Raw genomic sequence first — 126828 nt, 5'->3', positions numbered from 1 at the left:
GCAAGAGCAAGTTAAAGGAAGGCGGGGGAAGTGCAGCGGCCATCGTGTCAGCGGCTATTATCTGAGTGGACAGAGTCAGAGTGGTGATCTTGAGGCTTCTGCAAAGGGAAGCTTCGGTCAGAGGAAGCAAAAGAAAAGTAGACCTCGAAGTTAAGTTTTTATTTTCTTTCCTATCTTTATATCTGCTCAGCTAGGACAGTTGAGATGCTAGACAGGACAGTTCAATGCTCCTCTCGGGGGATGTGGGAAGGCAGGGAGACCCCTAGCGTCCCTCACGACTACAACTGTGAGAAGTGCATCCAGCTTCAGCATCTGCACTACGGAGTTGGAGCTGGAACTGGATGAACTCTGATTATTTGGCAGGCTGAAGGGGTGATAGATCCGACAGAGAGGTAGTTACATCCAAGATAAAGGACACAGAAAACTGGGTGTCAGTCAGGAAGTGGAAAGAGGTTAAGGAGCCAGTGCAGGGTACCACTGTGGCCATTCCCCCTCAACAATACTGTCGGTGGGTGGGGGTGTGAAATGGCCTAACAGAGCAAAGTCACAGTGTTGGGGTCTCTGGCACTGAGCCTGCCCCTGTGACTCAGAAAGGAGGGGTGGCTGTGGGGGAGAGTAGACACACTGTGATGAAAGGGGATTTGTTAGCTAGGGGAACTGACAGAAGGTTCTATGGGGGAGAACTAGATTCCCAGACAGCATGTTGCCTCCTGAGTGCCTGGGCCTATGATGTCTCGCATTGAGTCCTCAGCATTCTTAAGTGGGAGGCCGAACAGCCAGAACTTGTGGGCCATGTAGGTACCAGTGAAACGGGTAGGATGAGGGACAAGGTTCTAACACACAAACACAGAAAAACCTACAGCACAATACAGGCCCTTCGGCCCACAAAGCTGTGCCGAATATGTGCTTACCTTAGAAATTACCAAGGGTTACCCATAGCCCTCTATTTACCTATCCATGTACCTATCCAAAAGTCTCTTAAAAGACCCTATCGTATCCGCCTCCACTACCGTCACCGGCAGCCCATTCCACGCACTCACCGCTCTGTGTGTAAAAAAAACTTACCCCTGACATCTCCTCTGTACCTACTTCCAAGCACCTTAAAACTGTGCTCTCTCGTGCTAGCCATTTCAGCCCTGGGGAAAAAGCCTCTGACTATCCACACGATCAATGCCTCTCATGATCTTATATACTTGTATCAGGTCACCTCTCATCCTCCGCCGTTCCAAGGAGAAAAGGCCGAGTTCACTCAAACTATTCTCAGAAGGTATGCTCCCCAATCCAGGCAACATCCTTGTAAATCTCCTCTGCACCCTTTCTACGGTTTCCACATCCTTCCTGTAGTGAGGCAAACAGAACTGAGCACAATACTCCAAGTGGGGTCTGACTAGGGTCCTATGTAGCTGCAACATTACCTCTCGGCTCCTAAACTCAATTCCATGATTGATGAAGGCCAATGCACCGTATGCTTTCTTAACCACAGAGTCAACCTGTGCAGTAGCTTTGAGTGTCCTATGGACTCAGACCCCAAGATCCCTCTGATCCTCTACACTGCCAAGAGTCTTACCATTAATACTATATTTTGCCATCATATTTGACCTACCAAAATGAACCATTTCACACTTATCTGGGTTGAACTCCATCTCCCACTTCTCAGCCCAGTTTTGCATCCTATCAATGTCCCGTTGAAACCTCTGACAGCCCTCCACACTATCCACAACACCCCCAACCTTTGTGTCATCAGCAAATTTACTAACCCATCCCTCCACTTCTTCATCCAGGTCATTTATAAAAATCACGAAGAGAAGGGGTCCCAGAACAGATCCCTGAGGCACAGCACTGGTCACTGACCTCCATGCAGGATATGAGCCGTCTACAACCATTCTTTGCCTTCTGTGGGCAAGCCAGTTCTGGATCCACAAAGCAATGTCCCCTTGGATCCCATGCCTCCTTACTTTCTCAATAAGTCTTGCATGGGGTACCTTATCAAATGCCTTGCTGAAATCCATATACACTACATCTACTATACCTTCATCAATGCGTTTAGTCACATCCTCAAAAAATTCAATCAGGTTCGTAAGGCATGACCTGACCTTGACAAAGCCATGCTGACTACTCCTAGTCATATTATACCTCTCCAAATGTTCATAAATCCTGCCTCTCAGGATCTTTTCTGTCAACTTAACAACCACTGAAGTAAGATTTGCTGGTCTATAATTTCCTGGGCTATGTCTACTCCCTCTCTTGAATAAGGGAACAACATCCATGACCCTCCAACCCGCTGGAAACTCTCCCGTCCTCATTGATGATGCAAAGATCATTGCCAGAGGCTCAGCAATCTCCTTCCTCGCTTCCCACAGACGCCTCGGGTACATCCCGTCAGGTCCCGGTGACTTATCCAACTTGATGCTATCCAAAAGCTCCAGCACATCCTCCTTCTTAATATCTACATGTTCAAGGCTTTCAGTCTGCTGTAAGTCATCACTACAATCACCAAGATCCTTTTCCATAGTGAATACTGAAGCAAAGTATTCATTGTTCCTCCCAAGATCCTTTCCCGTAGTGAATACTGAACCAAAGTATTCATTAAGTACCTCATAGGTGTTCTACATAGGGAGTTCAGAGAGTTAGGTAATCCAGTCGCTAACAAGAGAAAATCTGCAGATGCTGGAAATCCGAGCAACACACACAAAATGTTGGAGGAACTCAGCAGGCCAGGCAGCGTCTATGGAAATAAGTACAGTCGACCTAAATGTATTACAGTGGAGTAAAGAGAATTACAGAGGCACGAGAGAGAAGCTGAACAGAATTGATTGGAAAGGAACACTGGCAGGGATGATGACATAGTAGCAATGGCTGGAATTTGTGGAAGCAATTCAGAAGGCACAGGATATATACATCCTAAAGAGGAAGAAGTATTCAAAAGGAAAGATGACACAACTGTGGCTAACAAGAAAAGTCAAAGCCATCATAAAAACCAAAGAGAGGGCACATAATAGAGGAAAAATTAATGGGAAGATAGAGGAGTGGGAAAATTCTAAAAACCAACAGAAGGCAATTAAAATAGCCACTGAGAAGGTAAAGATGGATCACGAAAGTCAGTTAGCCAATAATATTATAGAAGACACCAAAAGTTTCTTCAGATGTACAAAGTGTAAAAGGGAGGCAAGAGTGCATATCAGACCACTGGAAAATGATGCTGGAGAAATAGTGATGGGGCACAAAGAAATAAGGGACAAACTGAATAAGTATTTTACATCATTCTTCACCGTGGAAGATACCAGCGGTCTGGTGGAAGTTCCAGGAGTCAGGTGTCATGAAGTGTCTGAAGTTACCATAACTAGAGAGAAGGTTCTTGGGAAACTGAAAGGTCTGAAGCTTTAATAAGTCACCTGCACCAGATGGTATTCATCTCAAGGTTCTGAAAGAAATGGCTGAAGAAATCACGAAGGCATTAATAATGATTTTTCAGGAATCACTAGATTCTGGAATGGTTTTGGACGAGTGGAAAATAGCAAATGTCACTCCACTCTTCAAGAAGAGAGAGAAACAGATTATCAAGGTTGAGGTCTCGGGGTACTTGTAGACACATGATAAAATATACCGTAGTCAACATAGATTCCTCAAGGGAAAATTTTGCCTGACAAATCTGTTGGAGATCTTTGAAGAAATAATAGCAGAATAGAAAAAGGAGCATCAGTTGATGTTGTGTACTTGGATTTTCAGAAGGGCTTTGACAAGGTACCACACATGAGGCCACTTAACAAACAATGATTTCATGGTATTACAGGAAAAATTCTAGCATGGATAAAGCACTGGCTGATTGGCAAGAAGCAAAGTATGGGAATAAAAGGAGCCTTTTCTGGCTGGCTGCCAGTGACTAGTGGTGTTCCACAGGAGTCTGTTTTGGGACCAATATTTTCAGACTGTATGTCAACAATTTGGATGATGGAAATGATGGCTTTGTTGCAAAGTTTGCAGACGATATGAAGATAGGTGGAGGGGCAGGTAGTTTTGAGGAAGTAGATTGACTTAGATGGATTAGGATAATGGGAAAAGAAATGGCAGATGGAGTACAGTGTCAGGAAGTGTATGATCAAGCACTTTGGTAGAAGATTTGAAAGGGCTGACTATCTTCTAAGTGGAGAGAAAATACCAAAAAAAAAATTGATCTTTGTGCAGGATTCCCTGAAGGTTAATTTACAGATTGAGTCTATAGTGAGGAAGGCAAATGAAATGTTAGCATTCATTTCAAGAGAGTGAGAATATAAAAGCAAGGATGTAATGTTGGGACTTCATAAAGCACTGTTGAGGCCTCATGGAGTATTGTGGGTAGTTTTGGGCCCCATATCTTAGAAAGGATATGCTGAAACTGCAGAGGTTCAAACGAGGTTCATGAAAATGATTCCAGGATTGAATGGCTTGTCATATGACCTCTTTGAGAGGTCATCGAATGATGAAAGGCCTTCATAGAGAGTGGATGTGGAGAGAACGTTTCCTACGGTGGGAGAGTCTAAGGCCATAGGATGCAGCCTCAGAATAGAGGGGCGTCGTTTTAGAATGGAAATGAAGAGGAATTTCTTTAGCCAGAGAGCGGTGAATCTGCGGATTTCTTTGCTACCAGCAGCTGTGGAGGCCAAGTCTTTATTAATATTTAAGGCAGAGGTTGATAGAGCTTTGATTGGTTAGGGCATGAAGAGATACAGGGAGAAGGCAGGAGTTTTGGGCTGAGGAAAATTGGATCAGCCATGATGAAATGATGGGGAGGCTAGATGGGCCAAATGGCCTAATTCTGCTCCTATATCTTATGGTTTTATTATCAAATTACATCTGACTTACAAACACCTCTATGCGGGGTTTCCTTTATATTTAAATTGATAACAATCCCAACTCCCAGTTTTTACTTATGGTTAATCTGAGGTGATTGATATGATTCTACATTATTTTTAATGTTAATGAATGAAACTATAAACTAGACAGAATTGGTATAAATCAGAATTCTCAAAATATTACTTCCCCCTCAAAGTTGCTAATAATATTATGAACAGATTAATATCACAACTAATTGTTTTACTGTAATGGGGGTTGGGGATTAGTATATTCGTAGATGGAGACAAGTTCTGATAAAGGCCTTGTACCAAAATGTCGACTCCTCTCTATATAGGTGCCTGACCTGCTGAATTCCTCCGGCATTTAACTGTAATGGCTAAGCAGACTGGATGGGCCGAGTGGCTTCTTTTTTTTCTGTTTCTATGACGCAACCCAAGTATGCCCGCCCATGCTACTCACTCTCAATCTGATTGGTGGTTGTCACCCGGAGTGACAACCAAGATGTAGTTCCCGCCCCATTTGCATCCTGGCCTCTGATTGGAAGAAAGAGCGACGTCCCTCATGAACGACGTGCGGCGGTAAGCGTTGTACTGTACTCCTTGGGCCGCTCGCTTGAAACTACTGTTCGTCTGGATTCGGAGTTGGAGAATCAGATGGAGAAGGTGTTCTGCAGGGAACACGGTATGTTCAAATACGGGTACTTGCTATTGAAAGTATGGGAGGGATAGGTAATCGGCTCAGTGACATTGGCCTAAGTTTTTAAACCCATTTCAGGCAGTGATGTACTTTAACTGGCATGTGGCCTGGCCAATGAAAAGCTGCTCCGAGTTCAGCTCCAGTCACTGTCCGGGTGGCGGGGTCTTCCCACCTGCGGTTCCCAGCGCAGCAACGGTGATGTGTGTCATCTTTCAGTTCTTCTTTTCTTCGTCGTTGCTCAGACCCAAACCCTCCAATTCCTAGCACAAGCACCTTTTCATTTTTAAAATGTTGTTGGATGTGCAGGAGCTAGTTGGCGTTTGGTCCGCCGTTCAGTATCTAATAATGCATCAATGACTCAGCTCAGCTCTGCTGCATTATAGAGAATAAAATCCTAAAGAAATACCTCTATAAATCCAAAGGACTTTTTTTTAGAGACGGTAACCCATTCTCTGTGTCTCCTCAGTGAGCTTCTAAATGTTTTCTCTATTTAAAAATAAAAATCACCACTTATTCTTCTGAAAATAGAGTCCCCTAACTTGATGTCACCCTGCATAATAAATCCGTCCCAGTTTGATGAATCTTTGCTGTGCAGTTGACTTGGCGTTCTGGACGTTGCAGCTGCTGTCAGTAAGAGTTACAGGCGGTTTGCAACACCTGTATGTAATGAGACTGGTGGGAAATTCAGATGGGGAGTTAAGTGACAGTGTGGAATAGATTTCGGCAAGAAATAAAAAGGAAAATGAGTCGGGGGGGGGGGTGCGGGTTCAGACGAGGAAGGTCGTTTTCAAAATATTGATTACTTTCATATCTAATTGTCACAAAAATCTTCACCTGGTTAATTGACAAAGGCTGTTCAGAAGGATATCAGTCTTAGCAAAGGCAGAGTGTTGATTACATGAGCTGATTTAAAACAACTAGAGATATGCTGAAAATGAAGACTCTGGATGGAAGTAAAATTGTTAGTATATTAAACACACACAAAATGCTAGAGGTAATCAGCCAGCCAGGCAGCGCCTATTGAAAGCAGTCAACAGTTGACGTTTCGGGCGAGACCCTTCAGCAGGACCAGAAAATACAGAGGAGGAGATTTAAAATGTGGGGGGAGGGGAGGAAGAAACACAAAGTGAAAGGTGAAACTGGGAGGGCTGAAGTGAAGAGCTGGGAAGTTGATTGGTGGAAGAGATACAGGGCTGGAGAAGATGGAATCTAATAGGACAGAAGAGCATGGGAGAAAGAAAGAGGGGGCACCAGAGGGAGGTGTTACGGACCCCGTAACTAGGTGTCTTTCCAGCAAAGATAGGAGTAGCCGTTGAAGTCTGATGATACTATTTTTAACAGTATTTATTAGTAAAAATACACAAAAATAATATCAATGCAAATATACAGATAATATACGTCATCAATACTAAACCTAAAAGTGCAGGTATAATAATCATCAATAAGAAATAAGTTCTATCATTGTCTAGGGGATAATGTATTGTCTGATGGAAATACAAAGTTCAGTTCAGTTCATACAGGCTGCAGTCGTTGCTGATCACCGTGTGGCAATTGTTGGAGAGAGAGAGAGAAAAACTTGCCGACTTTCCTTGTACGATCTTGATCCGTATCCGTCCTTTAGCTAGACCGTTCCGTGGAGGGCTCGCCACCCAGGCAAGGATGGACACACACACACAAGCCCCCCACCGGTCTCGTAGTGTTTTCTCCTGGTGTGTCTGAGGGGTGTTCCCCAGACCCTACTTTTATCCTCACTCACGGGGTCTCAGATGTCAATCAGGTTGGGATGATGCAATCCCTCAACCAGACCACTCTGGCTGCCCCCTGAGGGGTTTCAATGAATAGTACAGTACTCTATACACAATTCCTTCTCCAAGAGACAATAGCAGTAATCAGTGGTTCTGTTCCGCTTTTGTTAGGAGACATTCCACTTTTTGTGTATTCCTGCGTTGTCAATAACAACGGCCTTTTCTGTTATCCTGCAACTCTCTCTCATTACTGACATGATGTGTATCTCTCTCATTTCCTGGGTATCAGACCCGAAATAATAGTGATCTTGTGATTCTCAAAAAGGAGGGGGCGACTTTGCACCCTTCGGCCCATCAGAGTTGCTCCACATTCGTAACAGAGGCAATAGGCAGGCAAGGAGATGAGGTGAGAGAGGAAAAGGGAATGGTGAAGGAGAAGGGCAGTGGCATTACCAGAATTTCGAGAAAATCGATGTTCATGCCATCTGGTCAGAGGCTACCCATACAAAATATAAGGTGTTGTTCCTCCAACCTGAGTGTGGCCTCATCACAACAGTAGAGAAGTCCATGGATTGCTATATTGGAATAGGAAGTGGAATTAAAATGGGTGGACATATTGGAGCAACACACACAAAATGCTGGTGGAACGCAGCAGGCCAGGCAGCATCTATAGGAAGAAGTACAGTCAACGTTCCGGGCCGAGACCCTTCGTCAGGACTGATCTATGTATCAATGGAGGACATATTAGACCCTTTTCTTTCTTCCATGGCCTGCTGTCTTCTCGTATTAGATTCCCTATTCTCCAGCCCTGTATCTCATTCACTAATCAACTTCCCAGCTCTTTACTTCATCCCTCCCCCTCCTGGTTTCACTTTGTGTTTCTCTCTCCCCTCCCCCCACCTTTTAAATCTACTCCTCTTTTTTCTCCAGTCCTGCTGAAGGGACTCAGCCAAAATGCCGGCTGGTTATTCTTTTCCATAGATGCTGCCTCGCCTGCTGAGTTCCTCCAGCATTTTGTGTGTGTTGCCTGGATTTCCAGCACCTGCAGATTTTCTCTTACTTGTTCGTACACTAGTGGTGGGAAATGAAGGTTCAGGGTGTTAATTTCAGGTGTACCTTTGTGTGTATCTGTGGAGGATATTAGGGACAAGCCGAGAGGGGCAAAGTTGTTTGAGCTAAGAGATTATGGAGCTGGAGAGAAGGGAAAAAATGAGATAGTTCTGTGGAGTTACTCTGCCGTCAAAAGCCTGTTTAGTCTTTGTTAGTTATGTAGTCAGAATGTATGACTCACCATTGTGGTGTTTTAAATGCCAACGATTGGAATATAAGACCATAAGACTTAGGAGCAGAATTAGGCCATTCAGTCCACCAAGTCCTCTCTGCCATTTCATCATGGCTGATCCCAGATCCTATTCAACCCCATACACCTGGCCTCTCACTATATCCCTTGATGCCGCAACTTCTCAGGAATCTATCAACTTCCCACGGACTTGGCCTCCGCCGCAGTCTGTGGCTGAGCATTCCACATATGTATTTACCACTCTCTGGCTGGAAAAAAAAAATCCTCCTTACTTCTGTTTTGAAAGGTTGCCCCTCAATTTTGAGGCGATGCCCTATAATTCTGGATACCCCCACTGGAGGAAGCATCTTCTCCACATCCACCTTATCTAGTCCTTTCAACAATCGGTTGGTTTCAGTGATTTCCCCACGCATTCTTCTCAATTCCAGTTAGTACAGGCCCAAAGTTGCCAAATGCTCCTGATATGTTAACCCCTTAATTCCTGGTATCATCCTTGTGAACCTCTTCTGGACTCCCTCCAATGACAATATATCCTTTCTGAGATAAAGGGCCCAAGACATGTTGCTGCTGCTTGCAGGGGGAAGTTGCGATGTGGAGGTGAGCATAAATTTGGGATTTGTGAAGTTGGTGCTGAGGCAAGAGGCTGCAACTGTGAGGGTGCTCTGCTGCTTATTTACAATGCCTTCTTTTATGAAAGACTCGGGAAATTCAGAAGGTGAAGTTAGCGCATAATATTTCTTGCGCTAAAACTGCGAGAAGATTTGATTCCTCCGTTGAGTGTTGGGTTGAAACAGACTCAGGGATTCGGATAGAGGAAGATCATGGAGTGAGGTTGTACAGGTGGGGAGTGGGGGAAATAAGTTGGTCGGAGCATAAATCAGGAAATAGTTGGGGCTTGTAATAAGGGAACAGCTATAATTATGGGGGATTTTAACTTTCATATTGACTGGACTAATCAAGTCGGACACGGCAGCCTTGAAGAAGAGTTTATTGAGTGTATTCGGGATGGGTTCCTTGAACAATACGTTACTGAGCCAACAAGGGGGCAAGCAGTCTTAGATCTGGTTCTGTGTAATGAGACAGGACTAATAAAAAATGTCCTAGTAAAGGATCCCCTTGGAATGAGTGACCATAACATGGTCGAATTCCATATTCAATTAGAGGATGAGAGGGTTGGATCTCAAACAAGCGTACTGAGCTTAAATAAAGGAGACTATGATGGTATGAGAGCGGAATTGCTTAAGATGGATTGGGAAAATAGATTAAAGGGTAGATCGGTACTTGATCAGTGGTGTATATTTAAGGAGTTAGTTTACAACTATCAAGAAAAATATATTCCACTGAAGAAAAAAGGGTGTAAAAGAAAAAATAGTTATCCATGGCTAAGTAAAGAAATAAAGCAAAGTATATGACTAAAAAGAAAGTTAAATAAGGTAGCTAAATCTAGTGGGAAGATTGAAGATCGAGAAGCTTTTAAAGATCAGCAGCAAATAACAAAAAGATTGATTAAGAAGGGGAAGATAGATTATGAAAGTAAATTGGCGAAAAACATAAAAGCAGATAGTAAGAGTTTTTATAGTTACATAAAAAGAAAAAGGGTGGCTGAAGTAAATGTTGGTCCCCTAGAAGATGAGACCGGGAAATTAATGGTAGGGGACATGGAGATGGCAGAAACGCTGAACAAATATTTTGTATCAGTTTTTACAGTAGAGGACACTCAAAATATCCCAACACTGGATAAACAGGGGGCTCTAGGGGGAGAGAAGCTAACTACGATTCAAATTACCAAGGAAATGGTACTTGATAAATTAATGGGACTGAAGGTGGATAAATCCCCTGGACCGGATGGCTTGCATCCTAGGGTCTTAAGGGAAGTGGCGGTCGGGATTGTGGATGCATTAGTGATAATTTTTCAAAACTCGCTGGACTCGGCAATGGTCCCGGCAGATCGGAAAAATGCTAATGTAACTCCTTTATTTAAAAAGGGCAATAGACAGAAGGCTGGGAATTATAGGCCAGTTAGCCTAACATCTGTGGTTGGCAAAATGTTGGAATCGATAATTAAGGAAACAGTAACAGGGCATTTGGATAAACATAGCTTAATAGGACAAAGTCAGCATGGCTTTACAAAAGGGAAGTCATGTTTGACAAATTTGTTGGAGTTCTTTGAGGACATAACATATAGGGTAGATAAAGGGGAACCAGTGGATGTGGTGTATTTGGACTTCCAAAAGGCATTTGACAAGGTGCCACACCAAAGATTATTACTTAAAGTAAAAAATCATGGGATTGGGGATAATATTCTGGCATGGGTGGAGGATTGGCTTTCTAACAGAAAACAGAGAGTTGGGATAAATGGTTTATTCTCAGACTGGCAGTTGGTGACTAGTGGTGTTCCGCAGGGGTTGGTGTTGGGACCCCAACTCTTTACAATCTATATTAATGATTTGGAGAAAGGGACTAAGTGCAACGTATCAAAGTTTGCTGATGACACAAAGATGGGAGGGAGTGTAATGAGTGCGGAGGACATTGAAACCCTGCAGGGGGACATAGATAGGCTGAGTGATTGGGCAGACATTTGGCAGATGAAATATAATACTGACAAGTGTGAGGTCTTGCACTTTGGCAGGAAAAATAATAGAGCAAGTTATTTTCTAAATGGAGAGAAACTGGAAAGTGCTTCTGTGCAAAGGGATCTGGGGGTCCTGGTGCAGGAAACACAAAAAGTTAGTATGCAAGTGCAGCAGGTGGTCAAGAAGGCCAATGGAAAGCTGGCTTTTATTGCTAGGGGGATGGAGTATAAGAACAGGGAGGTATTACTGCAGTTGTACCGGGTATTGGTGAGACCACACCTGGAGTACTGCGTGCAGTTCTGGTGTCCATATTTAAGAAAGGACATACTGGCTCTCGAGGCAGTGCAGAGAAGGTTCACTAGGTTAATTCCAGGGATGGGTGGGTTGATGTATGATGAGAGGTTGAGTAGATTGGGACTCTACTCATTGGAGTTCCGAAGAATGAGAGGCGATCTTATTGAAACATATAAGATTGTGAAGGGGCTTGATCGGGTGGATGTGGGGAGAATGTTCCCAATGATGGGTGAAACTAGGACTAGGGGGCATAATCTTAAAATAAGGGGATGCCGTTCCAGGACTGAGATGCGGAGAAATTTCTTCACTCAGAGGGTAGTGGGGCTGTGGAATTTACTGCCCCAGAGAGCTGTGGAAGCTACTACACTCAATAAATTCAAAACGGAGATAGACATTTTCCTGGATAAAAATCAGGTAAGCGAGCAGGTAAGTGGACATGAGGCTAGGTTTAGATCAGCCATGTGATCTCCTGGACCAGTTTTCGATAGCTTGGATGGGTCGGTGAGGAATTTTCCAGATTTTTTCTCCTCAATTGTCAACTCGGTTTTTTTTCCCCGGGTGATCACATGGGTTTGGGCGGGATGAATAATAAAATAAAATGGGTGGCATGGTGCCCTGTTGGTTGGCACTGTTGCCTTGTGGGATTCGGTGAAAACTAGAGTTAAGATTGGATCAGCCATGATCTTGTTGAATGGCGGAGCAGGCTTGAGGGGCCGATTGGCCTACTCCTGCTCCTATCTCTTATGTTCTTATGTAAATGAAGCATCTAGTGAGGTATTGATTCTTAAAAAAAAATAAATTATCTTGCTTTTGTATGTACTGTGGTCAATGGACCAGCACAGGTTGGAAAGCAATCTGTGGTTGTACACAGGGTGCTACACACTGATTTTCTCCAATCAACTTACAGTTCTTTTTTGGAATGCGGGAAGTCTGTTTGCCAACGGACAGCAATTAAAGCACATGTTTCAGGTTTTGGTGACCCCTCGAGTGTTATTTGTGTACAAGAAACTTGGTTGTGATCACATTTATCGTTAAGGGGGTATGAGGTTGTGAGATATAATAGATGTACAGCTGTGGGAGGGAGGTTGTACCACCTTGGTGAAGGAGAGTTTATTGTATGTAATTTTGCCTTCTCCAGAGAATGCCAAATGTGTAATTATTGAAGTATTATTTCTGTAGGGTGGGATCAAAATTGTGAACTTTTGTAATCTAGGTCTGGAACTGCCTATGGAAGGGTTGGGGAGAATGTTGGGAGAATATTCTAGTATAATTATTTTTTGTGGTGACTTTAATGCATTTAGTGGTTTGTGAGACAAAGACTACAGATGCTAATGGGGCAGTAGTAGAGGAGTTTCTGAAAGAATGACTTAATCTGTTTAAATAATGGAAAAAAGACAATAGTGTCTATTGCAAAAGGTGGGGACTCTTGTCTGGACTTGACTCATATCTCTGCTCCACTTGATCAACTCAGTAGTTTGGCTACAGTGACTGATTGTGTGGGGAGTGATCATTTCCCAGTTCTGTGTATTGTAGGGATCAAAGTTCACTGTCAGAGTTTGTGTTCTGGGTCTAAATGGTGTTTTAAGAGGGAAACCTGGGGAAAATGTTCCATTGAGTGTGAGATATCATTTGTCTCAAGGTGATCCCATAGAAGAAAACTGAGAGAGTATAATTTCTAGTTTGTGTGGGGTAGTTCATCAAGCCATTCCTTTGGTGTATGGGAGAGCTGGTATGAATGTGTTCCTTGGTGGACACAGGAATGTACAGAGACCAGGGATGGGCTTTTCATGTTTTGAAAAGTAGATTAATGAAAGAAGCTTTGCTGAACTTTCAGAAGAAAAGAGCAATAGCAAGGAGCATTACTAGGAATGCTAAAAGGGTGGCGGGGGAGTATTTTGCTCCTCAAATGGGAGGGAAACTGGCATGACAGTGGTGTGGAGAATACGAAAGAAGATGAATGGCGTTTGAGGTTATATCTAGATTCCAGTGTTAGTGGAGAATGGAAGGTGACAACAAACAAAGAAAAGGCTGAATGACTGGGAAACACATTTGCAAAGATACATAGACTAGACAATTTAGGGGATGAGTATCTTCATGCACTTTGATGGGGAATGGGAAGATTTGTGAGAAATGAGATGTTTGAGAGTGCCATGGATCATGATTTTATGTTGGCTGAATTGAAATTTGCTGTCAACAGTGCAAGTTCTACAGCCCCTGGACAGGATATGGTTAGCTATTATATGATCCAGCATCTGTCTGGGACAGTCCTAAAGAAGATGCTTGAGTTTTATAATAAGGTCTGGAAGCAAGGAATGCTCCCAGGAGGCTGGAAAGGGACTGTGGTGTTGCCTGATGTTAAATTTGGGAAGGATCCCATGCTACTAAGTAGCTACAGTCCTATTGCTTTCACTTCTTCACTGTGTAAGCTGATGGAGAAAATGATATTAATTAAGCTGATGTTTCTTTTGGAGAAGAGAGAATTACTTGGTCACTACCAATGTGTGTTTTGTAAAGGGAAATCTACGTATGATGCCTTTGTATTACTGGGAAAAGAATTTTACTGTACAGTAAAAGAATCAGTAGTTGCAGTGTTTCTGGACTTAGGAAAAAGCTTATGATATGCTATGGAGGAAGGGGCTTTTGATTAAACTAAGTATTCCTGGTATTGGTGGGAGGCCTTACAACTGGGTTTTGGATTTGGATTTTTTGTTTGGCCATTTGTTTAGAGTGAGTGTGGGTGAAGGAGTGTCATCAGAGTTTTTGGCGGATAATGGGACACCCCCGCCCCGGGCTGTGTCATTAGCCCAATGTTATTTAATCTGATGATTAATGATATTTTTAATGGTGTTGGGCCAGGGTTTGGGTGGAGCTCGTGGGAAAAGGATCCATAATACTTCCTGTGTGGTACAATATGTGTAATCACTGTTTTCAGCAATGATCTTTGAACTGGCAGTTTAAATTTTCAGTTTCTAAGTCAAGATATATTGTTTTTTCTTGGAAGTATGGGTTGGATAATATTCACCTTACTCTGTATCGGTGCTGTGTAGGGTTCCCATATCTAAATACTTGGGGTTATGGAGAACACATACAAAGTTTTTGGAGGATAAATACAAGCAGGTTATTAACTTTTTATGCTGTGTGGCTAGTTCTGACGGGGAAGCTTCCAGGGCTGTGCTTTTGACAATTTATTGTGCTTTAATGCACTCTTGTCTGGACTGTGGTAGCTTGATCTATGGGGAAGCAGCTCATTCAGTTTTAGCAATACACACAAAATGCTAGTGGAATGCAGCAGGCCAGGCAGCATCTATAGCATATATGTCTATGGCGTATGATATGGCTAATGCTGAGTTTATTCAGGTACCAGGTTTTCAGGGTTTTTAGTGTTTATTCGGCAGTCTTGCTCGGCAGTCTTCTTCATAAGAAACGGAATTTGTAAAGTGAAACACTTTGTAGTTATAGCAGAGACTGAGACACATGAGAGCAGGCTGAAAAAACGGAGGCAACGAAAGCTGCGTTCGCAAGCGTCCGACTGATCCGGCCCGCATGAAGCTGCATTTTGCTCAATCCGGCCCGTGACCTAAAATGAGTTTGACACCCCTGATCTATAGGAAGAAGCACTGTCGACAATTTGGGCTGAGACCCTTTGTCAGGACTAACTGAAAAGGAAGATAGTAAGATATTTAAAAGTAGGAGGGGGAGGGGGAAATGCGAAATGATAGGGGAAGACTGGAGGGGGTGGAAAGGTGATTGGCAAAAGGGATACAGAGCTGGAGAAGGGAAAGCATCATGGGATGGGAGGCATAGGGAGAAAGAAAGGGGGAGGGGAGCACCAGAGGGAGATGGAGAATGGGCAGAGTGATGGGCAGAGAGAGAGAAAAAAAAGAGGAGGGGGAAAAATAAACTAAATATATCAGGGATGGGGTAAGAAGGGGAGGAGGGGCATTAATAGAAGTTAGAGAAGTCAATGTTCATGCTATCAGGTTCGAGGCTACCCAGCCAGTATATAAGGTGTTGTTCCTCCAACCTGAGTGTGGCTTCATCTTGACAGTAGAGAAGGCCATGGATAGACATATCAGAATGGGAATGGGACGTGGAATTAAAATGTGTGGCCAATGCGAGATCCTGCTTTCTCTGGCAGACAGAGCTTAGGTGTTCAGCGAAACGGTCTCCCAGACTGTGTCAGGTCTCACCAATATATAAAAGGCCACACCGGGAGCGCCGGACGCAGTATACCACACCAGCCGACTCACAGGTGAAGTGTCGCCTCACCTGGAAGGACTGTCTGGGGCCCTGAATGGTGGTGAGAGAGGAAGTGTAAGGGCAGGTGTAGCAGAACACCTGCTACAGAAGCAGAACAAGTGCTACCTTGAAATGGTCAAAATGTTAAAATTAGTTTTTTAAAGTCAGTCTCAATGTAATTTGCAGAGTCGATTAAACCAGCTTTTAAGTACAGGTGACCCCTGCATTAGGTGGGGGTGAGGGGAAAGTGTGTGGGAGGGTTGGTTAAAGTGCTTACATATGCTGAGCTCACCAGTAAATTATTGTGAGATTTTGTTTGAACTCATCACCTTTACTCCTTCATTATACTATCCCATGTTTCTTGCAGGATCCCTGTGTTTGCTGAAGACTGGAGTGAAAGATGGAGCTGCTAAGGGAAAGAGTTTCTACCTTTGTTCAAATCAACGGAATTCCCCTTGTTCCTTTGTACAGCCTGCTGAGTATGTATTGTTTGGGGTTGTAATGTAGAAGAACAAACAGTATTTAGTTGAGAAATTTTGGCATCAGTAATGCACCTTACTAAGAAGCGAGCTTAGATTATATTTAGAAATGTTTAAAGCTAGGGGGGTTTTGCATTAGCTGGAAGTTCATGAGCTGCTGTTGTTAGTTATCTAGCTTGAAGCTAGACAATTTAACAATTTGAATTTAAACAACATATGATATTTGAACCAAAGTGTTTGCTTCCATGGACTGAAATGGGTAATTATTTCATGGGGCTGGTGGATTTGGGAATAGTTTCCATAATATCCTGACCAATATAGCCTTTGCCCAGTTTATTGAACATGAAATGCTAATCACTAATCTCACTAATATTTATGACACCTTGCTGCAAGCACATTGCCCACAGTGCATCACTGACTTCACACCATGGCGGATTGTCTGTTATTTTAAAGTTGCAGGGTCCAAATTTCAAGTGTCTTCGATTCAACACCACTAGTTGTTTCTAAAAGCATTTTGTGCAAACATATCTATGTGGTACAATATCAGATTATATGAATAACTGAATGCAGGAATGCAACAGCAAGGACCTTGTGCCGTGATACAGGCAGAATTTTTGTTGACTTCTTTATCCAGCCTTTTGATTGATTTTCTGAGAGTAGCATTATGATTGAATGAACTTTAAATAACAACTTGTGTTTTTTAAAAAAAGAACACTAATGAATATAAAGATTATGGCTGTGGCAACCATAATCTGGTACAGCTAGCCTATTACTATCAGAAATAACTTACAAAGCAGAATGCAAAACAACTTGAAATTTGCACTATGCATCTTTCATATAAATAAAATGTTTCTACAATCTGTTTATCCTTAGCTCAGTAAATATAACCCTTTTAACAGAAAGGGAGAAGGGTATAGCAGTAATTCAGATATTCCAAATGTTGTCTATCCTTCCCAGTATTCCTGTATCTCACTGCCTGGTGCATGAAGACTCAATTGTGGAACTTCAGGCGATTCACAAGAAATCAGACACTCAGTCATATCGGTAAGATTTTATTATCACTGCTGTGTCAACAGCATTAATTTATATTTCACTAAATGAGCAGTGAAATTAATATGTTGATTATAATACTATATAATTTTGGGCATGAAGGGAAATGGGAGAATGCAGGAGATTGGGGCTGAGAGGGAAAATAGATCAGCCGTGATGAAATGTTGGTGTAGACCCAATGATCCAAATTGCCTAATTCTGCTCCTAAATCTTATGGTCCTAATAGGAATACCTGCATGTATCTTTTTCATAGGTTCAGAGTTCTAGGTTGTATATCTTATAGTTTTATGCCTCATGTAGTCACCGAGTGCATTTAACCAAATTGTTGGTTTCTTTTCCTTAAACCAGAGCTTGGAGGGCTTATTGGATCACTTCATCAAAATGTGAAAGTTGCAGTTACTGGAAATCTGACATAAAAGCAGAAAGTAGCAGAGAGTGTGTAGCAGAGCAGGCAAATGGAGATTAGAAAATGTTTTGGATTGATTACCTTTTGCTAAAATTGAAAAAAACTGTTAGAATGTGGTTTGAATGGAGCAAAAGGAGGAAAGGCTCCCGAGAATAAAGGAAACACCAGTGACAGGGTGAAACCAAGAGAGACTGTGTGACTTAAGTGTTGATTTTGTCAGCTGAGAGAGAGCCAGTCTGCCTCAAGGAGATAATAGTAAAATAAATGAAAATATAGGAGCAAATTAGAAAAACTAAATGCTGGAACTGTGAGGTGCTGCACATGCTACAGATCTGAAATGAAAACTATGTCGTAAATATTCAGCATTTCAGGCAGCATCTGTAGGGAGATAAGAATGGCTAATGTATTAGGTTTGTACTGCTTGCCAGCTCTGAAGCAGATTGGAAAGGCTGTTTATCTGAAATTGAGTTCCTTTTTCTAGCTTTGAGAAATGTAATGTGCAAGTTTGAGGTTGAGATGCTCTTTCTTGTGTTTGCGTTGGGCTTTGTTGTAATAATGGGGAAGTCATCTGGTACTAGGCTGGGGAATTAAAGTACTAAGTTCTAGTTGCCTGTCGTTTTAATTGTCTCCCATTCACACCCACATTTGGCTTCTTAGGGTTTCACTGAAGCCAAAGGTAAGTTCAGGAAACAGAATCTTACCTTTTAACTTTGTACATTACAATCCATAGGACCTAATACTAATTTCAACATTTTCGGATAGCTAGCATTTGTAGTTTGTATCAAAGCTGGCCAGATCGTAAAAGCATCTTATCTGTATCGTTAGCTAATTATTCTCCATCATGAATTGCTGAACTGTCTCAGCATTCTGCTTTTATCATTTGTCTGTAGTATCATCTCTTTTCTAGCATTTCTTCTTTCTCTTGCAAGGTATATCAGAATTGTTTAGCAAATACTCATCAGTCTCCCTATCTCAACCGAAAGCATTCAATCTTTCTTGGTCTCCACCCTTTCATAGGCAACCTGTTTGTTCTACGTGCTCCTCCCCAGTCTCTGCAACTTAAAATGCGACTTCTAATTGTCTCAATGGCCAAGCGTCTGAAACATTAGCTGTTTCCCTTTACACAGATGCTCGCTGATTCTTCTAATTCTGGCCTTTGCACACTTTTATGATGTAATCTCTCCTCAGTGGAACAAGCTGGAATTGGTGCATAGCTTTTTCTCATTGAACAGTGGGCCCTGCAGGACCACTAATCATGGACTTCAGGTCAGAATAATTCCCATTGACCATTATCCTTCTATTGGCACGCCAATTCTGAATCTAATTTGTCAGGTCACTGTAGATCCAATGCATGATAATATTGTGGATGGGCTTACCATGACACCAAAATATGTTTTGTCCTTCACCATCATGAAATAAAAAAGATTTTATTTCAGTATTTTTGTTACTAGCAATCAGAATAATTTTCCTTCGAGTATAAAAATGGAAGTTTGAGGTCTAAGCATTTGGTATTATTTCTGATATTTTCAATATTTTCAATAATTGTTCTGTGCTATTCCTGCAGATTATACTATCGCTGTGTTAAAGGGAAGGCAGATAACTTGAAATGGTGTGGAAATGTGCCTTGGCAGGTATGGATGTTCAGCATCTGCATGATTATGCTGTATTTCTTAAGTTTGGGTTTGTTTGGAGTGTTTTTAAAAATTGTCATCTGCATTTCACATCTGCACCCCTGTCCTGAGAGCATTTAATGCCTGTATAAGATGAGGGAGTGGAAGGTGTTATTCCAGCATTGAAGCTTTGATAGTCCTCACTTTATTTAAGAATGGATGCAAAAATTGTATTTTGTAGTTGGTTTTCAATTAACATATAATATTAAAAACATGTATATTCATGCAGCAGAAACATTAAACGTTAACACTTGTTTTTCAGGAGCCAAATCCAAATATTTCATCAACTAACAAAGATGGGAATCTCTGTGCACGACAGCACCTCCTCTCTGTGAATCAAGAGCGAAATCCTTTTAAAATTCCTGCCAAGAATCAGAAGCCATCTTCTTCATTTGTTCCTACGGGTGGTAGTAGTAAACAAGGTGTAGAGTCTGAATCAGACAGGGAGCACAATGAAGATGTGAGTGAGTCGTTTGGTTTGGGTGGCTCATCACTAATGTGCAATGAGAAAGCAACAAAGAAGCGTCATGATGGGTTGAATGTCATTGACAAGTTAACCAATGAGACTGAAAAGCTTCACATTAAGGACTTTGCGAAGACTCGGAAGGAAGCAAGCCGTCACCTTAAGAGTGATGTTGAAACAAGTAGCATTGACTCTACTAAGAATCATTGTTCATCATGTGATCCCTTGCCAACTGACAGAGGAAGGTTTTCAAAGCCATCACAGGGAGCAGAGAGAGATGAGGTAACACTAGAATCTGGGAAGCGCATCCAGAAAGAATTATCTAATCACTTGTCTCATCATGAACACACTGTAGATTTGCAAAGAGAATCAGCAAAAGAAAGACAAGCATCAAGCAGTAAAGGTGAAAGTGAAAAATCACTTGGCACTCAGCAGTGCAACATAAAGAAAATATCCCAAAAGACTAAATTAATAGATACTCAGGAAAACCATTTACAGTGGAAGCAAACAACTAAAGCTGAACATGATGCCAATTCAGTTCTTACTACAAGAAAGCCAGCAAAGGAGGAAAGTGACTCATGTGAAACTAATTCTGAAGCTCCGGCGAGCATTGGGTCAGGAAATATCCATGCCACTTTAAAGCAAAGTATACCCAGCAGTCAGTCAGTGGATGCTAAGCAAAGCATAAGCACAAAGAATTCAAATACAAGTAATAAACAGAGACCACTCACAGCCTTTCCTGGATTTGAATATGCATCGGCAAACAAGGATGCCAAGAATATGACAGCACTGCACAGCCAGCTGGCTATTCAGCTTAAACAGAAAAAGGTAATCGTTATGAGCAAACGTAACATAAAAAGACAGTGATAATTTTTTATTTATTACCAACACTGGTTGCTTTGAGAGTGCAGTAGTTGTCTTTTTCTACTGCTGCTGTCCCAAGTAATAAATATACACAACCAGATTGCCATTAAGTCACAGTGTTCCCCAGTTTCAACAGGCTGATTAAACCGGGGTGTACCAGCTTTAAGCAGCCTGTTGATGCACCAGCTGCACTTGTCTTACAGAGCAGAGGTGGCAGGTTTGAGAGGTGCTGCTGAAGCTATGGTGACTTCCTGCAGAGAATTCTGTAAATAGTACTCAATAAGTTATGTGAGAGTAAAATAATTGTATTTTAATTTTATCTGCAATGGTGAAATTAACATGCAATACAATACATAATTCTCTGAATGCTGTTCTTGCAAACAAGGGGAAGGTTGTACACGAATATAGAAATTTAATTAATCTGGATCAGAGCCCTTAATACCCCTTCAATCCACGTACCTATACAAATGTTTCTTAAATGTTGAAATCGAACACACGTAAACCACTTCTGCTGGCAGCTTGTTCTACACTGTGAGTGAAGAAGTCATGTTCTCCTTAACCATTTCACCTTTCATCCTTAGCCTATGATCTCCAGTTCCAGTTTCAACCAATCTGGAAAAAGCCTGCTTACATTTACACTACCTATACCCCCCCATACTTTTGTATACCCCTATCAAATTTCCTCTCAATCTTCACTCTAGGGAATAAAGTTGTAACCTTTTCAACCTTTCCCAATCTCTCAGGACCTCAAATCCTGGCAACACCTTGTAACTTTTCTCTGTATTCTTTCAATCTTTTTGCCATGTTTCTTATTGGTAGATAACCAAAACTGCACATGATATTCCAAATTAGGCTTTACCAATGTCTTGTACAACTTCAGTGTAACATCCCAACTACTGTAGTCAATACTTTAATTTATGAGGGCCAATGTGGCAATTTTTTTATGACCCTACCTACCTATGACGGCACTTTCAACAAATTATGGATCTGTATTCCCAGATCGTCTGTTCTGCTGCATTCCTCAGTGTCCTACTGCTCATCTGTAAGACCTACCAAAGTTGGTCCTCCCAACGTGCAGCACCTCACATTTGTCTGCATTGAATTCCATCTGCTGTTTTCAGCCCAATTTCCCCAGCTGATTCAGATCCCACTGCAAGCTTTGATGGTCTTCCTTGCTGCCCACTACATCCCCAGCCTTTTAGTCATCCACAAATTTGCTGATCCAGTTGACCAATTATCCAGATCATTGATATAGATGACAAACAACAATGACCCCGCACCAGTCCCTGCACAGTCACAGACCTCCAGTCAAAGAGACAACCACCTACTACCACTCGCTGGTTTCTCTCACAAAGCCAGTGTCGCATCCAATTTGTTACCTCATCTTGAATGTCATGTGATTGAACCTTTGTTACCAGCCTCCCACGCAGGACCTTGTCAAATGCCTCACTGAAGCCCATGTAGACAACATCTACTGCCTTGCCTTCATTATCTTTCCTAGAAACCTCCTTAAAAAAACTATTAAGGTTGGTTTGACACAATCTACCATACACAGCCATGTTGACTATCCCTAATTGGTCCCTGTTCATCCAAATACATTATACAGTGTAACTGGTTCCTTAGAATACTTGCCAATAATTTTCCCATTTCTGATGTCAGGCTCACCAACCTATAATTTCTTGGCTGCTTTGTAGAGCCTTTCTTAAACAATGGAACAACATATTCTGTGCTCCAATCCTCCGGCATATCACCCATGGCTAAGGAAGTTTAAATATCTCTGCTAGCATGACTGCAATTTCTGCACTAGCCTCCTGCAGGGTCCAAGGGAGCACCTTATTGGACCCAAGGGATTTATTCTCCCTGATTTGTCTCAAAACAGCAAATACCTCCTCTAAAATCTGTATATGGTCTAAGACCTCACTGCTGCTTTGGCTCACTTCTGTAGACTCTTTCTGTCTCCCAAGTAAATACAGTTGCAAAAAATCGACTGAAGAGCTCTCACTTCTTGTTTAGTTCCATGTAATGACTACCAATCTACCAACCAGAGGACCAATATTGTTTCTTGCTATGCTTTTGCTCTTAATATATCTGTAGAAGCCCTTAGGATTCTCCTTCATCTTGTCTGCTAGAGCAATCTAGAGTCTTCTTTTAGCTCTGCTGATTTCCTTAAGTGTTCTCTTGTATTTCTTGTACTCAGCTACTTCATTTCCTCCTTCCTGTCCATACCTACTATGCACCTCCTTTTTCTTAACCAGGGTCTGTATATCACTCAAAACCAAAGTTCCCTAAACCTGTTATCCTTGCCTTTTATTCTGACAGGAACATGCAAACTGTGTACGAAAGCCTCCCACTTACCAAGTACACCTTTGCCAATAAACAACTTGTCCCAATCCACACTTGCTGGATCCTTTTTGATACCATCAAAATTGGCCTTTCTCCAATTTAGAATCTCAACCTGAGGACCAGACCCATTCTTTTCCATAATTACCTGGAAACTAATGGCATTATGATCACTCAGTACAAAGTGTTCCCCTACACAAACTTTTGTCACCTGCCCTGTCTCATTCCTTAATTGGAGATCTAGCATCACACTCTCTCCAGTTGGGAGTTCCTGTGTGCTGATTTCCGGAACACATTTGACACACTGCATTCTATCTAGCCCTTTATGCCCTATTTAGCCCTATCTAGCCAGTCAATATGCAGAAAGTTTAAATCACCTATTATCCCAACCTTGTGTTTCTTGCAGTAGTCTACGATATCTCCACAGATTTGCTTTTCTAAGTCCCACGGACTGCTGAGTGGTCTATAATATAATGCCGTTAACGTGGTCATCCCTTTCTTATTCCTCTATCACATCTAAAGCAATGGAACTCTGGAACATTGAGCTGCCAGTCCTGCTCCTCCTGCAACCAAGTCTTACTAATGGCTACACTGTCATAATTCCACCTACTGATTCATGCCCTAAGCCCATCTGCCTTTCCCACAGTAGTCCTTGCATTGAAATATACACTCAGAACATTAGTCCTACCATGTTCAAGCTTTGGATTTCTGACTCTGTATGTAGGTTTAACAACTACTTACCCCAAAACCACTTTATGATCTTCTCTTGTGTGCTGGTTCCCTTCCCCTACCCCATGCAGCACTAGCACAGTATCCACTAAGATATTAGTTCCCCTCCCATTCAGTTGCAAACCATCCTTTCTGTACAGGTCCCACCTTCCCTGGAATAGAGCCCAATGATCCAGAAATCTGAAGCACTCCCTCCTGCTCCATTTCCTTATTTATGTGTTAAACTGTATGATCTTATTTCCTGCCTCACTAATATGTGGCATGGGTAGCAATTCTGAGATCACAACCCTGGAGGTCCTGTCCTTTAACTTAGTACCTAACTCCCTGTACTCACTTTGCAGGATCTCGTCACACATTGTTTTCAATGTGGACTACAACGTCCGGCTGCTGACCCTCTCACTTAAGATTGTTCAAGTTCAAGTTTAATTATCATTCAACCATATACATGAATACAGTCAGAAAGAAACATTGTTCCTCTGGAGCCACGGTGCAGAACACAGTCCCAACAGTCACACACAGCACAGGGCACATGTTGCACATTTAATTATGATAGCAGAAAAAAAAAGTCACAAAAAATCTGGTGCCCAGATGCAACATACCATCTGAGAATCTCATTCTCATCCACAGAACCTCCTATCTGTTCCCCTAACTAATGAATCCCCTATCATTACAGCTCCCTCCCTCCCCTTCCCTTCTGAACCACAGAGCCAGACTTGGTGCCAGAGACCTCACCTAGCTTTTGCTGCTAGGTCGACCGCCCATCAGCATCCAAAGTGGTATACCTGTTGTTGAGAATGGCCACAGGAGTATTCTGCACTGGCTGCCTATCCCCTCTCCCTCTCCTGACTGTCATCCAGTTACCTGTGTGTTTCCTGAACTTTGGGTGTACCAACATCTCTTCATTGCCTGACAATCAAACCCTCAGGCTCCCGAAGATCTGGAGTTCATCCAGTTCCAGCTCCAACTTCTTACACAGTCTGTTAGAAGCTGCAGCTGGACGCACTTCTTGCAAGTGTAATCATCAGGGACAATCCCTGCCTAGCATCCCCACTGGTCTAACTGCAATAAGAAATAAAGAAAAAAAAATTAAATGGGGAAAAAAAAATCTACCTACACCTTCACATCAATGAACCAAGCTTGAACTCCTCACTCTAACACTGGCCCACACACACAATGGCCGCACAGCTTAAACCAAACTACTTTTTGTTGGCCCTTGCCTAATTATGTCTCCTCTGGAACTGTGGCGCGCAGAATGACCCAAATGCCCCTGCTCACTTTTTAAAAAAATCTCTCCTGCTATACAATCCAATGTATTCTCAGGTGCAGAGTTTGTGGTGGTAAAATCTGTCAAGCAGATTCCTGCATTCTGTCTTGTGAGGTGGACATGGTATCAATTCCAATCTGAATTTCAAAAAGGGCACATTTATCTTTTCTCAATTCCTTTATCCCTTGAAATACTTGTGTCAGTTTTATTAATCAATTAATGATATTTGCTTCATGTATAATTGACGAACAAGAAAAAAAACCTCTTGTTCCTACATTTTTCCCCCAGATTGTAACAATGTATTTGGTAACATTACCATTTTCATGTTTAAATTTCTTACTTTTTAGAATACTCTGCGAACAGTGAATGTTGCTGCCCTCCCTGATAAAGGTCAAAGGTTAATAAATCAAGTCAAAGATCTGGAGGATGCTCTAAGTGCACTTTGTCTATCTGCTGCAGATGAACAGGAGAAAGGTATTGTATTTAGTTTACTAGGATTACTGACTGGGTATTCTTGTAACAATACTGATGACTTCCAGTTACATTCTAAGGGACTACATAGGCTAGAAAGAAAAAAAATGTCAAATCATGTCAGAAGACATGGATGGAGATTACCTTGTCCCTAATGATAAGTACAATGAGCAACGACCTTGGGGACAGAACTCGAGAGCTTAAGAGCTCAGTAGCAGAAAGCAAGGCCACCAATGGTGGAGTTTTAGGTACATTTGCTACTGTATTTTTGAATAATTCCTTGCTGAGCTTTCTGAAAACTTCTGGATTAATTATACCAGAAAAATAAATTTATATCTATTTTTGCTTTTAAAATTATGAACTTTTAAATCCACACAAATGAACTGGTTTTTTTTTGCCAAGAGAAGGTACTAAAAGTTGAAGAAACACTTTGCTTCATTTGGAATTTTTAGCTGATCCAGCTTTCACGTTCCACTTCTTCAGTAGTTTCAGAATTTAAGCAGCTTTTAACACAGTGGGAATTTGTATGCATCCCATTGGCAATTTTCCAACCAGTCTGGATTTGCATTGCTTGTGTGAATTTGGAAATTTGCTCTGAGTGTGCACGAACTCTGGTTGATACATACAGTGTAAAATTGTACACAATCTCACCCAGCAATTGCAGACCATGGTAATTTGTCAATGCAGATGAACATAAGAAATAATAGCAAGTATAGGCCATTTTCCCCTTCATCCTGCTCTGCCATTCACGCAGATCTGCTAGACTGATCTGTTACCTTGGCACCATTCTCTTGCTCTATTTTCACTTCTCTTGAGTGGATCCAGAAATTGGCAAAAACTTACTTGCCTGTAAACTAAAATGTATTTGCACGTGGTAAAAATATAATCAACATTTTAACAGCATCTCGACAATTTCTTTCTCTATAGGAGAAGAAATGAGGTATAGACAGAACAATCCTTTCGATAAAAGTGATACCACCTTAAGTAAACCAGTGCTCCAGGAGGATCCAAGAGGATCGAGAACAGCACCACGTTTCAATGAAGCTTCCTCCCTGGGGTCAAGTCAATTTTCTAACCAGGTGAATGGAGGTAAGATGTCACAATGAACATTGCTTTGAGAAAAAATAATGGACTGCTATAGGCGGCTCAGTCTATCAAGTCAACCTATTGGTTGTTTCTGTTTCCCTTTAAATAGCTTTATTTCATGCAAGCATCTAATTCCTTTAAGAGCATTAAAAGTATTAGCATCAATTTGAATATAGATTTTACTTATTCCTTCAATAATCCTGATTTTTCTCCTGTATACTCTTCATTCCTCAGCAGCTGGTTATTTGTTCCTTGAGTTTCTGGTAGTCATGTCTTTTGGATATAACTCCCATAATTCTTAACTCTGGCTATAAGAAGACCAAACCCTTTCGCTAGATTTTTGGTCATATAAAGCATTCTTAATTTAACTGCAAGCGAACTCTACTTGTAGAGGGTGAATTTCAACTATGTTTCAAATTGTTCATCACATTAAATGAGATGTAGTTTTACTTAAAAGCAAACTTCTACTGTCTGCCCTTCAGCAATATTGCTCTGGGTATTGTCATTGCTATCTTAAAGTATTGCCGTTTTTCAACTTAAGTATCCTTTTTCTGTGCCATGAGATTCTTTCAGTGCTGTACTGCAAGTCTGTTCAACTCCTTATCCTGAATTATATTTCCTGATTTGTGATCAATACTGGTAAATGATATGGATGAATACTCCTTAGACACTGTTAGAAATGCATTAGGCAAGTCCACACAACCATTACCAGAAATGCAATTTGTGTTGAGCAATATTAGAGTCTTAGAGCACTATAGCACAGAAACTAATTTCACCAGAACGTTTGCACACAATGCTGAGGTATTGTGAAATGCTTTGCAGAAGACACAAGGATATTTATTTAATAACGACTGCTATTCAGGGATGAATTCTGCAGTTTTATCTTTATTTAACCAGAGTTTTAAATTCTTATATAAATTTCAAATTTCCGACCAACAATTTCAAAATTCACTGCAGTGTTTTGCTTTTGAAAGTCAGATGCTGGTGGTCTGCCAGAAAGGAAAGAATGTTGGACAAATTTGGTAGGTTAGGTGGCATCTGTGAAAAGTGAAACAGTTGACATTTTCTGGTACATTACTTTTTTCTGACTCCATAAGTGTTGACTGAGGCGCTGAGTTTTTCAAGCATTGCTTTTATTACCTCGTAGTGCAATTGGTTTGACTGTTGAATTATACAACAGGTTAGCAATGATGCCCATTCTTAATTCAGTTGATCTTCCTCTGCTATGTGTCCTGTTTGAGCTGCTCATTGTTTGGGATTCCTTTTTATTGCTGTCCTACAGATTTGAAATTTTTAAGCTTTTCATGGTAATAGTGATGCCAAAATCTAGTGCTTTTAGCCATTTTGTCAGTTTAACAAGCAGTCATTATGTAGTGCTGATCGCTGATCGAAGCACAACTGTGTAAGTGTGTGGACATCAGCAAGTTAGACTAACAGGAAGAGTTTAAAAGGAGACAGGCTTTATAGAGCGGGTGTTAGAGTAGAAGGAGTTAGAGTAGGAGGGCTTTGGCTCAACGTGGCTCCGGCAATAACGGGTTGAGGCGAGGTAAGTTACTTGTGAAAGATAGGAACAGGAAGTATGTCTGTGAGGCCAGTGTTCTGTACTGGGTGTCAGATGTGGGATGTCTGGGAGACTCCCACCCTCCCAGACGGCCACATCTGTGCCAGGTGCATTGAGCTGCAGCTGCTTAGGGACCAGGTTAGGAAATTGGAGATGCAGCTTGATGACCGTCATCTGGTCAGGGAGAGTGAGGAGCTGATAGAGAGAAGCTATAGGCAAGTAGTCTCACCAGGGCTTTGGGAAACAAATAAGTGGGTAACAGTCAGGAGAGGGAAGGGCAAGAGTCAGATACTAGAGAGTACCCCTGTGCCTGTCCCCCTTAACAATAACTACTCCTGTTTGAGTACTTTTGGGGGGGGGGACCTACCTGGGGGAAGCAACAGTGGCTGCACCTCTGGCTCGGAAGGGTAGGGAAAGGAAGAGGATGGCAGCAGTAATAGGGGGCTCTATAGTTAGGGGGTCAGACCAGCGATTCTGTGGACGCAGGAAAGAAACACCGATGGTAGTTTGCCTCCCAGGTAAACTACCAGGTACCAGGGTCCGGGATGTTTCTGATCGTGTCTACGATATCCTGAAGTGCGAAGGTGAACAGCCAGAGGTCGTAGTACATATTGGTACCAATAACATAGATAGGAAAAGGAAGGAGGTCCTGAAAGACTACAGGGAGTTAGGAAAGAAGCTGAGAAGCAGGACCTTAAAGGTAGCAATCTCAGGATTACTGTCTGTGCCACGCAACAGAGAGTGTAGGAATAGAGTGAGGTGGAAAGTAAATGAGTGACTGCGGGATTGGAGAAGCAGGCAGGGATTCAGATTTCTGAATCATTGGGACCTCTTTTGGAACAGGCGTGACCTGTAAAAAAAAAAGGACGGGTTGCACTTGAATGCAAGAGAGACCAATATCCTGGCAGGAGGTTTGCTAAGGCTGTTGGGGAGAGTTCAAACTAGAATTGCTGGGGGGTGGGAATCTAGAACAAGGGGTTTAGATCGGGTGGAGTTTATTAGGTGTGTTCAGGAAGGTTTCCTGACACAATATGTAGATAAGCCTTCAAGACAATCGGCTGCACTTGATATAGTATTGGGAAATGAACCTAGTCAGGTGTCAGGTCTCTCAGTGGGAGAGCATTCTGGAGATAGTGATCACAATTCTATCTCCTTTACCATAGCATTAGAGAGGGATAGGAACAGACAAGTTAGGAAAGTATTTAATTGGAGTAAGGGGAAATATGAAGCTATCAGGCAGGAACTTGGAAGCATAAATTTGGATCAGATGTTCTCAGGGAAATGTACGGCAGATATGTGGCAAATGTTCACAGGATTTTTGCATGGCGTTCTGCATAGGTACGTTCCAATGAGACAGGGAAAGGATGGTAGGGTACAGGAACCGTGGTGTACAAAGGCTGTAGAAAATCTAGTCAAGAAGAAAAGAAAAGCTTATGAAAGGTTCAAAAAACTAGGTAATGATAGAGATCTAGAAGATTAAAAAGCTAGTAGGAAGGAGCTTAAGAATGAAATTAGGAGAACCAGAGGGGCCATGAGAAGACCTTGGCAGGCAGGATTAAGGGAAACCCCAAGGCATTCTACAAGTATGTGAAGAGCAAGAGGATAAGACATGAGAGAATAGGACCAAATCAAATGTGACAGTGGAAAAGTGTGTATGGAACTGGAGGAGATAGTAGAGGTACTTAATGAATACCTCACTTCAGTATTCACTGTGGAAAAGGATCTTGGCGATTGTAGGAATGACTTACAGCGGATTGAAATGCTTGAGCATATAGACATTAAGAGGATGTGTGAGAGCTTTCAGAAAGCATCAAGTTGGATAAGTCTCCGGGACCAGATGAGATGTACCCCAGGCTACTGTGGGTGGTAAGGGAGGAGATTGCTGAGCCTCTGGCAATGATATTTGCATCATAAATGGGGACAGGAGAGATTCTGGAGGATTGGAGGGTTGCAGATGTTGTTCCATTAATCATGAGAAAGGGAGTAGAGATAGCCCAGGAAATTATAGACCAGTGAGTCTAACTTTGGTAGTTGGTAAGTTGATGGAGAAGATCCTGAGAGATAGCATTTATGAACATCTGGAGAGGCATAACATGATTAGGAATAGTCAGCATGGCTTTGTCAAAGGCAGGTTGTGCCTTATGAGCCTAATTGAATTTTTTGAGGATGTGACTAAACACATTGATGAAGGAAGAGCAGTAGATGTAGTGTATATGGATTTCAGCAAGGCATTTAATAAGGTACCCCATACAAGGCTTATTGAGAAAGTAAGAAGGCATGGGATCCAAGGGGACCTTGCTTTGTGGTTGTAGAGGGGTCATATTCTGCATGATGTGAATGAAGAAGTGGAGGGATGGGTTAAACATAGAACATAGAATAGTACAGCACATTACAGGCCCTTTGGCCCACAATGTTGTGCCGACCCTCAAACCCTGCCTCCCATATAACCCGCCACCTTAAATTCCTCCATATACCTGTCTAGTAGTCTCTTAAATTTCACTAGTGTATCTGCCTCCACCACTGACTCAGGCAGTGCATTCCACGCACCAACCACTCTCTGAGTGAAAAACCTTCCTCTAATATCCCCCTTGATCTTCCCTCCCCTTACCTTAAAGCCATGTCCTCTTGAGCAGTGGTGCCCTGGGGAAGAGGCGCTGGCTGTCCACTCTATCTATTCCTCTTAATATCTTGTATACCTGTATCATGTCTCCGCTCACCCTCCTTCTCTCCAGAGAGTAAAGATCTAGCTCCCTTAATCTCTGATCATAATCCATACTCTCTAAACCAGGCAGCATCCTGGTAAATCTCCTCTGTACCCTTTCCAATGCTTCCACATCCTTCCTATAGTGAGGCGACCAGAACTGGACACAGTACTCCAAGTGTGGCCTAACTAGAGTTTTATAGAGCTGCATCATTACATCGCATCTCTTAAACTCTATCCCTCGACTTATGAAAGCTAACACCCCATAAGCTTTCTTAACTATCCTATCTACCTGTGAGGCAACTTTCAGGGATCTGTGGACATGTACCCCCAGATCCCTCTGCTCCTCCACTCTCCAAAGTATCCTGCCATTTACTTTGTACTCTGCCTTGGAGTTTGTCCTTCCAAAGTGTACCACTTCACACTTCTCTGGGTTGAACTCCATCTACCACTTCTCAGCCCACTTCTGCATCCTATCAATGTCTCTCTGCAATCTTCAACAATCCTCTACACCATCTACAACACCACCAACGTCTGTGTCATCTGCAAACTTGCCAACCCACCCTTCTACCCCCACATCCAGGTCGTTAATAAAAATCACGAAAGGTAGAGGTCCCAGAAGAGATCCTTGTGGGACACCACTAGTCACAACCCTCCAATCTGAATGTACTCCCTCCACCATGACCCTCTGCCTTCTGCAGGCAAGCCGATTCTGAATCCACCTGGCCAAACATCCCTGTATCCCATGCCTTCTGACTTTCTGAATAAGCCTACCATCTGGAACCTTGTCAAATGCCTTACTAAAATCCATGTAGATCACATCCACTGCACTACCCTCATCTATATGCCTGGTCACCTCCTCAAAGAACTCTATCAGGCTTGTTAGACACGATCTGCCCTTCACAAAGCCATGCTGACTGTCCCTGATCAGACCATGATTCTCTAAATGCCCATGGATCCTATTTCTAAGAATCTTTTCGAACAGCTTTCCCACCACAGACGTAAGGCTCACTGGTCTATAATTACCCAGACTATCCCTACTACCTTTTTTGAACAAGGGGACAACGTTCGCCTCCCTTCAATCCTCCAGTACCATTCCTGTGGACAACGAGGACATAAAGATCCTAGCCAGAGGCTCAGCAATCTCTTCCCTCGCCTCGTGGAGCAGCCTGGGGAATATTCCTTCAGGCCCCGGGGACTTATCCGTCCTAATATATTTTAACAACTCCAACACCTCCTCTTCCTTAATATCAACATGCTCCAGAACATCAACCTCACTCATATTGTCCTCACCATCATCAAGTTCCCTCTCATTGATGAATACCAGAGAAGTATTCATTGAGGACCTCGCTCACTTCCACAGCCTCCAGGCACATCTTCCCACTTTTATCTCTAATCGGTCCTACCTTCACTCCTGTCATTCTTTTGTTCTTCACATAATTGAAGAATGCCTTGGGGTTTTCCTTTACCCTACTTGCCAAGGCCTTCTCATGCCCCCTTCTTGCTCTTCTCAGCCCCTTCTTAAGCTCCTTTCTTGCTACCCTATATTCCTTAATAGACCCATCTGATCCTTGCTTCCTAAACCTCATGTATGCTGCCTTCATCTACCTGACTAGATTTTCCACCTCACTTGTCACCCATGGTTCACCCTACCATTCTTTATCTTCCTCACCGGGACAAATTTATCCCTAATATCCTGCAAGAGGTCCTTAAACTTCGACCACATGTTCATAGTACATTTCCCTGCAAAAACATCATCTCAATTCACACCCGCAAGTTCTAGCCTTGTAGCCTCATAATTTGCCCTTCCCCAATTAAAAATTTTCCTGTCCGCTCTGATTCTATCCTTTTCCATGATAATGTTAAAGGCCTGGGAGTGGTGATCACTGTCCCCCAGATGCTTACCCACTGACAGACCTGTGACCTGACCCGGTTCGTTACTTAATACTAGATCTAGTATGGCATTCCCCCTAGTTGGCCTGTCAACATACTGTGACAGGAATCTATCCTGGACACACTTAACAAACTCTGCTCCATCTAAACCCTTGGAACTAATCAAGTGCCAATCAATATTAGGGAAGTTAAAGTCACCCATGATAACAACCCTGTTATTTTTGCACCTTTCCAAAATCTGCCTCCCAATCTGCTCCTCAGTATCTCTGCTGCTACCAGGGGGCCTATAGAATACTCCCAATAGAGTAACTACTCCCTTCCTGTTCCTGACTTCCACCCATACTGACTCAAAAGAGGATCCTGCTACATTATCCACCCTTTCTGTAGCTGTAATAGTGTCCCTGACCATTAATGCCACCCCTCCTCCCCTTACCCCCCTCTCTATCCCTTTTAAAGCACTGAAATCCAGGAATATTGAGAATCCATTCCTGCCCTGGTACCAGCCAAGTCTCCGTAATGGCCACTACATCATAATTCCATGTATGTATCCAAGCTCTCAGTTCATCACCTTTGTTCCTGATGCTTCTTGCATTGAAGTACACACACTTTAGCCCGTCTACCTTACTACCTTTACATCCTTTATTCTGCTTCTCTTTCCTCAAAGCCTTTCTATATGTTAGATCTGGCTTTACTCCATGCAATTCTTTCACTGCTCTATCGCTCCGGGTCCCATCCCCCTTGCAAATTAGTTTAAACCCTCCCGAACCATGCTAGCAAACCTACCAGCAAGGATATTGCTCCCCTTTGAGTTTAGGTGCAACCCATCCAATCTGTACAGGTCCCACCTTCCCCAGAAGAGATCCCAATGGTCCAAAAATCTAAAACCCTGCCCCTTGCACCAACTCCTCAGCCATGCATTCAACTGCCATCTCCTCCAATTCTTACCATCACTATCACGTAGCACTGGCAGCAATCCTAAGAACACCACCTTTGAGGTCCTGTTCTTCAGCCTTCTGCCTAGTTCCCAAAACTCACACTCATCCCTCATCCCTTTTCCTGCCTATGTCGTCGGTACCAACATGTATCACGACTTCCCTCTCGTACCAATACGTCATGCACCCAGTCGGAGACAGGCGGAGGATGAGAGGTGACCTAAGATGATGAGAGGCATTTGACCCATCAAGTCTGCTCCACTATTTCATCATGGCTGATCCATTTTTCCTAACCTGCCAAAATCTTCTGCCTTCTCCCCACATCCCTTTATGCCCTGACTAATCAGGAATCCATCATCCTGTGCATTAGATGTACATGATCGTGTGGATAGTCAAAGGCTTTTTCTCAGGGCTGAAATGGCTAACTCGAGAGAGCAGAGTTTTAATGTGTTTGGAAGTATGTACAGAGAAGATGTCAGGGGTAAGTTTTTTTACGCAGAGTTGTGAGTGCATGGAATGGGCTGCCGGCAACGGTGGAGGAGGCTGATACAATAGGGTCTTTTAAGAGACTCTTGGATAGGTACATGGAGCTTAGAAAAATAGAGGGCTATGTGTAACCCTAGATAATTTTTAAAGTAATGTTTGGCACAGCATTGTGGCCTGAAGCGCCTCTATTGTGCTGTAGGTTGTCTATGTTTCTGTGTAGCTAACAGGAAAGAAAAGATGCCCTTTCAAAAATGCAACTAAATGCATGTGACCAGTGACTGTGCAGTGCCAGTGTTCAAATGGCATGAATTCTATTAATGTTATTTTGTACCTTACACAAAATCAAAATTTTATTAGTGATAACAGATAAAAATTAAAGATCTTAAACAGTTCCACTTGTGGTAAAGTAATAGAGATACAGTAATATTGATTAGCTATCTAGTCAAATGCAGAATTACCATTTAATGTATTTCCTAAAGGGTACATTAATCTGATGATGCAGGGTAGTGAATTTCAAAATTAATTCTGCATTCACTTTATTCAGCTGTACTCGTGGATCATTAAATCCATCCATTAAAGTGTCCTAGGTTTTCATGCCACATTTTTCCACGTGCAGTAGAATATCTATTATCCAGACCGCAGTTGTCTGCTTTTCCAGTTACTTGCAAGGATTATTGCTAATCACTATCTAGTGCGAGACATCAGTTTATCACAAAGCTGATTTTTACATCAAATTGTTTCAGATGAACCAAACATTTCAGTTTAAAATTGTAGTGCACCATCTTACTATTGAGCCATGTATTAAATTTTTGTAGCTTCATCGTGCCAGATAATAGTTCTATTGTAATAAAAACAAAATTCCAGAAATACTCAGGGAAAGGAGCATCTGTGGAAAGAAAAGAATTAAAATTTCTGTATCTACTTTAGGTGCCTAAGGAAATGTGTTTACATAGACAACTAGTTATGAGAAGTATTTTGTGCTCCTGATTTTGGACTTGTTTATGCTAATATTGTGCTACTCTTTGCAAGATTTCTCTGCAACCCCTAGTGTACTCACTGTGTTGTTTGTATAAAAGTATCCTTTTAGACCATAAGAAGGAGCACAGTTAGGCCATTTGACCCATCAAGTCTGCTCCACTATTTCATCATGGCTGATCCATTTTTCCTAACTTGCCAAAATCTTCTGCCTTCTCCCCACATCCCTTTATGCCCTGACTAATCAGGAATCCATCATCCTGTGCATTAGATGTACAAAGAAGAATTGGCCTCAAGGGACATGGTGAGAGGACAGTTTTATGGGGTTGAGTGGGATCCAGGATCAGCCATGATGAAATGCTGGAGTGGACTCAATGGGCTGAATGGCCTAATTCTGCTCCTATGTTTTATGGTCTTATGGACTTCTGGCTGTTCACCCTCCTACTTAAGAATGCTGAGACTCGATCCGAAATATGCCGGGCTCTGGCACGCAGGAGGACATATACCATCTGGGAATCTCCTTCTCGTCCACAGATCTCGTCCCTTTCCATAACTAACAAATCCCTATTACCACAGCGTGCCTCTTCTCCCCTTTTACTTCTGAGTCACAGAGGCAGACGGTGCCAGAGACTCGCCCACTGTGACTTACCTCTGTTAGGTCATTCCCTTCGACAATATCCAAAGTGTTATACCTGACGTTGAAGGGGATAGCCACAGGGGTACCCTGTACTGGCTCCTTAACCCCTTTCCCTTTCCTGACTGTCACCCAATTTCCTGTGTCCTTTACCTTGGATGTAACTACCTCTCTGTTTGTCCTATCTAACACCCCTTCAGCCTCCCGGATGATCTGGAGTTCATTCAGTTCCAGTTCCAGTTCCAGCTCCAAATCCTTAATGTGGTTTGTTGGAAGCTGCAGCTGGATGCACTTCTTGCAGCTGTAGTCGTCAAGGACACTGGAGGTCTCGCTGCCTTCCCGCAGCCTGCAAGAGGAGCATTCCACTATCCCTGCCTCTCATCCCTACTGTTCCAGCTGCACAGATATAAAACAGAGAACTAAAAAACTTGAGCTTTTCTTTCCTTTCTGAAGCTTCAAGGTCACCATTCTGAATATGTTTGCTGTAGTGACCTGCTGCAGCCTTTTCTTCTCAGGCAGTGGACCTGATTGAAGTCCTCTCCTCTCAAAACTTCCAGTATCTGGATTGCCTGCTGGTCAAAGCTCTTTTTCGCTGTACTGACCTGCTGCTGCATTTTATCCTCAGGCAGTGGACCTGACTGAAGTCCCTTCTTCTCAAACTTCCGATATATGGATTGGCTGCTGGTCAAAGCTCGTTTTGTGCAACATTCCAATAGACGATACTTGAAGCCTCTCCCTTCAGCTTTATCAGCTATTGCGTTGCTTGTAAAAAGTTCTTTAAAAAATATTAATAATTTCTTAATCATTATTCCCTGAATATTTTTACTGCTTAACTGCTTAACTCTTTAACTATTCCCAAAACATGCCATAAATATATAAACCTGCCTCCTCACATTACTGAACCACAGTATCTCAATGTGGTTTCAAAATTTGTTTCCAAGTATAGAAGCTAAAGTGTTTTGAAGTTGTCCACTCTTGATTCTTCTAACCCCAACAAGACCAGATGGTTTTTAGACATTGTGGAATCCCTTCATTTCAGCAGATTCACAGCAACAGAGTGCACACGGTGGACAGAAAAGTCAAGATCGACTCTTCACCATTGGAAAAATGACCAGTGATGCCATTGAGCAACTCCACAAATCATTGGAGACTTGCCCAGATGTGTCTGATGAGGCTGAAGATCCACAGTATCTCAAGGTAAATTATTTGGAATTGGTTAATTATTGTCACATGTACCGGATACTGTGAAAAGCTTTGTTTTGTATATTGTCCAAGTCGTTGCACAGTTCATTGAAGTTAAACAAGGTAAAACTAATAACAGTGCAAAAAACAGCTATGGAGAAAATGCAGTACAAGTAAAGAATAAGGTGCAAGGTCATGAGTTAAACTATGAGATCAAGCGTCATAAGCGTCATTTATGATGAAGTCAAGAGTCATCTTATACTTAGGAGCTATTTAATGGTTTTATAACAGCAGAAGATATTCCAAGAGTGGTGTAATATGTTTTAAACTTTTTAAATCTACATCCTGAGAAGAGAGAATGTCTGTGGTATGTGAGGTCTTAGAAAGTGCTAGCTGCTTTCCTGAGGCAGCAAGACGTATAGACAGATTCCATGTTGGGGAGGCTAGGTTCCATGATGTGCTGAGCTATGTCCTCAACTCTCTTAAATAAATATTTAGTTTGATGGACCGTTTTTATTTGGAAATGACAAAAGCAATGTGCAGACACCATGAATAAGTATTTCTTAACATGTATGTTGCTTTAAGGCTACTACTTAGAATTAGCATGAGTTTGGTTTGCTTTTGGGAAGGAACAAATGCTGTGGTTATGTCTTCTGCTTGATAAACATACACTTTTTGTAACAGTTGTAGAATTAGCTGGATAGATGCATGCTACAGCTAAAAAGTTCTACGGAAATGAACAAAAATGCTTATTGAATTGACTTTATTTCTTGCATCCTTCACATAGATGAGGAGTAAAAATCTTTATGTTACGTCTCCGTCTAAATGTACAATCATAGTAATTTATAATAAATAGAACAGTCAATGTAACGTAGAAATACACTCAGATCAGTGTGAGTTAATCACTCTGATGGCCTGGTAGAAGAAGCTGTCATGGAATATGCTATGTATCATTTCCTGGATGTAGCAGCTGGAATAGATTGTGGTTCGAGTGACTCAAGTCCCTAATGATCCTTTGGGCCCTTTTTTCTCACCAGTCTTTGTAAATGTCCTGAATCATGGGAAGTTCACAACTGCAGATGTGCTGGGCTGTCTGCACCACTCTCTGCATAGTCCTACGATTATGGGAGGTACAGTTCCCATACCAGGCAATGATGCAGCCAGTCAGGATGGTCTCAATTGTGCCCCTTTAGAAAGTTCTTAGGATTTGGGAGCTGATGCCAAACTTCCTCAACCGTTTGAGATGAAAGAGGCACTGTTGTGCCTTTTTCACCACACAGCCAGTGTGTACAGACCACGTGAGGTCCTCGATGATGCGGATGCCAAGAAACCTAAAGCTGTTTACCCTCTCAACCCCAGATTCATTAATGTCAATAGGGGTTAGCCCGTCTCCATTCCTCCTGTAATCCTTTGTTTTTGCGACATTGAGGGAGAGGTTGTTTTCTTGACACCACTGCATCAGAGAGATGACTTCTTCCTGTAGGCCACCTCATTATTGTTTGAGTTTAGACCAATCAATGTAGTATCATTGGCAAATTTAACTGCCAGGTTTGAGCTGTGGATGGTGACACAGTCATGGGTATACAGGGAGTAAAGGAGGCAACTTAGTACAGAGCCCTGAGGGGTTTCTGTGTTGAGAGCCAGAGGGGTGGAAGGGTGGTTAACACATCAAGCAATTTGTATTACCTGACCTTATTTCTGTATTGTTTGTATGCATTATTAGTAAAAGCAATGGATTCTTTGCATTCTAATAATGTGGGGTAACTTCCACAAAATCTACATTCTTTCATAGGATCAAATGTTAAATACTGTGGATCAGCGCTCCAAAACATTTCCACAAGTTTTGAGAAGGCTTGTTGCACATGAGTCTTCAAAAGATGGAAATTGAAAAATTCCGTTATTTCCTATCAAAAGTTCCACTGTGTTTTATTTAAATTGCTGTCGCTCATGTCACCCAAACCATGACTTGTTTTGTATACTAGGGAAATTAGTTTTGTATTTAACACAGAAATAAATTAAAATTGGCTACATTTGGAAATGAGAATAAGCTGGAAATCTAGGAACACTAAAAATGCTTCAATAAACTTCCAGGCCTCAGTGCTAAACCATAGTAACTTTGCATTGCCAACTTCATTGTGACATTCATTTCAATGGAAGTCTTTCCCTTTCATCCTCCTTCCCACAACCCTGCTGCACTCCTGCAAGAACCTCTTTATCCAAAAATTTAAATAACTCATCAGTCAGGGAGCCATTTAGTATGGAAAAATCCTACAAAATCCTACCTTGGCCGAACAGTGACACTGGCCGAACATCAGCGAAGTAAGGCGGAGATTTGTTCTCTGGCAGGTCTAACCTAGCCGTGAAGGTGATGTTCCATCAGTATACTACTAGACTGGATCTAGTAGTAGGATTGTGGCTAGCTAAGTCAAGGAGGTAAACATGCCTTTGCTACTTTGTAGGTTATGCCTCTTTAGGCAAAGGCTGCACCCAACGAGGACGTCTTGATGGTGTCTGTGGCAGATGAATCCAAAAGGGTCAATGGTTCAGCCACCTTGGTGGCATGCGGAGGAACCAGAGTGCTGGTCAACGGATGGCATCACTAGTCTAGGTAGTTGTCACTGCAGGGCAGCTTCCTTATCCACTAAGTCTGTTACACTCCTGTGTACCACTTAGCATCAGACTTGGAAGCCCACTGTATGGTGGGGGCATGACACCGTCTGTCTTATTACTGTGCAAGTTGTGTTGGGAGTAGAGTTTCTGGATGGTGTGTGCTGATCTTGTGGCCCATAAACGTGCCTGCAGAGTCTAAACTCTCAGCACAGTCAACATTGAAATCGATGGACAGCGGAAGAGAGAAAGAGTTTGGAATTTGAGAAGTCCTGGTGTAGTCGTACAAGGTGTTGGTAAGCCCACACTTAAGAGTATTGTGTTCAGTTTTGGTCAGCCAGCTAGCTATAAAATGGTAATATTACATTAGAAAGAATGCAGAAAAGATTAAAAAGAATGCTGCCAGGACTTGAGGGACCGAGTAAAGGGAAGAGGCTGGACAGGCTAGGACTTTTCCCTTGGTGTATAGCAGATTGAGAGGTGTATAAAATTATTAGGGGCACAGATAAGGATGAATACACTCAGTCATTCTCCCAGTATTGAGGAATCAACAACTAGAAATATAGGTTTAAGACGAAAGGGAAAAGATTTAAGAACTTCAGAAGCAACTTTTTTTTACACAGTAGATGATGTGTTGGTGGAATGAGCTGCCAGAGAAAGTACTTAAGGCAGATACAGTAATAACTTCTAAAAGATAGTTGGATGGGTACATGGATATCAAAAGTTTAGAACGAAGTTAAATCCTGGTAAATAGGACTAGTTTGGATAGCCATCTTGGTCAGCATGGGCCAGTTGGGCTGAAGGGCCTGTTTCTATGCTATGTGACTCTGAACTGCTACATATTTCTAAGGGTAACCATATAATGGCTGAAATGAATTTTCTACATTTTTTAACAAGCAATGACACTGCACTGCTAATTCAAACTTAAAACTGACCTTAGGACATAGTGCAGGATTTGCTCAGTGTATTTGCAGCACAGCCTTTCTGGCCACCCAGCAATCCCCCGATTTAATCACACCCGAATACAATGGTTAATTAACCAAATAATCGGTACATATTTGGACTGTTGGACGAAACAGTTTGCTGGGGAGAATGTGCAGATGGTGTAGGGAATTGAACCCAGGTTGCCTGCACTGTAAAGCATTGTGCTAACCACTATGCTACTGTGCCACCCTGCACATTTCCAGATGGTATTTGGGTACCCTTTTTTTGAAATAATGTTTTGTAATATTTGGAGTGAAAGGAAGAAAAGTGAAGATTTTTCTACAAAAGCCTGCTCTATATGTCAAGCAACTGGGCTTGCTGTGTTGTCTAGAAGATGTTTTGCTACTCATCCGAGAGGTTTCTTCAGTTCTGATCCATGGTGGGTAGTTTTCCGGCTTTTAAATTCTGTGAGTTGTTTAAAGGTATAGCAATCACATGAGGGCCGTTAAGAGTTGTAGAGATAATAAGAGGGTCATTACTGTTTGCATGAATGGAGGTGTAAGCTGTTGTGGTGACTGCATTGTAAGCAGCTGTTAGGTGGTGTCATACCCCACCCCCTCTGTTCAGGGATGCGTTTTCCAGTTTGACAAGGATGGCTTCTTTAATCACTCTTTCAAACCACCTGTCCTCTCTGTCCAAAAAAGACAGAGATAAAGAGCAAAGCAGATAGAAATACATAGTCATCCCATATGTAGCTGGAGTTTCCAAGAAACTCAGAAGGATTTTCACCAAACACCAAGTCCCTGTATTTTTCAAACCGGTAAACACACTCAGACAGAAACTTGTCCACCCCAAGGATCCTTTCCCAACCAGAAACAGAGCAATATTGTATATGCTAACTAATGCAGTGAGAACTGCACAGATATGTATATCGCGGGGACAAAGTAACTACACAAATAGATTGCCCAACATAGGAGGGCTAACACCTCAGGTCAAGACTCAGCTGTATATCTATGTCTAAAGGAAAATGGACACCCCTTTGATGATAACAGTGTGCACATTTTGAACAGGGAGGATAGGCGGTTTGAAAGAGGGGTTAAAGAAACCATCGTTGTCAAACTGAAAACCATCCCTGAACAGAGCAGGTGGGGTACAACACCTTCAGCTACCTACAATGCAGTCCTAACATCTCTACTCTGGTGTCTCCACAACAGTTCACACTTATATTCATGCAAAGATAAGAGTAATGACCCTCGTTACCTCTTTGACTCTTAATGACCCTCATGCGATTGTTACACCTTTAAACGTTCATAGAGTTCAAAACCTGGAAAATTATCCACCCCCCCCCCATGGATCAGAACTGAAGAAGCCTCTCGGATGAGTAGCAAGACATCTTCCAGACAACACAGCAAATCCGGTTGCCTTGATTTACTTTTGCTTGATAACTTGGATGACCGAGAACCTTCAGACAGACAGACATACTTTATTGATCCGGAGGGAAACTGGGTTTCGTTACAGTCGCACCAACCAAGAATAGTGTAGAAATATAGCAATATAAAACCATAAATAATTAAATAATAATAAGTAAATTATGCCAAGTGGAAATTAGTCCAGGACCAGCCTATTGGCTCAGGGTGTCTGACACTCCGAGGGAGGAGTTGGAAAGTTTGATGGCAACAAGCAGGAATGGCTTCCCATGACGCTCAGTGTTGCATCTTGATGGAATGAGTCTCTGGCTGAATGTACTCCTGTGCCTAACCAGTACATTATGGAGTGGATGGGAGACATTGTCCAAGATGGCATGCAACTTGGACAGCATCCGCTTTTCAGACACCATCGTCAGAGAGTCCAGTTCCACCCCCACAACATCACTGGCCTTACGAATGAGTTTGTTGATTCTGTTGGTGTCTGCTACCCTCAGCCTGCTGCCCCAGCACACAACAGCAAACATGATAGCACTGGCGACCACAGCCTCGTAGAACACCCTCAGCATCGTCCGGCAGATGTTAAAGGACCTCAGTCTCCTCAGGAAATAGAGACGGCTCTGACCCTTCTTGTAGACAGCCTCAGTGTTCTTTGACCAGTCCAGTTTATTGTCAATTCGTATTCCCAGGTATTTGTAATCCTCCACCATGTCCACACTGACCCCTTGGATGGAAACAGGGGTCACTGGTGCCTTAGCCCTCCTCAGGTCCACCACCAGCTCCTTAGTCTTTTTCACATTAAGCTGCAGATGATTCTGCTCACACCATGTGACAAAGTTTCCCACCGTAGCCCTGTACTCAGCCTCATTTCCCTTGCTGATGCATCCAACTATGGCAGAGTCATCAGAGAATTTCTGAAGATGGCAAGACTCTGTGCAGTAGTTGAAGTCCGAGGTGTAGATGGTGAAGAGAAAGGGAGACAGGAGTGTTGCAAGCACACGTACTGTGGTCTGCCAGTCAGGTAATCAATAATCCATGACACCAGGGAAGCATCCACCTGCATCACTGTCAGCTTCTCACCCAGCAGAGCAGGGCGGATGGTGTTGTACGCATTGGAGAAGTCAAAAAACATGACCCTCACAGTACTCGCCAGAGACATATTCTCTATTTATGGTTTTGGTTCAAGGTGCAACTTCTTTAATAGAAGTACTAGATAACATCAACAGTATTCCAAATTGAAACAGATTTGTGCAGATTATATGCTGTAGATTTTCTCAGGTTGTAGCATTATTAGTTATAAACCTAATCAGACTTTGTGTGTTTTTACTACAGATCTGCTTAATTAGCACACTTACTTAAAATAAAATCAAAATGCTGGAAATATTCACTTGGGCATGTAACCTTCACAGAGAGAGAATGTCTCAAGTTGAATTCTTCATCAGAACATGGAAAAGCTAGACTGATTTTTTAAGATGCAGAGAACTGGGGAATGAGAGGAGTAAAGAGAAGTCTCTGATAATGTTGAGGGTAGGAGAGATTAAATGACAAAAGGAGAGGATGACTCAAAGAGAAAGAGGGTAGTAGGACTATTTAAGAAACAAAAGATCATAGCTGTGTATCAAAGAAGATTCACTTGAAATTACCAAAGGCTATGCTAGGAATACGGAATATCTAAGAATTTAAAATTTGACATTCAACTACGAAGGGTATAATATGCCAAAACAGCTGATGTGTTAATCCTTGACCTTGCTTTAGACCACAAGACATAGGAGCAGAATTGGGCCATTTGGCCCATCGAGTCTGCTCCACTATTTCATCATTGTCGGTTTATTGTCCCTCACGATCCTGTTCTCTTGCCTTCTTCCCATAAACTTTGACCCCCTTACTAATCAAGAACTTGTCAACCTCCACTTTAAATATAGCCAATGACATAGGACAGGGACATGTAGGCACAGGGCAGAACATTTGATAAAAGAGACTACCACCTTTAATCTATTTTAACCTTCAGCAAAAAACTGTCACCACAGTTAAGTAGAGTTGTTGGTTTATTCCCTTCCCACATACAGGTACTACTTCCCCATCACTGTGACCTTCACTGTCAGTATCAGTAGATCAGTAAAAAAGGGTTAAAGGAAACGCTTTGATTATAACTAATCTATCAGCAGCTGTCTTCTGTAGCATCTATATCCAAATTTTACAATGACAAGTCTCATACAAGAAATCACATTACATTATATCTAAACCTAATTCTTGTGTTGTAGGTATTACACAAGTCTAATGTACAATGTAACTGCTGTACATTATCCTACATTGGTTCTATGAAGTGCAATTATCAGAGATAATTATCAGAGACGCCTACCAAAAGTCAAATACAAGTTAAAGATTTCCTCAGTCTGTTGGCCAAACAGTTGTTCTCTGAAGCAGGCTATTACAATATTATCCTATTGCTGAATCATCCTAGTGAGAATCCCATAATCATTTGGAAACGAACACAAATTGACAATTTCACGTAAATACTCCATTATGTGTAAGTTCAGTGGGAAAGTACCGGTAATTTCAAGCAATTCAAAGCTACATGTGCTGATCATGCTTGGTTTGACCACAACTGTCAGGCTAACTAGGTAGAAACATAACTTTCTTATGTGCTCCCTTATTTGGGAAAAGAATAACAAAAAGTGAAGTAGATGAACATCCAGCAGATTTCTCAATCACAGATCTATATCACATCATTGTAAAATGCCAAGATTGCTTTACATTTCCTTCCATTTTAAAAACTCCAAAAAGATGACCTATCTTCAAACTTTCAATTATCCAGTCTAACACGTGGAATCACATAACATCATATATAAATCTAATTACTGTGTTCTACGTATTACACAGGACTAAAACAAAGCCACAGTGAACGGTGAGACATTTAATTGCATTATCATAAAATTTTAAAAGGAACTCAGTTTACTTGTCATGTGGAGCTGAATCTCTTTCTCTTAGAATCATTCATTTGATTTGGGAAGATAATCCCAAATCCAGGCACAGCTGCCTGTGGGCCACCAAATCAGGCAGATAAATTTGCATCGTTTTAAATTTAGTACACTAGTTAATTGCAATGAATTGTTCTATAGTCCACAAAATAATAACAATTAAAATAATCTGCCTCTTAGAAATGTAATAATAGCAGATGCATCAGATAATCGACTTCCTTCATTATCATCTAATTTGCTTACACCCGCCTACAGTATTTTGAAAACCAGCAGACAGCTGTAACTGGCAGATCATAAGTAACAAATTTCCCAAATTTCCTCCTTACGTCCCCAACTCTATTCTTTACAAAGAGGAAGACTATACAAGCTGTAGGCTTGGTTACTGTGCAAAAGAAGATAGTCATTTACAATATTACAGAGCTCAAATCATGAGGTGGATTGAACCGCTACAGTTTGAAACAAAGGCTCTGTGCCAGTGTCACATAAGCAAGGGTCTCACTATTTATCCAACTTCAACCAACTAACAATTTGAAATATGTATTTGAAATGCAGAGCATTAAGTATTATTTGAAACCGATATATCTTCACAGGTCCCACTGCTAGTTCATCAGAAACAAGCACTGGCTTGGTTACTCTGGCGGGAGAAGCAAAAACCATCTGGTGGTATACTGGGTAAGAATGCCTCCCTGAAAAGTTTTAAAATGTGACCCACTTTTGAAGAGTATTCAGGAGGATATAATTTGTATCAAAGCCAAAATAAAATACTCAGTAGAAGATGTGGCACTCTTGTGACATTGCTTATCTCAGCTTAAATAATGTATTGTTTCGTAATAACAAGTGTTAGGTGGCATAATCTTCTTGTCATTTACTGCCAGGATATTTAAACTAATATCTTGAAGTAATTGAATCTATATGTTCAAAATAACTGTAGGTGAAAACTTCTGTTTGATGGTCTGTTTAAGAACTTTTACAAAATGTGCTTATCTGGTGTTTAAAGTTATTTAGCTTTTGAGGGGAAGTGAGATGTATCCACACATGTACTGTCTTAAAATTATGCATAGAACAAAGATATATGTAAAGAACTTGCCTTATTCAAACATTAGTTCAGCCAAGTTTGGACTTCTTTCAATCCAATAGCATTCTTAAGAATTGAAGTTGCTCTCATTGGAAGTAATTAAGTTTTTAACCCAATAATTGCTTTTGGAGTTGGAGATTGTTTTGTAAACAATCCTTAGCAACTATTTATTATATAAGTATTAAATCTTTATAGGTTTAGTGGTTAATGCTGCAAATTAAATATGTAGATAAATTAATTTTGGCAGAATTACAAACAATTTGTATTGGGTCCTCCAAATCCTGCAATCACTTGCTATTTCCCCATTCATAAGGGAAAGGTATTGTTTTGCTATTTGCTGGCATATAAAGCTAAAAATGAGAACTCAAGAAAATAGGAACAGGAGTAGGTCCTCAGACCTGCCCCACTATTCAATATGATCATGGCTGATCTATGCTTGCCTCAACTCCTCTCCTGTGCCAGGTCCCATAACATTGTTTCCTCAATCTTTTATCCATCTCTGCCTTGTATATCTAATGACCTGGCTTCTACTACCCAAGGGGACAGAGAATTGAGGAGATTTGCTATCATTTGAGAGAAAACAAATCCTATGCACATCAGTTTTAAATGACCAGCCCCTTATTTTGTTGCAGTTAACCCTCCTTCATTACTCTCTCCACAGTGAAAACAGATTCCTTTGGTGCTATATTTAATGTATTCCAGTAGAAAAAAGAATGATACACAGATTAGTTGCTTGCACCAAAATTTCCCCTGCCTGCACTGGAGTAGGATCTTTGTCCCTTTTTAGTAGATTTTGTCAAGTTTATATTTGCTTTCTTATTCTTACAGCAGATGACATGGGATTAGGGAAGACTCTAACAATGATTGCACTCATCTTAGCACAATGTTATAAGGAGAAAAAGAAGAAAGAGAAACAACCAGAGGAGTGGCTCTCTAAAACAGGTAAGTTGCAGAGGAAAATCGATGATTTAAAAACAAGCCTAAAAGAACACTTACTGTAGGTTACCAAATGTCATGTTAATTTTCAAAGAAAATGCCATTATACCTTCCTTAATCGACTACCATGGTGGAGCTTCTTACTTAGGAAGGTGATATTTGGTTTAGTGATGGCATCATTGTATTTGATTTAGAGGCTTATGGATTCATGCATTACACCAGAATCTGATCACCATAGACTGACACACTTCAATGTCTTAATTGATGTTTGAAGTCCTGCCTTCCCAGTGAAATGTTAAACTGACAGCTTCTGCGCAAAATATCCTGTGATGGTATTAAACTATAAGCTTGAAGTTCTTTAGGTATCCTGGTCAAAATGCTGTACTATGCAAACATGCAAATAAGCTGATACAGAGAGAGATTACTGTACATCAGAAGAAAAATATTCACTGTGTCATCTTGGCATTGTACTAACTGAATGCACGTACTTTGTGCACATGCACTTAAGTTGTTTCAGTAGATGTTTTGTCTCAGTTAAGAATGCTCACAGGTAAGCATTAAGTAAGAACTTTTGATGGTGAGCACAGAGGCATTCTATGAATCCAAACTGATATTTTAATGAAGAGAGGGGAAGCGATAAAAAGCAATTTAAACTTAACAAAAAAGAACCAACATGATAAATGTGTCTTTTTATGTCGATCTGGAGGTCATTTAAAAACCGGAATCAGCATTACTGACCATCTTTAACCAGATTAGTGGATGTAGTTTCTTTAAAAAATGTATAATTTGTTCTTTTCTATTTCGTGTGTAATAATGACAAAATAAGCAAATACTAGTGGATGGCTCATAATTTGATTTCAACTATAACTTAAATGATTTTTATTTAGGAAGGTAAGTAAAAAAATTTTTGATTTGATCATTAGATCATGGGACTATCTTTAGTTAATAATTCTGAGTTAAATTTGTCCAATTAAACATTTCCATTACCTTGGCTGTACCATAAAAGGTTGCATTAATGACTTCATTTCTTTCCATATATATTTGCTGTTGTACTTGAACAACAATACATCTGTAGCACTGAAATTGATGTTGTAAACCACTAACCAAAATATGTTTTTATTGTAGAAAGAATATACCCTGTATGTTTTTGTTGTCTGTTATTGTAGAAAATTTAGTTGTTTTTTTTGTCTTTGTTATTGACTCACAAAGCTGGTGCTATTGGAGACCAATGTACTCTCAGAGATTTATTTCACCTATATGGCAATTTAGAAATAGTCTGCTTAAACTGTTTTGTTTATAAGTTTGTCTCCATTTTACTTTACAACTTGTTTAGTAAAAATTCAAACATTTAAGTCAGATATTGTTTAAAGTTTGAACAACGCACACAAAGTACTAGAGGAACTTAGCATGTCAGACAGCATCTATGAAGGGGAAGAAACAGTCATCATTTTAGGCTGATCCCCCTTCATCAGGGTTGGAAAGGAAGGGGGCAGAAGCCAGAGTAAGAAGTAGTACAAGCAGGCAGGTAGTAGGTGAAATCAGGTGATGGAGAAGGTAGGTGGGTGGGCAGAGAGGATGAAGTAAGAAGCTGGTTGCTGGAAGGGATAAAGAGCTGTAGAAGAAGCGAGAATTTAATAGGAGAGGACAGTGATCTATGGAAAAAAGGGAAGGAAGACCAGAACCAGAGGAAGATGATGGGCAGGTGAGAATAGAAGGGGAGAGAGAGAGAGGATAACCAGAATAGGAAATGGAGAAAGAGAACAGGGAGGTGATAATCAGATTTACCGGTGGACAGAGTGAAGGTGCTTAGAGTGAAGTGGTCCACCAAAATGTGAGTTTGTTAGGATTATCTATTGTATCTGGTGCTCCCAGAGAAGTTGCCTCGACGTGAGTGAGACCCGACGCAGATTAGGCAACTGTTTCAATGAGCACCTTTGCTCTCTCTGCCACAAAAGGTTAAGATCTTCCGCTGGCTACCCTTTTCAATTCTCATTCTGACGTGTCCACGGCCACCTCTACTGACACGATGAAGCCAAATTCAGCTGGAGGAACAACACCTCATATTCTATATGATGAAAGGTGTCGGTCCTAAATGTTACTCTCTTCCCCTCCACAGATGCTGCCTGACCTACATTTTGAATCTCTTGTTTGTTACTGCTTATAGTTTGTAATGGTTTGTATTTTATTTAAACTGTAAAATATAAACAATTCTATATTCACTATTTATTTCTAGAAATGCTGAGTTTTCTTGTTTGTGTACTATTTACCCATAAAGATTCCATAATTAATTGTAGAGTGAAGTTTTCCCCCATTGCAACGTGGCATTAATATGATTTCTTGCAAATCCAAGAATTTTCAATTTCTTTTGTCATGTTGCAATTACGTTTCGCATTTCATTTAAATATCTGTTTTCCGACAGAAAATCCTCTTGCTGTCTCTAATGGAACACTCGTTATTTGTCCGGCATCTCTAATCCACCATTGGAAAATGGAAATTGAGCGGCATGTCTGTAAGAATAAACTAAGTATATACATGTACCATGGCTCAAACAGAGAGAAATCAGCAAAGGTGTGAGTACCTGTGGCATTCTTCTCCCTATTCTTAAATGCTGCATTTACTGTTGTAAAAATACTTCAGACAGCATTGTACGTTCAACTCTGTTTTTAGTGTAACACTTAGTCAACGTTTCTGAATATATTTGTTCATGATCATTATGAATTCCCTGGGTAATGAATTGATCTGAATGAATAATATGCAATTCAAGCTTTTCACTGTTATCTCAATAAATGTGGCAGTAATAAACCAATTACAATTAATTGTGTTAAGTACAATTACAGATCAGTCTGTGTTAGTATAGTAAATTAACTAAATAATTGGTAAACTGATTCTAAATGATTTTATTAACATTAGTGTAAAATTAGATTTGTTTAGTTGAAGATGCACAGTTGTGTTGATCTGTGCATATAAATTAGGCCACACAGTAGTATAATGTAGGTAATACCCCAAAAATCTATAAATACTCTTTGAGGAAAGCACTAGGCAAGGCTACTTGCCGCTTTCTCATTCCCAACTTCTGGGAATGAATAATAACACCAAGACATTTGTTTGCTCCATCAATTGAACAATAAAGCCAGTAGAAAGAAATAGCAATCTAGAAGGAATGTCTCACTTGGCTCAGGAAAGTAGACATTAAGGGACATATGGAAAGTAGAAACGAAACAAATGCTGTGACATTATTTTATTAATCATAATCCAAGCTATTGAAATTTTTCTTTAGGCTTTCAGAATTTGATGTTGTTATAACGACATATAGTCTTGTTGCAAAGGAGATCCCGGTGAAGAATGAAAAAGGAAAATGCACAGCCAAAGATGAAGAGGCGAATGTAAGTTAAACGTTATGGTTCATGATGCCATGGGTAACTTTGAAGAGAACCATCTTCTTGATGGATAACTAATTTTATGTGCACTCTTATTGCTTCTTACTAAGTCACATACTAACAGACAAAGCCTAAAAAAGTATTCACCCCTCTCCCTCGGAAGTTTTCATTTTTTTGCTGTTTTACAACATTGCTTGGATTTTATTCTTGACACTGCGAAAGTGAAAAATGATCTCTACAAAGTGATCCAAATTAATTACAAATACAAAACACAAAATAACTGATTGCATTAAGTATTCACCCCCCCCCCCTTTAATATGATACACCAAATCATCACTGGTGCAGCTGATTAGTTTTAGAAGTCACATAATTAGTTAAATAGAGATCTGTTTTTGAAGACCTGTGTGCAGTCAAGGTGTTTCATTTGATTGTAGTAAAAATACGCCTGTATCTGGAAGGTCCAACTGTTGGTGAGTCAGTACCCTGGCAAAAACTACACATGAAGGCAAAAGAACACTCCAAGCAACTCCGCAAAAATGTTATTGAAAAGCACAAGTCAGGAGATGGGTACAAGAATATTTCCAAATCACTGAATATCCTTTGGAGTACTGTTAAGTCAATCATCAAGAAATGGAAAGAATATGGCACAGCTGTAAATCTGCCTTGAGCAGGTAGTCCTCAAAAGCTGAGTGACTGTGCAAGAAGGGGACTAGTGATGGAGGCCACCAAGAGACCTATGACAACTCTGGAGGAGTTACAAGCTTCAGTGGGTGAGCTGGAAGAGACTGCACTTACAAAACTGTTGCTTGGGTGCTTCACCAGTCACAGCTTTTTGGGGAAGTGGCAAAGAGAAAGCCACTGTTGGGAAAAAAAAACTCACATGAAATCTCAGCTAGGGTTTGCCAGAAGGCATGTGGGAGACTCTGAATTCAGCTGGAAGAAGGTTCTATGGTCTGATGAAATCAAAACTGAGCTTTTTGGCCATCAGACTAAACGCTAAGTTTGGTGTAAGCCAAACACTGCACATCATCAAAAACATGTCATCCCTACCATGAAGCATGGTGGTGGCTGCATCATGCTGTGAGGATGCTTCACTGCAGCAGGCCCTGGAAGGCTTGTGAAGGTAGAAGGTAAAATGAATGCAGCAAAATACAGGGAAATCCTGGAAGAAAACCTGATGCAGTCTACAAGAGAACAGGGACTTGGGAGAAGTTTTGTTTTGCAACAAGACAGTGACCCCAAGCATAAAGACAAAGCTGCACAGGAATGGCTTAAAAATAACAATGTTAATGTCTGGAGTGGCCAAGTCAGAGCCTAGACCTCAATCCAATTGAGAATTTGTGGCTGGACTTGAAAATAGCTGTTTACTCACAATCCCCATGCAACCTGACAGATCTTGAGCAGTTCTATACAAAAGAATGGGGAAAAATTGGTGTCCAGATGTGCAAAGCTAGTAGAGACCTATCCACACAGACTCAAGGCTGTAATTGCTGCCAAAGGTGCATCTACTAAATACTGACTTGAAGGGGGTGAATACCTATGCAGTCAATAATTTTGTGTTTTATATTTGCAGTTAATTTAGATCACTTTGTACAGATCTGTTTTCACTTTGGCATGAAAAAGACTTTTTCTGTCGATCAGTGTCAAAAAAAGCCAAATTAGATCTACTGTGATTGAATGTTATAAAACAATAAAATATGAAAACTTCTGAGGGGTGATGAATACCCTTTATAGGCATCAGAAATTTTTTAAAAATTTAAACATCTGTAGAATTTTTAGTGAGATAACACTTTAAGCAACTTTAAGGAAGGGTGGATTGACTGTATTATAACTATGTTAGTAAAGGAGATAACTAAAATTTGCTTCCATATCCTAAACTCTTTTAGGATAATTCAATGAAAGTAAGTAATTTGTTGATCCTCTATATGTAACTGCGTTCCACTGAAAAATCATTTCTGCTGATATGCTGTTTTCAGTCTTCAGTTAAACCAAAATCCTCACATTCACCTCTACTGAAGATAGCTTGGTCTCGGATCATCCTGGATGAAGCTCACAACATTAAAAACCCCCAAGTTCAAACATCAATGGCAGCATGTAAACTCAAAGCTGGAAGTCGCTGGGCAATCACAGGAACACCAATACAAAACAACCTCCTGGATATGTACTCCTTGCTCAAGTAAGATGACAAGCCAGAGCAACATTCACGCTTTGTTTTTGAATTTGTTTCAAACTTTATTTGTATTATCTGCATTAGTAACTAGATTATTTCAAGTTTATCCTGGCGAATTCTCAATATGTTCTCTTCCTTTAAGCATTTTTTAAAAATATGACCCCCAAGTTATGCATTTTTGCCTTGTTAATTGAAGCTAACTATGCAGTTGAAGAAGAAGAATTGTTCATCTTTCTAAACTTTCCCTCTTTTTTCAGATTCCTTCACTGCTCCCCATTTGATGATTTTAAGCTTTGGAAGAATCAAGTCGATAATGGGACTAGGAAGGGTGGTGAACGCCTCAACATCATCACCAAAAGCCTTCTATTGCGAAGAAATAAGGACCAGCTTGACTCCAGTGGCAAGCCTCTGGTATATTGGCTGCTCAGACTTGCCAGTTTTGGAACATAGAACACTATAGCACAGTTTAGGCCCTTTGCCCACGATGTTGTGCTGATCTTTTAACCAACTCTAAAAGCCCCACCAATGTTGGGAGAGAGAGGATAAAAAGAGCAGATTTGAGCAAGGCCAGTCTTTTTCAGCTGCGCAGGCCCAGAAAGTGCCGGCACCAGAGGCCTAAACTCAGCTGGAAATAAGAAGAGGGTAGGCTTAAGCAGAGCAGCTGTTGTCAGAGTGTGCCAGTGATAGAATATGAAGGCTTTAAGAAGAGGTAAGCCTGTTCCTTTTTTAGTATAGAGTAGTTAGGATGAAACGCTCCTCCTGTCAGATGTGGGAGTTCTGGATACCTGGCGGTTTTCCTGATGACATCAACTTCAGCACCTGATTGATCGGGTCAAGGGGCTGGAGCTGGAGTTGGATGAACTCAGAATCATTTGGGTGGCTGAAGATGTTATGGACGAGACTTTTGAAGAGGTGGTCACACCCAGAGTACAGGTTTTGGACAGAAGGTGGGTGATGACCAGGAGGGGTAGGGAGATTAACAAGTTAGTCCAGGGATCTCCTGTGGCCATTCCCCTCAGCAACAAGTCCACCTCTTTGGATTCTGTGGGTGGGGATGATTCATTAGATCATGGCAGCAGCAGCCAGGTTGCTGGCACTGTGGCCAGCCCAGAGGCTTGACAGGAAAGGGTAAAGTCAGGCAGGGCAGTAGTTATAGGGGACTCGATAGGTAGGGGAACAGAAAGGAGATTCTGTGGCCACAGAATGAACACCAGGATGTTGTGTTGCCTCTCGGGTGCTAGGTCCATGATTGGAGCAGCTGCAGACTATTCTTAAGGGGGAGGGGAAACAGCCAGAAGTCATTGTGCATATTGACACCAATGACATAGGCAAAAATGGGGAAGAGGCCCTAGACAGTGAGTGTATAGAGTTAGGAAAGAGGCTACAGAGAAAGACCTCCAAGGGGTTGTAATCTCCAGATTACTCCCATTGCCACAGCTCATGTAGGTAGGACAGATGAATGAGTGGCTGAGGAGACGGTGAAGGGACAAGGTTTCAAGCTCTTTGATCATTGGAATCTTTTCTGGGGAAGGGGTGACCCATACAAGAGGGACTGGTTGTACTCGAATTGGAACAGAACCAATATCCGTGCGGAAGAAAGGCCTGGCAATCTACTTCTGTATCATACCACGAAAACCCTATGGACAATACACTATCCATAGGTTCGCCATGAGTTGACTCGATGGAACTCAACAGCAACAACATAGATAAGGGTAGAGACGAAGTTCGTGTGGGCCAGATAGAGATACCCGGATGGTATGTTGTCTCCCTGGTGCCAGGATGAGGGATGTCTCGGATTTTGTCCATGGCATTCTCAAGGGCAAGGTTGAGCAACCAGAAGTCTTGATACATATTAGTACCAATAAGGTAGGTAGATGAGGTGAGGAAGTACTGAAGAGAGATTTTAGGGAGCTAGGTAGAACGCAGAGAAACAGGACCTCCAGGGTAGTAATCTCTGTTCCGTGTGCCAGTGAGGGTAAGCAAAGGATGATTGGCAGGTAAATGTGTGGCTGAGGAACTGGTGCAGGGGGCAGGGGTTCAGATTTATGATGATTGGAATCTCTGGGGAAGGTATGACCTGTACAGAAGGGATAGGTTATACTTGAACCCAAGGGTTTACAATATCCTTCTGAGCTAGAATTGTTCGGGTGGGTTTAAACTAATTTGGCATGGATGGGAACCGGAGCGATAGTACTGAAGTGAAGTAGTTGTAAAAGGATCCAGTGCTTTCCTATTGTATATGATGAATAAACTCTTCTCGGGCTTCCAGTTGGGTACGGATATCAATTAAAACTGACATTTTGATGACAAGCTCCACCATCTTCATCCCTGACAGAGTTTGTCATCGAAATGTCAGGTACAATGGATACCTATACCCGACTGGAAGCCCAAGAAGAGTTTCTTCATTCATGAGGTAGTTGGTTTACAAAAAGAAGCAATGTGTAGTGAGAATTCTAGCAGGGAGGTACTGTTGATAGGGCAAAATTGCAGTCAACAGGATAAATTGTAAGGTAAAAGGGAGACAAGATCGAATAGAGTGACTACAGGACTAAAGGTGTTATATTTGAATGTGCACAGTAAATGGATTAAGATCGATGAACTCATAGTACAGTTACAGATTGGCAAGTATGATGTTGCAGGCAAACTGAATCGTGGCTGTAAGATTATAGCTGGGAGCTTAAAGGCCAAGGGTACTCATTATATCTAAAGGATAGGCAGGAAGGCAGAAGGGTAGCATTGCTCAGATGGTAAAAAATGAAATTAAATTAATAGAAAGAGGTGACATAGGGTCGGAAAATGTCGAAGCATTGTGGATAGCGTTAAGAAACTGCAAGGCTAAAAAGATCCTGATGAGAATTATATACAGACCCCCAAACAGCAGTGAGGATATGGTCTACAAGTAATAACTGGAGATTGAAAATGCATGCCAAAAGGGCAATGTTGCAATAGTCATGAGGGATTTCAATATGCAGGTAGATTTGGGAAAGTCAGGTTGGTGCAGGATTCCGAGAGGGGTAAAGCTGATGTGCAGAACTGATCAACAGTTACTGGAAACATTTGGTTGAAGTTATTGCTGTACAAGGGGCCACGTGTACACCTGAACCTGAGGGATCCAATTTCCTTGTGGGCTAGAGTTGTTCGGGTGGGTTTATACTAATTTGGCATGGATAGGTCCAAAGATGTTTGGTTAAGGTTAGTGAGTTGTCTGAGTGCTAAGTTGGCACCAGAAGTGTTGTGACACTTGCACAGTCCTCCTCACTGATTGGATTTGGCACAAGCAACACATTTCACTGTACGTTTCGATGTACATGTGACCAGTAAAGCTCAGCTAAACAGCGATTTGCTGTTTCAAACATCAAAGTCAGTGCACAGCTGACAACAGTATCTATGGATTTGGCTTAAGCCCTAGTTTTCGTGTTGCAGTTTAGATGTAACAATTAGCAACATTTATTTGACAAGCTTTTACCAGTGAATTTGGAACAACCTGTTTTAGCTTTGTGCTTTAAAATTCAGTGAAAGTGGAAATTTAATGAGAAGTTTCATCTTTTGAGAGCACATAAGAAGCAGGAGCGTGAGTAAAATTGTGGCTGATCCAGTTGCTTTCCTGTGCTCTCCCTGATTGTCCTTGACTCTCTCTTTGCCTTGAATAATTTTTGCCTCCTCAGCTCTCTGAGGTAGAGAATGTCAATGAGTCATGACTGCCTAAAGGAAGAAGCTATTACTCGTGTGTGTTCTATATGGGTGACCCCTCATTCTGAAGATGTCCCCTGGGTTTAGATACCCCACTAGGGGGAGCCATCCACCCTTGTTAATCTATCTCAAAATTATGTAATTCAGCAAAATCCCCTCCTATTTTTGAAAACTGCACGAAATACAGGCCTATACTATTCAACTGTCCTTCATGCATCAGTCCCTTTATCTCAGGAATTAACGTGGCTGCAACCATATTTCTTTCTCCACCTGTAATAACTAAAAGTGTACTTGGTATTCCAGGTGGATTCTTACATCCCCAATAAAGTTGGACAAAAACTTTGCTATTCCATTTCCTTTGTGATACAGTTAGCCTTCCATATTGCTTGCTATACCTGTAAGCCAGACCTACAGTGCACAGGATCCTCTCATCAAAGTCATTAAGGAAGGCATGCTAGCGTAGCAGCTATCATAATGCTACCACAGTGCCAGCAACCAGGGTTTGATTGCACCACTTTTTGTAAACTCTCCCAGTGACTTGCATGGATTTCCTCCAGGTGCTCCAATTTCCTCCAGTCCAAAGATGTACGGGTTAGGTTAATTGGTCACATGGGTGTAGTTGGTGGGGGGGCGTGGGGCGTATGCTTGTTGGCCCAAAAGACCCTGAACACTGCTGTATCTCTAAACAAAATTAGAATGGATTGTATGAAAAGTTTCATCTTTGAACTTTGTTGTGGCAAAAATAGTACAAGACCATCAAGTAGGATTGATGAGAAATAATAATTAATATTAATTGAAAGTTGTCAACCTGATGGGCCTTCTGAGTCGTAAATAGTTAGCTCATGAATAAATTATTTACTTACAGGTTGTCTTGCCTCAAAGATTTAATCGAAGTCATCGACTAAAACTATCAGAGGATGAGGAGGCAGTTTATTCTGTCCTGTATGCTCGCTCCAGGTATGTTTGAGGAGTTGTGTGCTCAACAGCATACGCTGCTGTTCCTACTATTCACTGCATTATTATTGGGATAATGTTGTCCATTTTCAGCCAAATTTTGTGGAACCTGCTAATTAAGTTTTCTTTGGATAAAAGTGTGATTGCCAGAAAGAGACGTCATCCAAGCAGGGTAAAATCAAAAGCATGGCACAATTATGCAAGATACTGCTTAGCAACCTCTGGGTTTTCTCTGGTGCCCCATCTGCTGCTAAATTTTCCAGACATATTTATCTAGAAGCTTTTTTATAATTGGAAAAAGGCAATGTACATAAATGTGTGCATTTGTTATTTATTTACAACTTTTAACTTTTTTACAAAAAGATCTGTGCATTTTTAAACAATACATGTTGAACTGTCATATTTTATTCCCATGCTGTAATTTTAACAGCAAAGTAGTTAAAAGACTTTCTTTTTAGTCTCACTTAAAAACATTCTGCTTCTGTGCAAGGACCAAATGATGAAATGAAAGTTAACAATGTTCTCCATTTCAGGCCTTTGAAAAATGCAGCGATGCCCTACCATACTTTCAGGTGCAGATTGTTTATGTAAATGTTTCAATACTTTTTCTTTATGTAGGTCAACCTTGCAGTCATATCTGAAGAGACATGAGGGCAAAGACCATAAAGCTGCTTCATCCTCCCAGGTAGATAACCCTTTCAGCAAAGGTAAGAAAGCCAATTTTAAAAGATAGACATTTGTGAATAATTGACAGCAAATTGAGTATCTAGGGGTTGTGTCTGTTTAGAAGTAGAGCATTAAAGGAACATTGCATGTTTTCAGAAAATGATACTGACACTCTGCAGGTCAGACAGCATCTGTGGAGTTGTGACAAATATGTTTGGACCTGAAGCATTAAAAGGTCAACTATTTGCATCCCCTCAAAAAAATACTAGATTGATTGCTGAATGAGTGCTGCATATTATACTCTTCTTCAGGCATTTGCTTAATTGTAAGGAGCAACACTGAATAACCTGGGATCTTGGTCTTCAGTCAAACTGGATTTTTGGCAGTCATGTCATTTTCAAAAGCGTATATGTAAATAATAGCCTTGATTTCAGTCCCTACACCCCTTTTAAAATGTACCTTTCTTATCGGTGTCTCTTTCACTCTGGCCACCAACTCCATTACACTACAATTCTCTGTATTTACTTTGGATGTGCTACATCTGCCTATTTTCCAACACCGTCCTCAATATTGCATTTACTGCATTTAACTGTAATGAAATACCACGTTTGTGCTATATGTAGCCTTCCAGCTACTTTTGACCCTTTCCAGTTCGCCTAGCATTCAAACCAGTCTACCGATGATGCCATAGCTTTAGCCCTCCACTCCGTGCTGTCCCGTCTAGAAAACAATACCTCATACGTCAAAATATCATTCACCGACTTCAGCTCGGCACTTAACGCTATCATCCCTCAGAGACTGGTGGATAAACTGTCCTCACTGGGACTCAACACCCCTCTCTGTATCTGGATCTTGGACTTCTTCACAGAAAGACCTCAGTCAGTCTGAGTTGGCCATAACATCTCAAGCTTCATCATGCTGAACACTGATGCTCCTCAGTGCTGTGTGCTCAGTGCTCAGCCTGCTTTTGTTCACGCTGCTGCCTTGACTGCACTGCCAGAATCAGCTCAAACCGCATCATCAAATTTGTGACGATGCTACAGTGGTTGGCCTCATCAGCAACAATAATGAGTCGGCATACAGAGAGGAGGTTGAGAGGCCTGTCAGATGGTGTGAGAACAGCAACCCGAGTCTCAACATCGGCAAGACGAGATGATTGTGGACCAGGAAGGCACAGGTTGACCACTCTGCTTTGTACATCAAAGGCTGTGCCATGTGAAGAGCACAAAGTTCCTTGTTCGGCACATAGTGGACAATCAAACCTGGACCCACAACACCTCATTAGTCAAGAAAGAACAGCAGCAATCACTCTTTCTGAGGAGATTGAGGCATGCGATGCTCTCCGCCCGCACTCTTAACAACTTTCTACAAGAGCGTCATCAAGTGTTCTGTCTGGCTTCATCATCGTGTGGTACGGCAACTGCGAGGTATCAGTCTGCAAGACTCTACAGAGGATAGCAAAAACCATTAAGAGGAGCACTGGTGTCTCCCTCCTCCTATTTGTGACATTTACCAGGAGTGTTGCAGATGAAGATCCTAAAGCATTGTTCAGGATCCCTACCACCCATCCCACAATCTCTTTGACCCACTATTGTCAGGAAAGGGATACAGGAGCATCAGGACTAGAATTGCCAAACTGGGTAACAGCTTCTTTCCTCAGGCTGTGAAACTAATGATTACCCTGCTACCACTTAAGTCTCATCTCTAGGACATTGAGCTATTTACCTGTGCAGCGCACTTCACATGTATTTTGTATTATATTTTATTATTTATAATATGTTGTTTTATGTGCTGTGTGTGATATATGATTTATGAGTGCATCGTGGTCCAGAGTAACTGTTTTGTTTGATTGTATATATGTACAATCAAATGACAACAAACTTGAACTTGATTTTGGATTTCTTCCCCCTTTGCAACTTGAAGAATATTTGCAAGATTTAGAAGATGTAAATGTCTTTATTAAGCTAGTAATATTATTCTTCTAGTAAACTATCTATTTTTGAGAAGTATCTTTAAGCTGGGTTAGAAGTTAGAAAATTCTACTTGGAAAGCAGTTTGTTTAGGTCCTGAATGTTCATTAGTAAGGTGTGCCACTAATAGTTATGTGCCTGATCTACCACTTTGAAAGTTTTAGTTTTGTTTGATTATTTGATTTTTTTCTAGTAATCATTACTGGATAATGAAATACTTATTGCTTGGAAGCTTTAAGGAATCATTCCTGCTGGTGTGAGCATCAGATTACAATACTTAAAATTGCTAATTTCACCCCATTTTAAAAGATACAGTCTTTGTTTGCATCTTTGTCTCCCCGTTATCACTGCTAGTGATTTTTTCATGTAGATGTGAGACTTGATTTATGGCATATAGTTTCATATAGTATGTTAGACCCGTTTGTGTAGATGGTGAACTAATGTGACAAACCTAACAGAGAGAGTATGTTCAAGGTCTAGTCTATGTACAGACATCCTCTTCAAATCCCAGAAATACTGTGCAATTTAATTATAAATAATATGCAAACATATTTATAGAAAGATATGAACTATGTTCTGTTTGTGTCCTGCTTTTTTTTAGTTAGTCAAGAGTTTCGTAATGAGTCAGTCAGTGGTGGAAAAGCCACATCCAGTTCGAGCACTGTCCATGTCTTATCATCACTGCTCAGGCTTCGGCAGTGTTGCTGTCATCTATCTCTGTTAAAGACGGTAAGAAATTACTGACCCCAGGTGCACTGACCACGCATAGAATACAAAACATTAAACAAAATCCTCCTTTAAAATTACAAATATTGGAGGTTAAATTGCAAATAAAATTTGCAACTTGGTAAAGGATGTAAATAGGGGAAGCCACTTAAAATAAATACCATGGAAGTTATTAGTGTTGAAGAGCTCTAATGGAAGATATGCAAGGATTTTATCTCATTTGGTAATAGTCCTTTTGTGTAAAACACAATCAGCCATAATCACATGAATATGCCATTTGGGTTTGCAAGAAGATGAAACTTTTCCTTTTTGTAGTTTTAGAAAATAAAGGATTAAATTGGATTTTCCTCAACCAACATTCAGGTTCACACAGCAGGACAGAGATCACCAAACAACAATTTTGAGGCCTATTGATGCATTTGGTTTATCTGTTCCACTGCAAATCTGTAGTTGCAACAAGCAATTTGAAAATATTTAACCAATTATTGTGGATTTATTTTTAAATTGATTATCTTCCACTGTAGGCTCTCAGTCAAACTGAAATGGAATCTGAAGGTATCACCCTCTCACTGGAGGAGCAGATGAATGCATTATCATTGTTAGAGGCCACAACCTCTGGCACCAATTCAACTGTGAAATTAAATGGAACCAGCTTCAAAGCCAACCTGTTTGAGAGCACCAGAGAGAGCACCAAGGTATGTTCAGATCTTTTGTTAATGAAATCACATGCAACGTGGAAGGTGTCATTGGCAAAGTGAGCATTTATTGTCCTTGAGAATGTGCTGATGTGTCCCAACCTTGAATTACTTCTGTCATTCTGATGAAGCTATTGTTAGCTAGTGTGTTTCAGGATTTAGACCCAACCATTATAAAAGAATGATAATATGTTTCTACCTCTCAAGAGTGTAATTTGGTGGGAAGTTACAGGTCCTACCATGTCAAATTGCTGGGTTCGTAAACAAAAGAAAGGCTAGACTTTGGGATTTTGTAATATATGTTAAATTCACTCAGTTAGTGGTTGTCATGTCAGTGTGTAGTAAGTATCTCAAAGTGCTTTACTGAACTCCTGAAAACACAGGTATTTAGCCGATCAAGTCAATCTGTTTGCCACAGCAAATTATTTTAAAATGGGTTGGATGATGAGTTGAATTGTATTGAGGAAAGAAAGTTAAACAAGATTTTGTGAATGTTCATCAGTCTTCAAGTTAGGCAGGTCCTTTGCTCTGTCTACCCAGTACTGTATAAATGATCTTAAGCTTTTTATGTACACTCATATATTTTAAATAAAAGTTCAGATAGTTATATGTGATGGATGAACTGAGAATTAAATAGGGAGGAGAATATTGTTGACGGTAAAGAGGATAAAGAAATTTGTGAAAAATGGAGAGAAGAATCACAAAATAACTTGGGTCTATTTACTGCTGTGCCATAGCAAAACATTTTAAGCTGCAGGGAAAACTGGAACTTCCAAAGGAGTTTTAGGGGAAAATAAACAAAGAATTGGTCAGAAATAAGGACTGTAAGAGTAATTCTAGAGCATGGCACTCCGTCTGCAAGGATAAAGGTTATACCCACAGAAATGAAGTACAAAGGCATGGAGTTTATATGAGGAACCATTCATATGATCTGTTTTAATAACAAATAGAAATCTTAAACTATGCATGGTTTAGAAATTGAATTTTTGTTGCATTATCATCACCTTTCAGCTGATTCTCAACCATAGAAGTGATACAACCAAAACCTCACTTTTCAACCCGTTTCTTTTATTGCCAGATCTCTGCCCTACTAGAGGAATTAAAAGTAATAAGAAGCAGCCCAGAACTCCAGAAAAGGTATGTATAATTCTATGAAGGCTTTAGTTTTTGGAAAAACATTTAGCTGAAGGGAAGTGTTCTTTTTCTAGGTACAATGAAGGCTTTTTTATTATAGTACAGGAAGTGGTCCTTGACCATCTACAAGCAGAGCAATTTTTATCAGTTCCATTTCACCTCTTGTTTCCCTGTACACGTGCAACTTATTCTCTCCCACACACCTATCAACTCCCCTTCTGTCATTTACCTCCTGTCAGTGTTACAGTAGCCACTTCAACTACTAGCATGTTTTTGTGTGTAGAATGAAATCCGAGCACCTGCCACTCACAAGGAGAACATGAAAGCAACGCAGCAGGCAAGGTCAGAATTTAATCATGGTCACTGAAATTAAGGCAGCAGTGCTGACCATTGTGCAACCATGCCTCCTTTTTTCTACAAAACACCACAGCAGTGCAGACGTTATTAAAGTCCAAGGATATCATAAACTAGACTAGGGAACGGGAACTAATGCAGAAGTGAGTCACAGTAAGATGTCACACGCACCGTGACGGGTTAAAGAACCAGCAGAAATAGAAAACACAGTGGAGTCTGGTATTACTATAAACTAATAATATTTATTAGTAACTACGCAATACAGTAATATAAATGCAGATATATCAAACAGGTTAATAATGATTTTATATATATATAGAAATAGGAAAAGCAAGCTTCTTCAAGCCTAGGGGTAAATGGATACAGTCTTACGATACTTGGTGAAGTTCAGTTCAGTTCGTGGTATTGAGTCAAGTAGTGATGGAGAGAGAGAGAGTCTTGAGTCTTCATCTAAGCTGACGCTGTCGATCATCCCGTTGTCCTCCGAAATCCATTGGAAGTCACCGACTGTGACCATAACAAAGGGGACAGTTCTTCTGTGGTGGAATTATTAACCCAGGCGAGGGTTGGACACACGAAGAACTCCCCACCGGTCACACCCTTTTCACACCGCAAGAGCCACTGATCGATCCTCCAAAACCCACCTTTTCTGTGGGCACTACAAAGCTCATTCAGTGTCCAAAACCATGTGTCTGTAGGTCCATCAGCGGACCTCCTATTTATCTCAGCATGCTGAACACCAGCCGTCCATCAAATAACGCCGCCCTCAGTCACCATGGCGACCTATGAGTTGCTGGTTGCTCTTTCTCTGCAAAAACTCGCAAGCAGGCAGTGTCCTTGTATATTCAAAACAAGCTTGTGGAGAAACCATAGCACCATCTCCGAGCAGTCTTTGTCTCTCTCTCTCTCCCTTAATAACAAGATGTCCGGTGTTGAACAACAACTCTCTCTCTCTTTTCAAAAACACAGTTCATAGGGGTAATTCAGGACCCTGTCACAAAGAGAGTCTACACATTTCAGAATTTACTTGTGGTTCTTCATTAAATTTCTTAGCTACACAACGAATTTATGTAAGTAAGGCCAGCTTTTAAAAAGTGAGTCTTAACAAACTATAAAAGCTGTCTTAGAGAAAAAGGAAGGTACTGCTACTTCCCTCTCCCACATCCCCCAACCGCAAAGTTAACTGCATGGTGAATAGAATGGGTATTTCTGATAATAAAGAACTTAACCCGTGTAAGGAAAATATCTTGAATCTTGCTCTAAATAAGCATCCGGAGATATTCGAACTTTAGAGAGGGCGATGTAATTCACTGCAGGTGTACACCTATTAATCCTGTCTCAATCTTCAGACTGCCAATAGGAACTTAAAGGTATCTCAAAGTGAGGGACAGAAGAACATCTGTTCAACTGTCTTTGTGTAAAACAGGATTGACTATAATTCCATGCTTTTTTCTCTGGCCACAAGATATGTAACATCATTTCCAAGATTATAAAATGTCCATTGTAAAATAGTCTTTCCCGTTCATAGTTACAGTTCGCATTTTTGGTTCATTTAACTATTGTCAGTCAATTCTCCCCCAGTGTAATAATTTCTCAGTGGACCAGTATGCTGAAAGTGGTGGCAGTCCACTTGGATAAAATCAACTTGACCCATGTTACTCTGGATGGTACTGTGACTCCTAAGTGTCGTATGGACATGGTAGAAGAATTCAACATTAACCCAAAAGGACCTCAGGTACCAGCTGAGTGCTATTGCAATGTCTGGATGGGAGAAATATCTGAGTTTGTAGTACTTGCACGTTTGGTTTTCTTTACAGATTAGATGTGGATTTTCAGAAGGCTTTGATAAAATCCAGCATAACCATTGCAAAATTAAAGAACAGGCCATTGAGAGTAATACGTTGCCATGGATGATGGGAATATAATCTGCTGATGTATTGATAACAAAATGAAAGAGACTTTTCCAGTGACCAGTGGTGGTACCTGAGCTATCAATTCGCTTCTCAGCTTTAAGCACCATGTATCAATATTTTGGATGCAAAAACCAAATTCAATGTTTTTAAGTTTAGTGAATATGCTTGCGAGGAAAGCACAAAGAGACATTGAATGAACAGGCAAAAAGGCAGCAGAAACAATATAACCACAGGATAAGTATTCTCTTCAGAAGGATAAAGATGAAGGCAGAATACTATGTAAATGGTGACAGTTTGGGAAACATTGCCATAGAAATGGGGTGTCCTTATCTACCACCAAACATTCAGGCGCAGCAAGATATAGGGCAACAGTTGACATGTTTTGTAAAAGATTTTGAATATTGTAAAACGTTTTGAATTCAGGACAGATGATACCTTGCTATTAAAAAATGCCTTGGTGCGAGACAGTTTCTGGAATGTTTGGCTCCTTACCTAAACTATGCACATCCCTGAGGTTTTGCTGCATAGATTCACTAGACTGGTGGAGTGATTTGGTCAACTAGGCATATCGCCACTACATTTAAGAATCAGAGAAGATCTTGTTTACATGTACATGATTCTGACAGAGCCAGGTAGCCACAAAGTGAGGGTAGTTACCCTAGTCAAGATATCTAGGAGAGGATCATAGTCTCATCAGAGTACAGGATAAAACAAATATTTATCACTAAGATGAAGAGAAATTCCTTTAGAGATCTAAACCATGCAATTCTCTCACTGGAGGCAGTGGATACTAAATCTCTGAATATATTTATGGAGGAGATAGATCAATTTCCAGACAAAAGGCAATAAGGTTTATGGGGAAGGAAATGGGGGAAAAATACTGAGATGGGGAATCAAGCAAGCTTGCAAAGCCAAATGGCCTACTGTTGCTCCTATTTTTCCTTGGTAGGCTTGCTTATTGCCAGCACTCACTCCATGGACTGTCATTTTGAAATGTTGAAATTAAAGTGGATTTTAGAAAATTTATTTTATGATTTATATCAGGAATTTTGATTATTGATTGCCCTTCCTAGTTTTAGTGTGTCAATTTTCTCTGACTTGGAATTCTATTGATGCTGGGTACAGTTTGTATATGCATTGTTTAAATAATCCCTCTCTTTCATCAGTTTCAACTGTAATGTGTGGTTTCTGAAACCTAGGCAAGGGTCTTGGCCCAAATAAATGTGTTTATTGGACAAAAGTATGAGATATATATTAAAAAAATGAGTCCATCAATACAATGACACGTTTATTTTTACTTTGTGAAATGCATGAAAACAGTCCTGATGAATCATCTCGGCTTGAAACTCCGAGCTTGTTTACTCTTTTCCAAGAATGCTGACTAGCCTGCTGAGTTCTCCAGCGTTTTGTGTGTGACACCTCCGTTGTTCCTCTGTCTTATCACAGGTCATGTTGGTCTCCCTCTGTGCTGGTGGTGTGGGTTTGAATCTTATTGGAGGCAATAACCTTTTCCTGTTAGATATGCACTGGTAAGATTAAAGATTAGCAGTCATGCTATTGTACCTTTCAATTATTTTTAAAGATGGGATAGGTTGAATATCTTTTCCTCATGTACAGAAAGCACTGAATTATTGATAAAATTGTATCAGCTTGATTTTTTTTTGTGCAATTGATTTTCCATTGCTTAAATACTTTTATTTTCACATTCTCCTCTTCCTTCTTTAGTAAGGATGGAGACAAGTCAGAATACCTCAGATAAGTAAACTGGGCACAGCCACTTGAAATAAGTCCACATGACAAACTGAAGTCATTCGAAAGTAATTTAGCATTAGGATTTCTGCAAGATGGGGCAAAGAAACAAACACGAGGAACTCTGGATGCTAAAGCTATATTCAGGGTTGGATAAAGAACACAAAAGCAAATGGCAGGAGTTTGTTCTCCCCGTGACCATGTAGATTTCCTGTGGATGCTCTGTTTTCCTCCCACATTCCAAAGATGTACAGGTTATATTAGGTTAAATGATCACATGGGTATAATTGGGCAATGCGGACTTGTTGGGTCAGATGGATCTGTTTCCGTGCTGTATCTCTAAAATAAAAAAATATAAAGATCAGCTGAATTCAGGGGAGGTCCAAATTGTCGAAGAGTTACTGGCGGGGGGGGGGGGGGGGATAAAAAAAAGGGTAAGCTCAAAATATAAATGTGAATTTCCTTAGTCTTAGAACAGTTTGGACATATGTTTAAGGGCAAGGAAGTAACCAAGGAAAGAATGGGGCCCAAGGGTAAGCTGTGCATGGAGTCAGTTTGTGGGTAAGGTTTTAATTGTCTATACACAGTAAGGGAAAGGACACTGTAGTTGGAGAATTCAGGAAGAGGAGAACATTAAAAAAGGAGGAAGACAAAAGTGGACAAATCCCCATGGCCTAATGAGATGTAACTCAGCTCTGGGAAATAAGGGAGGAGATTGTCAGGGATCTGGCAGAAATTTTAAACCTTCAGTGGCCACAGATGATATATCAGATATTTGGAGGAAAGAATATGTACATTTGTTTAAGAATAGCTGCACAGATAAACCTGGTTATCACAGGAAATTGAGTATAATAATGGTTGTAGAAAAGTTATTAAGGAATAAAATTAGTCTACAGTTGGAAAGGCAAGAAATGATCCAACATAGCATGGCTCTGTGCAATGGAAATTTATTTGTTTGACAAACTTGATAGTGTGTTGATAGGGTACTGCACCTGGCATAGTTTACATAGACTTTGGTAAGGTTTTAGACAAGTTCCAACATGAGAGAGTATACCAAAAGGTTGGAGCCCATCATTTCCAGGACAACATGGATTCAAATTTGCAAGGGTGGGGGGAATAGAGGAACATAACAGAATAGCTAAAGCCAGAGGGAATAGGCTTAATGGTTAGAAGGCTTGAAGAGGTTGAGGAAGAAACCTTTTAACCTATTGTGGGGCTAGAATCTGAAATGTGCTGCCAGGGAGTGTGGCAGTAGCAGAGACACTCATTACGTTTTTGTATCCAAAGTGCACTTGAGTCACCAAAGGCATAGAAGGCTACAGGTCAAGTGTTGGAAAATGGAATTGGTATAATGAGTATTGTGATGGTTGGCACGGATGTGGTGGATTGAAGGCTCAGTTTCTCCGTTGTAGGACTGACTCTCCTTGCTCTGAGTATCAAACAATGCTACTTTTGTCTCATCTTGTTACTAATTAGTAATTTCTTTTTTGTTTGTTCTGTACTTTGCTTAACTGAGTTGTGGCTCAGTATTTCAAACTAGGATAATCCAAGATTATCTGAATTTGGTTAATTAACCCATGTAACTGAGTCACCTGTATGTTGCTGAGGCCAAGAACCTTCTCTCTGTCCACCATATAAAGTGAGATTTCCCAGTGGCCACCCATTTCAATTTTACTTCCCATTACCATTCCGACATGCCGGTCCACGGCCGCCTCTACTGCCAGCATGAGGCCACATTCAGGTTGGAGGAGCAACACCTTGTATTCCATCTGGGTAGCCTCCAACCTGATGGCATGTAGATGGATTTCTTGAACTTCTGGTAATTGCACACCCCCTCTCCATCACCATTACCCTTTCTTGTTTCCCTCTCATACCATCTTTTCTTACCTACCTGTCATCTCTGTCTGGTGCTCCAACCCCTTCCCTTTCTTCCCCCTTCTCCAGCCCTTTCTTTCTTTCACTGCTCAACTTACCAGCTCTTTACTTCACCCCTTCCCCTCTTCCAGTTTAACCTATCATCTGCCAGTGTCTGCTTCTCCCCTCCCCCATCTTATTCTGATTCTCCCTTTCCTTTTCAGTCCTAATGAAGGGTCTCGACCCAAAAAGTCAACTGTTCATTCTTTTCCATAGATACTGCCTGACCTGCTGAGTTCCTCCAGCGTTTTGTGTGTGTTGCATCTGAGTCAGCAATTTGATTTGTATATAATGTCTTGGCAATTATTTATGAAACCAAAGATATATTCTTTGATTTCTATGCAACGCTCATCCAAATGTTTTAGTGGTTAATTTCTTTTTATCTGAAGTATCATACAGAAAAATAAAATTCTGATTAAAATATAAAACTGTAATGGATAACAAAATGTTGAATCATTATATTTCCTTTTATAATCAAGATAATTAGTTGTATTTATGAATTTTTACCTATTTTCAGGAACCCTGCACTGGAAGAGCAGGCATCAGATCGAATTTATCGTGTAGGGCAACGAAAGGCTGTCACCGTGCACAGGTAATTGAAATATCAAATATCATTTCTGAAGGATTGCATGAGAAGAATAGTAAAAAAGACATTAACTTGGTATAAAACCGGTGCATTTTAGAAACGTGGTTCATTACTATTTGAATGGACCACTTGCTAGTGCAGGAATCTGGTCCTGGACATAAATGATCTTACATTGGCCCATATGGTACAACTTCTTCCTACTACACTCAGTGGCCACTTTATTAGGTACACCTGCTTGTTAATGCAAATATCTAATCAGCCAATCATGTGGCAGCAACTCAGTGCATAAAAGCATGCAGATTCAGGAGGTTCAGTTGCTGTTCAGACCATAAGATATAGGAGCAGAATTAGGCCATTTGGCACATCAAGTCTGCTCCACCATTTATTCGTGGCTGATCCAGTTTTCCCCTCCACCTCGATCTCCTGCCTCCTCCCCATATCCCTTCGTGCCCTGACCAATCAAGTATCTATCAACCTCTGCCTCCACAGCATTACATAGATTCACCACTCTCTCACTAAAGAAATTCCTCCTTAGCTCCTTTCAAGAAGGACGCCCCTCTATTCTGAGGCTGTGTGCTCTTGTCTTAGACACTCCCACCATAGGAAACATCCTCTCCACATTCATTCTATCAAGGCCTTTCACCATTCGATAGGTTTCAATGGGGTCACTGCTCATTCTTCTGAATTGCAGTGAATATAGGCCCAGAGCCATCAAAGCTCTTCATATGAGAAGCTATTCAATTCTGGAATCAGTTTTGCAAACCTTCTTTGAACCCTCTCCAATTTCATCACATCCTTTCTAAGATAAGGGGCTCAAAACTGCTCACAGTACTCCAAGTGAGGCCTCACCAGTGCTTTATGAAGTCTCAACATTACATCCTTGCTGTTATATTCTAGTCCTCTTGAAATGAATATGAACTTTCAATTTGCCTTCCCCACCACACACTCAACTTGAAAATTAACTTTTAGGAAATCCTTCACAAGGACTTCCAAGTCCCTTTGCACCTCAGATTTTTGTATTTTCTTTCCATTTAGTAAATAGTCAACCCTTTCAATTCTTCCACCACACTGCATTCCATCTGCCATTTCTTTCCCCATTCTCCTAATCTGTCCTTCTGTAGCCTCTCCATTGCTCAAAACTACCTACCACTTATCTTCATATCATGTGTGAACTTGTCATCAATTCCATCATCAAAATCATTAACATATAATGTAAAAAGTCCCTGTCCCAATACAGACCCCTGTGGAACACCACTACTTACTGGTAGCCAACCAGAAAAGGCTCCCTTTATTCCCACTCTTTGCTCCTGCCAATCAGCCACTGCTTAATCTATGCTAGAATCTTTCCTATAATACCATGTGCTTGTAGCTTGTTAAGCAGCCTCATGTGTGGCACCTTGTCAAAGGTCTTCTGAAAATCCAAGTACACAACATACACTGATTCTCCTTTATCTATCCTGTTTGTTTTTTTCCCAAAGAATTCCAACAGATTTCTCAGGCAAGATTTTCCTGTGAGGAAACCATGCTGACTACGGCCTGTCTTATCATGTGCCTGCAAGTACCCTGAAACTTCATCCTTAATAATCAACTCCAAACATCTTCCCAACCACTGGGGTCAAACTAACTGACCTATAGTTTTCTTTCTTTTGCCTTCTTCAAGAGTGAAGTGACATTTGCAATTTTCCAGTCTTCAGGAACCATTCCAGAATCTAGTGATTCTTGAAAGATCATTACTAATGCCTCCACAAACTCTTCAGCCACCTCTTTCAGAACTCTGGGGTGTACATCATCTGGTCCAGCTGACTTATCCACCTTCAGACCTTTCAGTTTCCCAAGAACCTTCTCTCTAGCATTGGTAACTTCACACACTTCATTCCCCCTGACACCTGAAACTTTCCTCACCGTACTGCTAGTGTCTTCCACAGTGAAGACTGATGCAAAATACTTATGCGGTTTGTCCACTATTTCACTGTCCCCCATTACTGCCTCTCCAGCATTATTTTCCAACAGTCTGATATCTACCCCTGACTTTTACACTTTATGTATCTGGAGAAACATTTTGGTATCCTCTTTAGTATTATTGGCTAGCTTACTTTCATATTCCATCTTTTTCTCCTTAATGATTTTTTTTTAGTTGCCTTCTGTTTATTCTTAAAAGCTTCCCAGTCCTCTAACTTCCCACTAATTCTTGCTCTATTATATGCCCTCTCTTTGGCTTTTCACACTAAGCCACTAACATATAGTAAAAACAGGAATGATATGATAATTATTCACCCCATATAAAGCTGAAATATTGTAGCTACGGTGTAGTTTCACTTAGCAAAATCGGGAAGACAGCGAGCCAAAATCGATTTGGAGAAAAAAAAAATCGGCACGTACACGCATGTGCAAACAACTGCCCGCACAAGGCTTCACGGTCATTGTAGTCTTTCTCGGGGTAAACACACATATAAAGCAGGTGTCTTTTTATCGTAAAAGCGAAAATCCTCTTTGGTTAATGAAAACAGGTACTAATGTAGGTCTTTCGTAACAGCGAGTTATCGTAAAACGAACGTTCAAAAAGGGGGGGATACCTGTGATCTTCCTTGTTCTAGCCTCACTAGCATGTGGCATGGGTAGCAATCCTGAGATCACAACCTTGGAGGTCCTGCCCTTTAACTTAGCAGCTAACTTCCTACATCACTCATCCTAACCATCATTGGTACCTACATGGTTCACGACTTCTGGTTGTTCTCCTCCCACTGGAGAACGCTGAGGGCTTAATCCAAGATATACCGGACCCTGGCATCCAGGAGGCAACAAATCATCTGAGAATGTCATTCTCTCCCACAGAACCACCTATCAGTTCCCCTAACAAATCCCCGATCACTACATGCCTCTTCCCCCACCCTGTCTTCTGAGTCACAAAGGTAAACTCAGTGCCAGAGACCCAGCCACTGTGACTTTTCCTCTGTTAGGTCACCCTCCCCCCCCCCCCCCAAACAGTATCCAAAATGATACACCTGTTGTTGAGGGGAATGGCTACAGGGGTACTCTGCACTGGCTCCTTAACCCCTTTCCTGACTGTTATCCAGTTTCCTGTGTCCTGCACCTTGGGTGTAACTACCTCTCTATATGTCCTATCTATCACCCCTTCACCCTCCCTTACTTACGTGGTTTGTTAAAACTGCAGCTGTATGCACTTCTCACAGTTGTTGTCATCAGGAACACTGGAGGCCTCCCTGCCTTCCCATGTCCTACAAGAGAAGCATTTCACTATTGTGCCTTGCATCATCTAATATCCTAGAGAAGGAAATAAACCTGAGCTTTTCTTTCCTTTGCTTTCTCTGAGTGAAGCCTCGAAGAGCTAGAGCCTTAAGATCACCACTCTGACTCTGTCCACTCAGACGATGGCCGCTGTGGCGATAGCCATTGTGCTTACCCTTGCCTTCCTTTAATGTGCTCTTGCTAATCAATCCCAAAGGCTGAGTGGCCACTGGTCAAAGCTCTGTTACGTTGTCGCAACCTACTCCTGCCTTGTATCCTCAGGCAGTGGACTTGATTGAAGTTGCCTCCTCTCCAAACTTCCGATGTGTAGAATGGCCGCTGGTCATTCGGACCAAACATCAGAATGGAGAAGAAATATGATCGATATGACTTTGACCATGGAATGATTGCTGGTGCCAGACGAGGTGGTTTGAGTATCTCAAGAACTGCTGATCTCCTGCAATTTTCACACACAGTAGTATTTAGAGTTTACAGCGAATGGAGCCAAAAAAAAATCCAGTGAGCTACAGTTCTGTGTGTGAAAATGCCTTGTTAATGAGCAAGGTCAAAGATTGCCCACAGTTTATGGTGTAAAGTTGACTCACACCCTTCCTCAGGAAATGATACAGGAAGAGCTTTCATTTTGGTCTAAACTGTAATAGCTGCAAAGACTGCCAGGTTTAGCCAGAACAATCAAAATGTGTGTGTTTATGAAACCTGTAGAAGCAAAGCTTTAAAATTTAAAATGCAACATATTTTAAAAATCCTAAAGTACAAAGTTTTGGACATTTTAAACCATTCCCCCCCCCCCCCCCAAAAAAAAAACAAAAACTAAAAGCATACTTACTGGTAGTCTTTGCAGCTATTACAGTTTAGATCAAAAGGAAAGCTATTCCTGTATCATCTCCGGAGGAAGGGTGAAAGTCAATTTTACACCATAAACTGTGGGCATGAAGTGCAATTTTATACTTCCCTGCTATACTTCAGCACCACAATTCAGTTTGCAGTCAGAATGGTATAGATAACAGCAATTTAGCATTTCTTCTTTCACTGATAGTGAGGAATTAACTAAATTTTGTTCATGATAACTTTGTTAACAGTGAAGGGAGTGTTTATTCAAATGTTCAGTTTTTTAAAAAATCAAGGCCATTCAGGTTTTGATGTTTTCAGGCTAACTCTAAAGGAATGAGAGGCAACATGTCAAAACAGGTCTGGTGAAACTACAGATAAACAGCAAGATAATTAAAAACTTTCATTTTTGAACACAGAAACTGTATGTACGCCTTCAGGGAGCAGAGCTGTACTGACCAAATTGAATAGCCACGGTTGACCAAAGTTGCAGAGCAACCCAACACACTGATAAGGCCTGTAAACGATCAACAAACTGTATACCTAGGGGGCTAAGCAATGTAAAGCAAAGGTTAAGGAAAAATGAAATGGTAATTTTAAAAAGGAATATGAAAAGGACCTTGAGGGATAAGAAACTTAACACACCATGGAAGTTAGACAGGCAAAGGCGGTATCCTTAAATCAATTTGGTTACATTGAAAATGAAAATAGGAATAAGCTTGTTGAATTGTTACTTACTGTTGTCCAAGCAGGAGCAGAAGAGATCCAGGGAATCACGAATTCAGATTCAGTAAAAATAGGAACAAATGTAGCAAAACGCAACTACTTTATGGTTTATGAAAGAAGAGATGTATTAGACCATAAGACATAGGAGCAGAATTAAGCCATTTGGCCCATCAAGTTTGCTCCACCATTCAATCATGGTTGATCCTTCTTTCACTTCCTCAGCTCCACTTCTGGCCTTCTTCCCTAAACTTTGATGCCGTGTCCAATCAAGAACCTATTAGGCTCTGCCTTAAGTACACCAAACGACTTGGCCTCCACAAATTCACTACCCTCTGGTTAAAGAAATTCCTCCACAGCTCTGTTTTAAATGGATGCCTCTCTATCCTGAGGCTGTGCCCTCTTGCCCTAGACTCCCCCACCATAGGAAATATCTTTTCTGCATCTACTCTGTCTAGGCCTTTCAACATTCAAAAGGTTTCAATGAGATCCCCCCCCCCCCCCCTTTCATCATCCTTCTAATTTCCAGCAAGTACAGACCCAGAGCCATCAAACGTTCCTCGTTGCTAACCCTTACATTCCCAGAATCATCCTTGTGAACCTCCTCTGGACCCTCTCTAATGACAGTTAATCTGTTCTTAGATGAGGAGCCTAAAACTGTTCACAGTTCTCAAGCAGAAACCTTACCAGTGCCTTAAAAAGCCTCAATACCACTTCCCTCTTTTTGTATTCTAGAGCTCTTGAAATGAATGCTAACATTGCATTTGCCTTCCTCACCATGAACTCCTCCTGCAAGCTGACCCCTAGGGTGTTCTGCACAAGCACTCCCCCAAGTCCCTTTGCATCTCAGATTTTTGGATTTTCTCCCTGTTTAGAAAATAGTCTGCACATTTATTTCTACAATCAAAGTGCATGACCATGCATCTTCCAACATTGCGTTTCATTTGCCACTTTCTTGCCCATTCTCCTAATTAGTCTTAAGTCCTTCTGCAGCCTGTTTCCTGATACTACTTGCCCCTCCACCAATCTTTGTACCACCTGCAGACTTGGCAACAAAGCCACCTATTCTGTCACCTAAATCATTAATATACAGTATAAAAAGAAGCGATCCCAACACCAACACCTGCAGAACACCTCTAGTCACTGGCAGCCAAGCAGAAAAGGATCCCTTTATTCCCACTCACAGCTCCTACCAATCAGCCAATGCTCTAATCATGCCAGTAGCTTTACTGTAATACCCTGGGCTCTTAACTTGTTAAGCAGCCTCATGTGTGGCACCTTGTCAAAGGCCTTCTGATAGTGAAAATATACAAAATCCCCTGTATCCCCTTTATCTATCCTACTAGAAATCTCAAAGAATTCCAACAGGTTCATCAGGCAAGATTTTCCCTTAAGGAAACGATGCTGACTTTGTCCTATCTTGTCCTGTGTCATCTGGTACTCCATAATCTCATCCTTAACAATTGACTCCAACATGTTCCCAACTACTGAGGTTAGGCTAACTGGTCAATAATTTCCTTTCTGCTGTCTTCTTCCTTTCTTGAAGAGTGGAGTAACATTTGCAATTTTCCAGTCTTCTGGCACCATGCCAGAGCACAATGATTTTTGAAAGATCATTATTACTGTCTTCCCAATCTCTAATGCTACCTCTTTCAGAACCCTAGGGTGTAGTTCAGTGGTCCCCAACCACCGGGCCGTGACCCAGTACAGCTCCGCAGCCCAGTGGTTGAGGATCACTGGTGTAGTTCATCTGGTTTGAGTGACTTAGTTAAAAAATTTTCAACCATGATGAGCAATTATCTGTAAATAAGAGAAATGAGGAAATTATAAAAGCAGATCTACCAGCTGGTTTGGGGACGGCACAAACCAACCAAATAGCCAGTGTATTCATTGAGATTGTTCATGTCTAATGAACCCAAGTCTCTTTATGAAGTGACAACTGCCCAGTGTCTGTGGTGTGTTTTATATGTGCATTACCAACATTAAGGGTTGGTATTTATTACTAAAGCTATGGAATTAAGAGCAAATTATTAAGCAGTTTAGGAGATTAACAGGGCATTAAACAATGGTGAAATAGCAGGAAGTAACAACCACTGGATCACAACAGCTTCTCCATTTATATTTATTGGTAGTGCGGTAAAGCACCATATATGCATGTGGAAGGTAAGGTTACAAAGAGGAAACAAAAAAAATCAAACAGAATTGTAATGAATTTCAATGTAGCCAAGTACAAGAATATTTTAGGTAAAAAAGAAAGTTAAATGATAACTTGAACAGTGAAGTTACCAATATTAGATAGATAGATAGATAGATACTTTATTCATCCCCATGGGGAAATTCAACATTGTTTTTCCAATGTCCCATACACTTGTTGTAGCAAAACTAATTACATACAATACCTAACTCAGTAAAAATATGATATGCATCTAAATCACTCTCTCAAAAAGCATTAATAATAGCTTTTAAAAAGTTCTTAAGTAGTTTACTTAAATACATTGAGTCCTAACCCCGGCACTTTAACATATCTTACTCCTGGCGGTTGAACTGTAAAGCCGAATGGCATTGGGGAGTATTGATCTCTTCATCCTGTCTGAGGAGCATTGCATCGATAGCAACCTGTCGCTGAAACTGCTTCTCCGTCTCTGGATGGTGCTATGTAGAGGATGTTCAGGGTTTTCCATAATTGACCGTAGCCTACTCAGCGCCCTTCGCTCCGCTACCGATGTTATACTCTCCAGTACTTTGCCCACGACAGAGCCCGCCTTCCTTACCAGCTTATTAAGACGTGAGGCGTCCCTCTTCTTAATGCTGCCTCCCCAACACGCCACCACAAAGAAGAGGGCGCTCTCCACAACTGACCTATAGAACATCTTCATATCATTACATATCTCTACACTGTAATCAGCTACAAATTTGATCCAGTACTTGTAGGATAATTCTCTGTACATCCAGAAGCTAAAAGTTCTAAATATATAATTGTAGGCACACTTGCTATTGATAGAATTTTGTTAGGAATGCAGTGTAAATTCACTGGAATGATAGAGCTGTGCAAGAAGTGCATAAACTAGGCTTATGCTCCCTGGGTACAAGAACTTAAAGAGCAAATTGGTTGGGGTATGGTGGGGGTGGAGGTTTGTTAAGATGTTAAAAAATTGATAGGCTAAGCAAACCTCCAACTGATGCAGATGATCAGGACAAGGTGGGAGGAACCTTAAAATTACAACCAGGGATCTTTAAGAAGCAACATCAAAACTGAAAATCCTGGAAACAAAACTGTGGAAACAATCAGCAGGTCTGCAGCATCTTTGGAAATAGAAACAGTTTAACATTTCAGGTCACTGACTTTGCATTAAAATTACAGGAGATACCCATTTGAATAAAGAGTGGTTGAGATATGAAACATACTACCATAAACAGTCAATGTTAGATATTAGGATTATTTTTTACTATAACCAAGGATATTGGTCATGGATACAGATGACAAACAATTTCATTGACTAGGTGACAGAACAGAAACAAGTAACATTGGACATTTTTGATGTGCCCTTGTAGAAATGGTTTATTTCATCCATTTACTTTATTGAAAATGTTGAGTTCATGTACAGAATACTTTACTAGATTGTGGTATCATCTATTATGGGGGAAAACAAGTGTTTCAGGTCAAACTAATAAACATTTACACTACTAGACAGGAATTTAAGGTGAGGGGGTTATATGGGAGGCAGAGTTTAAGGGTCGGCACAACATTGTGGGCCAAAGGGCCTGTACTGTGCTATACTGTTCTATTACTGCTGAGAATATGGCATTTTATCTGAGTCAGTATATGTTTGAACAGGCTTCAAATGCATCTGACTTGCTATTGTAACTGAATTTGTTTTCACTGCCTCAAGTAAAGATTAAAGAAAAGCTTTGTAACATGTACATCAACACATACAGTGAAATATGTTATTTGTGTCACTCTTAAGTTGTATGCAGGACAGCTTTCAAGTGTCGCTATGGTTCCAGTTCCAACATGGCATGCCCACAACTTACAGACTAACTGTAACTCATACATCTTTGGAACGTGGAAGGAAACTGAAGCACCATAAGGAAACCCACACAGTCACAGGCAGAACATGCAAACTCCTTACAGACGGCAGCGGAGTAAAGTTACACTGACCGTTACAATACCATTTCACCCATAACTAATAATAATATTGCGCTAAAATATCCTAAAAGAGAAATTTTGTAGATTGCAGATTAATGTTATTCTTTCCCTTGTAGGTTTGTGTGTGAAGGAACTATTGAAGACAAAATCTTTGAACTTCAGGAGAAGAAGAAGGAGCTGGCAAAGAAAGTGCTGTCAGGGACTGGAGAAACATTTACCAAGCTTACTCTTGCTGATCTTCGAATCCTTTTCGGCGTCTGAGTCGATCTAAGTGGAAAATAAGATAATTTTTCAAACTCTAACAGTCAAAGTACACTCTTAAAAAGATCCTCAGAAAATACTACATGATTTCTGAAACATATCAAAACATTTGAATGCTGTTGTATAATTATGACAACATACAAAAGCTTCATATACTAAAGTTATTTACATTTGGTATTTACCGTATAATTGTCTCAAAGCTTAATCCCCATCCCACATTTGGTTAGATGTTGTCTTGATAAAGGTAAGATATGCCAACAAATTCATCATCAATGTTATATTGGCTATTACCTGCAAAATACTAAAATTAGAAAAATTGTTTTTGTTCTTAGCATTGGTTAAGATTCAAGCAGCCAAACTATTTACTTTTGTATTCACATGAAGTGCCTACTCATGCATTGTTAAGGTAATGATGAGAAATAAACCACAGCTCAAATTGCACTTAGGTTAGTGATTAAGTTGACATTGTCAAAAATTTAGTACAATGTTACAGTTCCAGCTTCTTGCGTGACAGATGAAACTTAGATCAATGCCTATTCTTGCATTGAGAGAACATTCCCTCATTTAATCTCATCTCCATTCTCCAGGATTCTATGAGAAAAGTAATTTTAATTTCTCTTGTGTAAACCAATGTGTCATTGCACTTCCTTTGCTTTGGCTACTCAGATGAAAGTGGACCCATTTACATTTAAAGTACCAGTTTATAACCAACAGTTTACACTTGGAATAGTGAATTCTACAGTTATAATGCACTGTTAGATCTCTAGTTTAAATTCATTCTTCAACAAGTTCTGAGATCTTGCAAATCTTGCCAGCACTCTCACAGAATCATAAGTACCAAACTGGGTAAAAATTTTGGCTACCCATGGTATCGCATTTGGCTAACTATATTTCAGAAGAAAACTTTGTGCATAGGTATACAGTATAACTAGGATATTTTTAAATGTAATCGTAGGATTGCATTTAAAAATATTGTCTTATTCAGTGATTACCATGTAATTTTTATTTTGCCAAAAGGCTTTTCATTAGCGGTCAGTAATGCTGCGTATTCCACATTGATGCATTTCCTGCCTGTTTACATTTATCTATTTATAGATAAATGTCTACATTTATCAAAATAAAGCTTTTGGGATAACTTTTGTGGATTGCAATAATAAAGCTCAACATTTCATTATGTAAACCAATAGAAAAAAAATTAAAAATGAGACTAGTAATTGAAAAGAACTCTCCAATCAATAGCTCATCTTGAAAAATGAAATGGAACATCATTACACAAAAAAGGATGTACTAAACTGATTCTTGGGTTAGTGGGTCAGCTGTACAAGGGAGAGATTAAGTTGGGTGGGTTTACTAACATAGAAACATAGAAAATAGGTGCAGGAGTAGGCCATTCAGCCCTTCGAGCCTGCACCGCCATTTAGTATGATCATGGCTGATCATCCAACTCAGAACCCTGTACCTGCTTTCTCTCCATACCCCCTGATCCCTTTAGCCACAAGGGCCATATCTAACTTCCTCTTAAATATAGCCAATGAACTGGCCTCAACTGTTTCCTGTGGCAGAGAATTCCACAGATTCACCACTCTTTGTGTGAAGAAGTTTTTCCTCATCTCGGTCCTAAAAGGCTTCCCCTTTATCCTTAAACTGTGACCCCTCGTTCTGGACTCCCCCCAACATCGGAAACAATCTTCCTGCATCTAGCCTGTCCAATCCCTTTAGAATTTTATACGTTTGAATTAGATTCCCCCCTCAATCTTCTAAATGCCAACGAGTATAAGCCTAGTCTATCCGGACTTTCTTCATATGAAAGTCCTGCCATCCGAGGAATCAATCTGGTGAACCTTCTTTGTACTCCCTCTATGGCAAGAATGTCTTTCCTCAGATTAGGGGACCAAAACTGCACACAATACTCCAGCTGTGGTCTCACCAAGGCCTTGTACAACTGCAGTAGAACCTCCCTGCTCCTGTACTCGAATCCTCTTGCTGTGAATGCCAACATACCATTTGCCTTTTTCACCGCCTGCTGTACCTGCATGCCCACCTTCAATGACTGGTGTACAATGACACCCAGGTCTCGTTGCATCTCCCCTTTTCCTAATCGGCCATCATTCAGATAATAATCTGTTTTCCTGTTCTTGCAACCAAAGTGGATAACCTCATATTTATCCACATTCAATTGTATCTGCCATGAATTTGCCCACTCATCTAACCAATCCAAGTCACCCTGCATCCTCTTAACATCCTCCTCAGAGCTAACACCGCCGCCCAGCTTCGTATCATCCACAAACTTGGAGATGCTGCATTTAATTCCCTCGTCTAAATCATTAATATATATTGTAAACAACTGGGGTCCCAGCACTGAGCCTTGTGGTACCCCACTAGTCACTGCCTGCCATTCTGAAAAGGACCCGTTTATTCCCACTCTTTGCTTCCTGTTTGCCAACCAATTCTCTATCCACATCAATACCATGTGCTTTAAGTTTGCACACTAATCTCCTGTGTGGGACCTTGTCAAAAGCCTTTTGAAAATCCAACTATACCACATCCACTGGTTCTCCCCTATTCACTCTACTAGTTACATCTTCAAAAAATTCTATAAGATTCGTAAGACATGATTTTCCTTTCACAAATCCATGCTGACTTTGTCCGATGATTTCACCTCTTCAAATGTGCTGTAACCGACTCTAGCATTTTTCCCACCACTGATGTCAGGCTAATCGGTCTGTAATTCCCCAGTTTCTCTCTCCCTCTTTTAAAAAGTGGGGTTACATTCGCCACCCTCCAATCCTCAGGAACTAATCCGGTATCTAAGGAGTTTTGAAAAATGCATCCACTATTTCTTGGGCAACTTCCTTAAGCACTCTGAGATGCAGACCATCTGGCCCTGGGGATTTATCTGCCTTTAATCCCTTCAATTTACCTAACACCACTTTCCTACTAACATGTATTTCCCTCAGTTCCTCCATCTCACTAGACCCTCGGTCCCCTACTATTTCCGGAAGATTATTTATGTCCTCCTTAGTGAAGACAGAACCAAAGTAGTTATTCAATTGGTCTGCCATGTCCTTGTTCCCCATGATCAATTCACCTGTTTCTGACTGTAAAGGACCTACATTTGTCTTAACCAATCTTTTTTCTTTTCACATATCTATAAAAGCTTTTACAGTCAGTTTTTATGTTCTTACTTTACTGAGTTATTTTTACTGAGAGGGGGGTCTCATTTATCCATTGAACTTTGCAAGTATTTCAATACATTTCCCCTGACTGGGATGTCTAGACCCTGGAGTCATACTCTCAAAATTAGGGTTCACTGATTTAAGATGGAGTATACATTTTTATTGTAACTTTTGATCTGAGTGACCAGAGAGACGATGAAGCTGGTGATATAAAGGTCTTTATTCTTCACAAGCTTGCATTCTCCTGGAGACCCACAGTAGAGTCTCTCATATTCAAAGTACATCACATTTTTGTCCTTCAGATCAATAATAATAAATATTCAATCCAATTTCAATAGTTACAGTGACATCATTTATTTCATTATTTTAGGTTTGACAATGCTTCCTGTGAGGTACCTATCTACAGTGGAAGCATATCTTCATCTTCAAATACCTGAAACATGAGAAATTCTGTAGATCCTGAAAATGCAAAACATCACACAAAATGCTGGAGGAACTCAGCAGGTCAGGCAGCATCTAGGGAAATTAATAAAGTGTCAGCATTTTGGGCCAAGACTCTTCTTCAGGACTGGAAAGGAAGAGGGAAAATGCCAGAATAAAAAGGTGGGGGTGGGAAAGGAGGACAGCTAGAAGGCGATTGGTGAAACCAGGTAGGTAGGAAAGTTAGAAACATAGAAAACCTACATCACAATACAGGCCCTTCGGCCCACAAAGCTGTGCCAAACATGTCCTTACTGTAGAAATTACCTAGGGTTACCAATGGCTCTTTATTTTTCTGAGCTCCATATACCTATCCAGGAAACTCTTAAAAGACCCTATCGTATCTGCCTCCACCACCGTCACTGGCAGCCCATTCCACGCACTCACCATTCTAAAAAAAAACTTGCCCCTGACATCTCTGTACCTACCTCCAAGCACCTTAAAACTGCCCTCTCGTGCCATTTCAGCCCAGGGAAAAAGCCTCTGACTATTCCCATTGTTACGAATGAGGAGCAACTCTGATGGGCAGAAGGGTACAGAATCGTCAATGTCCGTCCCCCCCCCCCCCCCCCCCCCGCCTTGGAGAATCTCAAATCGCTACTATTCTGATGCGGTTATCAAGGGAGATGAGAGAGACAACGCAGGGATACACACAGGTTGGAATGTCTCCTATTGACAAAGAGAGAGATTACTGCTATTGTCTCTTGAAGAAGGAATTGTGTATTGAGTACTGTTCTATTCATTGAAACCCCTCAGGGGACAACCAGAGTGGTCTGGTTGAGGGATTGCATCATCCCAACCTGATTGACATCTGAGACCCCATGAGTGGGGATCAAAAGTCGGGTCTGGGGAACACCCCTCAGACGCACCAGGAGAGACGCTACGAAACCGGTGGGGGCTTGTGTGTGTGTCCACCCCTGCCTGGGTGACGAGTCTGCCACGGAACGGTCTAGCTAAAGGATGGAGACGGATCAAGATCGTAAAAGGAAAGTCGGCAAGCTACTCTCTCTCTCTCTCTCTCTCTCCAACAATTGCAACACAGTGAACAACAACTACTGCAGGCTGTATGAACTGAACTGAACTTTATATTACCATCGGACAATTCATTATCCCCTAGACAACGATAGAGCTTATTTCTTACTGATGATTATTATACCTGCACTTTTAGGTTTAGTATTGATGACGTATATTATCTGTATATTTGCATTGATATTATTTTTGTGTATTTTTACTAATAAATACTGTTAAAAATAGTATCACCAGACTCCAACGGACGCCTCTATCTTTGCTGGTAAGTAACCCAGTTATGGGGTTCATAACAACTTGGGGCCTCGTCTCGAGATTTGATACCAAATTGGAGGGCCAGTAAATCGGGCTTTTAAGTCCAGACTTGGATCTGGTTGCACGGGTAACCAGACGGGAAACCAGCAAAGATGGATGTAGACGAATTTACACAAAACCCGACTTTGAAGGCGCTAGAGGGGGCCACAAAGTCGGACTTGGTAAATATTGCGAAACGACTAAATCTCGCAGAGGTGAGGTTGTCAATGAAAAAGTGGGAGATGTGGAGGGCCATAACTCAGTATTATATTGAGATGAATGTGTTTTCGGCTGAGGTATTGGACAATATCCCTAAAAAGGTACCAGCTATTGGGACGGCTCAGTTAGAGTTGGAGAAATTGAGGCTGGACGCGGAACAGAGGAAAAGGGAGTATGAGCTCCAGCTAAAGGAGTTAGAGGCGAAAAGGGAGTATGAGCTCCAGCTAAAGGAGTTAGAGGCGAAAAGGGAGAAGGAAAGTGCTGAAAAGGAGAAGGAAAGAGCTGAAAAGCAGAGGGAGCATGAAAGAGCTGAAAGTGAGAAGGAGAAACAGAGGCAGCATGAGCTGGACATGGAGAAGTTAAGGTAAGAGTGAAGAGCTCAAGGGGCAGACCGAGAGGAGAGGTTTAATGTTAGTCGGGAGTTTAGGTTAGTACCTCCATTCGAGGAGACGGATATTGATAGTTATTTCTTGCATTTTGAAAAGGTGGCAGTGAATCAGAAGTGGCCCAGAGATCAGTGGGTGGCGTTGTTACAAAGTGTGTTAAAAGGGAAGGCACAACGGGCATATGCGGCGTTGTCTGTGGAGGAGGAGGAGTATGAGAATTACGAGGAAGTAAAACAGGCCATTCTTCGGGCCTACGAATTGGTACCTGAGGCCTATAGACAAAAGTTCAGAGATTTAAAGAAAGTGGAATCAGACGTATGCAGAGTATGCCTATGAGAAGGGTGTGCTCTTGGATCGTTGGTGTGCAGCAGAAAGGGTGGAAGAGGATTTTCGGCATTTCAGGGAGTTAATTCTGATTGAGGAATTTAAAGGTTGTGTTTCGGATGATATCCGGATGTATTTGAATGAGAAGCCGAATAAGTCCATCTCCGAATTTGCCAGGTTCGCAGATGAATATGCCCTAACCCACAAGACAAAGTTTTCCTCGAATAAGAGTTACCAGAAAGACCGTAGGAACGGTAGAGAAAGCCCGCCGGCTGAGGCAGGAATTCAGCCGGGAGCTAGTGGTAAAGGCAAGGAGGAAGAAAGGCAAGCTGGCAGGAGGGTTCCTGGCTTGACCTGTTTTAATTGTGGAAAGGTGGGTCATATTGCATCTAAGTGCTTTGCTCTGAGGAAGGAGACAGGAAAAGGGAACGCAGCAGTCCCTACAGGGTGTATTGTGTCGATCAGCAAATCGACGAGGAAGCCCCAGGTAGATAGAATACGAGAGGGGCGTGAGAAATTTATTTCAGAAGGGACCATGTCTGTGAAAGAGGGAGAAACACCAGTTCCAGTGCAGATCTGGAGAGATACTGGAGCTGAGCAGTCACTGATTCTCAGTAAGGTACTAGATTTTGGTCCTGAGATGGGAGAGATAGTCTTGAGAGGCATAGGAAAAGGGACAGAAGCTGTGCCTTTGCATAGGATCATTATAAATTGTGATCTGGTATCTGGACCAGTTGAAATAGGGGTGCGATCAGAATTTCTGAGAACTGACGTAGACATCCTTCTGGGTAACGATTTAGCCGGTGGTGAGGTTTGGTCAGCAATGAAGCTGACGAGCCAGCCTGTCAGTGTTGAGGTCCCGCCCCTAGGTTCCAAGATCTATCCCGCATGCGCGATCAATCGCAGCATGTCGAGAAAGACAGCTGAGAAAGAGACTAGTTTAAATCAGGCCAGTATCGATTTGGCTGAGATGTTTTTACCGACCCTGTACCAAGAGGGGTTGGAGAATGGTAAAACGGAGAATAGGGAGGTGAAAGGGAGTAAGGGAGAGGAGGTAGACCTACCCTTAGCCAGGAGGAAATTTATAGAGGCACGGAGTAAAAATGAGAAACAGATAAGGCTGTTAGAAGGTCCAGGGTTGGACATGGATGATCTGTCTGGCTTGACAGAACTGTTTGAAGAAGTTGAAGAATTTAAATGCATTCCTGAAAATGAAATAAGGGCAGTCCTAGATGAAAAGGATGCCATTACCTTGAAGGAGTCTGCTGGGTTGGCAGATGAGGTTGTTTCAGCCCACAGGGTTGAGTTTACTCCGGAAGGGAGTTGCCCAGAGAGTAACTGGGAGGATCAGGGGAACTTAGAATTTGAAAAGGGGACGGGTATTGAAAGCCTGGAAGAGGCAGATGTCCCGTTTGAGTGTGTTCAAGATGTGGATGCACGTGGTACTGAACTTAGTAATGAAACTCAGGAAAAGGCTGAGGTATCTGATTCAGTTAACAAGGAGTGCAGTCCTTGTGGGTCAGAGGGACTTGGTTCAGTGAAGAAAGGGTTAACCTTGGTACTAGTGGGAAGTGAGAATTCCCAGTTGTTTGTGTTCGAAGGTGTGTTAAAAGTTAGTAAGGAGATAAAAGGTGGTGATGTGGATATTATTATTGAAGGAGAAGGGAAAAGTGTAGTTCCTAAGTTGAATGAAGAAAATTTAAAGTCTGGATTGGTGTCAGAAGCAGTAACCAGGCTGAAGAAACAATGGCTTGTTACCAAGGTGCCTGCGAATCAATTACAGTTTGATTTGGAATGTAAAGGTGCCCCACGCGCTAATGTTATTCAAGGGTGTGCTGTGAAGAGGCAGAATTTGAAATGTTGTTTGGACAAAGAGGGATCGCTTGCAGATATTAAACTGAAAACTAATAGAATGAAGGGTCCTGAAGATAAAACTAACGACTTGCTTAAAAATAAAGAATTGCGAGGAAGTTCAGAAAATGGGCTAAGTTTGGAAAACATTGTTGGTAAAATAACTCCTATGAAAGGAGCATGCAAAAGCCTATTCCACACTGGTACGCAAGCTAACCACGTGGGAGTTCACTGGAAAAGGGGCGAGGGTTGACGGGATGCCACTTTAAATAACAGGACCCGGTTTTCAGGGATTTCGACAAAGCATGTAAATAATAAAGACAACACCATGGAAGATTGACTTTTAAGTTTGAAAGTAAAATAAAGACTAGTATTTGCATGAACTTTTGTAATATACACGTAAGCTAAGATCACAACTCTTTAGTTTTGTTTTGCTGAAGAAAAGGAATGAAAATAGGTGGTTATTAAATTGGAGTCTGATGCTACAGGAATTTATTAGGTACAAGATATTAAGATATTAAAGGAAGTGACACTGTAATCGCTAAATGTTTAGATGCTAAATTGAATGTGTCACTGTATTACTCTGTAGTGAAAAACTCTTTTGTATTGTGTTAGATTCTGAAATTCTGTAAGACTCTTGTATTAGTTAATTTTTCCCTGTGGTAAAAACTCTTAGAAGGATGGGGGTGTTACGAATGAGGAGCAACTCTGATGAGCAGAAGGGTACAGAATCGCCAATGACCCCCCCCCCCTTTGGAGAATCGCAAACCGCTACTATTCTGATGTTGTTATCAAGGGAGATGAGAGAGACAACGCAGGGATACACACAGGTTGGAATGTCTCCTATTGACAAAGAGAGAGATTACTGCTATTGTCTCTTGGAGAAGGAATTGTGTATTGAGTACTGTACTATTCATTGAAACCCCTCAGGGGACAACCAGAGTGGTCTGGTTGAGGGATTGCATCATCCCAACCTGATTGACATCTGAGACCCCGTGAGTGGGGATAAAAAGTCGGGTCTGGGGAACACCCCTCAGACGCACCAGGAGAGACGCTACGAAACCGGTGGGGGCTTGTGTGTGTGTCCACCCCTGCCTGGGTGACGAGTCTGCCACGGAACGGTCTAGCTAAAGGATGGAGACGGATCAAGATCGTAAAAGGAAAGTCGGCAAGCTACTCTCTCTCTCTCTCTCTCTCCAACAATTGCAACACAGTGAACAACAACTACTGCAGGCTGTATGAACTGAACTGAACTTTATATTACCATCGGACAATTCATTATCCCCTAGACAACGATAGAGCTTATTTCTTACTGATGATTATTATACCTGCACTTTTAGGTTTAGTATTGATGACGTATATTATCTGTATATTTGCATTGATATTATTTTTGTGTATTTTTACTAATAAATACTGTTAAAAATAGTATCACCAGACTCCAACGGATGCCTCTATCTTTGCTGGTAAGTAACCCAGTTATGGGGTTCATAACAACTTGGGGCCTCGTCTCGAGATTTGATACCAAATTGGAGGGCCAGTAAATCGGGCTTTTAAGTCCAGACTTGGATCTGGTTGCACGGGTAACCAGACGGGAAACCAGCAAAGATGGATGTAGACGAATTTACACAAAACCCGACTTTGAAGGCGCTAGAGGGGGCCACAAAGTCGGACTTGGTAAATATTGCGAAACGACTAAATCTCGCAGAGGTGAGGTTGTCAATGAAAAAGTGGGAGATGTGGAGGGCCATAACTCAGTATTATATTGAGATGAATGTGTTTTCGGCTGAGGTATTGGACAATATCCCTAAAAAGGTACCAGCTATTGGGACGGCTCAGTTAGAGTTGGAGAAATTGAGGCTGGACGCGGAACAGAGGAAAAGGGAGTATGAGCTCCAGCTAAAGGAGTTAGAGGCGAAAAGGGAGTATGAGCTCCAGCTAAAGGAGTTAGAGGCGAAAAGGGAGAAGGAAAGTGCTGAAAAGGAGAAGGAAAGAGCTGAAAAGCAGAGGGAGCATGAAAGAGCTGAAAGTGAGAAGGAGAAACAGAGGCAGCATGAGCTGGACATGGAGAAGTTAAGGTAAGAGTGAAGAGCTCAAGGGGCAGACCGAGAGGAGAGGTTTAATGTTAGTCGGGAGTTTAGGTTAGTACCTCCATTCGAGGAGACGGATATTGATAGTTATTTCTTGCATTTTGAAAAGGTGGCAGTGAATCAGAAGTGGCCCAGAGATCAGTGGGTGGCGTTGTTACAAAGTGTGTTAAAAGGGAAGGCACAACGGGCATATGCGGCGTTGTCTGTGGAGGAGGAGGAGTATGAGAATTACGAGGAAGTAAAACAGGCCATTCTTCGGGCCTACGAATTGGTACCTGAGGCCTATAGACAAAAGTTCAGAGATTTAAAGAAAGTGGAATCAGACGTATGCAGAGTATGCCTATGAGAAGGGTGTGCTCTTGGATCGTTGGTGTGCAGCAGAAAGGGTGGAAGAGGATTTTCGGCATTTCAGGGAGTTAATTCTGATTGAGGAATTTAAAGGTTGTGTTTCGGATGATATCCGGATGTATTTGAATGAGAAGCCGAATAAGTCCATCTCCGAATTTGCCAGGTTCGCAGATGAATATGCCCTAACCCACAAGACAAAGTTTTCCTCGAATAAGAGTTACCAGAAAGACCGTAGGAACGGTAGAGAAAGCCCGCCGGCTGAGGCAGGAATTCAGCCGGGAGCTAGTGGTAAAGGCAAGGAGGAAGAAAGGCAAGCTGGCAGGAGGGTTCCTGGCTTGACCTGTTTTAATTGTGGAAAGGTGGGTCATATTGCATCTAAGTGCTTTGCTCTGAGGAAGGAGACAGGAAAAGGGAACGCAGCAGTCCCTACAGGGTGTATTGTGTCGATCAGCAAATCGACGAGGAAGCCCCAGGTAGATAGAATACGAGAGGGGCGTGAGAAATTTATTTCAGAAGGGACCATGTCTGTGAAAGAGGGAGAAACACCAGTTCCAGTGCAGATCTGGAGAGATACTGGAGCTGAGCAGTCACTGATTCTCAGTAAGGTACTAGATTTTGGTCCTGAGATGGGAGAGATAGTCTTGAGAGGCATAGGAAAAGGGACAGAAGCTGTGCCTTTGCATAGGATCATTATAAATTGTGATCTGGTATCTGGACCAGTTGAAATAGGGGTGCGATCAGAATTTCTGAGAACTGACGTAGACATCCTTCTGGGTAACGATTTAGCCGGTGGTGAGGTTTGGTCAGCAATGAAGCTGACGAGCCAGCCTGTCAGTGTTGAGGTCCCGCCCCTAGGTTCCAAGATCTATCCCGCATGCGCGATCAATCGCAGCATGTCGAGAAAGACAGCTGAGAAAGAGACTAGTTTAAATCAGGCCAGTATCGATTTGGCTGAGATGTTTTTACCGACCCTGTACCAAGAGGGGTTGGAGAATGGTAAAACGGAGAATAGGGAGGTGAAAGGGAGTAAGGGAGAGGAGGTAGACCTACCCTTAGCCAGGAGGAAATTTATAGAGGCACGGAGTAAAAATGAGAAACAGATAAGGCTGTTAGAAGGTCCAGGGTTGGACATGGATGATCTGTCTGGCTTGACAGAACTGTTTGAAGAAGTTGAAGAATTTAAATGCATTCCTGAAAATGAAATAAGGGCAGTCCTAGATGAAAAGGATGCCATTACCTTGAAGGAGTCTGCTGGGTTGGCAGATGAGGTTGTTTCAGCCCACAGGGTTGAGTTTACTCCGGAAGGGAGTTGCCCAGAGAGTAACTGGGAGGATCAGGGGAACTTAGAATTTGAAAAGGGGACGGGTATTGAAAGCCTGGAAGAGGCAGATGTCCCGTTTGAGTGTGTTCAAGATGTGGATGCACGTGGTACTGAACTTAGTAATGAAACTCAGGAAAAGGCTGAGGTATCTGATTCAGTTAACAAGGAGTGCAGTCCTTGTGGGTCAGAGGGACTTGGTTCAGTGAAGAAAGGGTTAACCTTGGTACTAGTGGGAAGTGAGAATTCCCAGTTGTTTGTGTTCGAAGGTGTGTTAAAAGTTAGTAAGGAGATAAAAGGTGGTGATGTGGATATTATTATTGAAGGAGAAGGGAAAAGTGTAGTTCCTAAGTTGAATGAAGAAAATTTAAAGTCTGGATTGGTGTCAGAAGCAGTAACCAGGCTGAAGAAACAATGGCTTGTTACCAAGGTGCCTGCGAATCAATTACAGTTTGATTTGGAATGTAAAGGTGCCCCACGCGCTAATGTTATTCAAGGGTGTGCTGTGAAGAGGCAGAATTTGAAATGTTGTTTGGACAAAGAGGGATCGCTTGCAGATATTAAACTGAAAACTAATAGAATGAAGGGTCCTGAAGATAAAACTAACGACTTGCTTAAAAATAAAGAATTGCGAGGAAGTTCAGAAAATGGGCTAAGTTTGGAAAACATTGTTGGTAAAATAACTCCTATGAAAGGAGCATGCAAAAGCCTATTCCACACTGGTACGCAAGCTAACCACGTGGGAGTTCACTGGAAAAGGGGCGAGGGTTGACGGGATGCCACTTTAAATAACAGGACCCGGTTTTCAGGGATTTCGACAAAGCATGTAAATAATAAAGACAACACCATGGAAGATTGACTTTTAAGTTTGAAAGTAAAATAAAGACTAGTATTTGCATGAACTTTTGTAATATACACGTAAGCTAAGATCACAACTCTTTAGTTTTGTTTTGCTGAAGAAAAGGAATGAAAATAGGTGGTTATTAAATTGGAGTCTGATGCTACAGGAATTTATTAGGTACAAGATATTAAGATATTAAAGGAAGTGACACTGTAATCGCTAAATGTTTAGATGCTAAATTGCATGTGTCACTGTATTACTCTGTAGTGAAAAACTCTTTTGTATTGTGTTAGATTCTGAAATTCTGTAAGACTCTTGTATTAGTTAATTTTTCCCTGTGGTAAAAACTCTTAGAAGGATGGGGGTGTTACGAATGAGGAGCAACTCTGATGAGCAGAAGGGTACAGAATCGCCAATGACCCCCCCCCCTTTGGAGAATCGCAAACCGCTACTATTCTGATGTTGTTATCAAGGGAGATGAGAGAGACAACGCAGGGATACACACAGGTTGGAATGTCTCCTATTGACAAAGAGAGAGATTACTGCTATTGTCTCTTGGAGAAGGAATTGTGTATTGAGTACTGTACTATTCATTGAAACCCCTCAGGGGACAACCAGAGTGGTCTGGTTGAGGGATTGCATCATCCCAACCTGATTGACATCTGAGACCCCGTGAGTGGGGATAAAAAGTCGGGTCTGGGGAACACCCCTCAGACGCACCAGCAGAGACGCTACAAAACCGGTGGGGGCTTGTGTGTGTGTCCACCCTTGCCTGGGTGACGAGTCCTCCACGGAACGGTCTAGCTAAAGGACGGAGACGGATCAAGATCGTAAAAGGAAAGTCGGCAAGTCTCTTTCTTTCTCCCTCTCTCCCTCTCTCTCTCTCTCTCTCTCTCTCTCTCTCTCTCTCTCTCCTCTTCTCTCCCCTCCTCCCCACCCCCCAACAATTGCAACACAGTGAACAACTACTGCAGCCTGTATGAACTGAACTGAACATTATATTTCCATCGGACAATTCATTATCCCCTATGCAACGATAGAGCTTATTTCTTATTGATGATTATTATACCCGTACTTTTAGGTTTAGTATTGATGATGTATATTTTCTGTATATTTGCATTGATATTATTTTTGTGTATTTTTACTAATAAATACTGTTAAAAATAGTATCATCAGACTTCAACGGATACTCCTATCTTTGCTGGTAAGACACCCAGTTACGGGGTTCGTTATACCATGATCAATGCCTCTCATCAACTTATACACCTCTATCAGGTCACCTCTCATTTTCCGTTGCTCCAAGGAGATATGGCCAAGTTTATTCAGCCTATTCTCATAAGGCATGCTCCCCAATCCAGGTAACATCCTTGTAAATCTCCTGTGCACCCTTTCTATGGTTTCCACATCCTTCCTATAGTGAGGTGACCAGAACTGAGCATGGTACTCCAAGTGGGATCTGACCAGGGTCCTATATAGCTGCAACGTTACCTTTTGGCTCCTAAACTCAATCACATGATTGAAGGCCAATGCTCCATATGCCTTCTTAACCACAGAGTCAACCTGCGTAGCAGCTTTGAGTGTCCTATGGACTCGGACCCTAAGATCCCTCTGATCCTCCACACTGCCAAGAGTCTTACCATTAATACTATATTCTGTCATCATATTTGACCCACCTCACACTTATCTGGGTTGAACTCCATCTGCCACTTCTCAGCCCAGTTTTGCATCCTATCAATGTCCTGCTGTAACATCTGACCGCCCTCCAACACTGTCCAGAACACCTCCAACCTTTGTGTCATTAGCAAACTTACTAACTCATCCCTCCACTTCCTCATCCAGGTCATTTATAAAAATCACGAAGAGTAGGGGTCCCAGAACAGATCAGAGGCACACCACTGGTGACCGACCTCCATGCAGAATATGACCCGTCTACAACCACTCTTTGCCTTGTGTGGCAAGCCAGTTCTGGGTCCACAAAACAATATCCCCTTGGATCCCATGCCTCCTTACTTTCTCAATAAGCCTTGCATAGGATACCTTGTCAAATGTTTGCTGAAATCCATATACACTACATCTACTGCTCTTCCTTCATCAGTGTGTTTAGTCACATTCTCAAAAAATTCAATCAGGCTCGTAAGGCACGACCTGCCCTTGACAAAGCCGTGCTGGCTATTCCTAATCATATTATGCCTCTCCAAATGTTCATAAATCCTGCCTCTCAGGAATTTCTCCATCAACTTACCAACCACTGAATTAAGACTCACTGGTCTATAATTTACTGGGCTATCTCTACTCCCTTTCTTGAACAATGGAACAACATCCGCAATCCTCCAATCCTCTGGAACCTAATCCCGTCCACACTGATGATGCAAAGATCATTACCAGAGGCTCAGCAATATCCTCCCTCGCCTCCCACAGTTGACTGGGATACATAAGGCATGTACCCCAATCCAGGCAACATCATTGTAAATTTCCTCTGCACCCTTTCTATGGTTTACACATCCTTCCTGTAGTGAGGTGACCAGAACTGAGCACAGTACTCCAAGTGGGGTCTGACCAGAGTCCTATATAGCTGCAACATTACCTGTCGGCTCCTAAATTCAATCACATGGTTGATGAAGGCTAATGCACCGTATGCCTTCTTAACCACAGAGTCAACCTGCACAGCAAATTGAGGGTCCTATGGACTCGGACCCCAAGATCCCTCTGATCCTCCACACTGCCAAGAGTATTACTATTAATATTCTAAATGGTAAAGGCTGGAGAGGAAGGGGAGGAGTAGGAGCCCAGGGGGAGGTGATAGTGAGAAGAGGTAAAAGGCCAGAGTTGGTTGGGACAAAGTAATGTGTAAAAGCTTCTGGGGAGAGAAATGCCAAGCACCCAAAATTAATCTGTGAGGGCTTTAAGTAAGGAAATATCCCAACCATGGATTGATCAGATGTGTCTGTGCCTATGTTTGATGTTCTCAGTGACAAACTCGGTCTGCTCTGCAAGCTCCCTTGTACTCAGTCAGCACGGTGTAAATAACTTAAGCAGTGTCGTCTGGTTTGATGCACACCAATTAGCATAACCCCATTGTTTTATGAAAAAGAAAAGAATCGTGTGCTTTCAAAGCATATATGACAAATATCATTTAGTAGCCAAACATAGTGTTTGTATGCAAAACTGTCCTATTAATTTACAGAATTGTTTACATTAAGAACTGAAGACTGTTTCTTGCTTGAATTAGTATCTGCTATATTCATATAATTTCATAACTTCAGAATAATCCCTAATATAGCTTCTAAAGAATTTCATTCATTGCAACTTACCAACAAAACTGAACGCAATCACTACCAGCAATAATAAACTAATTCCCACGATGATGATGACAGTACGTGAGATAAATGGGATGAGATGGTCATCTGCAAATAAGAGTATACAGATCATCATCATTCTCTTTCAATAATTTAACAATCTTTAATGCAAACTGAAATTCTTGCAAATTAATGCAAATTTAAATTCTTCAAATTAATGCAAACTGAATTTTTTTTTAAAAAATCTGGCCATTTTACAAATCAAATAACTGAGAGACAAAAGACTTGGCGTAGATGGCTTCGTTGTTTTCTGCGGTTTTGTTTTCAAGTGATCTGAGCATCTTAAAATAAATTGGATTGACACTGACCTATTTTGCATGTGTATGACAATCACATTTTTTTGACCCATACCTGCATTGCTTCTAAGGCTACCTCTTATCTTAAAGAGCACAGATAGGAACTGAGAGGTTTTTTCAAAAGTAAAAAACGATATCAAAACCAGATGTTAGAATTAAATTAAATTAATGTTTGACTGACGCAAATTATACTTTGTTAATGAAACGTGCTAAATATGGTTCAGTGTAATTCATGCAGCACAGTATGAAACAAGTATTGGAAATGTCATAATATCTGAATGTTCTAGAGTTTGATAGTGTCTGTCAATAGTAATTGAAAAGTAAAACATTACAGATTTTGAACATTTTAAATGCTGACAATATTTGTCATCTGGGGAAAGAACATTTCAGTTTAAATATTAATTATGTATTTGAATTTCTTCAAATTCAAATGTGTTGGCGCGTGGCTAAGTGGTTAAGGTGTTCATCTAGTGATCTGAAGGTTGCTGGTTCGAGCCTTGACTGAGGCTGGCTGCGTGTGTGTCCTTGAGCAAGGCACTTAACCACACATTGCTCTGCGATGACACTGGTGCTAAGCTGTCATCAAGCTGTATGGGTCCTAATGCCCTTCCCTTGGACAACATTGGTGGCATACTGCTGGTCTTCCATTAAAATAAAACCTTGCCCAGGCTTGCACCCTGGAAACTTCCCAAGGCACAAATCCATGGTCTATCAAGACTAATGGAGACCTACTACTACTACTATTTGAATTTCCTTAGTGTATACTTATTCTAAGTAAACCTGAAGGAATAACTTGTGGATTGAAAAGTCCATATCAATGATCCCTCTAAACAATTAGCATCAATTCATTCCATATCATTATTAGCTGCTCTCATGGGGGAGGGAATAAACAGTGGTTACAGATCATGTGAAATCAAATGTGTTTTAAAAAGACTAACAATGATCTGATGTCCCTCCATGACCAAGTTTCTGCAAATATCTCCATGGTGCATCCTTCATTACTTGGTGCCTGTGCAGACCCTGATTTATAACTGCACCCATATATTTAATTGTGCAGTTTAGATTTTCCACTACAAATCTTAATGTTTCATCTCAAACTATTGCAATTACTTGACCATAAGTAGACCACATGTAAACTGCATGGTAACTTACATTTTTTCACAAGTTAAATTCTGGTTTTAATTCTTTTAACTAAATATTATGCTTATTATATACCAAATATACACTGATAAGACTATAATAGCACTCTAGGAAAGTGACAGTATGATATGCATGGATATTTATGATAAATTATGTTTGGTTAAATACAATTTAAGAACCCCAGGACTAATCTTGCTGGAAATACAGTCATTTTCCTTTATAGAATATAATCCACAGTAGCATATATATTCAGCTGAAGTCTTCTGTGCAGATAGTTTAAAGAACAGTGATAGTAGGAAAATAAGTTCAAGCATACATTAATTTTCCAATGGTAAATTCTCTCCATGCACCTATCAAATTTCTCTTAAATCCACAATTTCTGCTAGCAGCTCATTCCACACTCTCACCACCCTCTAGGTGAAGAAATTCCCCCTCATGTTCCCTTTAATAAATATTTCACCTTTCATCTTAACCCATGACCTCTAGTTCCCGTCTCACCCATTCTCAGTCGAAAAAGTTCACTTGCATCTATCGCTCAGAATTTTGTATACCTCGATCAAATTTCCCCTCAGTCTTCTGTGCTCTGTGGACTAAAATCCTAACCTATTCAACCTTTCCCTATAACTCAGGTTCTCAGGTCCTAGCACTATTGTTGCAAATTTTCTCTGCACTCTTTCAATCTTATTAACATGGTTCCTGTAGGCAGGTGGCCAGAAATGCACACGGTACTCCAAATTAGGCCTCACCAATGTCATATACAACATCGACATAACATTGCCTACTCCGGTACTCAATACTGGAGTATGAAGGCCTATGTGCCAAAACCTTTCTTAACGGCTCTATCTATAATGCCACTTTCTCAGAATTATGAATCTATATTCCCCAGTCCCTCTGTTCTACCACACTCCTCAGTGTTCTACCATGTAAACCCAAGCCAGGTTTGTCCTACCAAAATGCACCTCGTCACACTGCCAGTTTTCAGCCAATTTTTGTCATCTGGTCCAGTTCCTATTCCAAGCTTTGATAGTCTTCCTCACTGTCGACTACACCCCCAATTTTGCTGTCATCACAAATTTGCTTATTGCTTACGTGCAGGACCCAGAACATATTCTCTGAAATGGTAACACTGAGGAATTTAAAGCTGCTGACACTCTCCACGCCTGATCTCCTAATGAGGACTGTCTTATGGACCTCCAGTTTCACCCACCTGTAGTCAATAATCAGCTCGTTGGTCTTATGACATACAGTGAGTGGTTCCTGTTGTAGCACCACACAGTCAGGAATCTCATTCTTATCCACAGAAGCATCTGTCTGTTCCCCAAACCAATGACACCACTATCATTACAGCTCACCTCTTTTCCTCCCTTCCCTTCTCAGCCACAGTGCCAAAGACCTGACTGACCATAAGAGCAGAATTGAGTCATCACGTCTGCCCCACTAGTTCATCATGGCTGATCCATTTTTCCTCTCGGTCCCAATCCCCTCCCTTCTCTCCATTTCTCCTCCTGCCCCAACCAATCAAGAATCTATCAACCTCTGCCTTAAAATGTATGAAATGACTTGGCCTCCACAGCTGCCTGTGACAACAAATTCCACAGAGTGGTCAGCAGCACTGGGGCTCCACAGGGGACTGTCCTGTCTCCCTTTCTCTTCACCATCTACACCTCGGACTTCAACTACTGCACAGAGTCTTGCCATCTTCAGAAGTTTTCTGATGACTCTGTTATAGTTGGATGCATCAGCAAGGGAGATGAGGCTGAGTACAGGGCTATAGTGGGAAACTTTGTCACATGGTGTGAGCAGAATCATCTGCAGCTTAATGTGAAAAAGACCAAGGAGCTGGTGGTGGACCTGAGGTGGGCCAAGGCACCGGTGACCCGTTTCCATCCAAAGGGTCAGTGTGGTCATGGTGGAGGATTACAAATACCTGGGGATATGAATTGACAATAAACTGAACTGGTCAAAGAACACTGAGGCTGTCTACAAGAAGGGCCAGAGCCGTCTTTATTTCCTGAGGAGACTGAGGTCCTTTAAGCTGGACGATGCTGAGGATGTTCTACGAGTTTGTGGTGGCCAGTGTCATCATGTTTGCTGTTGTGTGCTGGGGCAGCAGGCTGAGGGGAGCAGACACCAACAGAATCAACAAACTCATTCGTAAGGCCAGTGATGTTGTGGGGGTGGAACTGGACTCTCTGACGGTGGTGTCTGAAAAGAGGATGCTGTCCAAGTTGCATGCCATCTTGGACAATGTATCCCATCCACTCCATAATGTACTGGTTAGGCACAGGAGTACATTCAGCCAGAGACTCATTCCACCGAGATGCAACACTGAGCGTCATAGGAAGTCATTCCTGCCTGTGGCCATCAAACTTTACAACTCCTCCCTCGGAGTGTCAGACACTCTGAGGCAATAGGCTGGTCCTGGACTAATTTCCACTTGGCATAATTTACTTATGATTATTTAATTATTTCTGGTTTTATTTTGCTATATTTCTACTCTATTCTTGGTTGGTGCAACTGTAATGAAACCCAGTTTCCCTCGGGATCAATAAAGCATGTCTGTCTGTCTGTCTGTGACTGAAGAAATTCCTCTTCATCTCTATTATGAAAGCCTCTATTCTGAGGCTGTGGTCTCTGGTCCTGGACTCTCCTACCATTAAAATCATCTTCTCCACATCCACTCTATCAAGACCTTTCGACAATCGATATGTTTCGACGAGGTCACCTCTCATTCTTCTTAATTCTAGTGAATACAGGCCCAAAGCCATCACACACTTTTCATATGACAAGCCATTCAATCTGGAATCATTTTCCTATGACAAACTCCCATGAACCCACTCCAGTGTCAGTACATCCTTTCTAAGAGAGATTGCTTAAGAGATAACAGATCCATTGGTCATGATCTTTCAAGAATCAACTGATGGTTCCAGAATATTGCAAATGTTATTCCAGTCCTTAAGAAGGGAGGAAGGCAAAGGAAAGGAAATTATTTGAGCATGTAGGTATGAAGAAAGGGGATGTGCTGGAGCTTTTGGAAAGCATCAAGTGGGGTAAGTCACTGGGACTGGACGAGATGTATCCCAGTCAACTGTGGGAGGCGAGGGAGGATATTGCTGAGCCTCTGGTAATGATCTTTGCATCATCAATGTGGACGGGAGAGGTTCCAGAGGATTGGAGGATTGCGGATGTTGTTCCATTGTTCAAGAAAGGGAGTAGAGATAGCTGCTACATAGGTTGACACTGTGGTTAAGAAAGCATATGGAGCATTGGCCTTCAATCATGTGATTGAGTTTAGGAGCCAAAAGGTAACGTTGCAGCTATACAGGACCCTGGTCAGATCCCACTTGGATTACCGTGCTCAGTTCTGGTCACCTCACTATAGGAAGGATGTGGAAACCATAGAAAGTGTGCAGAAGAGATTTACAAGGATGTTACCTGGATTAGGGAGCATGCCTTATGAGAATAGGCTGAATAAACTTGGCCGGATCTCCTTGGAGTAGCAGAGGATAAGAGGTGACCTGATAGAGGTGTATAAGATGATGAAAGGCATTGATTGTGTGGAATGTCAGAGGCTTTTTCCAGGGCTGAAATGGCTAGCATGAGAGGGCATAGTTTTAAGGTGCTTGGAAATAGGTACAGAGGTGATGTCAGGGTAAGTTGCTTTTTTAAAAAAAAATGCAGAGTGGTGAGTGCATGGAATGGGCTGCCAGCAATGGTGGTGGAGGCAGAAACGATAGGGTCTTTTAAGAAACTCCTGGATAGATACATGGAGCTCAGAAAAATAGAGGGCTATGGGCAACCCTAAGTAATTTCTAAGTTAGGGACATGTTTAGCATAGCTTTGTGGGCCAAAGGGCCTGTATTGTGCTGCAGATTTTCAATGTTTGTGTTTGCTCCTTTTCAGTCTTCTGGAACCACTCCAGAAACTAGTCATTCTTAGAAGATCATTACTAATGCCTCCACAGTTTCTCCTGCCTCCTTTTTTAGAGCCCTGGACTGTACACCATCTGGTCCAGGTGACTTATTTAATTTCAGACCTTTCAGTTTCCCAAGAACCCTCTCCTTAAAAATGGAAAATCAACACACTTCTAGCCCCTGACACTCTGGAACTTTCACCATACTGCTGGTGTCTTCCATAGTGAAGACAGATGCAAAATACTTCATCTGCCATTTACTTGTCACCCATTACTACCTCAACAGCATCATTTTCCAGTGGTCCAATATCTATTCAAACCTGTCTTTTACACTTCATGTATCTCAAGAAACTTTTATTTAATATTATTGGCCAGCTTATTTTTGTATTCCATTTTTTCCTTCTTAGTGACGTTTGTAGTTGCCTTCTGTTGGTTTTTAAAAGCTTCCCAATCCTCTAACTTCCCACTAATTTTTGCTCTATTATAAGCCCTCTCTTTGGCTTTTATGCTGGTTTTGACTTCTCTTGTTTGCCATGGTTGTGGAATCTTGCCTTTTGAATAGGTCTTCCTCTTTGGGATGTATTTATCCTGTGCCTGCTGAATTGCTTAGAGAAATTCCAGACATTGCTGCCATGTCATCATCCCTGCCAGTGTTCTTTTCTAATCAATTCTGTCCAATTCCTCTCTCATGCCTCTGAAATTGCCTTTACTCCACTCTAATATGAATACATCTGACCTTAGCTTCTCCTTCTCAAATTCAGGGTGAAATTGGTCATATTACGATCACTTGCCACTGAGGGTTTTTTTTTACCTTCAGCTCTCTAATCAATTCTGGTTCACTGCCCAACACCCAGTCCAGAATAGCTGATCCCCTAGTGGCCTCAACCATTAGCTGAGCAGCTGTAAAAAAGTTTTTAGGTACTCTGGAAATTCCCCCTCCTGGAATCCAGCACCAAGCTGATTTTCCCAATCTACCTGCATATTGAAATCCCCCATGACTAATATAACATTGTCTTTTTGACATGCATTTTCTAGATTCCGTTGTAATTGGCAGACCACATTCTTATTACCATTTGGGGGGGGTGTGTATATAACTCCCATTGGGGTCTTTTTACCTGTGCAATGGTTTAGCTCTACCCACAACAATTCAACACTTTTCTTCCATACATCATCTCTTTCTAATGATTTAAGTGTTTAGCCAATGGAGCTATGCCACCCCCTCTGCCTTCCTGTCTGTCCTTTTGATACAATGTGTATCCTTGGATGTAAACCTCCCAGTTATAATCTGCTTTCAACCATGATTCAGTCATGCCTACGTCATACCTGCCAATCTGTAACTGTGTCACAAGTGCACCTGTTGCAATGAGTGACTGAGGAAGTGAACCGAGGTGCAGGACACAGACGGAGATTGAGTTTGGATGCTTACATGGGCGTAAATGCTGATCAGCAAACAGGAGAGATCTTGACATGGAGCCCAGATATGTAACCTTGACACGGAGCTTCATAGGTAAACCTTAAAACTGGATCTAGTCTTAGAACAAATGGTTATAAGTTGTTGGGAAAGGTAGTTATCTCACGGGGAAAAAAACAACGAATTGGTAACTAGTGGTTGTGACGCCGGAGTTCTTGTACTGCAGTTCTTGATGGAAACCAGGTGTGCCATCATCAAAGCAAATGAGAAGCAATTGGGAAATTAACGGTCAGAATCGTGGCACAATCAAAGGAAATTAGGAGCAAGATGGGAATTAACGATCAGGGCCATGACAGCACCTACCTACCTTATTCTGTTTACTATGTTCATTCAAATATAACAATTTCAGCACTGTATTCACCCTTTTCAATGTTCTCCCCTTTTACACTGCAACTCATCCTGTTGACTGCAGATTTGCCCTGTCAACAGCCCTTCCTTTCTAGGAGTCTCATTGCACATTGCTTTTGTTTGTAAGCCAACTCCCTCACCTCTGTTCCCATCACACTGCCAAATTAGTTTAAACCTTCCCAAACAAATCAACTATTCTCAGACTTCCAGCCGGGTATCGATTATAATTAACGTTTCGTTGACAAACTCTGCCATCTTCTTCAGAGATGATGCCTGGGTATGTCTAGTCCAGGGGTATTTAAACCCCCGTTGTCCGACCCTCCGGATTGGTAAATCTTCATCGAATCAGGGTTCAGCTCCCCCACCTTGTTTACAATTGAATTCCAGTTCATCCGTTAGAGGAGGAGCTTTGTTACACACAGTGATAGCACCAGATCCTTTTACACCTACCGAACGACTCTAGCAAACCTGCCCATGAGGATGTCGGAGCCCCTCGGGTACAGTTTGTACCTTGATCCCAATGATCCATAAATCTGAACCCCTGTCCCCCGCACCAGTTCCTCAGCCACGCCTTCGCCTGCCAAGTCATCCCATTTTTACACTCACTGTCGCTTTCTTTCCTCTGCCCGGTCATCCACGCCAACAGTGTCTAAAGTTCAAAGTATGTATACTTCATACAAGCTTAAAAATTGTTTCCTTACAGGCAGAGAACCCCAATAGAACCCATTAGAAACAAAATAAGACCATCAAACACCTCGTGTGCAGGGAGAGAGAAAAATAATGCAGAATATAAAGGCAAGGGAACACCACTGAGAACTGAAGTTTACAAAGCCAGGCATCATTGCAGGCGATCCAGAAGACCACTAAACTGCAGGCCACAGCCTCAGTTCAACGCAGATACGAGCAAACCCCGCGGAGTATTGAGCCGGGGTGACCCGCCCTCGCTTCCGACCCCGACACCCAGACTAATTCAATCAGGCCCGACGCTTAAATCGTATAAATCGCTGGTCGTTCCTCGCTCTCTGCCACTTCGATACTCTCTTCGCCTCCATTCAGTCGGTGCACGACCTTCCCAATTCAGTTCGGCTCTTAAATCGATCGAGCCTCGGATCCTTCCTCCACTTCGCCCTGCCTTGGTTCTGCCGCATGGAATTGCCTCCAAGCCAGCTCCAACAACTCCGAGTCCGGACTTGCAACCGTCCTGCCTCCTTTCGTTGCTTTATGAGTGGACAATTCTTTATTACTTGTCAATATTTCTCATATTGTTGGCCTTCCATTTTCTAATAAAACTGACCTTGTTTTCGTCCGATAATCTACCTAACTGGAACACCGCGCTCTTCTAATTATTCTGTTTAACCTGTCTGTATCTTCTGCCTGTTTGACGATAACACACAACGCCAGTCTTTTTTTTTAATCAATTCAGTATATTAAAATAAATGATTTTGCAATAAGACTGTAGAAATTGAGGGCGTTACCCGAATTTTTACTCTTCAGATCAACGAATTGCTTTCACCCCATGGGGTGTATAGATTTACTTCTATCTACCCGCAGTAAGAGAAACAAAATAGAGCCGGGGAAGGGGATTAATTCGAAATGTTACAGCGAGTGAAAATCTAAAATTAAAAACAGCAGCCAATAGAAATGTCCATCAGGTCGGGTCGCAACTTTGGGAAGAGAAACAGACGTAAAGTCTCAGGCCGAAGAGTTCTGACGAAGGTGCTTCGATACCAAACGTTTGTTTCTCACCAGCAACGGGCCCCGAGTGTTTCCATTATTTCTTGGTTTTATTCTTCTGCTTCTTTCGTTCCACCACATCTTGGTCAGTCAGCTACAGTTCCACTGGTAGTGTCCCAACTGTGACAGTTCACGGTTCTGATTCCACATTACCAATCCCCCTGGCGTTTAACCATATTTCATGTCGGCGTTGAAAAAGCGGTCGGAGGTTCGTATTTTAACCGCCTCTCTTCCGACGAACTTTTGGGAGTTTGTATGAACATCCCTGCTGCCCCTGGACGTGGTGGCGCTGATGAATTCAGCGACATGTCTTCTCTTCCCCATGCGGGAGATTGTTTCGGTGTTGGTTAATCTGGTTACTTTGGGTCAGAAGCAAAACACAAACCAAAAGCGGCGAAGACAGGATTCCTTCAGCAGGTCAGGGCGCGTTTGGAGAAAGGGACCTAAAGACCCGTTATCCAGCTCGGCCATTGGCCCCAGTTCCCTCGCTTCACACTTTGCCCGGCCTGCTGAGAATTTCCAGCGTTTACTGCTTTCATTTCATACGTACCTCGGATGGTCACTTCTGTTCCGCTTCCAAGATATGTTTTCCAGTGGCTCGAATCCATTGTCAGCGCTGAGCAATGGTAAGTGTCAGAGTCATCCACAGTCACCTCGCGAATGACCAGCCGGCCTTCCTTCCCAGATAGAGAGATCCGAGTGTTATTTTTCAGGAAATTATTGGACCCGTTCACAGGACAGTCCCGTGTCCGCGTCCAATAATACCTCGCCGAATCCACCCGCTCGTCCCCGGATAACAGGGAACAGTAGATCCGAGAGGTCTGTCCTCGGAGAAGCCGAAGGCGCCTGGCTCAAATTCAGACCAACAGCGGGCCACAGAACAGAAAATCAGCAACAAGATTCAAAATTATGAGAAGGCCACGGGAATAAATGTCAGACGGGGAGAGCGTGTGAATTACCCGGAATTACACAGCCAGACCGTGTACAATAACTTCCAAGTTGTGTGAAGGAAGCGCAGAGACACGGAATTATTCTGTGTAAACTATTAAACGTGTTCGCTATTGGTTCTATTATCAGGTTTATTTCAAATGCAAGTTGATGTTGTTCCCTCAAAAGATCTACTGAACTTCGCTCCGTTGAAACCAAAATTAGAAAGGGCGTGATAATCGGTGTACAACAGTATCTGTATGAAGGAAACCGGTTACCTTTACGGACTTGTGGGCATTTTAGTTAGGAGTCTAAACGTTATATTTAAAAAGTCTTGAAGTCGAAGCTTTAACTCCAAAGCCCCCCTAACAACATGTCTCAGTCGTGTTCGCGAACCGTGGGGTTTGTTCCTTTTGTAAACCACCAACCTCGGCTAAAATTGAGAGGTTTATGTAGAAAGTTAGCGAGGGTGTGTGCTTCTAATCCAGAATCCAAGGGTATTCACAGGTGTTTGTTTCTGTCTAGTTAGTACTTATTACCAATTCCATTCATAAATCTTCACAAGTAGCATAATTATTTGATATATGCACGATAACATACTGCGCAAGTTTTCTATCAATTCAATAAATTGAAATAAATGATTTTGCAATAAGAGACTGTAGATATTGAGGCCGTTACCCGATTTTTTACTCTTCAGATTAACGAATTGCTTTCGACCTATTATTTGATTTAATTTACAAATTTTATCTCCAATTTTCACCAGTAATTGGGAGAAGCAGGTTGTGGGATTTATTCCCTGTGTGAAACACCTACCTCGGTTGAAAGGGAAATTTTTCCTCACACTCCCTGTAACGTGGTGAACCAGGCAGGTGATGTCGGGAACTGACTCCCGCCGAGAGTCGGTCACCCGCAGCCGGGAGCTCAGGTTGTAGGTATGGTCCTCGTTTACCCTCAGCGGATCCGCCTCTGTTTCATACGAGACATTTCCCGTTACAGTCCAAGAAATACTCAGATCTTTCGGGAAAAATCCCGCAGCCACACAAATCAGGGTCTGAACCCCAGCGGCTTCGTTCTTGGGATCCAGAGAGAGGGAGACGTCAGGCTTCGCTGCAGATAACGGGAGAATTAACACATGGTGAATGTTACTGTAACCCAGATGGATACAGAGAGCAACAGTGGACACAACTGAAGACAATTGATTATTTGGTGTCTCAAAATGCACGCCAGCAGGAAGAGACAAAATACAGCCGGGAAGCGGAATGACTTCGACATGACGCAGCGCGTGAAAAACTAATATTGAAAATAGTAACAATTGGAAATATCCATCAGGTCAGGTCGCAACTTTGGGAAGAGAAACAGTGGTAAAGTTCTGACGAAGGATTTTCAATACCAAGTGTTTGTTGCTCATCAGCGGATGGGCCCCGATTGTTTCCATCATTTCCTGGTTTTATTTTTCCGCTTCTTTCGTTTGACCACAACTTGGTCAGTTAGCTACAATTACACTGATAGTGTCCCAACAAGGACGTTTCACGGTTCAGAAGCAAAGGATTCCTTCAGCAGGTCAGGGCGCGTTTGGAGAAAGGGACCTAAAGACTCGTTATCCAGCTCGGCCATTGGTCTGAGGCATTGGCTCCAGTTCCCTCGCTTCACACTTTGCCCGGCCTGCTGAGTATTTCCAGCGTTTACTGCTTTCATTTCATACGTACCTCGGATGGTCACTTCTGTTCCGCTTCCAAGATATGTTTTCCAGGGGTTCGAATCCATTGCCACCGCTGAGCAATGGTAAGTGTCAGAGTCATCCACAGTCACCTCGCGAATGACCAGCCAGCCTTCAGACCTAGACAGGGAGATCCGAGCGCCATTTTTTAGGAAATTACTGGATCCGCTTTCAGGTTTGTCTAGTGTCCGCGTCCAATAATACCTCGCCGAATCCAGCCGCTCGTCCCCGGATAACAGGGAACAGTAGATCCGAGCTGTCTGTCCTCGGAGAAGGGTCAGAGCTGAAGGTGTCTGGTTCACTTTCAGAGCAACAGCGGGCCCTGAAACAGAAAATCACCGCAATTAGCAACAAGATCCAAAACTATGAGAGGACAACGAGAATAAATGTCAAACGGAGAGAGCGCGTGAATTACCCGGGAGAAACAGCCAGACCGTGTACAATAAGCCTCCGAGTAGTGACATGTTGGGTGAAGGAGGCGTCGACTCGGGACAGGAGTCACCCGGCGCTGAGAAATAGATGCGAGTTTGTGGCAGGTTCAGTTTAATACGTCACGTGGGCGGCAGACTGGCTGGAAGTTTAACAGAACGCAAGCCCGTCTCTTTTTTTTTGCAAAACGATACAGGTTTATTTTCATCACATATCCACAAGGAACAGATTCAATATTTACGAGACAGCACATATACTCAGATTAAAATACGGTTACTACCGTCTATTTAACAGTCTATACCCCGGGAGGGGGCACCGCTCCAGCAAGTCCCCCACTGTAACATTGCGACCGGGTGTTCCCTCTCCAAGGACAACCGGGCACGAACTTATCCTCGGACAAGGGGCAGGCAGTCGGCTCGGGCTTTCCGCCGCCTTTCCTGGCCATCTTGGCCAGGCCCAGGATCAAGCCCACCAGAACTCAGCGGCACCCCTTGAGAAACTCAAAGAGGGGCCACAACCTCTCACATTCCTTGCAAGCATCGTATACAGACTCCTCTCGCCTATGTCGTGCTAAACCTTTCCTAACTGTATATTCATAGGATTGTCCTCTAAAAATTGCAATTCTGCCCACCTTTACCACTTCCTCCAGCACCATATATCTACCACACCCTGTGTGAAAAATCTGCTCAGGTCGAAACGAGCCAAAACCACCTCCTGCATTCTCCTGTAAATCTTCCCCCACTCACCTTAAATCTACACCCTCTAGTCTTAGACTCTCCTACTCTGGAAAGAAACGACTGACCTTTCCCTTGCGATTTTAAGTACTTCTACAGGTCAACCCACAGCCCACTGCTCTCCAAGGGGAAAATGCTGTGCTCCATTCAGTCTTTCCTTATTACTCTAGCCCACCAATCCCAATAACATGCTGTGAATCTCGCAACCTTTCTAGATAAACTATATCCCACCCATAGTCAGGGTGCAGCATAAAGGCTAGGACAGGGTAAAGTGGTTGGACCATCAGTGCACTCAATACTGCAAGGCTCATAGTGTATCCTAAACATTGATTGTTTATTCCCTTCCATAGAGACTGGCACAAAACTCTGGAGGAACTCAGCAGGCCAGGCAGCATATATGGGGAAAAAAGTAAATAGTCGACATTTCGATCTGAGACCCTTCATCAGGACTGGAAAGGAAAAGGGAGAGGTCAGAATGAGAAGGTGGTGGTGGAAGGGAGGAAGTAGTACTGGGTGGTAGGTGATAGGTGAAACCGGGAGAGGGTGACAGGGTGAAGCAGAGAGCTGGGAAATTGATTGCTGAAAGAGATAAAGGGCTGGAGAAGGGAGAATCTGATTGGAGAGGACAGAAGGCCATGGAAGATAGTGAAGGGGGAGGTGATGGGCAGGTAATAAGAGAAGGGTGGAGAGTCAGGAATGGGGAATGGTGAAGGGGAGGGGCAATTACAGAGGTTTGAAAATTGATGTTCATGCCATCAGGTTGGAGGCTACCCAGACGGAATCTAAGGTGTTGCTCCTCCAACCTGAGTGTGGCCTCATGCTGGCAGTAGAGAAAGTCATGGACTGACATTTCAGAATAGAAATGGGAAGTAGAGTTGAAATGGGTGGCCACCAGGAAAACCTGCTTTTTATGGCAAACAGAGTAATGATGCTCGATAAAGCAGCCTCCCAAACTACGTCAGGTCTCACCAATATACAGGAGGCCACACCTGGAGCACCAGATAACAGTAGATGACTCCAACAGACTCACAGGTGAAGCGTCACCTCACTTGGAAGGACTGTTTGGGCCCTGAAGGATAGTGTGGGAGGAGTTGTTTTCATAAGGTGGCCGCTGGGAGCGGATCCATATGCAAGACACAGACACTGAAGTACCAGGAACTAGACTGGACTAGAGTTAGGGACAGGACAGGGCACAGACTAGCAGCTGGGACAGGAACACAGACTAGGTCTAGGACTTTGGCTAGGAAAGCAGGACCAGGACAAGGAACTTGGAACTAGGAGCCTGGGCTTGGACTTCGAGTTAGAGATTGGACAAGGACCCAGAACCTAGGTGCTGGCTCTGGCTCTGACTCAGGAACTAGGCGAGGACATGACGTGGCTACAGGACTGGACATGGCTTGGGTTCTTTGAAGCTTGGCTGCCAGACTAGGCGGGGCTTGGGTTCTTCAAGACTTGGCTGCAGGACTAGACATGAAAATCCTGCACAGGATGAGGCACACGGACAGGACAAGAACCCAAATCCTTGACTCGAACTTGGGACACCTGAGCATGGAGCCTTGGTCCTGAGAGAGAGACAGGAACACAGGGACATGGAACACAGAGCCAGGACCCCTCCTTAGGAACAGGACTTGGGGCTGGAGCTCTACACAGAGTCAGGACCCCTCCTAGGGAGCAGGACATAGGGCCAGGACTCATACACAGAACACAGAGACAGTTCCCAACACAAGGTAGCGGCAACTGGTTGGACCTACCTAGCGAAGGCGTGGACACAGAGCCTGTTCCAAACAACAACAGACAGTTCCTTATCTAGACACAGCAAAGCTCCAGTCTTGCTCCAATGGTAGAACTTGACAGCAATACAGGCGAGGACGCAGGCAAAGGCTTCAGGGGGAAGGTGAAGGGAACAGTCCAGCCAATGAAGCTTTTTCTTCTTCTATTTCCGGCAGTTTAGACACATCTAAGCATATTACTGCCCTCTTCAGGATGCACAATTAATTACAGAAGTTAAAGAAACTCAAATATAAACTAGTTGCACGTAGAAACAGAATAATAAACTTTTTAATCAGATGGCGGTTCTCTTGGTGGTCAAAGAAAGATTTAATAGAAAAACAAAATACAGTACATTTAAGTCAGACAGCGTTGAGCAATATTCTTCTTTCAATTTTATATTGATTACAATTCAGTAAAACATGCTGAACTGTCTCTGGACTACCACAATCACATATTCCAGTTGGATGTTTTCCTATTATCTTTAAGTAACAGCTTAGCCCATAATGCCCCAACCTAAATCTTGTTAATTTCACCATATCTCTATGATTTAGTCTGAGACCTTTTTAACTAGAGGGTGACTAGAAAAGAAATGCCTTCCTTTTAATTCATTTTTCCAATCCTCTTGCCATTTCGACTCTATGCCTTTTTTTATCCTACTTCTCAATTCTGCTTTGCCTAGGGGTATTCTAATTCCTACTTGCCCACTCTGTAAGGAAGAATTTGCAATGCCATCCACAATTTCACTTCCCTCCACCCCAGCATGCCCAGGTATCCATGTAAATCTGACTTCACAACCCATCTTCCCTACTCTAAACAAAACTAAGAGAATCTCAATAACTATGTCAAGATGAGCTTTTGATTTATTCCCTTTTATAGCCTCTAAAGCAGCAGCAGAATCCGAACAGATGAGAACCCTGCATGGTCGAGAGTTCTATCCACCACAAGGCCCAGAGGATTGCTAATAATTCTGTTACAGAGACAGAAACACCATCTGAAACCCGGTGGCCAATCTCAACTCCAAGTTGAGACACGTACATCCCAAATCCTGCCTTACTGCTCTCTGGGTCCACTAAGCCATCAGTAAAAATCTTCAGATAAGATCCCCATTTATTATTTAAATATTCATTTACAATCAATGCTGTTGAAATTGCTCTGCTTCCTTGAAGCTGGAAAAGGAGGAATAGGTCTACTTCTAGTTCTGGCAAAAGCCAAAAGGGAACGGGTGGCAAGCAAATTTGGTCAGCTATGTCTTCCTCAATCAGATTCAATTTCACAGCCCAGATATTAACCAAATCTAAAAATGGATATCTTTTAATTTTACTTTGGTGCTCCAACGTCTCCTGCAAAAGACATTTTGATGGACAGCTGTGATTAAAGCCATTTAGTTTTGCCCAATACTGCAGGCCCAACTTAACTCGTCTTAAATGTAGAGGCGCTTCTCCCATCTCCACACTAAATGCAGGGACTGATGTTTGTTCTGAAAGCTCCATAACAGAGTCTAAGTGCTTTGGACTGCACAGTGTCTAATTTTTCAAGCACTGCCATAGCAGCGGAACCATAAGCAATACAACCATGATCAATTACTGATCTAATCATAGCTAGATATATTAAGTACATAGTTTCCCGCCCTGCTCCCCAGTCACATCCAGCAATACTTCTCATAACATTTAAGACTTTCTCACACTTTCCTACTGTTTTATCTATATGAACCCTCCAGGTAAGTCTTTCATCAAACCAGACACCTAAAAACTTAAATACCTCGACTCTTTCTAATGGAGAATCATATAGACACAATTCACAATCAGGAATCTTTCTTCTAAAGCCAAAGATCATATATTTGGACTTAGAAGCAGAAATCCTGAAACCCCATTTGTTTGCCCTGTTTTCAACTGATCTTAAAGCCTTTTGTACCTGCTTTAATATATACTTGACATTTCTTCCTCTTTTCCAGATTGTGCCATCGTCTGCAAACAACGATTTGCCAAATCCTGTCCCTACCTGCTCAAAGATATCGTTCATCATGACATAAAATGAACTGGACAAACAAAATGACAGGTTCAAACAAGCTCGAGGAACTCAGCAGGTCGGGCAGCATCTGTGGAAATGAGCAGTCAACGTTTTGGGCCGAGACCCTTTGTCAAGACTGAAGAGGGAGGGGGCAGGGGCCCTATAAATAAGGAGAAAATATGCCGAGTAGATTTGAAAGGTGGGGGGAGGGGAGAGAGAACCACCAGTTGACAGGTGAAACCTGGAGGGGGAGGGATGAAGTAAAGAGCTGGGAAGTTGATTGGTGAAAGGGACAGAAGGCCATTAAGAAAGGAGCACCAGAGGGAGGTGATGGGTAGGCAAGGAGATAAGGTGAGGGAGGGAAATGGAGGGGAGCGGGGTAAGTTTGAGAAATCAATGTTCATGTCATCAGGTTGGAAGCTACCCAAATAAGGTATGGTTTCTCCAACCTAAGTGTGGTCTCATCACAACAGTGGAAGAGTCCATGGAGGGACATATAGGTTTCTCCCGCTATTCGAAGGTAGAGCATTCCTATGAAATGGTTTGTAAGCCGGAATGTCGTAAAATGAAGAAGCAATTACCATTAATTTATATGGGAAAAATTTGTGAGCGTTCACAGACCCAAAAAATAACCTACCAAATCATGCCAAATAACACATAAAATCTGAAACAACAGTAACATATATTAAAAGCAGGAATGATCTGATAAATACACAGCCTATATAAAGTAGGAATACTTCTCTGCAGTTATTGCAGCACTGTCCACTGTAGCGAAAACCTAACGCAAGCGAAGCGCTCTCAGCAGCACTCGCGGCAAAAACACATGGTGCAAGCGCACCCGGCAGAAGCACTGTCTTTCCAGTAACCTCTAAGCTATGAAGCTGCCAAATCACACTGAATAACACACAAAAATACACAGCCTATATAAAGTAGAAATAATGTACGTCCAGTGTAGTTTCACTTACCGCAATCGGGAAGACAGTGAGCACACTGATGATGGTGTGTTAGGCTGAGATGTCGGAGGTTCGGATGGTGGGACTGGGGTGTCATTTCATCGTCGTCCGTTTTCATCAAGCAGGTCACCTTCTTCTATGTCTGCCTGCCTCGATGTGGAAGGTCGAGGTTCATCGTCCACTGTGGCTGATGTGGAGGGCTTGAAAAACGACAGTATGCTTGACTGCTTAGCCTGGCGCATTTTTCTATCATACAGTTCTTTGTAAGCACTCAAAGCATCCTGCAAACCTGCCCTAAACCTACATATCCTTTCAAAATTGAAGTCAGACTTTTCTGCAATCATTGCAGCATTGTGAATCGCAGCGAAAATCTCACACAATTCCTTCACGTTCAGTTCCTGGGCGATTTCACTTTCGGGCCGTTCGCTACTGCATTCGGCTTCAACTGTTATCCTTTCCTCTTCATCAGCTCTTCATCTGTCAATTCTTGGTCATGGGATGCCAAACCTCTTCAACATCATCTCCACCAACTTCCACAAACCCTTAGCCAAACTCACTATATCCTTACTTTGTTCACCACAATCAAAATGCTTTATTATGTCTAGTTTTACACTATATGTAGCACCCTTACGAGCTCTTCTAGGCTTTTCCGATACCTCAGAACTCAACTTGCTAACGGATGCCCAAAATAAATCGACATAAAGCAGAGATGCTCACAGGCACGTGTTTAAGCAATGCTGGCTAGAATGCAGTTCCGGGGAAGGAGCTTGGCTGTTTTTTTCGTAACAGTGAAAACACCTTCTGTTAGCGAAAACAGGTGCTGTACTTCATATTTCATCTCCAATCTGATGGCATGAACATCAATTTCTTCTTCCAGTTCCACTCTGCCTCCTCCTCCAGCTGCCGATCGCCTCTCTCATGATTCTGCTTTCTTCTACTACACAGTGCTTTCCCCTTACACTCCTTCCTCACCTTTCCTGCCTATCCCCTCCCTGCTTCCCCTCCCCACCCCTTGATCTTTCCTCTGATTGGTTTTTCACCGGGCACCTACCAGCCTTCTCCTTCCCACCCTCCCCCCACTTTCTTTATAGGGCTCCTGCCCCCTCCCTCTTCAGTCCTGACGAAGGATCTCAGCCCGAAACGTAGGCTGGCCGTGTCCACAGATGCTGCCCGACCTGCTGAGTTCATCCAGTTTGTTTGTACGTGTGGCTTTGAACTCAGCATCTGCGGTGTACTTTGTGTAAACTAATGACGCTTCCTTGAGGGGTACCATTATCTATTTTAATAGACTTGGAGTTTGTTCCACCTATTCTTACTTGAATTGTCCTTTCCTTAAGAAAATCTTTGATCCAATAAAAATTCTACCTCTAATTCCCACATCATAGAGTTTAATTAATAAACCATCCTTGCATAGTGAGTCATATGCTCTTTCAATATCTAGAAATACAGTTACCATTACTTCTTTATCATGAAATGCCTTTTTAATATCATGATCTAAAAGGGCAACAGATTCCATTGTTAATCTTCCAGTTCTAAACCCATTTTGATGGGCAGCAAAATGTCCCTTATTTTCTAAAAAATAAACAAGTCTGTGGCAACCATTTGTTCCATAGTTTTACAAAGCACTGATGTTAAAGCAATAGGCAATACCAACTAGGGACTAGACACATCTTTACCTGACTTTAAAACTGAAACTAGCACCATATGCTGAACCCAGGAGCTATTTATGTAGCCAGCCCAAAATGAGAATCAGGTGCCTCAATTAGAGCACCCACCAGAACAAGGGAAAACAGGAAAGCCTGGAATAAAGAACGATGGACTGGACAGTGAACTGGAATGCGGACTTCACGGACCGGACCATGACAGTTGTAAGGGCAGGTGTAGCACTTGTTCTGCTTGCAAGGATAACTGCCAGGAGGGAGATCAGTGAGGAGGGATGAGTGGACAAGGAAGTCACATAGAGAGCGATCCCCACAGAAAGCAGAAAGTAGAGGGGAGGTATAGGTGTGCTTGGTGGTGGGATCCCATTGCTGATGGCAGAAGTTACAAAAGATTATGTGCTGGACATGAAGGCTGGTGGGGTGGTAGGTGAGGACAAGAGGAACACTATCCCTGGTGTGGAGGAGGGAGGGTGGGTTCAGGGCAGATGTGTGCAAAATGGAAGAGATGCCTGTGGGAGCAGCATTGATGGTGAAGGAAGGAAAGCCTTTTTCTAGAAGGAAGAGGACTTCTCATTAGTTCTGGAATTAAAAGCCTCATTCTGAGAACAGATGCTGCAGAGAAGGAAGAGCTAAGAACAAGGAATGGCAGACTAGGAAGAGGTATATTCCAGACAGCAGCAAGAGTCAGCAAGATTATAAAAGATATCAGTAGATAGCTTGTATCCAGAGATGGAGACAGAGAAAGCAAGAAAAGGAGAGAGGAGTGAAATAGACCAAGTAAATTTGAGTGCAGGTTGGAAGTTGGAGGCAAAGTTAATGAAATTGACAAGCTCAGCATGGGTGTACGAAGCTGCACCAATGCAGACATCAATGTAGCGTAGGAAGAGTTGGGAGCACTGCTGGTACAGGCTTGGAACATAGACTTCCACATTGCCGTCAAAAAGGCAGGCATAGCTGGGATCCATGCGAGTGCTCATGAGTTTGAAAGAAATGGGAAGAGCCAAAGGAGAAATGGTTGAGGGTGAGGGCCAGTTCCACCGGACAGCCGAGAGTGGTGTTGGATGGGAACTGATTGGGTCTGGTGTCCAGAAAAAGCTTTAAAGCCCTCCTGATGGGGGATAGAAGTGTATTGCGATTGGACATCCATCATGAAAGTGAGAAGATCAGGACCAGGAAACTTAAAAGTCATTGAAAAGATCGAGAGCGTGTGAAGTGCCATGGGTGTAGGTAGGAAGGGACTCAAACAAGGGGGATAAAACAGTCAAAGTATGTAAACAGGAGTTCTGTGGGGCAGGAGCAGGCAGAAACAATGGGTCTACCTGGACAGTCAGGTTTGTGGATCTTGGGTAGGAGGTAGAACTAAGAGGCGCAGGGACATCTAGACAATGAAATGAGGATACTCTTCATTGACTACAGTTTGGCATCAATACTATCATCACCTCAAAATTAATCATTGTGAGGCAAAGTACAGCTCCAATGCCATATTTAAACTTGCTGATGACACCAATGTTGTTGGCTGAATCAAAGGTGCTGACGAATCAGCGTATAAGAGGGAGATTGGAAATCTGGCCGAGTGGTGCCAAAACAACAACATCTCACTCAGTGTCAGCAAAACCAAAGACCTGATTATTGATTATAGGAGGGGGAAACTGGATGTACATCAGCCATTCCTTGTCAGGGGATCAGATGTGAAGAGGATCATCTACTTCAAATTCCTTGGCATTATCACTTATTTATTTATTATTATGTTGTTTAATTTGATCGATTTGTCATTCTTTGCACACTGATTGTTTGTCCATTTAAGTTGTGTGCAGTTTTTCATTGATTCTATTTCTTTGTATTTACTGTGAATGCCTGCAAGAAATTGAACCTCAGGGTACTATACAGTGAAAGATATATAATTAGATAATAAATTTACTTTGAACTTTGAAATTATGGAAAGAAAATGGGAATGGAAGTCAACAGGGTGAATGTGTGAATTACACAGGAGAAGACAGAACATCTATTCTAATCTGCATAGAGGTTTGTTCCATTGAGAATAAAGAACAATTCACTTAATGTTGTATTTCAAAATATATATAAAATTAATACCAGAAAATTTGACATAAATATTGATAACACATAGTTGTCATGTTTTGTTTTATTTAGAAACTGGTTTCGTAAAGAATTTAGCTTTATCACTTCTGGTTCAGAATGATTTCATTTCCCCAATGCTGGAGCCAAGTGGGCAATGAAACAACAACGTAAGTGTTCTGTTCAGGATGCCTCTACACCCTCTCCAGCTTGACAATATATTTCATATAACAGGGTGATGCAAACTATACACAATTCTCCAAGTGCGGCTTCACCAATGACTTGTATAAGAGCAATGTAGTATATCCACTCCCAAATTGACTGCCCCGAATGACGAACTCCAGCATGCTGAACACCCTCTTTGCTACAGTTGTGCAGCCACTTCCTGCAAGCTCTATTCGTGTACTTTCAGGCCTCTCTGTTCCACAACACTCGTCCGTGCCCTGCCATTCACCGTATAAATCCTACTCTGCTTTGACTGTTCGAAATGCATCAGGTCCACGCTAAATTGAAATCTATTTGCCATTCCTCAGCCTATCTCCCTCACTAATCAAGATCTCTTTGCTATTCTTTTCAATAAACTTCACTGTCAACCAGACCCCCAAGTTAATATATCAGCAAACTCACTGATCATGCATGTACATTTATATCCATTCATTTACACAAATAATGAATAACAAAGGTCCTTCAACTAACACCATCTGCTTTCTAACATCAAACCAATTCTGAATCTACCTCACTACCTCTCCATGAATATTACGCAACGTAACCTTCGACATCATCCTGCCATGCAGGACCTTGTCATGTGAAGTCAATATAGACAACATCCACTATCCCACCTTCATCTATTCCCTTAGTTACGTCTTTGGGAAAAACTCCAAAACTTGCTCAGTTATTTCCTCCCATGCACAAATCCGTGTTGACCATTCCTGGTCAGGTCACCATCACCTATCTACATAAGTGATGGTGAACTTGACCTTCAGAAGACACTCCGATAACTTCCCTACAAGCTCACCAGTGTGTAGTTCCCTGGCCAATCCTCGTTACCATTCTTGAACCCTCTACCCTCCAGTCTTCTGGAACTTTGACAATAGCTAACAACAAAGCAATTAGGGGTTTTGTGATATCTTCACTGGGCTCCCATTAGGTCTGGGGATGCACTGTTCAGGCCCAGTTTAATGCACTTCAAAACTACAAATACCTCCTACCTCATAATGAGCAAATGATCCAAAATTTACTACTTTTTAAATTCATTTCCTTGGAATCTATGATATTCTTAGTAAACAGAGAGTAGAAATGGACATTAAAGTTCCCACAGGACCCAAACTGCACCTCAGCTGCCATTTCAGTACAGTAATTAGGTCCATAAGACCATAAGATGTAGGAGCAGAATCAGGCCATTCAGCCCATCGAGTCTGCTCTGCCATTCCATCATGGCTGATCCCAGATCCCACTCAAGCCCATACCCCTGCCTTCTTGCTATATCCTTTGATGCCTTGACCAATCTGGAAATGATCAACTTCCACTTTAAATATATGCATGGACTAGACGTAATTTTTAGTTTGACACCTTTTCATAATGGTTCAATATCTAATATTTATGGTATTTTAATGGAGATGTGGAATGTTCCTTTAGACAAAATTAAGAACCTCTGGGAACAAGACTTACAGACATCAATATCTGAGGAAACTTGGAATGAAATTTTTAAACTGGTTAATCCTTCATCGCTATGTGCTTATCATTCCCTCATACAATTTAAGGTGGTACATAGAGCTCATATGTCTAAGGATAATCTATCTCGTTTTTATTCGGATTTATCTCCCTACTGTGACAGATGTAGTAATGGAGAAGATTCATTAATTAATATGTTTTGGACTTGTCTGAATCTTGAAAAATATTGGAGGGAAGTTTTTCCAAACTTTTTCCTTACTTTTAAAAATCAATTTTAAGCCTAATTCTCTGACAGACCTATACGGTATTGTTGCAGGACAAGATATTAAGCTGAAGGCATTGATTTACATATTTTGGCCTTAGCTCTCTTATAGCTTGGAGGATGCTTTTGTTTAAATGGAAAGATATGTTTCCTCCTACTCATGCTCAATGGTTATGCGATGTTATGTCATGTATAGCTTTAGAGAAGATTCATTGTTCAATTTCTGAATCTAGTCAAGACTTTCAAACACTGGGGGGATGTCACATGATGACATAGGATCGAGATGTGGAAATCCAGCTCTCCCATAAAAAAACAGTAAAATAACGTTTGTGAAGAAAAATTAGTAAATACTTTCTAAAAATTACTTACAATCTACTCAGGATTGTCTTTAGATATGTCTCCTAATCAGTAACAGAAGAGAACTACTACTTTGAAGACAGCACGAGTTGGGAAGGAAAAAGGGCCGACCACTATGACGGAGCCTCGTACTCAGGTTGGACCTCTTCTTGGCGAGGTGCACTTCACCTCCGGTGATGCAGAACAGGAAACTACGGCAACATCAACAGTCTCTAAGAAGAAGCAGCAGGAACTGCACATGCGTGAAGAAATGGGCATGAGCAAACAGGGGCAAACCAAACTACAAATCCCAGCTATGACTGAAAGTGAAAGTGAATCGGAGGTGGAGTCGGATTCTTTGGACAACACAGATGAAGATGAGGAGGAAAAAGAAGAACAGCAGTAAGAGGTTGGAAGTGGAAGACTTCCTGTAGACATAAGAGAAGCCCTGGTGCAAATAATGCATGAATTAAAAGAATTAAAAGCATTAAAAGTAATGAAAACAGATATTAAAAATATGAAGATTATGTTTGATAAAGTTGTGAAAAAACAGGAGCAAATGGATAAGAAAGTTAAAAAGCTGGAAGAAATAACGGAAGACAGTATTGATAGAGTGAACAAAATGGAAGATAATATCCTTGCCTGGACATCAGAAAGAAAACGGTTGTTGGAAAAAGTGGACATGCTTGAAAATTTTAGCAGACGAAATAATATTAAGATTGTTGGTCTTAAAGAAGGTACAGAGGGAGAAGATCCAATAAAAAATTTTCAAAAATGGATCCCGGAAAATTTGGAAATGAAAGAGGGAAATCAGTTAATTGAAATCGAAAGGGCTCATAGCACCTTAAGACCAAAACCTCAACATGATCAAAACCCGCGACCAATCTTGATAAAATGCTTAAGATATCAAGATAAAGAAAGGATCCTGAAGGCGGCTGCCCAATGTGCCAGAAAGAGAAACGGGCCATTGATCATAGAAGGGAAAAGAGTTCTTTTCTATCCTGACATAAGTTATGGCCTTTTGAAGAGGAGGAAGGAATTTAACACTGTGAAAAAAGTCTTATGGGAAAAGAGTTATAAATTTATACTGCGCCACCCGGCAACACCGATAATTGTTTTGGATGATGAAAAAAGAAGATCTTTTACTGATTATCAGAAAGCGGAGGAATTTGCACAAGAACTCCCAAATATTCGCTAGACAAAGCTAAGAATTTATAGAAGCGAAATGGATTAAAGATGAAGACTGAGATAGTGAATGGATTTGATGGATATTTAAGGACAGAAGAATATACAAATATACTCTTAATTATATGATAGAGGGGGAGAAAGGTAAAAATTTCAGGAATATTAATCAGGAGTAGTGATATTATTTTTTTCTTCTCTTACATATACCTTTTTTTTCATTACGGGGGAGCTGGGGGAACTTCTGATCGATCGCTACAGGATTCACGTGTGTAATCATGGTGATTGCCATGACCCGTACAACGGAGGGGGGTAATGTTGTGGTTTTTTTCATTCACAACATTAGTAAGGGGTATTTTGTTATCTTTTTCTTTACAATCTATCTTTCTTCTACCTTTCTTTCTTTGCCTGGATGATCGGGGGGGGGGGGGTGGGGAGACACATAGCAACATGGAGAATTTTAAAAAGATTCCCCAAGGTACTATGAGAGCTGAAATATTATGTATTGTTATAGATTGGAGTAACCTTGCTAAAAATAATGTCTAATTTACTGAACTTTTTAAGTTTTAATGTTAATGGGCTTAATGGACCGGTGAAAAGAAAAAGAATTTTAACATACATTTTAAGAAAATGAAAATTTTCTTAGCCTTTTTACAGGAAACACATTTAACAGAGATAGAACATCAGAAATTAGAGAGGGATTGGGTTGGAAATGTTATTGCAGCTTCATTTAATTCAAAGGCAAGGGGAGTTGCAATTTTGGTTAATAAAATTTTACCAATTAAAATGCAAAATGTATTAATTGATTCTGCGGGGAGGTATGTGATTATACATTGTCAAATCTCTTCAGAATTATGGACTGTTATGGATATTTATGCACCAAATGAAAATGATGCAAAATTTATACAAGAGGCCTTATTGAATTTGGCTGACGCACATGATAAAATATTAGGTGGAGACTTTAACTTTTGTCTAGACCCAGTTTTAGACAGGTCAACAAAGGTTGTTACAAAATCAAAAGTAGTAAAATTAACTTTATCATTGATGAAAGATTTAAATTTGATTGATATATGGAGAAGAATTAACCGAAGAGAAAGAGATTATTCATTTTATTCAAATAGACATAAAACTTACTAAGGATAGATTTTTTCCTGTTATCAATGAATACTCAGGATAGAGTGAAAAATATGGAATATAAAGCAAGAATATTGTCAGATCATTCCCCCTTGATAATGACAATGATAATGATGGATAAGGAGGAACCGATTTACAGATGGAGATTTAATTCAATATTATTAAAACGTCAAGATTTTTGTGATTTTATGAAAAAACAGATTCAGTTTTTTTTAGATATAAACTCACATTCAGGTGATGATAAATTTTTATTATGGGAAGTGATGAAGGCATATTTGAGGGGCCAGATAATAAGTTATACTTCTAAAATTAAGAAGGAATATATGGTAGAAACAGATCAATTGGAAAAAGAGATTACAAAATTAGAAAAAGAATCTCAAAGATATATGACAGAAGAAAAACGAAGACAACTTGTAAATAAGAAGCTACAATATAATACACTTCAGACATACCAAACAGAAAAAGCAATTATGAGAACTAAACAGAGATATTACGAACTAGGTGAAAGATCACACAAGGTTCTTGCTTGGCAGTTAAAAACAGTACAGGCTTCCAAAACGATAAACGCAATTAGAACAAGTGTAAATAAAATTACTGATAAACCTTTAGAAATTAATGAAACTTCTAAAAGTTTCTATTCTGAATTATATCAATCAGAATCACAAAATGATATTGTTGAGATAGAAAGGTTTTTATCACAAATAACTCTCCCAAAATTGAATTTGGAAGAACAGAAGGGATTAGATATGCCTTTTACATTAAAACAGATTGAAGAAGCTCTAGGATCACTTCAGAGTAATAAATCTCCTGGAGAAGATGGTTTTCCACCTGAATTTTATAAAAAGTTTAAAGATTTATTAATTCCTTCTTTTATGGAGTTAATACATCAAGCGGAAAGAACACATAAACTTCCAGAATCTTTTTCGACAGCGATTTTAATAGTATTGCCAAAAAAGATAGAGATCTTTTAAAGCCAACATCATATAGGCCTATTTCTTTGTTGAACATGGACTACAAAATAATAGCAAAGATTTTATCTAATAGATTATCTAAATACTTACCAAAATTAATACGTATGGATCAGACAGGATTGATTAAAAACAGACAATTGGCAGTTAATGTAACTCGGATACTTAGCATAATTCATTTGGCACAAAAGAGGGAGGAAATGAGTGTGGCAGTTGCTTTGGATGCAGAAAAAGCATTTGATAGATTGGAATGAGATTCTTTATTTAAGGTATTGGAAAAATATGGATTAGGAGTATCTTTTATAAATCGGATTAAAACCTTAAATACTAATCCCAAAGCTAAAGTAGTGACAAACGGCCAAATTTCAACATCATTTCAGTTAACAAGGTCAACTAGACAAGGTTGTTCATTGTCACCTGCTTTATTTGTATTGGCGATAGAACCATTAGCTGAATTAATTAGAACTGACTCAGGTATTATGGGTTTCAGAGTTAATCAGGAGGAATATAAGATTAATGTATTTGCTGATGATGTTCTGCTTTATCTAACAAACCCATTGTATTTGTTGCGTAAATTATCTTCTAGATTGGAAGAATATGGGAAAATATCAGGGTACAAAATAAATTGGGATAAAAGTGAAATTTTACCCCTTACTAAAGGAGACTATAGTCAATGTCGATTAATAACTCAATTTAGATGGCCGATAAATGGTATAAAGTATTTAGGTATAAGAGTTGATAACGATATAAAGAATTTATATAAATTAAATTATTTGCCATTATTGAAAAAAATTCAAGAAGATCTTGATAAATGGATGATGTTACCAATAACATTAGTAGGTAGAGTCAATTCTGTAAAAATGAATATATTTCCTAGATTACAATATTTATTCCAAACACTACCAATACAACTACCGCAGAAGTTTTTTCAAGAGTTAAATAAATATGTGAGGAAGTTCCTTTGGAAAGGTAAGATGTCAAGAATATCATTGGAAAAATTGACATGGAAATTTGACCTAGGAGGGTTACAATTACCAAACATTAAGAATTATTATAAAGCAAATCAACTTAGATTTATTGCATCTTTTTTTGATGAAGATAAACAGGCATGAATTAGAATAGAACTAGATAAAATAGGAGAAAATATACCAGAAGATTTTATATATAAATGGGAATCTAAATGGATACGGGAAAAGAAAGAATCCCTTATATTAAAACATTTGATTGATCTATGGAATAAGACAAATGTTGATGATGAAATAAAGAAATCTTTATTAGCAAAGAGACCTCTAATTCAGAATAGACTTATTCCTTTTACAATGGATAACCAACTGTTATATAGCTGGTTTCAAAAAGGGATTAGACATATAGGAGACTGTTTTGAAGGAGGTATATTAATGTCATTTGATCAATTAAAGAATAAATATAAAATATCAAATAACACTCTTTTCTGTTATTTCCAATTAAGGGCTTAGTTAAGAGATAAACTGGGTCAAGCAATGTTAATGGCAAAACCTAATGAAATAGAAACTTTAATACAAAAAGGAAAAATTTAAAAAATTACTTCTTGTATGTATAATTTGATTCAAAAACAGACAATTAAACAAGGAATTCATAAGTCAAGACAAAAATGGGAAACTGATTTGAATATTAAAATTGATGAAACAAATTGGTCAAGATTATGTCTTGACAGTACGACAAATACAACAAATGTCCGACTTAGATTAGTACAATACAATTTCTTACATCAATTATATATTACACCACAAAAAATAAATAGATTAAACCCAAATTTATCTGATCAATGTTTTTGATGTAATCAAGAAATTGGTACTTTTTTTACATTCAGTCTTGTTTTAAAATTCAACCTTTTTGGATAAATTTAAGAGTTTTATTGGAACACAACTTCTAGATAACCCAATATTATTTTTACTAGGTGATATTGAAGGGATAAAACCGAAACCTAAATTGAACAAATATCAGAAAGAATTCATAAAAATTGCATTGGCAGTAGCCAGAAAGGCTATTGCAGTTACTTGGAAATCAGACCCATACTTAAGTATGGATCTTTGTAAGAATGAAATTTTTAGCAGCATTCCACTTGAAAAAATTACTTATAATTTAAGACATGTTTCTGAAAATTTGGCACCCTTATTTACAAAAGATAGGATTAAATATATAGGTGCTCTGAAGATAAAGTTATTGGTTATCTGGGGAAATAAATAAATATATATATTAAAGCTATTTTGAATTCCATGGAGCATGTGGGGATCTTTCGAGATCCAGGCAGTTTTTCTTTTTTCTTTCTTTTCTTTCTTTCTTTCTTTTTTTCCCTCTCTTTTTTTAGACAGGGATATGTTAGGGGGGAGGGGTTAAGGGGACAGGAAGGGCTGATATTATTCTATTCTACTCTATGTAACCTATTTGAAAATTCAATAAAAAATTTTTAAAAAGAATTTCAAATACTGTGGGGACCGTTTCTGAATTATTTTCAAAGCCTTCAATTCATTGTTTAAACTCAGATGTTGACTATTATTAACTTTTTATTATATGAGAAGGTATTTTACTTTCTTTTTTCCTCAATGAACAGCTTCAGTCTTGGTAGGGGTTAAATTCTTTTTTTTGTCATAAATTAGTATATTTCAATATAACTATTGATTAACTTACATGAATACATAATGAGATTGTTATTATGAACAAATAATGTAATTGGTAGCTTTTAAATTTTTTTGACCTTTTATATACACTTTCATGTACTCTGTATTCTTCTACATAGAAACTAATAAAAATATTAGAAAAGAAATATATACATGGACTTGGTCTCCACCGCAGTCCGTAGAAGAGCATTCCATAGATTTACTACTCTCTGGCTAAAAGAATTCCTACTTACCTTTGTTCTGAAGGGTTGCTCCTCAATTTTGAGGCTGTGCTTTCTAGTCTGGATACCCCCACACTTAGGAAATATCCTCTCCATATCCACCCTATCTAGTCATTTCAACATTTGGTAGGTTTCAATGAGATCCCCATGCATTCTTCTAAATTGTTGCCCAAAACTGTTGACAATACTCCGTGCAGCCTGACTAGTGACTTATAAAGCCTCAGCATTATGTCCTTGCTTTTATATTCTATTCTCCTTGAAATAAATGCCAACATTGCATTTGCCTTCTTTACCACAGACCTAACCTGCAAATTAACCTTCTGGGAGTGTTGCATGAGGACTCCTAAGTCCTTCTACACCTCCGATGTTTGAACCTTCTCCCCATTTAGATAAAAGTCCACACTATTGTTCCTTTTACCAAAATGTATTATCGTACATTTCCCAACACTGTATTCCATCAGCAATTTCTTTGCCCATTCTTCCAAGTCCTACTGCAATCACATTGCCTCCTCAGCACTACCTACCCCTCCACCTATCTTCATGTCATCTGCAAACTTTTCCATAAAGACTTCAAATTCACTATCTAAATCATTGACAAACAATGTGAAAATTAGCGGTCCCAATACTGGTCCCCTGAGGATCACCACTAGTCACTGGCAGCCAAACAAAAAGGCCTCTTTTATTCCCACTCACTGCCTCCTGCCTGTCAACCATTCCGCTATCCATGCCAGTATCCTTCCTGTAATGCCGTAGGATTTTATCTTGTTAAGCAGCCTCATGTGTGGCACCTTATCAAACGCCTTCTGAAAATCCAAGTAAATGACATCCACTGCCTCTCCATTGTCCATCCTGCTTGTTACTTCCTTGAAGAACTCTAACAGATTTGTCAGGCAAGATTTCCCTTTACAGAAACCATGCTGACTTAGACTTATTTTATCATTAGTCCCCAAGTACCTTGGAACCTCATCCTTAATAATAGACTCCAACACTTCCCCAGCCACCGAGGTTAGGCTAACTGGCCTATAATTTCCTTTCTTTTTCCTTCCTCTCTCCTTAAAGAGTGGAGTGATATTTGCAATCTTCCAGTCCTCCGGGACCATGCCAGAGTCAAGTGATTCTTGAAAGATCATGGCCAATGCACCCATTATCTCTTCAGGAACCTTGTTCAGGACTCTGAGATGCAGTCCATCTCATTTCCGAAGAGGAGAGCCAGTATTGCTCCTTCCAGAGTAGGTTCCCCTATAATTTGTAAGAGGAAACTATCTTGGAAGCACCACTCAAATTTATCTGATGTCCGTCCATGACCAAGTTTCTGCAAATTTCTCCGCGGTGCGTATTCCATGGTAGTGCAGACCTGATTTGTTACTGCACCCTTATTTTCACCTTAATTTTGCTATTTTGATTTTGCATTGTATAAGTTTAATAAATTTCATCTTAAGCAATAGCAATTACTTGACCACAAAGTTGTTTTCTACACTGTATGTTAATTTACATTGTATACGTTTAATTCTGGTTGTAATCATAATTTTACAATCAGAAATTCTCTCAATGTTTAAAGCAATGGCACAAAATAGCTATTGATACTTTCAGTGTCAGTTGCGCATACGGTATGGTGCTGCACTTGACATATTGCACGGTAATTCATATTCAAATATTACACCGGACACATATCAAAATAACAACAGCTCTGCACTTGGATATCAGAATGTGAAAGGTACAAGTTATATCACTGAATATCTTTTTTTAATTCACCATCTTCCCATAAACCACTGGAGATACGGAAGGACGCGGCAATGTAGGAGGCCAGCTGGCTGTTAGACTGCACGGGAGTTTCAAAGTATAATTTGGCGTAAATGAGAAAGCAGCAGTAGTTCCCATACGTCTGCACTCTTCCTCCTCCCCGCCCCACCAAGCAGTTATCAATTGTCCTCAGGATCTGTACACACTACGCAGCCAGGTAGTTCATTCCAAATACCGGCCTCTTTTAAAACCAGGTCAATGGTGCATTGCCAGTCAACTTAAATCCCAGCCCTTTTGTTGCCTTATACATGGATAGTTCTTACTTATTATGGAATATTTTGCACATTTTCCCTGCATTTTCTATTAAAATGAGTTAATCTTCTTCGGACAATCGACACAACTGGACTTTTGCGCTCTTCTAACTATCCATTTTAACCTAAAAAGGCGGAGCTGATAATGGGCAACAATAATCCCGAGTGAAGCCACGCTAACATTTTACACAGGTTTCGTATAACATCCGACTTGTCCGATCGGTGTCCATTTCTAAATCCTTGAAGCTACTCGCTATCGGCAGCGTTGCTCATTTCTATGTCGCCATTAATTGTTTCTACAAAAACGCTCCAATTTGCCTACCATCATATCCGGTCCATAGCCGTATCTGGTTAAATAAATCAGGTTACCTTTACGACTTGTGGGTATTTTAGTTAGAATTCTAAAAGTTATGATAAAAAGTCATTCAGTTGAAACACTCTCTCGTCAGGGACCCTCTGATTGGGAACTCTGGACCTAACTGATATCATCACCAACTGTCGATTACAGTTGTACTCACTGACTTTGAGATTTTTTTTTTACCCGTGTAAACCTACCTGGGCTGAATCTGAAACTTTTCCTTATTCCCGTTCCTTATTCCTTATTGACTCATTCCCGTTCCGTGCCGAACTAAGCAGGTCGCTCCCGCCGAGAGTTGCCCGCAGCTGGAATCATAGGCTCTCGAGACGGTCCCCATTTACCCTCAAGCGGCCCGCCTCTGTTTAACCGAGACATCTCCCGTAACAGTCCAAGAAATGTTCAGATCTCTCAGGGAAAATCCTGCAGCCACACGAATAAGTGTGTAATTACCAGCAGCTTCATTCTTCGGATTCAGAGAGAGGGAGACGTTAGGCTTCACCGCACAAACCCCGCCGACAGCACGTTGTGAATTTTGTTTTTACACAGATGGATACATGTGTGGACACAACTGAAGACGGTGCGCGGATACAAAGGAAACAATGTAAACTGAACTGATTAGTTCGTGTCTCAAAATGCACACCGGCAGGAAGAGAAATAAAATACTGCCCGGGAAAGGAATGAATTCGAAGTATTACAGCGAGTGATTTTTTTAAAAAAAGCAGTTGCCTGTGATCTGGAGTTAAAAATTGAAACAGCAGAGAAACAGACTTAAAGTTTCAGGTCAGTGTTCTGCCAAAGGATTTCAATACCAGACATTAACTGTTTCTCTCTGCGCATTTGCGACCTGACCTGCTGAGTGTTTCCAGCACTTTCTAGTTTTATTTTTCAGTTTCTTTCGTCCAGGCACACTTTAGTCACAGGATGCAAATTACACTGGTAGTGTGTCCCAACAAGGATGTTTCACGGTTCCGATTCCCCATTACCAGTCCCACTGGCGTTTAAACGATTTCAGAATCAGAATCAGGTTTATTATCACTGGCATGTGACGTGAAATTTATTAATTTGGCAGCAGCAGTTCAATGCAATACATAATCTAGCAGAGAAAAAAATAAATAAAATAAAAATAAGTAGATCAATTACAGTATATGTATATTGAATAGATTTTTTTAAAAAACACG

The 126828-nt window shown here is 41.3% G+C and overlaps 2 protein-coding genes across 3 annotated transcripts; one reads left to right on the top strand and one right to left on the bottom strand.

Annotated features, from left to right (window-relative positions):
* Positions 1–5389: 5389 nt before the first annotated feature.
* Positions 5390–81436, top strand: ttf2 (transcription termination factor, RNA polymerase II). 2 transcript variants are annotated; one of them, XM_073045435.1, is made up of 23 exons: positions 5390–5511; positions 16045–16156; positions 17114–17200; positions 19177–19243; positions 19545–20573; positions 25290–25416; positions 26341–26502; positions 36724–36878; positions 45387–45468; positions 46700–46813; positions 49227–49377; positions 50085–50190; positions 52161–52360; positions 52612–52765; positions 56910–57001; positions 57617–57705; positions 60236–60363; positions 60885–61055; positions 62134–62192; positions 64125–64278; positions 65903–65985; positions 68637–68711; positions 77787–81436. In XM_073045435.1, the coding sequence occupies exons 1-23, from the start codon at positions 5484–5486 to the stop codon at positions 77929–77931; spliced, it is 3570 nt and encodes a 1189-aa protein (XP_072901536.1). In that variant the 5' UTR covers positions 5390–5483; the 3' UTR covers positions 77932–81436. The 2 variants fall into 2 exon arrangements, with proteins under 2 accessions (XP_072901536.1, XP_072901535.1); XM_073045434.1 differs by having other exon boundaries at positions 36721–36878.
* On the bottom strand, positions 77827–105696 carry LOC140727733 (Ig heavy chain Mem5-like). The gene is made up of 5 exons (XM_073045437.1): positions 105599–105696; positions 105173–105505; positions 104280–104573; positions 93593–93685; positions 77827–77937 (listed from the first exon to the last, which is right to left on the bottom strand). The coding sequence occupies exons 1-5, from the start codon at positions 105645–105647 to the stop codon at positions 77894–77896; spliced, it is 813 nt and encodes a 270-aa protein (XP_072901538.1). The 5' UTR covers positions 105648–105696; the 3' UTR covers positions 77827–77893.
* Between the last annotated feature and the right edge of the window lie 21132 nt (positions 105697–126828).

Source organism: Hemitrygon akajei, chromosome 5 (genome assembly GCF_048418815.1).
Source record: "Hemitrygon akajei chromosome 5, sHemAka1.3, whole genome shotgun sequence".
NCBI classification, from domain to species: Eukaryota; Metazoa; Chordata; class Chondrichthyes; order Myliobatiformes; family Dasyatidae; genus Hemitrygon; species Hemitrygon akajei.
This window is presented reverse-complemented; position numbering and strand designations above follow the sequence as displayed.

Bases quoted from the DNA above. Each gene is read 5' to 3' on its own strand.
- ttf2 (XM_073045434.1), top strand. From the start codon at position 5,484: ATGGAGAAGGTGTTCTGCAGGGAACACG. The intron at 52,361-52,611 runs GTAAGATGACAA...CTCTTTTTTCAG, and splicing joins GATATGTACTCCTTGCTCAA to ATTCCTTCACTGCTCCCCAT. The intron at 57,706-60,235 runs GTAAGAAAGCCA...GCTTTTTTTTAG, and splicing joins AGATAACCCTTTCAGCAAAG to TTAGTCAAGAGTTTCGTAAT.
- LOC140727733 (XM_073045437.1), bottom strand. From the start codon at position 105,647: ATGTCACTACTCGGAGGCTTATTGTACACGGTCTGGCTGTTTCTCCCG. The intron at 104,574-105,172 runs GTACGTATGAAA...CGTTATCTGCAG, and splicing joins AACAGAAGTGACCATCCGAG to CGAAGCCTGACGTCTCCCTC. The intron at 77,938-93,592 runs GTAAGTTGCAAT...TTTTCCACTTAG, and splicing joins GATTGCGTTCAGTTTTGTTG to ATCGACTCAGACGCCGAAAA.